General features: G+C 45.1%; 1 protein-coding gene across 1 annotated transcript; it reads right to left on the bottom strand.

Moving 5' to 3' along the window:
* Positions 1–29,765: 29,765 nt before the first annotated feature.
* On the bottom strand, positions 29,766–141,160 carry ATP10B (ATPase phospholipid transporting 10B (putative)). Its single transcript, XM_062189682.1, has 22 exons — positions 140,886–141,160; positions 139,446–139,640; positions 117,958–118,162; positions 97,530–97,615; positions 95,033–95,139; positions 91,647–91,778; positions 88,441–88,568; positions 85,489–85,741; positions 83,831–84,069; positions 72,184–72,375; positions 70,122–70,722; positions 66,993–67,102; positions 64,169–64,295; positions 61,271–61,455; positions 55,622–55,943; positions 52,536–52,612; positions 50,517–50,642; positions 45,598–45,798; positions 43,338–43,418; positions 42,089–42,193; positions 34,803–34,990; positions 29,766–30,216 (listed from the first exon to the last, which is right to left on the bottom strand). The coding sequence occupies exons 1-22, from the start codon at positions 141,158–141,160 to the stop codon at positions 29,766–29,768; spliced, it is 4,386 nt and encodes a 1,461-aa protein (XP_062045666.1).
* Between the last annotated feature and the right edge of the window lie 3,019 nt (positions 141,161–144,179).

Here is a 144,179-nt window from a genome sequence, read left to right as displayed (position 1 = left end):
AAGTTAAGACCACAATATGTGAGAAATACTTAGTTAAGATGGAAAAGACGCTGCATTTGTGGGTGGAAGACATGAATAGAAAACATTTTCTGAGCGATGAGAAGATGGGAATGCATTGCGTGCCAAAAAATGTTGAGCCCATATGAAGACTTTGGCAAAGACTTAACTAAAGTGAGTTAAGTCACTTATAAGTAAGGGATACTTGCACAGACTCGGCAATAGACTTGGAGTAAAACACATAAATTACTGAAGAGGCTTTGTCCACAGATGTGGAAGCTGCTACCACATTCCTGGCAACGTCAAAATTGATTAAGGAGAAAGGATTCTGTCCAGAGCACGTTGTCAATTTTTCAAGTAGTTTGTAACTACTGTTAATCTCTGTGCCTAACTTATGAATTAAACGTTTTCTTAGGCATGTGTATGTAGGAAAAATATAGCCTATGGAAGATGTGATACTACCCATAGTTTAATGCATCCACTAGGGTTCTTGGAAAATATCCCCCATAGATAAGAGGGGACTGCTCTAGTTTATCAGAGTTAAAAATAGTTCTAGCAGGACTGGAGAAATAGAAGGAAGGAGGGGAATGCTCAGGGTTTAAAGGAAGGGGGCTACTTGGATGAGGAAGCTTCTGGCCTTGGGCCCACACAGTCGGTACTGGGGCCTGGGAGATAGGCTGTGTTGCTACTGCTGGACCTTTGCTCATGCTGGAGTCGTGATGACTTCTCTTTCTGGCTGCCAGTGATTCACATTGGCTGAACCTAACCAAAATCCCTGGCGAGAGAATCTGAGAAATGTAGCAGGTGAGCATACAGGTCTGGCAGCATAGAGAACAGAAGTGGGAGAATGATTGTTACATCTCAATGGGATTGTTATCACAGTGAATGTTTGAGACCCATTTTTGTAATATGCTACACTTCTCAGGGAGTAGTGAAATAGACGCCCCATTCAAAGATGAGTACTGTCAATGTGGGATGGGGAATTCATAGCATTACCCTCGTTGGAGTTTGTGCCTTGGCTGGAAGTGGTGATGTGGAGTCCATAACTGATGTAAATGGGCAAGAAAATCAGGTTTTAATCTTATCCATCATTATGTCAAAGGAGATCATCTCTATGGAGGAATAACATAAAACCTTGGTGCGTGACCTCTGTTGTGGTGTTTGGCTGATGGTCTTAGCTGTTAGCATGGAGGGTATTTGCATGCAGGTGTGTGTGAATGGGATGGAGAGGGGCAGGAACTTGAAATGAAAATGTGCAAGGACATGAATCAAATGAAAACGATGAAGCCAAAGTCACTCTGTCAAAAATCTGTTCAAAGAAAATTACAACTCTCGATTCTTTAATGAGAAGACAGCATTTTCAGAAAATGTTCCAGAGTAGAAGAAATTTAGTGTTGCCAGTTAAAGTCAATTGCTAACTAACCCAGCTGTGTGGACACTCAAAAAGGGTGAATGCTGGCAAATTGTACACGGATGAAAAGTCCACCGAGGAATTGATCAAAATTCCACCCCAGACACCTCAGAAGGTCACTTAAGGATCCTGAAGATGTTTAGGCACACTGTAGAGCGATCGGACACACTAATGTGCTTTAAACATGCGTTACATCTCCACAAGAACTATCTCGCAGTGATTGCGTATATGAGGAGTTCATCAATTTCTGTTGGAAACTGACCAGCTAATGTGAAAAAACATAGCCACTTAATCTTGGCTGTTGAAGATGCTTTAGAAATCATCTCCTTTCCCCTTCATTGTGTATCTAATGAACTGGAAGTGGGGAGTCTGAAGTCACAACTGATTAAAGACAAAATCGAGACTAAACCTCAAGCCTTGTGATCTCTGGGCCAGCGGGTTTAGATCCTCTGCAACGTTCCCAAAACTCACAGCGTGGATTTTGACAGGGGATGGGCCTCTACCTAAGTGAAACTTAAAGGCAGTGTTTTCTAGAATTTTTAGAACCACTGTAGGAACTTTACCAAAACAGGTATGCCTGAGGCCTCGCTTAGAACTTTGGAGAAGGAACTTTGGGGTGAGGGAGCCAGAAACTTAGGAGTGCTTTTGGGAAAAAAAACCAGAACTTCATTGTGTGATTCTGATGTCCTGCCTGCCATTTCTTGGCCCAATCCTGGGCCAAGAGTATGGTTTTTCTCAGCACTCTGGCCTCAGAATCGGCCCTTAAGGCATTCTGAGCTCTTAAGGCTGAAGAGCCCATGAGAGTATTTTAGACATGGAAAGCCAAGACACTTCTTTTTTTTTTAAACACCTAAATGAAAGATCTCTGCGAGTGAGATCCCAGTGGAAAGAACAGGTCATCAAAGAAGGAGGTACCTTTCTCTGAATTGAAGAGAGAACTTCTACTTTGACTATGACCTTGTCTAAATAAGATCGAAGTTGGCAAACTCAAAAGGCTTCCATAGCCTTGGCAACTCATGACTAGAGCCTAGGGAGATTACTGACACCTTAAACAAGAGTGTCAAATTGTTAAGTCAACAACAGGAGTCACTGTGTACTTATTCTTCATGTAGGATCTCTGTCCTTAATGCGTTGTTCAGTGTGAATTAATGCTATAACTAGTACTCAAACAGTATTTTATACTTTATGTTCTGTGTGGGGGCAAACTGTTAATCTTTACTTTTTATATACAGAAGATCAATTTAGTATATATTGATAATTGAAAATGAATCTTGATGTGAATGGAATGGGAGAGGGAGCGGGAGAGGGGAGGGTTGCGGGTGGGAGGGAAGTTATGGGGGGGAAAAAGTCATTGTAATCCATAAACTGTACTTTGGAAATTTATATTTACTAAATAAAAGTTTAAAAAAAAGAGTATGGTTTTTCTTGCAGTTGATTGGCAGAAGAAGGTCTACACACTTCTGTTTAGACAAGGTTTGCCTGAAGCCCCCCGTGCATTCCTGGGAGGCTCACATGGTATGCATCATGCATCCCTATCACATGTTTCCATGGGCTCATCTCTACCGAGGGTAACAGCACTGAAGGCATGAAAAAGGCACTAGCTATCACCAAGTTGGCTCTTCCAGTTGGCCCAGGGAAGTGGGGCATGATGTCTAATTGAGGCCACCAGAAGTATTGCTCTAATTGAGGCCACTGAAAGCACTGCTCCTCAGCATGAGGCTGTTTGCATGTCACCCTGTGTTGAGTATAAGTTAAAGTCAGGGAAGAGAGCCAGTCTAGAGACCTTGTCTCTCTTGTCCAGAGTGATGCCTGTAGCTCCTGGACTGTAGTCCCTGGCATCTGTTAGATGTTCAATAATGTTTGTTAACGAATGAATGAAAAGCAGTCTGTTACGTTCAGTTCAGATGTTCTGCAGCTGACATCGTATCTGGAGTCACTACGTGTTCTTTCTAGAAGTGTGGTTGTATTCTGAGTGTAGTTGGGATTCATCCACTACAGCTCCGCAAGGCCTAACGTCTGATGAATCACAAGCCTCACAGGTGTTCAGTCAATTTCACACTTGATCTGTTATCATGAGCAGAAAGTGTGTGCAAGTTCCCTCACTGTGGTAATACATCAGCTCACAAAAATCAAAAATGCCTGAAGATCAGAAAAGGGAACACTGTCAGAGTCCATGGTGCTTAATCAGCCACCCAGACGTGGATGGATTTCAGGGGATTTTTACATTTAAATCATGGCATCTAGCATGTCTGAAGCAGAACCCATATTTTATGGGCAGCATGCAGGCATCTTAAATCATTTCTCATTATCTGTAGTCAGAAATGAAGTCTCTCTAGAAATATTTGTTCTCCAAGTAGAGAAAGAAGGAACAGCACTAGGGGTAAAGTACTATATGTAACAATGAAAGTACGGGGGCACCTAAGTCATTGCTGTGACAGTGGCAGACGTTAGTAACGGGTCAGTCTAATTTTCTGCCATCTATATGGTGCAGCATCACTGCTTTTCAAATAAAATTAGTTGAAATGGGAGGAGGGGGAAATGGGAGGAGGGGAAAGGCGGCGGGGGAGAGATTGAGATTGATCTCCCATCCACTAGTTCATTCCCCAAATGCCTCTAACAGTCAGGAGCCAGCATTCAATTCCAGTGTGCCATATGGGTGGCAAGGATCCAACTACGTGAACCATCACCTGCTGTCTTCCAGAGTGGACATCAACAGGAAGCTGGAAGCTGGAGAGGAGCTGCCTCTGGAACTTGCCACCCTGATGGGGGATGCAAGTGTTCGAAATCCTAACGTACCCTGTGGGATGGGTTTTTGAAAGTGTATTGTAACTTCAACCAGAGTTAACAGACTCCTAAAAACCAGATTGAAATAGGAGAAAAGCAACAACTCAGAGACCAGAGTGGTGGTTAGCAATGAATCACCTTGGAGATTTTAAACCTGCTTGAGCCAGGACTCAGTACAAGACAGAATTTGAAAGAGAAATTAGAGGTTAGGCCTGGGCCACTAGTCTTATGGGAGCTGTTAGCCTGTTCATCTCAAGGCATGGCTGACTTACGTGTCCTTCAAGCCTATTGGCATTACAACATTCTCTCAACATACTTCTTTATTTAAGTTACTCAGGGTCATATCTGTTGCCAGCAACCAGAAAATCCTGACATCTCATTACCAGGTCAACTCCAACAAGCCAGGAAACTGGATGATTCTTTCATCTTTCACTTCTGAATGACTAACACAGGTCTTTTTTTCTTTTTTAAAATAAAGATTTTGAGAGGCAGAGTTACAGAGAGGGAGGGACAGAGGTCTTCTGTCCTGTGGTTCACTCCCCAGATGGCTGCAATGGCTGGGTCTCCTAAGAGGGCGCAGGGGCCCAAGGACTTGGCCATCTTCCACTGCTTTCCCAGGCCATAAGCAGAGAGCTGGATCAGAAGAGGAGCAGTCGGCAGGTGAACCAGTGGCCATGTGGGATGCTGGTGCCATGGGCGGAGGCTCAGCCTTATGTGCCACAGCACCGGCCCTCAAGCTCAGCACTTGGCATCTAATAGAGATGAAAAATTTGTTTAAAGACTAAATTGAGAACTACCGAAGGGTTGATTCAGAGTGGAACAAATGAAGACTAGGTTTCTGCAAAACAAAGTGATAATGGGTATAAAGTTCTTGGCTTTTATATTTAGACAACCAGGAAATCGTGGTGAACCCTGTGGAGGTTCAAAGGTGAGTGAGACTTAAACGTGCTAACAGTAAATTAAAGTTCCATAGAGAAAGAAAAGATGAAAACAAGTTGATTGGAACAGAGACTTGCTCATTTATTGATTTTTTTCTATGACTGTTTTTGTTCAGTAACTGCAAAGTTAAGCAGGAGCATAATGATGGTATGGCCTGCCCAGCCTGGACAATGGACTACGTGTCCCTTAAGAGAAAATTTTGCTGACCTCTAGTGTAAGGGTGTAATTTGATTTTATGCATGCACATGTGCAGGATATCATCTCTCTGCCCATCCACGTCAACTACCACCACTTCCACCCTGCTCTGTACCCCGGGAGACTGACCTCTGCAGTGGGGCCAATGGCAGAGGCTCTGTGTGGGTTCCTGAGATTGATCTCACACCAGCATCACCTGGGATCACCTCCTGAACCCCACCCCAGACTGAATGAGAAGCTTGAGGGATGGGGCCTAGGAACTTGGGCTCATCTGTCAAAATTGTTAAAAACTTCTATTTGGGGGTCAGCATTGTGGTTCAGTAGATTAAACTTCTGCTCAGGATGTCAGCATCCCATGTGGGAGCTCTGATTCGAGTCCCAGATCCTCTGTTTTCAATCCAGCTTCCTTGCTAATGCACCTGAGGAGCTGGTAGATGAGGGCCCAAGTACTTGGGCTCCTGCCACCCCTGCAGGAGACTCACATGGAGTTCCTGGATCCTAGTTTTGGCCTGGCCCAAACCTGGCTGTTGTGGCCCTTTGGAGAGTTAACCAGCAGATGGAAGATCTCTCTCACTCTGCCTTTAAAATAAAAAAATTTTTAAACTACATTAATTGATGTTATTTACAATGTATAATAATATCATAATTTGATACATATGCACAATGTGTAATGATTGAATCAAAGTAACTACTGTTTCCATTTCAAGTAGTAGTATTTATATGTGTAGGGCAATTTCAGACTCTTAAGTTATTTTGCAATGTACTGCTCTTAACTGTAAAGCCACTATGGAAGACAGTTTGGAGATCTCTCAGAAACCTGAATATAGCCCTATCACAGGACTCAGCTATCCCACTCCTCGGAATTTACCCAAAGGAAATTAAATTGGCAAATAAAAGAGTTGTCTGCATCTCCTTGTATATTGCAGCTCAATTCACAATAGCTAAGACATGGAATCGACCTAAATGCCCATCAACAGAATACTGGATAAAGAAATTATGGACTATGTACTCTATAGAATACTATACAGCAGTAAAAAACAATGAAATCCGATCATTTGCAACAAAATGGAGGAATCTGAAAAACATCATGCTGATTGAAATAAGCCAGTCCAAAAGGGACAAATATCATATGTTCTCCCTGATCTGTGACAACTAATTGAGCACCTAAAAGGAAGCCTATAGAAATGAAACGACACTATGAGAAACAATGACTTGATCAGCTCTTGTCCTGTCAAGCAACAGCTTACTATTTCATTCTTTTTAGTATTTTCTTGTTCTACTTGATACCATTGGTTGAACTCTGTAATTAACACAATTATTCTTAGGTGTTAAATTTAAACTGAAAAGTGATCCCTGTTAAATATAAGAGTGGGAATAAGAGAGGGAGGAGATGTACAGTTAGGCACATGCTCACTCAGACTTATCCCTAAAGATGGAGCTAGAAACGTGCCATAGGATTCCAAAACACATCAAGGTGGCATGTACCAACAATCTTACTAGTTAAAATGATCAGTTTAAGTTCATAATTGATCATAAAGATAGGATTAAGTGAGAGAAAGGGGGAGAGAGATACCTTTCATTGACTGGTTCACTCCCCAGTGGCAACAATGGCCAAGGATGGGCTAGGCTGAAACCAGGAGCTAGGAGCTCCTTCCAGGTGTCTGGCTTGGTTTCTGCACCCAAGGATCTGCTTTCCCAACTGTGATAGCACGGAGCTAGATCAAAAGTAAAGCAGCCCACAGGGGATGCTGACACTACAGGCGACAGTTTTACCTGCTAGGCCATAGTGCCAGCTCCTGTTCATATTTTCATGGAAAGTTTGCTTCTGGGTTCATCAGGGATATTGTTTTGCAGTTTTCTTAATGTGGCTTTGTTAGCACAAATAATGTTGGCCTCATGGGGTGAGTCTGGCAGCATTGTACTTTTTGTGTTCCTATGGAATAGTTTAAGAAGAACTTATCAGTTCTTTAAATGTTTTTGAGTGTTTCAGCAGTAAAGTCATCAGGTCCTGGTTTTCATTGGGAGACTTTGATTACTGATTGAATCTCATAATTCATTACTGATCTTTCAGGTTGTCTTTGTATCATGGTTCAACTTGGTATATCATATATGTACAGAAATTTACCTGTTCTGAGTTTTTCAACTTGTTGACAAGTAGTTTTTTTATAACAGTGCTTAATAATTCCATGAATTCCTGTGATACCAGCTGTATTGTCTCCTTTTTAAAGTCCAAATTTATTTACTGAATCTTCTCTTGTTTTTTGGTTAGCTTAGCTAAAGACTCATTGATTTTGTTTATCTTTTCAAAAAACCCAACTCTTCATTGAGGTTTGCATTTTTATTAACTTTTTAAAAAGATATATTTTATTTATTTGAAAGTCAGTTAGGTAGAGACAGAGAGGTCTTCCATCCGCTAGTACACTCACCAGATGGCTGCAATGGCCAGAGCTGCACTGATCTCTGATCTGAAGCCAGGAGCCAGGAGCTGCTTCCAGGTCTCCCACATGGGTGCAGGGGCCCAAAAACTTGGGCCATCCTCTACTGCTTTCCCAGGCCATAGCAGAGAGCTGCATCAGAAGAGGAGCAGCCGGGACTAGAACTGGCATCCATATGGGATGCCAGGACTTCAGGCCAGGGCATTAACCTGCTGCATCACAGCGCTGGCCCCTATTTTTAAAAATTTTTTAAAAGCTTTTTTTATTTGAAAGTCTGAATTAAAGAGAGGAGGGAGAGACAGATCTATCCGTTGGCTTACTACCCAAATGACCGCTACTATCAGGGCTGAGCCAGGCTTAATCCAGGAGCTCCTTCCAGGTTGCAGGGGTCCAAACATATCAGTATATTCTGCTTTTCCCAGGCCATTAGCATGGAGCTGGATCAGAAGTGGAGCAGCTGGGACAAGACTGATGGCCATATGGGCTTTACCCGCCAGGCCGTAATTCTGGATCCTGGTGTTTGTATTTTTTTAGTTAATATTTTTATTTTATAATACTTAAAATTTTTTAGTTAATATCTTGTTTATGTTCTCAGCTTTGCAATTTCTTCTATCTGAATTTATTATCTATTTTCTAGTTCGCTGAGTTGCATAATGATGTTTATTTGAAACTTCTCTTTTTGTTGTAGGTACCTATTGCTATAACATTCTTTCCTAGCACTAGTTTTGCTGTATCCCATAGGATAGTGTGTTTCCATTTGTATTAGTTTGCAGAATTTTTTAAATAAACCATTTTAAAGGGCATTTTTTATTAAACTTTTATTTAATGAATATAAATTTCCAAAGTACAGCTTATGTGTTACAATGGCTTCCCCCCTCCCATAACTTCCCTCCCACCTGCAACCCTCCCCTTTCCCGCTCCCTCTCCCCTTCCATTCACATCATGGTTCATTTTCAATTCTCTTTATATACAGAAGATCAGTTTAGTATATATTAGGTAACGATTTCAACAGTTTGCCCCATATAGCAACACAAAGTGAAAAAACTACCGTTGGAGTACTAGTTATAGCATTAAATAACGGTGTACAGCACATTAAAGACAGATCCTACATAATATTTTTTTCAAAATTAATTAATTTACTATGCCATTTCCAATTTAACACCAGGTTTTTTTTCATTTCCAATTATCTTTATATACAGAAGATCAATTCAGTATATAATTAGTAAAGACCTCATCAGTTTGTACCCACACAGAAACACAAAGTATAAAAATACTGTTTCAGTACTAGTTATAGCATCACTTCACCTTAGACAACACATTAAGGACAGATCTCACATGGGGTGTAAGTACACAGTGACTCCTGTTGCTGACTTAACAATTTGACACTCCTGTTCATGGCGTCAGCAATCTCCCTAGGCTCTACTCATGAGTTGTCAGGGCTATGGAAGCCTTTAGAGTTCGCTGACTTTGATCTTATTCCTACAGGGTCATAGTCAAAGTGGAAGTTCTCTCCTCCCTTCAGAGAAAGGTACCTCCTTCTTTGATGGCCCCGTTCTTTCCACTGGGATCTTACTCACAGAGATCTTTCATTTAGGTCGTCTTTTTTTTTTTTTTTTCTTTTCCATGGTATCTTGGCTTTCCATGTAAAGGGCATTTTTAAAAGATTTATTTAGTTGAAAGAGTTATACAGGAAGAAGGAGCGGGAGAGGGAGGGAGGTCTTCCAACAGCTGGTTCACTCGTCAATTGGCCACAATGGTTGGAGCTGCGCCAATCTGAAGCCAGGAGCTTCTTCCAGATCTTCCACGCGGTTGCAGGGGCCCAAGTACTGGGGCCATCTTCCACTGCTTTCCTAGGCTGTAGCAGAGAGCTGGATAGAAAGTAGAGCAGCCAGGGCTTGAATTGACGCCCATATGAGATGCCAGCACTGCAGGTGGTGACTTTACCCGCTATGCCACAGAGTTGTCCTGTAAATATACCTTTTGATATCTTCATTGAACCATTGATAGGTTATGAACAGGTTTAGTCAATTTCTAAAGTTCTTGTTGATTTATAGTTTATTGTGGTCAGAGAATATACATGGTATTATTTATTTGAATTGTTGAGATTAGTTTTGTGGCCTAACATATGGTCTATCTTTTAGAATGTTCTGTTGATTGAGTGAAACAAAATATAAATTCTGTAGCTGTTGGAAGAAATGTTCTGTGAATATCTGTTAGTCCCATTTATTCTGTAGCATAGTTTAATTCTGACGTTTCTTTGGTCTTTTTTTTTCTTGATGCTCTGTCTACTGACTTGAGTGAGGTGTTACAGCCTTCTATTTTTGTATTGCAATCTTTCTCTTCCTTTGGATCTAATGTTTGCTTTATGTAATTGGGTATTCCAGTATTGTTAAATTGAACCCTTTATCAATAAATGATGTCCTTGTCTCTTATTATAGTTTTTGACTTGAAGTCTGCCTTTTATGAGGCCAGAATAGATTTCTTGCTCATTTCTATTTTCTATTTAGGTAGCCTTTGTTTTTCCAATCCTTTACTTTCAGTTTATGGATGTCTTCACTGGTGAAATGAGTTTCTTCTATGCTATATATAATTTGGTCTTTTTTTTTTTAAAGACTTATTTATTATTTCCAAGAGATATACACATACACACATACACACTCGGATCTTTCCTCCATTTGTTCATTCCCCAAATGCCTGCAACAGCCATGTCTGGGCCAAGCTGAAGCCAGGAGCCAGAAACTCCATCTGAGATCTCCCATATGAGTGGCAGGGGCCCAAATACTTGAGGCATTTTCTAGCTTTCCAGGTGCATTGGCAGGAAACTGGATTGGAAGCAGAGCAGCTGGGATTGGAACTGGTGCTTCGAAATGGCATGCCAGTGTTGGAGGCAGATTAACTCCCTGTGTCATAACAAGACCCCTAGTTGGGTCTTTAAAAAAAATCTATTCAGCCACTCTATATTTTTTGATTGGGGAATTTGGTAACATTCAAGATTATTACTGATAAGAATTTATGCCTAACATTTTATTAATTGTTTTGCTTATTCTTTGTTCCTTTATCTCTCTCTTATTGTTTATCTGTGTGGTTTGGTAGTTTCTAAGGTTTGTTACTTTCCTCTCTGATTTGTAGATCTGCTTTACAGTGAATTCTTTTTTTTTTTAAACAGGCAGAGTGGATAGTGAGAGAGAGACAGAGAAAGGTCTTCCTTTTTGCCGTTGGTTCATCCTCCAATGGCCGCTGCGGCTGGAGCATCGTGCTGATCCGAAGCCAGGAGCCAGGTGCTTTTCCTGGTCTCCCATGCGGGTGCAGGGCCCAAGGAGTTGGGCCATCCTCCACTGCCTTCCCGGGCCATAGCAGAGAGCTGGCCTGGAAGAAAGGGAACAACCAGGATAGAATCTGGCGCCCCAACCGGGACTAGAACCCGGTGTGCCAGCGCCGCAAGGTGGAGGATTAGCCTGTTAAGCCACGGCACTGGCCTACAGTGAATTCTTTACAGTGAATGTGTTTTGTGGTGGTGGTTATTATCTCTTCATTTCCAGACTCTTGTCAGCATTTCTTGCAGGATCATTTCAGTGGTGCTGAATGCTTGATTCCCTCAGTTATTTTTTGGGAAGTCTTTATGCTTTGTTTCTGAAGGATAGCTTTGCTGGGTATTTGTAGTATTTGCAGTTGGCAGGCTTGCTTTCTTTTTAAAGATTTATTTGAAGAGCAGAATTAGATCTCTCACTGATTCATTCCCCAGATGGGGACAATGGCTGGGGCAGTGCCAAGGCAGAATCTGTGAGCCAGGAACTCCATCTCAGTCTCACATGGGTGGCAGGGACAGACACAATTGAGCCATCTTCTGCTTTCCCAGGAAAATTAGCAGAGAACTGGATCAGAAGTGGGACAACTGGTATTTGAAACGGTGCTAATATGTAATGGTGGCATTGCAGGTGGTGGCCTAACCTGCTTTGCCACACCATAACACTGGCCCCCTTTTTATATATCAGAATTTTAAATATAGTATCCCATTCCATTGTAACCTGTAAGATTTATGCTGACAAGTTGGTTGTAGTGTTGGGGAATGTCTGGCCTGTAGGCCCTGTAAGGCCCATGAATTAATTTGGTCTGGCCCTGCCAAGGCGACCACAAGGGATGTGAAATGCAGTAAATCTATAGCAGGCTAACTTTTGAGTGAATAACTTTGTATGGCTTCAAATGATGTTACAACTATCCAAATGACCCCTGGCATATGAAAGAAGGTTCTCCATTCCCCGAGGGGTATTTCCTTAAATGTGACTTGGTGCTTTTCTATTGCTGCTTTTAGAATTGTTTTTGTCTTAGACCTTTGGCAGTTTGGCTATCATATGCCACAGAAAGGTCTTTTTCTGGTCAGGACTACTTGGTCTGATTTGGGTGCCCTAGACTGGAAGTTCATATCCTTTCCCAATCTGGGACTTCTTCAGCTATTACTTCATTGGATAGATTGTCTATGCTATCCCCATTTTTTGCCTTCTTGAACCCCCATAATTTGAAAACATATTTTTCTAGTGGTGTAAGTCTTAGAGCCTTTCTTCATCTTTTATTTGTTTTTCTGACTGGGTTATTACAAAAAAAAAATCTGTATTCAAGGTTGAAATTCTTTTGTTTGCTTAATATAGTGTGTTTCTGAGGCCAGAGTGCTATTTAGGACATCTGCCATTCCATGAGTCTGCTGTGTATCCCGCTTCCCATGATGGATCGTTCTCTCCCTTTTTGATTCTATCAGTTAGTATTAGCAGACACTAGTCTTGTTTGTGATCCCTTTGACTCTTAGACCTATCAGTGTGATCAATTGTGAACTGAAATTGATCACTTGGACTAGTGAGATGGCATTGGTACATGCCACCTTGATGGGATTGAATTGGAATCCCCTGGCATGTTTCTAACTCCATCGTTTGGGGCAAGTCTGATTGAGCATGTCCCAAATTGTACATCTCCTCCCTCTCTTATTCCCACTCTTATATTTAACAGGGATCATTTTTCAGTTAACACACAATTATTCTTAGGTGTTTAAATTTTCATTACAGAGTTCAACCAATAGTTCTAGAACAAAAATACTAAAATGGATAAAGTATTACATTGTACATCAACAGGACAAGAGCTGATCAAGTCACTGTTTCTCATAGTGTCCATTTCACTTCAACAGGTTTCCCCTTTGGTGCTCAGTTAGTTGTCACCAATCAGGGAGAACATATGAGAGCCCATGAGAGTATTTTAGACATGGAAAGCCAAGACACTCTGGGGGGTGGGGGGAGACCTAAATGAAAGATCTCTGCGAGTGAGATCCCAATGGAAAGAACTGGGCCATCAAAGAAGGAGGTACCTTTCTCTGAAGGGAGGAGAGAACTTCCACTTTGACTATGACCTTGTCGAAATAAGATCAAAGTCGGTGGACTCAAAAGGCTTCCATAGCCTTGGCAACTCATGACTAGAGCCTAGGGAGATTACTGACACCATAAACAAGAGTGTCAATTTGTTAAGTCAACAACAGGAGTCACTGTGTACTTACTTCTCATGTGGGATCTGTCCTTGATGTGTTGTCCAATGTGAATTAATGCTATAACTAGTACTGAAACAGTATTTTACACTTTGTGTTTCTGTGTGGGTGCAAACTGATGAAATCTTTACTTCATATATACTGAATTGATCTTCTCTATATAAAGATAATTGAAAATCTTGATATGAATGGAATGGGAGAGGGAGCGGGAGAGGGGAGGGGTGCGAGTGGGAGGGAAATTATTGGGGGGGGGAAGCCATTTTAATCCATAAACTATACTTTGGAAATTTATATTTACTAAATAAAAAAAAGAAATAGATATGGGAAAGAAAGTAAAAAAAATAGGCCGGCGCCGCGGCTCACTAGGCTAATCCTCCGCCTTGCGGCGCCGGCACACCGGGTTCTAGTCCCGGTTGGGGCACCGATCCTGTCCCGGTTGCCCCTCTTCCAGGCCAGCTCTCTGCTGTGGCCAGGGAGTGCAGTGGAGGATGGCCCAAGTGCTTGGGCCCTGCACCCCATTGGAGACCAGGAGAAGCACCTGGCTCCTGCTATCAGATCAGCACGGTGCGCCGGACGCAGCACGCTACCGCGGCGGCCATTGGAGGGTGAACCAACGGCAAAAAGGAAGACCTTTCTCTCTCTCTCTGTCTCTCTCACTATCCACTCTGCCTGTCAAAAATTAAAAAAAAAAAAGTAAAAAAAATACATAGTATGTTGAACCTCTCAAGTTCCTTTATTTGAGAAACTGAATTTTTCAGTCTGAGAATTCTTTCTTTAAAGATTGATTTGAAAAATCAGTTAGGAGGGAAGGAGGTGGGGGAGAGGGGAAGAGAGAGAGGTTGATCGATCTACCTGCTGGCTCACTCGCCAAATGGCCTCTATGGCCAGATCTGAGCCAGACTGAAGCCAGTAGCTCTGAGCTTCTTCTGGGTCTCCCATAGGAGTGCAGGGGCTCAAGTACTTGGGCTTTGTCTGTGCCATGTATTTGAATTGATGTCTGTATATGTGGTGTAATAGTCATCTCTTCTACTTTTACATTGTAGCTTTTGCAGGAAATATTTTATCCTGTGGGTGAGTTGTAGGGTATCAGTTGGGTAGGGTCTTTTGTTTTGCTTCTGAGTGAGCAGGAAAGTGAATTCTAGAGCTGGTGCTTTGGTGCAGCAGGTTAAACTGCAGCTTGTAGTGCTAGCATCCTGTATGGGAGCCGGTTCGAGTCCTGGCTACTCCACTTCTGATTCAGCTCTTTGTTAATGTGCCTGGGAAAGCAGCGGAAGATGGTCCAAGTCCTTGGGCCCTGCACCATGTGGGAGACCTGAGAGAAGCTCCTGGCTTTGGCCTGGCAAAGTCCTGGTTGTTGTAGCCATTTAGGGAGTGAGCCAGTGGATAGAAGATCTCTTTCTCCTTCTCTCCATCTCTTTCCTCTCTCTGTAACTCTGCCTTTCAAACAAACAAATCTTTAAATGAAGTGAATTCTTCAGCTGTAACACACACCAGCAGTGTCTGCACGTCAGTGTTTTGAGTGTGGGTATATGTGGAGGTTGTAGTACAGCAATGAGTGTGATCTCAAGGTGTGTAGGGGGATGGCGAGAGTCAATCACCTATTGCAGCTGGGCCTCTGGTAGCAGCCGTGGCAGTGCTGGGGGTGGGGGCATGGACCCTAGGGCAGGCAAGGAGAAGTACTGCTGGAAGCAGGAAGTGCCAGCAATGGTAAAGGTGGTGCTGGGAGTGTGGAGTGTGGTGGACACATTCTCAGGCCCTGTTGGGGCAGCCTCTGGGAGGTGGGTGCTTCTGGCAAGGACAACAGTGGCATCAGATCCCTGGGTCTTACAGGCAAGCACTAATATTGGCTAGGGCCCTGGCTGCAGCAGTGGCAGCACGGCCGGCGTGGAGTGTGTGTCTTCAGCTCCATTAGGGTTGAGCACAGGTGTGGGGATACATCCCTAGGACACATAGGGGCAAGCACCATAGGCGGTGGGTCTTCCAGCAAGGGCAGGGGTTGTTCTGGGACTGTGCCTTCAGTCCCCACTTGAGTGAGTGCAGCTGTCTTTGGAGGCTGTAGGGAAAGTAGTGGGGCATGGGCCATGGAGGGTGCATCTTCAGACCCTCCTGGGTTACTGCTGGTCTTGGGAGCCAGGCATGTGGTGTGTCCTGAAGCCCCACAGTGGTGTTTGCTGATGGTGATGGTGGCGGCAGCACTGGAGATGCAGACCATGGGAGGTGCACGCTCAGACTCCACGGTGGCGAGTACCAGTGGCAGCAGTGGGTAGCAGGAGGCCAGCCCTGGGCCCAGGCAGCAAGCATCTAGGTTCTCCAGGTTTTAGTGATGGCATCGCCTGCTGTGATGGACACTGTTTTCCTATAGTGCAGGGCACAGTATGAGCTTGGGAGTTAGGGTTACAGTGCACAGATATATTGGGTTTTTGAGAATACAGCCTTCTGTGGGAATGTGGTGGGATGTCTGGGGGTGGGACAGAAATGGGGATATGCAGAGGACCTGTCCCCTAGGGAAGGATGGTTCCTGACAGTGGCTCTGTTCTCAAGATGGTGCTGTGTTGTAGCAGCCTGGATTCTGGGAGTAGACAGGGCGACAGTGTGCATTCCATCTCTGAAGCAAAGCTACCATGTGGACTGTAGGTAGATCCTCTCTCTGGGCCCAAGCTTAAGATGACACAGAGCTTCCTGTGTGTAGAATGGCTGGAGTCTATGGCGGTGAGATGACACAGAGCTTCCTGTGTGTAGAATGGCTGGAGTCTATGGTGATGAGATCCACTGGGGCTGCAATGGGGAGTCCCCTTGTTCAGGGCCCAGGGGTCATAATTCTCTGTTTTGGTTCTCTTGCCATGCTTCCTCTCTGGTCTGTGTCTTTTTTTTTTTTTTTTAAATAGGCAGAGTGGACAGTGAGAGAGACGAGACAGGGAGAAAGGTCTTCCTTTTTTCCATTGGTTCACCCCGCAATGGCCGCTGTGGCCGGCGCTGCAGCCAGCGTACTGTGCTGATCCAAAGCCAGGAGCCAGGTGCTTCTCCTGGTCTCCCATGTGGGTGCAGGGCCCAAGCACTTGGGCCATCCTCCACTGCCTTCCTGGGCCACAGCAGAGAGCTGGCCTGGAAGAGGGGCAACTGGAACAGAATCCAGTGCCCCGACCGGGACTAGAACCCAATGTGCCGGTGCTGCAGGCGGAGGATTAGCCTATTGAGCCGCGGTGCTGGCCTGGTCTGTGTCTTAAAGGGTCTTGCCTCTTCCTTGCTGAATGCCAGTGCCTTCTCTCAGCCACTTAGCTCAAAAGCACCTCCGCTGTGCATTTGCTGTTATGCTGTTAGGGTCCTTCTTTGTGGATAAGACAAGCACTGCATACCTCTTTTCAGCCATCTTGGAATCAGACTCCAAAATTGCCTGAGTAGGGACAGCTCCAAGGAATATTCTTTTTTATTTTCTTAAACAGAGTTTAAGACAGAGTTACAGAGAGAGGTAGAGGCAGAGAGAGGTCTTCTATCCACTGGTTCACTCCCCAAATGGTCGCAGTGACCGCAGGTGCACCGATCCGAAGCCAGGAGCTGGGAGCTTCTTCCAGTCTCCCATGTGGGTGCAGGGCCCCAAGCACTTGGGCCATCCTCCGCTGCTTTGCCAGGTACATTAGGGAGCTGGATCAGAAGTGGAACAGCTGGGACTCTAACCAGCACCCACAGCACTGGCACCCAAGGAATAGTCTCACTCCTTGGTGGATTTGTATCTTTATACTCCCTTAGCACACATTTTTGGAGAACATACAGATACATGATATGTAAATCCGTAATGTTTGAAAGAAAAATGAACAGATGTGCTTGTTATGTTTCATAGGACAATTTTGGCAATTGGGTTTTTCTGGGCTTTTGATAACCAGAGTCCTTTGAGTTCATATTGGAAGCCCCAAGGAGATTGTAGGTTTCAGTCTGTCTTGAAGACTTTCACCAAAGGTGCGGATACCTTCCTTATTATCGAAGCTTCCAGTGGTGAGCAGCCCATCCCTTCTAAGAGAGAAGGGGCAGAAAGTCTTGTCAATCTGGACAAGTCAGTCTGGACTGGGGGACCTTCCTTTTGGCCTAGGAAATCTGCCTACAGTTCTCCGAAGCCATAGTTTTTGATCCCTTGTACGTTTGGTTTATGTATCCATGGTCACTCAGAAAATTGGAGTGTTTTTCTCTGGTTTACTGGGTTTCTATGTTAATCTTCTTGTTTGTTTTCCTCATGTTTCTCTTTGGCCACTCAAAACAGGATCATACAGCTGCTTTTGTACTTGTCTGGTGGATTTCTTGTATGGTTTCAGTTCTTACTACTTCATAGACTCTACAAGTGTGGAGGGTTTTAGAGGTCATTCAGCAGCTTCAGATTGTACCTTGGAGATTAAAACGGAGCATTTTTCTTGGTACAGATCTTAGAGGGAAAGCCTGGAGTGTTGGTCCCAAGGGAGGAAAGCTTTGGTAACACAGGGAAGGAATCTGACCATCTCCAGCGTGCTTGCTTCTCCCCAGGGGTTTTGAGGAGCAAAGTTGGAACACCGCTGAGAGTCACCGACCTTGCTGCACTCATTTTGAAGGTGAGCTGAGCTGGCAAGGAAAAGGAATTTGCTCAAGGGTCATACACTGGATTAGCCCAGGATTTGAATTGGCGACTTCTTAGACCTTATTACATCTCTTAAAAGATCCACAAATGAGAAGAGATGATGGGAGATAGAAAGTGAGTGATCAAGTACTGACTGCCTTCTATTAACAAGACTGCTTCTTTCTTTGAATGAAGCCTTAAAACCCTCCACTCCACCTATAGTCTTGTATGAAAAATCACAAATAGTGATTCTCTCTGAGCTGGTATCCTTCCTGCCCAGTATTTGTGTCCTGCTGGCTGGGTCATCTTAGTTTGGGAGTCAGAGACCGAGTGACAGTGCTGTCGTGCAAGGCTCCTTTGCTGTTCAATAAATGCTAATAAGCCATAATCTGCAATCCTAATAATCACGACCTGAACCCATACGCAAGGGCCAAGATTGCTTTGGTCTGAATTGAGTTTGAAAAGGCTGAAAGAACAGGCTTTGAATGCGCAGTAGAAATGCCAGTGGAATATTAATCACAGAAGCACTGCTGGCCTGCAGAAGCCAATGGTTCAGTAGTGAGAGCTGAAGAGGGACGATCAAATGCTGACAAGATGCTAGTGCATGTGGAATCTGAGAGCGAGGCTTCAAACAGAGTGCAGGGACCCTCAGGGTGGCTTTCTGTAGCTCTCCTGCTGTTCAGAGAGCTCTGTCTGGTCTTCTAATTTGCTTTTTTTATTTACTCTTCAGAATCACTGGAATGGCACAGCCAGGAGCCATCTTAGGGGGCAGGTTTTAATTCAGTGGCTTGGGGATTCAGAAAGCGGCAGGGAGGTAGATGCGGGTTCTAGAACCTCTTTGTCCCACTCATTATTCCCCACATTCCAGGACTGGCATGCTCATGTCTCCAGTGATCCGGAGATGTAATTACAATAAGTCTGCTTTGCACAGTAGTCATTTGCATGCAAACACAGGGAACATTATTAGTAGCATGGGGTTGGGGAGGGACAGCTTGGCTTATGGATATAGTAAGTCATACACAAGAGATGATTTCCATACTTCTCAACCCCTGGCAAACTTTTAAATTATGTATATTAAATAATTTCCTACAGATCTAACTGCCCAATAGATTGTATGACTAATTGTTTCTTTCCACGTAGAGTAGGAGCCTCCTGGTAGGCTGTATGTTTTGGTGCAATTATGTCAGCCCCAGGCCAAAGCTGGGCCATTTTAGCCACCTGATGAGCGTGCTAATTGTCTTGAAGTATTCTGCCTGGTGTGTGCGCCTCATTGTTGTAGTGATTTTAATGGAAACTTGTAATTAAAAACAAGAGAGTCGGGGCTGGGTGCCTTTCCCCCACTTCAGGGAGTTCAGGCAGGCCCCCTTTGAACACACCCATCAGAGGAGCCAGCTGGGACAGAAATTGCTGTGCCTCTCTGGGTTGCTTCATCTATTCGGCATGGCTCAGGCTGTTGGAGTGTCATTGGAGCTGAGCCAAATTCAACACGTCTTTCGGGGTGCCCGTCCGTCTCCCAGGCTCTGTGTCGCTATTTGGAGTGCTTGTACACAGAGGACCTGGGTGGAGGCAGGAGGCAGGAAAGCACCAGCAGGTGGAGATAACGATTTGAGACCCTGAGGGAGCCCATGAGGTGGTATTGTTCTGGAAGTTCAGGTCCATTCCGTATGTTTTCCCAAAGACCCAGCTGGCTTGCTTGGTACAGTGGACAGAGGTTTGGAATGCTGGTCCTGCTTCTGATGAATAGTGTATCCGTGGCTAAGCAGCTTAGCTTTTCTGAGCGTCAGTTTGCTTACCTGTAACATGGAGCTAAAATAGCAGCTAAAATGTTGACGGTGTTCAGGGGACATCGGATTCGGGAATTTCTGTGTTCCACCTGAACGGTCACAACCTCTTCTGAGCTCCCCTTAATAATCTTTATCCCCTGTCCCTCGACCAGCATATGGAACATTAGTAGAACAAACATAACTGAGCTCAGTGGCCCACAGAATGTAGAAAAGGGAGCAAAAGGGAGGTGAGCCTTTTCTGTTGGCTGAGTCTCAGCTGAGAAGGAGAGCCCCAAGGTCCTTTTAAGACAGAGGTATCCAGGGCCGGCGCTGTGGCTCACTTGATTTATCCTCCGCCTGCGGTGCCAGCATCCCACATGGGCACCGGGTTCTAGTCCCAGTTGCTTCTCTTCCAGTCCAGCTCTCTTCTGTGGCCTGGGAGGGCAGCGGAGGACCAGGAGGAAGCACCCAACTCCTGGCTTCGGAGGCCGTAGTGGTCATTTTGGGGATGAATCAATGGAAGGAAGACCTTTCTCTCTGTCTCTCTCTCACTGTCTATAACTCTACCTGTCAAGTAAATTAAAAAAAAAAAAAAAAAAAAAAAAAAACGGGTACCCAAGAACTACTGGTTTTCTTAAAACTTTGACCATTGAATCATTATCTGGCCTTCACCTATGGGGACAAGAGAAAGGGGAGAGTGAGAAGGAGCCTCTTGTATGGGGACAGAACTCTGCCTTCTGGAAGTCAGGACCAAGGAGAGAATATTCTTAGAAAACTAGTAAACCACTGTCATTGGCCAAGGTGTGGTGCTAGCTTTGCAAAGACATAAACTTGAATCATCTGTGGCCTGTGATTTTAGGCTCTGAAATTCTGGCAGGCAGGGGGAAACCAGACAGACTCAGATGTGAGTGATTAGAAGTGAGTCGGTATTGAATTGGGTGTTCAGTGATTAGAGATGGCTTTATGGAGAAAGTGGTCTTTGGTGATCTGATTTGAGATTCTGGGTAAAGGAAATGGCTTGAACAAAGGTGCAGAATTTGGGAATGAGAAAATGTTTTATACGGGTTTCTGCTAGGTTCACAGAATTGAAGGCTCTGTGCCTCGCTAGCAAGGTAAGTCAAGGTCAGGTCCCAGTGAGTACCTGGTTCAGGAGCTGGGGGATAAACAGGATGGAACTCTTGTTGATTCACTCTGGGGGTTTTCATTCTCTGTCAGTTATCTTAATATCCTTTCCTGCTATCTGCTTTCCCAGCCTGCTGCCCCAATCGAATGTTTGATTGGCCAGTCAGCAGGTTTACCATTGACTCACCAGGGGCCTTAATTATCCATTCCAAGAGCTTGATCTACTGAAAAAAATAATCTCCTATTGATAGCTTGAATGAAATCTTCGAGAGCATTTGGGAGTGAATTAAATATTATTATAGAGAAGAACCAGGAATTCGGGAAAACTTGGAGCTCTTAGAAGTCCTCCAGGTCAACATCTTCACTTTGTGGTGGATAAAGAAAAGGGAAAGAAAACCCTAACAATGAGAAGTTGGCAGGCTAGGGAGCCCAGATACTCTGACCCCAAATGTCCCTGGGGATCTCCTCCAGCACGCATTGCAAAGAGGGAAGTCTGGGAGTTGACACTTTGGACCCTGAAGTTAAGTGTTGAGTCTTGGCTCTTGTTCACATACTCATTTGTTGCCTTTAGGAAAGGGATCCAACCTCAGTGTACTCATCTCTAAAATGGGACACAGAAGACAAATGGAAAAACACACCAACATTTGCAGGGACCAATAAAAGGAGGAATATCCCTGTTTGTCCTGTTGCATCTTGAGCAGGTAGGCAGTCACTCCCAGAGGAGTCTTCTGGCCAAACGTAGCTGTCTTCCCATCCTGGACCACTACTCTGCCTTGCGAACTCCCAGGGCTGCTGATGCTTTTGGACAAAGCACCCTAGACTGCTGTAAAAATGAGTCAGGATCTCACATTTGGTCATGGTGTCCATGGAGACCACATTCTGAATGGTCCTCTGATTAGCTTGAGTCACTTGACAGATGCTGGGGCAAGGTGGGTGATACAAGATCCTACTTGGGAAGGCATCTGTGGGTCAAATTGGTAAAAGTACCCATTCAGCAGTTTGCCAGAGGCTCCGTGTGCAACATGGAGCAGGTCGAAGTCACTGTCTTACTGCCATCAGGGGCCGCCTCATGGTGGGGTAGCTCAGGGTGGCAGAGGTGACAGCCAACCTCTGGAAAGTTCACATTCACTCTCTGGGACTCTGTGCCTGGATTTTTTAAAGGGGGAAGCTTAGCTAGAAGCTAGCAAATGTTAAGTTACACGGTCCCTGGGTTCCTCTCCTGAGAGGGAGCCTCCTTGCCAAACACACTAGGCCGTTATAAATAGAGAAATAAAATTCATAAGTCTATTCACACATTCGTCTCTTATAACCAGGGAAAGGGGGACATATATACACATAAACCCACTGTACATATGTATATATATGTGTGTATATATGTAATCTGTAGTTTTTTTTTCTGGGGGGAAAATGTGGATTAATTTAAATGCAGGATTGGGGCAAAGCAGCAATTGATGAGATTTCAAACATAAGCATTTAAAATTTTTCCACACCCACACCCACATATGCAGCTCCCATTTGCTGGTTCACTCCCCAAATGCCCACTAGGGCTGGGCCAGGCTGAATCCAGGCATCCAGAATTCAAGCTAGGTCTCAACTACTTGCGCCATCACTGCTGCCTCTTAGGGTGTACACAGGCAGGACTTGAACCCAAGACTCTGATATAGGATGTGGGTATCTCAAGCAGCGTCCTAACCATTAGGCTCAGTTCCTGTACCATGGATGGGACTGCAGATTCGATTCCTGTCTCTACAAGTGGGAGAGGAGAGCTTCAAGAGGTGCTTTCCAGGGGCATCCTCCACCCTGCACCCCTCTGCCCTCTGGCAAGCAGGGAGCCAGGAGGCATTCTGGAAAGATCCACAGGCAGACAGATGGACCCTGACTCATGTGGCCTGAGATATTATCATGCTACCTTTTTTGGTTAATCTTCTTATTTTAAAATGGCCAGACAGCTGTGGAAAGGATTGCTGGTTAATCTCTGGCTGATGAGGTGGCTGCAGAGCCCCTGTTGAGGGTTATTGATTCTGATCCCAGCTTTGCCTCCAAATAGCTGACTGGCCCTGGGCCCATCCACTTAACTCTCATCTGAGTTTGATCATCTGCGTGAAATGGTGACATTTTACACGCAGGAATATCTTCCATTGATCTTGAGGGGACACAGGTTAACAGGGGTGGGACGTTGCCTGCCGCTGCAGAAAACCATTTTCTTCAGTGCAGAGTCAGTGGTGTGGTCAGCTCATCTGCCTTGCTCTCCTGGGGTCTGTGGACAGCTCTGGGGATGCTGCCGTCTTCCTGGAGGTCGTGTTCTGTGAGGTGCTGGGCTTTGCTTTCCTCAGTCCTCACTGTCGAGGGGCTGTTCTCTCTTGAAGACAATCTCGGGAGGGGCCTGGGGGTAGTGATACACTGGGAAGGGGGTTCTCTGGACTTGGTGCCTTTATTTGCAAGGTAAGCAGGAGGTTCATTGAGGGCTGGGTGGGAGGAGGTGTTCCTGGAGACCACAGGAGCTCAAAGTCCTCTCTCCCGTTTCTGAGTGCACCTTAGGAAAGAGGTGTCTTAGCTGGCTTCCATTCTGCCAACTGGAACTGGTAACGGCCCGACTCCTTAGGCGTTTGCAGTTCCTTAATAGCTATTGATCTGCAAGAGGCAGCAGATGGCCTCAAAAAGGCTGAAGTAGTCCATTGTCTTCCCGAATACGACTGCTGCTCTCCCCCCTCCTGAGCATTGCCTTTTAGATTAGCTTCCATCTACGATTTTCTTCAGCAGCAAGAGTCACAATATTGTCAAGTGTTGTCGTGTGCTAGGAACTCCCCATGACTTCCTCTTGAGATTACTCTGTGTGTGTGTGTGTGTGTATGAGAGAGAGAGAGAGAGAATGAATGAAAGAGAATATGACTGAATGGCATTTGGTATAGTGGTTAGGGTTAGGGTTTACACCCCAGCTCCACTACCTATTCCAGCTTCCTGCTAGTGGGTACCCTGGGAGGCAGCAGGTGATGTTTCAGAGTTGGGCCCCTAACACCCATGTGGAAGATGCAAATGGAGTTCCTGGTTCCTGGCTTTGCCCTGACCCAGCTCAGGCTGTTGCAGGCATTTGGAGAATAAACTATCAATTGAGACATATCTCTTCTGTTTGTCCCACTCCCCCATCTCTTTGCCTTTCAAATAGACATTAAAAAGGAAGGAATAGTAAATCACAAAGCCTCCAGGACACTGAAGGTCATTGCTACAATGTAAGCAGCCCCCTCCAATAGCTTCTAGAATCAAAGCATGTTAGAAGTCCAATTCTCATCTTGAGGTTTGGGGAAACAGATGAATTTCAGTTTGAGGTTGGAACCTGGAGAGAGGGATTTGTTCAGAGTTGGCATGGAAACACCCCGAGGACATGGACTTGAAACCTGGCCTCTGCCCCCTGGCTGCTCTGTCTTGTCTTCCCTGCTTGTCTGCAGGAAGAACCCTCAGGTTTCGCATCTCCTTTACTGATGCTAGGTGGCACAAGAACGCCTTTGAACAGAAGGCTTCCAGGCTCGGCTCCTGTATGAAAATGCCAAACCCTGAATTTGGGGCTGGTAGTACTCCTCGGATGGTGCTCTCAAAAGGCCTGCCATCTTGGGGTGTTGCCCCAGCTCCTTTATCAGTGGACTCTTACCCGCACCCCAGGTGTCCAGGGAGTGGGGGGGGGGGTATTTTGTTTGGTCACCTGGGAGGATTTCCTCTGTGCAGTCAATTGCTCCTGGGGGCTCTGTGCACATTGGAAGGTCTGGCTGGGTGACCAGATAGAGGAGAGATTTTAAGGTAGTGCCGAACCATAGTTCTGGTTCTCTTTTGGTGATAGTATGCTCCTTACTTAGTGAAGCTTTTGCCTGGGAAACAACCTGGCCAGACATGGTGTGGTGTGACCTCTGGCCAGGTCATATTGCCAGATTGTGCAGTATTGGGATGAAACGCAGAATCCTTGATCACGGTACCACTCTGCCTGTCAAGAGAATGTCGGGAAGGTGAGACCCTCTCGTCTGGTGCCTGTGAGTCCTGCAGTCTCAGCTTGCAGTGTGTTGCTCTGTGGCTAAGGGCACAGAATCTGGCTTGAGGCTCTGGGATTCAACAGACTCCTTGACACTTCTTGACTGTGGGACTGTGCTGTGTTTAACTTATTTTTTTTGCTTCTTTTGGAAATGGGAATGAGGTAGGTTGCCAATGGCCTCAAATTTTTTCATAGCTCCTCCTGTTTAAAAGGTGGAGTCGGGAGGTAGATGTTTAGCTTAATGGTTAGGATGCTTCTTGGGGGACCCTGACGCTGTGGTATAGTGGTGAAGGCCCGCAGTGCTGGCGTGCTATCTGGGCGTTGGTTGGAGTCCCTGCTGTTTCACTTCTGATCCAGATTCCTGATAATGTGCCTGGAAAAGCAGTGCAGGATGGTCCAAGTCCTTGGGCGCTTGCACCCAATTGGGAGACCTGGAAGAAGCTTCTATCTCCTGGCTTCGATCTGGCGTAGCCCCAGCCATTATGGCCATTTAAGAGAGTAAATCTGTGGATGGATGGCCTCTCTTCGCTGTCTTTACCTCTCTCTCTGTAACTCTTTCAGAATAAATCTTTTATAAAAAAATGCTGCTTGAGATGCCCAAATCCCATATGGCAGTGCCTGGGTTTGAGTTTGCTTCTGATTCCAGCTTCTTGCTAACACACACCCTGTGTGAGACATCAGGTGATAGTTCAGTGGTGGGAGCCCTGCCATCCATGTGGGGGACTCAGATGGAGCTCCTGGCTTTGGCATGGCCAAATGCCAGCTTTTACATTTGGATAGTGAATTAGCAGGTAGAAGATTTCACTCTTTCTTTTTATTTTACTGGGTTTTAAAGATTTATTTGAAAGTCAGAGCTAGAGAGAGAAAGATCTCCCATCGGCTTGTTCACTCTCCAGATAGCTGCAATGACCAGGATTGGGCCAGGCCAATCCCGGAGCAGGAACTTTTTCCAGGTCTTCCACATGAGTGGGTGGGGCCCAAGCACTTAGGATATCTTCTGGTGATTTTTCCAGGCTGTTAATAGGGAGTTGGATTGGAAATAGAGCATCTAGGGCTTGAACCAGTGCCCATACGGGATACTGGTATCGTGGGCAGTGGCTTTACTCACTATACCACAATGCTGGCCTTGTCTCTCTGCCTTTTAAAGAATTAAAAATTAAAAATTTATCCTTGGAATGGGGGAGGGCATTTAACTTAGCAGTTGATACTAGCTGACACACCCCCTCCCACATCAGATTGCCTGGGTACAATTCCCAGTTCTGGTTCCCGATACTACATTGCCAGTGCACAGCCTAGGAGGCAGCAGTGAGGGCCCAGGTAATTGGGTTCCTACCCCCTCTTTCAGAGACCTGGGTTGGGTTTTCCAGCTTTGGTGCTGGCATGGTCCTGGCTATTGTGGGCATTTGGGGAGTGACTCAGCAGATGGGAACTATTTCTGCCTCTCAAATAAATCTGAAAAAAGAAAGAAGAGGGGGAAGTATATTTTCTATACCCTTGACGTTGAACTGGCCTGTGACTTGCTTCTATTGCATGTGGTGGGTAATGATGATGTGTGAGTTCCGAGCTTAATGTTTTGCGGCTTCTGTTCAGTCTGCAAATGTTGCTGCCCTGTGACATGGTTGGGCTGGCTTCCTTGAGGAGGGGAGGCCGTGTGGAAGGAGTCTCCAGTGATGCACAGCCAAGGCCCCAGACAGAAGCAAATTCATTGCACAGCAGTGGAGCAGTGGTGACGTGTGCTGGTGGAGCCCAGATGTATCACTCACAGCATCCTGAGCACAGAAATGATGGCTGTGTTAACCTAAGGTTTGGGGTGGTTTGTGATGCAGCAGAAGCTAACAGAAATAGGGGAGCATCATAGCCGTACCTGGTGGGGTTACTGTGAGGCGTGCGTGATGTACGCGTAGGTCAGTAACTTGTCAGGGCTAACATCATCTCGTTTTGTTTGCTGGGTTCTAGCCATACAGAGCGCCTTTCTTAGCATCAAACATACCAATTCATGTTCCCTTTTCAGGGGTTTTGTACTTAACTCCCCAGGAGGGTTACCGTGTCTGCTGAAATGTCTCCTTGGAGAGGCCTTCTCTGACCATGCTGAGCTCCGCCCTCCTGCCTTCCTTTCTATTCTTCTTCCTATTACTGTGCAGAAAAGCACATTCCTTGGTTTCCTTGACTATCACCTGTTTCTCCTTATAAATCATCAGTCCCTTGAGGGCAGGAGCGGGTCCTATTTTTGTTCCTTAGTTACATCTTGCTGTGTACCACTGTTGTGAACAGCAGGCACTCCACTGATAATTTTTGCAGAGAGCACCTAAAGCAATCTTCGTTTGGAGTTTGGTATCCGTCTCCAGGAAGAGTAGCCACGTTAGATTTGCAGATGGTGTGTGCAACCTCTAATTCTTTAGCCTTTTTATTGTAGCACACTCTTATCCTTGGCTGAATACCAGAGGACTTAAAGTTAATGGGAAACAGTAAGAAATTTAGTTGCAAAAGTTTTTAAAATCGAAGGATAGTGTTTTAATAACATGCGCTTTAATGAACACCTTCAAGACCCCTGCTTGTTCTGGATGCCGTGTGCTTGGGGAGGTGTCCGACAAAGCTCGGAGCTCTAAGACAGGGATTGATTTCCTCTCTACCCCTATCACATCTCCAGGCATCAAGTAGGGTCTTAACAGAATCTTACTGGACAGATAAATTGACATGTAAATGAATGCACAGGAAAATGGAGGAATGTACGAAAAAATACTCAGAACCAGTGATAATGACTTCAAGAGAGAATAATAACTTCAAATGGGCAGGCAGCTATGGAAAACCATGTTTATTTTTTTTTTCTCCTTAAAAACAATAAGATCACAAAAGTATAAAAACGTACTGAGCATAATCACGAGCATGGTTACAGGGAAATTGTTTTAATTTTTCCCTGAGTAAGATGGTACTTAGGATGGTCATAGTTGATTTGGTTTACAAAAATGGGCAAGCGTAGCTGACCAGTTGTACCACTTTCCCAGGATACAGGATTTATAAAAACGAACAAGTCCCAGTCCTAGGACTGTATGCAAAAAGCAGCATTGGAATATTAGATATAGTTGAGCACTTAGGCCCAGACATCAGGCATTCTTTTACTTTTCCGAGAAGTTCTTTTCTTCTTAGCTCTCAGGTGAAAGTGTATAGTGTTATTACTGAAGGTTTTACAGCTTTCGAAGGATTTTCACCATTGGATTTTATGTAATTTTGACTTGATCCTATGTCAAGCCTGGGAGGTAGGGCAGTTCTAAGCTAATTTGCAGGTGTGATGTTCTACTTCAGTGCTCCTGGATCCTAAGAGAGAGCATGGGGGCAGAGCAAAGACTCACACTTAAATCTCTTGAGTCCATCCTCTGTCCTAAAACATCCCATTTGTACAGGAAAAAGTCGAAGGAGGGCTCTGAGCTCCAACTTTTGCCTGAATCCCCTTACTTGGAAACATTCACATCGTAGCTGCTTTGCCAGGTGTACTTAGCTGCCCCTCCTTCAGCAATTCTCATGAAGGCTTCCCCTGACAGGTGCCAGCATGACTATGTGGCACAGTGGTCAGAGAGCTAGTTTATTGACTTTGGGATGATAATCCCAACGACCTCTGCCTTCCAGGTTTTCTAGGAGGATGGTCAAAGGGCCAGTTCAATCTGCCAGTGGCTGCCTTGGTTGTTGAGCATCTAGGGCTCAACTTGGCTGAGGAAGTACTCGAGTGATAGGCCAACTCACAGCTGGTGGCAATGATTCTTGGGCTTCAAGCCTTGTCACTCCTGTAGCATGAGTCCCTATGCTTCTTGCCTAATGTACAGGCATTCGCTTAAGATAGGAGGGCTCAGGAAACTGTTTCTGACTTCCCTTAAAGAAGCCTAGGGCTAGGCTGCTTGGTCAAACTCTGTTTCTTTTGATAGCATATAGAATTATTCATTTGCTTATTTATACAATGTTGGAATTCTTTTACACAGTTTGCATTTATGACTTCTATGGATGAGATGAGATGTCTCTGATCCTCCTTTTCCCTGTGAACTGAGACTTCCTCTGACTCAATTTAATTTAAGCATGTACCAGTGGCTTCCACGTGGTAGTATTCTGGGGTAACTTGAATGAATGAGGTTTAATGCTTTAAGGTGTCTTTTTTTTGGGGGGGGGACTTAGAGTTACTATATCATACAGTCCTATTCTGGGTGCAGATGCGCTAAGATCTCCTGGCCGTAGAGCTTTCTTAGGAGTGGAAGATGGCAATCTTAATTAAAAATAAATAAAATAAAATAGCTTTCAACAAGAATGCTGCCTGTGTCCTCTTGGCAGATTCTTCAGATTGTGGGACATATGGTCCACTAGGTCAAACAGGACTGTTTGGTGTACCCATTCCCTGTACTATACTTGCTGTTGCTGCCTCTTAGACCAGCTGTGATGCTCCCACTCTGACATGTCAGAGTTCATACCTAACTTTCCTCTTTAGATGTAGTTTTTCTTTGCCCAGAGACAAACAGCAGACCCAACTTGACCACGACTGCAAGGAGGCCCTGTGAGCACAGGTGGCTCAGAAACTTGAATTCTTGGCACTGAGGGGGTGAGGTGATGGGTTGACAAGCCTGGAAACTTCTGTACCCTGAGATGTTGACTAGGTTGATAGACTTCATGCAAACATGTGGTCTGGTTGCGTTGAGTTACAGGCTGTATGGTAGAAACTGTCAGAAACATGGATTTTGTATCAAAAATGTGAGAACTCAATGCCACAGAAACAGAGCCTCCTTATTAAAAACTCTGTGCTTTGCAAGATGTGCTGCTGCCTGGCAGCTGGAGAAAACTAGAGGCCCTTGAGTTTTCCCATTCTACTTTGTCAAAACGCCTTGCGGCAAGGGCTTCCTAGAAGGAAGTCCAGCCCAGTGGGAAGAAACCAGACTAGCATGTTCTCTCCTCTGTGAAGAGGAGGGGTCATGAGTTACCCAGAGCAGTGATTGGGTGGCCTCTTTTGAACTTGTCAAGTTGTCTTCATTCCCCTCATATGGTCAGGGAACTCTGGGATCGGCGATGGCTGCTCCTGCTGGAGTGCCGGGACCTACCAGTCTGTCCGGCCAAGTAGGCTCCGGGAAGCACTGTCCTGTTAGGCCCCAGCAGGTGCTCCCCAGAGGAGGGTTTGGCTGAGGAGTCCCCCGAGCATGGGTCATCTGTCGTGTGTGCCGTGCTGCCTCTCTGTCCGTGGAACACCCAGTCCTCGATGTGCTTCTGCTTGGGAGGGCTCTTTGGAGTGCTGGTTCGGAAGCTCTGTTCTGGGACAGGGGGCACTGGATGCTGGGTGGGCCGAGCCACTTTAGGGATAGTGACAGGTCTCTGTTTGCTTCTCCAACTCTGAATTTCTAGGTTTCTTTTGTCGGTGGGCAGTTTGTCAATTTTCTGAGCTTTTGTGATCGGAGACTTCCCATAGGTTCCTTGTAGAGACAGGAAAAAGTACCTGAGAGAAAATAGAAAAATAAAAATATGAGCTGGTTTTTGGAATGTTCGCATTGAAAGGGGCCTGAGAATCCAAGTCTCCACCTCTAAGCCAAGTTCTTTATCCTTGTACTCATGATGCTTATCAAAGGTATGCTTGGGTACCTCTGATGTTGGGGTGCTGAACAACAACAAAATGACCTAGCTAACATTATGTATGAGGGTTATTCTGAGTGCTTTGTGTATGAACTCACTTCATTCTCCCAGTAACCCTATGCGATTGGTATAACCATGTGCTGCATAATTGCACAATGATGGATCATGGCCCCAAAAGATGATAGGCTTTGTGATGCTGCATCCTCATAGTTTAAGAATACTCTATGATGTTGGTGCAATGACAGATTGCCTAACAATACAGTTCTCACTATGTATCTCCCTTGTTAGGCCGCATGTGACCGTACTTAGGTTTCCCTTCTCTGTGCAGATGCGGAGAGATGGAGTGGTCAACCTGTGGTCAGAACTTGGACTCCAGATCCCGGGCCTTGTTTCTTATCTGTGATGCACAGGGCAGTCCTTGCTGTTTCAGTGCTACTCTAATTTAGACAGACAACTCGCTGGAGCTTCACTGTATAGTAGTTATTAAATCTGTATTCCCTTGGATCCGTGTGCCATGCTGAGTTGACAGTGTCACTGTTTTATTACTACTTGCCGGAGTGATGAGGTGATATTCCCGTGGTCTCATAAGAAGAGATCTCCCTGTTGACCAACCCAGGGTTCTTTGTGCTGAGCTGCAGGTAGCCTGTGATAGACTCTGGATTCGGGAGTTTCTATCTGTGCTGGAATCCCCTTGCTGCTTGCAGTTGAGGCAGAGGAAGGGGTGAGAAGGTACATACAGCTATGTGGAGAAGGCATGGGACACTGGACAACTGCCACCCCATCTCTGGGTTTTAGTTTCCTCAAGATCTAAGGTCTCTTTGAAGGATCATCTTTTTTAGATTTTTAGAAATAGAGAGGCCCTCATTCTTCCATTGTATGTAATGGATCTCTGAGGGCTATAGGAGATCTCTTGGAATCTTTCCAATTTTTTCCTCAACTCACCCAATGGGGTAGAAAGTTTTGGACAGACTGGACTTCTGCCTGGAAACTGGAATCTTACTTGAAATCTCTTCTCCCTGCTACCAACAAATACTACCCAAGTGTCCCCGAGGGGCCAGTACCTAAGGGAGTAAGCTGTGAACAAGACAGACACTGCTAGTTATAAATGGGTGGGGCAAAAGAGATTTTTGAACACCTACTCTTATCTGGAATGTCTTCCTTGAGAAAGATATACTTAAGCTGAGGACTGAGGTTGATGGAGGTCGGTAGGCAAAGTGGGTGAGAACCCAAACTCGGCTGCAATGGGTAAAACGTAGAGTAGGGAAATTAGGACCCAGAGGGTGTGGGTGGAACAGAGACGTTAGGACAGTGGGCCACAGTTCTGTTTTTATGATTTCCTGTATAGGTATTGGAAAGCCCTCAGATAGTGATAAATAGGCAAGATGAGCACATCTTTATAGTGGACAACGATAAATGACCAAGTAGTAGACAACTGTAGTAATTTAGGGTGAAAGGGTTATAGCCTGTTTGTGGTGACAGCTGTAGAAGTGGAGATAGAAGACGGGTTTCAGAAATCCGTAGTAGGTGGAAGTGCCGGAACTTGGTGATAGGCAAGATGTGGCCCGGGAAGGCAGTGGAGGATGGCCCAGGTGTTTGGGCCCCTGCACCCACGTGGGAGACCAGGAAAAACACCTGGCTCCTGGCTTTGGATCGGCGCAGTGCCAGCCATGGCGGCCATTTGGGGGGTGAACCAACGGAAGGAAGACCCTTCTCTCAGTTTCTGCCTGTTTAAAAAAAAAAAAGTAAAAGATACAGGTAATATGAAGAGTGGCTCCCATAGGTCTCCGTTGGTCCTGGGGTGGAAGCTGAAAGGAGCAGGTTTCTGAGAAGGTGGGTGGTGACGCAGGATGGAATCATGAAGTAAGTTAGAGACGTCTCATTTTCCGCATCCTTAATCTTCCCGGTGCAGATAACGAATACGTCATTAGAAAGATGTGCCTGGATGTCAGAAAAGGGGATTGGCTTGGGAATTTAGAGTGAAGATTGATTGGCTAAAAATGATTTCTAAATCCACAATAGTGATGGCCATTGTTATGGCGGAAACCTAAAATTAGATCAGTAAACCTAGGACCAAGGTTGAACATGCACCACGTCAAGCGAAGGACAGAAAGGAGGAAATGTAGGGAAAAAAACCAAAACACAGGACTGTGCTTGGCACCCTTCTCTTGGCTTCGGCGGCCTTTCCAGAGACTGTTATACTACATTGCAGCTAGTCAAGAGGCTGTGCTTTATCATCAGTGTGTTGGGTACTTTTGTCTCAGCTAAGATAATTTACAAATACCGCTGTTTCTAGTTTAAGAGTTTTGTGCTGTCCTTTTATATTGATTGCATTAATTAGACCAAGCTTAACTGAGGTCATGGTTAGTGGGCTAATTATCATAAGCTTGATGAGCAACATCGATCTCTATTACAATAAATGCAGCTTATAGCTTTAAGTGTACACACACAGTTTTCTACAGCAAACACCATATCTTGTAGATTTCTATATACCAACAGCAATTGCTCATGGTTACAGTCAATAATCTGTAGAAGTATTAATCATTTTACTAACAGAGAAAATCACTTTTCTATTCAATTCTGTTCACTGAGAAAGGCAATATAACTTTATTTTACTATAGAATAAGCAAAGATTTAACTTATATGTTACAGCAACTATCACATAACTGCTAATTTTTCCCAATATCCCCACATCTGTTCCACAGCTGGAATGGGGCATGCCTAGCTTTTCAAACCATGTACCCACAGTCTTGCCTGCTTCTCCAAGATCCCCATCAAATGGCTGCCTCAGCCTCACTGACCTTTGCTCCAAGGACGTTACTTTAAGCAGAGATAAAGGATATGACTCCTTCCGTACCCCAAATAAGATGAAGAACAGAGGAGTGTAGTGCTGGGCCAGTGGTGATTGCAACATGCTTCACTTCCCAAGTGGGGACAGAAATAACCCACACCTTAGATGGCCCTTTGCATTGTCAGCATGATTTGCATGGCCCCTGCCAGGGCCCTCCTTCCTAGGGGTAGAGTTGGAGAAGGTAAAGATGGGGTGGAGAGGGACATATGCACCCTGAGGCTTGAGTTTTAAGACTTACTTCATTTGAAAGGTAGAATGAAAGGGAGGGAGAGCTAGAGAGAGAACTTCTATCCTCTGTTTCACTCCCCAGATGTCTATAGCCACTTCAACTGGCTGCCAGGCTGAAGGGTGGAACACTAGCCAGATCTCCAATGGGGGTGGCAGGAGCCTAAGTACATGGGCCATCTTCCACTGCTTTGCTAGGTGCATTAGCAGGGAGCCACATCAGAAAAACAGCTGGGACTCGAATGGGCATTGTGATGTCGAGGGTGAGTATCACAGGTGGTGGCTTAACATGCTGTGCCACAATGCTGCCCCTTGTGTTTGTAACTGCTTTGCACTCTCAATTCTTCAGGGCAATGCTATCTCCCAGCTTGGTATTTTCATCCTTGGACTCTGCAGCAGACGTCAGTGTTGAGAGGAGGCTCAGGAGAAGGAAACAGATGCCAGAATTGACTGACTAGCACCAAGCTTACTCAAGGACCCAGGGTCGCTGTAGGTGCTCTCTGCCTAATCCTGGGACACCCAGAGTTCTGTGCCATGTGGAAGTGTTGATCACAGCTTATTATGATAAAGTGGCCAGATTTCAGTGTCCAAAGTGACGAGACTAGAGAAGGGAGGGCAGTGAAATCTCGCGTGTGGGCACATCGTCATCAGATTCACCAACTGCTTAGACTGGAGAGCCTAAGCTGGACAGCAGGATGCTGGCCCCGGCACGGGGAGCATCTCACTCTTCCGACTGTGGTGAACTTGTGGGCACGTTCTGGTGCCTCTTGAGACTTTTTCCCCATGCACAAGTGGGACTAGAAACACACCTGTGCTTAATTTGGAGCTGACAGGAGAGGTAAAGTGAAAGGCCAGAGGGCAGAGCGTGTACCAGAGCAAGTTCCATGGAAGGCAAGGCTCGGTTGGTGCAAAGGCTGTTATCTGGAAAAGGTGAAAAGAGTTGAGGTTGAAGGTGGCAGAGACATCGCACGAACATGGAGGAGTTACTTGGCTAACACGGGTTTCGTATATTAAGTGTGTGTGTTTTAAACAGATTAAACTGACTAGTAGACTATGCAGGCAAAATTGAAATTTCTGGGATATGGTAAAGCTCCATAATGCTTCAACCTTTCCCGTGGCAATGATAGGGGGGAGGTTAGGAATTTTTACTCCGATTTCACAGAGGTCACCGCTGAAGCTATCCCAGGTTTGGAGACTCGGGTGCCCTGTGACTGAGCTGAGACCAGTGTCCATAGGCTCTGTCCCTGGGTTCATGGGTCTTTCTCCCCTGTCTTGGGAACAGTAGCCTCAAGGACTCCATCGGGAGTAAACAACTGGGGGATGAAAACAGCTCATTAACAGGAGACTGGAAATTCTAGAAATAGCCATAGCGCTCAAACCTTGGGAGAAGAGCCGCGGCAGGTGTGAGGAAGCAGACGAGGTAGAACGTAGGGTTTGCCAGCTGCCTTTCCATCACCCAGTATGGATTGGTGGGGCTGTTGCAGGTGACACAGACGGCATTGTACAGCAGGGACACCACGAAGTACATGAGGAAGCTGCCTAGCAGGACGAGGCCATGGATGACGGTCTGTGGAGAAAGGAGGAGGAAGGGTTGTGGAAAGTGCAGATAACTCAGGAGGTGGCATTCACACTACCAGGCTCCCTTGAAATATTACTATGTTTTTAAACCCAACATGCGGAGAAGCATTGTAAAAAGGGCAGTTTAAAGAATAGCCAAGTGGCTGCCTCCCCCCCCCCACACACAACTTCTGTCTCACCTGTGACATGGGGAGTGATGTCCATGCTGTTCTTTGCAGTTTTTCCACTAATCTAAACTTCCTATATAGCTTATTTCTAAAGGTTAGAGAAAAAGGACACTTTGTGTGGCTTTTCTCTATCCCCCTCGGTGTGATACGTGTGGTGAGCCTATTTTTCCCTGATGGGGCAAGGGCTTATTTTCAAAGCAGCGTAGTGTTCATTTCTCTGGTCCGTCTTTGGCTGTTTTGTGCTTCTCTTTCTCCGCTCTTGTCTTTGACACTGTTGACTGTCTTGCATAACTTGATTTTCTCTCTCTACATTGGGGAGTTAGACATCCGTCTCTGTTCTTTGGGAGTTGACTCAGTATTGTGTCAAGTTTGTGAGGATCATTCCCTCTTTTTGAAATGCCCAAGACCTTTATCCTATTTTAACTGTTCATCCCATTTTTCACAAACTTTGTCAAGAGGGAGATAAAGAGTATGAATTTATTTATTTTGGCACAAAAGAAGTTTTGACATCCCAGCACTGCTCTTTCATCATACACCTTTCCTGTTGATCATGAAAGATTGGTGCCAGAAACAATGTGCTGCAAAAAAAGTAAACTCCTAATTTTAATTCCATTGTCCAAGAAAGGTCATTTGAAACCTTAAAAATTAATAAACCTTTCCTTAAAAAATTTAAATTATTGTTGGGTGGGGGAAGCCCGACGGGCCGTGCTGAGAGTGGAGGACATGTGTGCAGGGAGCAGATCCCATCATACCTCTGCAGGGGCAGAGGAATAAGAGCAGCAAATCCTGTTAGGGTGGAGGTGGAGCGGACACCTGCGACTGGGCCATCTGGTCACCTGGCTTATGGCAATGGCTTCATTTAAAATTTTTGATAACATGAAAATTTATTTGGTATCATGGGATGTGTACATTACCCAATCAAGGTAAACACATCTATTTCCTTAGTCACTTAATGTTTCTTTAGGGTGAACATGCTCCAAATACTTGCTTATTTCCTTCAAAACAAACAAACAAAAAAAGGACAGTAGACAGTATGTGTCTACCTATAGCACAATAGGAATGTTTACTCCTGCTTGCATTCCCCTGCCCAACTTCTGGCACCCACCATGACACTCAACCTCAGTGAGATCAGCTTCTTGAGATTGTACGTAGGAGCAAACCTCATCTTTCTGTGCTTGGCTTATTCCACTTCAGGTAATGACCTTCAGCTTCATCCATGGTGTCAGAAATGACAAGATTCTTTTTTTATGGCTGAGTAGTATTTGATCATGTACATACACCACATTTTCTTTATCCATTTACTAATGGATAAAGACAGGTTGTTTGCATTTCTGGGCTATTGTGAGTTGTGCTACCGTAAAGTTGCATGTGGTGATGTTTCTGGGACAGAGAAGTTTCGTTTCCTTTTGACAGACATCCACTAGTGGGATCCCTGCATCATAGGGTGGTTTCATTTTTAGTTTTGTCAGGAACCTCCCTATTGGTTTTCACAGTGGCTACATTAATTTACATTCTCACTAGCTGTGTGAAACTGTTCCCTTTTCTCCATGTCCTGTCCAGCAATTGTCTGGATAACATACCAGTGTACATAGTCTACATTATCTTTATTTACCCATTGATAGATATTATGGTTGAGCTAATATGCTGGCCACGGTGAATAGTGGTGCAATGCACACAGGAATGCAGGTAGCTATTTGCTCCATGCTTTGATATATCTGCAGTAGTGAGATAGCTGGATTATATGATAGCTTTAGTTTTGTTTGCTTTTCTGAGAAACGTCTATACCCTTTGCCCTAATGGTGGTACTAATTTACATTCACATCCCCTTTCTCTGTTCTTGACAACATTTGTTATTTATTTTTTTTTGACAAAACCATTCTAACTGGGTATGATGATGTCTCACTGTACTTTACTTTGCAGTTTCCTGATGACTAGGGGTGTTGATTTTTTTATACATACTGTAGATCATTTGTGTGTATTCCCCTCATTTGGCTATTTTTAAATCAGATTTTTTTCATTGCATATTTTTAGCTGCTTACACTGATACTGTAATTCTATCATCTTTGAAAATCACTTAAGTAAGTCATTGTTACTGTTTAACATGGCCAATATTCATGAAGATGTTTTAGCTGTTTAGGATTTTTCATGCCTTCATTCCTCGTTGCACTATGGCCCTTCCATCTGACATCTTTATTTGTGCTTCAAGTACATCCTTTAGAAATTTGCTTTTGTGGTGACATATTCTCGAACAATGTTTCAATGGATATGAAATCCTCATTTGGGTTGTTTTCTTGGAGCCTATCTGAGATACATTGCACTGTCTTCCGGCTTCCATTATTGCTATTGAGAAGTTAAGCAATCTCTTTGTGTGTTACTCCTTAGAAGAAAATCTTTTTTTTTTTTTTTTGACAGGCAGAGTGGACAGTGAGAGAGAGACAGAGAGGAAGGTCTTCCTTTTGCCGTTGGTTCCCCCTCCAATGGCCACTGTGGTAGCGCGCTGCGGCCGGCGCACCGCGCTGTTCCGATGGCAGGAGCCAGGTGCTTCTCCTGGTCTCCCATGGGGTGCAGGGCCCAAGCACTTGGGCCATCCTCCACTGCACTCCCTGGCCACAGCAGAGAGCTGGCCTGGAAGAGGGGCAACCGGGACTAGAACCCGGTGTGCCGGCGCCGCAAGGCGGAGGATTAGCCTGTTGAGCCACAGCGCCCGCCAGAAGAAAATCTTTACCTGCTGTGCCACATACCTGCCCCAGATGCTGTTAGTGATAAAGTCATCACCTGCAATGCCTGCATACCATATAATGCCTGGATCAAGTTTCAGCTACCCTGCTTCTGATCCAGCTTCCTGGAAATTAAGGTGATAGCTCAAGTAGTTGGGTCCCTGCCACTCATCTGGGAGACCTGTACTGAGTTCCAGGTTCTGGGTTGTTGCAGGTGTTGGTGGAGTGAACTAGTGCATGGACCGTCTCTGGCTCGCTGCCTTTCATAATTTAAAAAATGCCTGCTTTTGTGACTTAAATCCTTTTTGTTTGCTAATAATAGAATAATGTGGATTTATCCTTTTATGATCTTGAATCTGTATATTGATAACTTTCATCCTGTCAGATATTGCTTGTTTCATTTCCTTAGTGCTATTTGAGATTCTAATCAAATGCACATTAGGTCTTTCCAGCTGTCATTCTTCTATGTCTTCTATATTTCTTTGTACATCTTTTATTTTCATTATTTCCCCTGTTTTAGACTCTGGTTCACTTCTGTTCACTAATGTTTCCAATTTCCTATCAAGCCAACCATTGAAACTTATAGTACATGTTTCTTAATGTTCTATTTGGTATCTTTTCAAATAAAATAAGGCTTATTTGTATAGCTTACCAATTTTTCAAGCTATCTTACAACTTTTTCTCGATTTCTTTACATAGCTTTTCTGTAGTATATATCTGATAATTCTCATGATGCAATGTTTTTTTGATCCTCCTTGTTCATGAGTTATTTTTTTGTAAGCTCCATTTTTGAGTATGTGATGCTTATTGTCCTCAAGAAATTAGGCAGAATGTGAGACTTAGGATAAAGGTTTCTTGATCCAGGAAGGATTTATTTATGTACTCTACTGGAAAAAAAAACTTGGGCTATTTCCTTTTCTCATACGTAGACGCAAAATGGAATGCCATAATACCTTTCTTTGAGCATCAATGGCTGTCTCTCTGATTTCGTTATCCAAGTATTCTAGCTGTCATAACATGTTCCGTAATTCCAGTTAGACTGAGTAAGCCAAGAGTATTATCAATCTTGGACTCAGAAATCTCCAAGAGTGTTGGGTTTTATTGGCTACCATTTTACTGCTTGTTTCTAATTTAAATGCCTTGTTATCAGAGAACGTGGTCTGCAAAACTCTTTTTCAAATTCCTTTGTGATTGTGACTTTGATCTTGCTGTTTGGTAAATGATAGGCTTAATTTTTTTTTTTTTTAATTGCAAGAGAGTTCTCTGGTCTGCTGATTCACTCCTCAAATGTCTGGGACTGGGCTGGGAAGAAACCAGGAGCCAGGAACTCTGTAGGTCTAACATACAAGTGGCAGGGACGAACAACGTTGGCCATCTCTGGGTGCCTCCTGTGGTACATATTAGCCAGAAGACTGTAATTTTGAGTGGAGCCAGGACTTAAAAGCAGACACTTGGATCAGAGACTTCACGGCTAGGCCCAGCATCCACGCTGAGCAGCGTTTTATATATTAGATCAAATGTTACCATTTAATCAATTTTGCCCTGTCCACTAAAATTAATTTCATCTATGAGTATATCAGGTTTTCATAGAGGTCTGTATTCCCTAGATGAAAAAAAATTCAGTATGATAATTTGCTTTAGATTTTGTTGTTAAAAGCGAAATTGATTCTATTTAAAAATACTGATGTTTGAATTATTTTGAATATATTATTTTGAATATATTATTTTGCATTTTTCCTTTCATTTTCTTTGCTTTTATCTTTTTTGATCTTCCCTGTAGCCTGCAGAGTTTCCAACATCTCTGTTTTCCTCACTCCTTTAGTGATAAACCTTAAGCTTGTTTTCTTTAAATTTAGAGAGAATGGGAGAGAGACAGAGCAATCTTCTACCCGTGGTTAACTCCCCAGATGGCCACAATGGCCAGGTTGAAGCCAGGAGCTTCTTCAGGGTCTCCTGTATAGGTGACAGGGTCACAAACACTGGGGCCATCCTTTGCTACTTTTCCCAGGTGCATTACTATGGAGCTGGATTGGAAGCGGAGCAGCTAGGCTCAAACAAGTGCCCATATGGGATGCTGGCATTGCAGGTGGCAGCTTTACACACTATGCTACAACAGCAGCTCCAGACCTTAAGTTTTTAAGGCACTAAATAAATGAATTCTCATATGGAAACATGTAGGTAAAGTTATATTTCCATTCTATCTATGATCAAGGATTTAACAAAATATCAGTTGCATACCAGCATGTTTCTTAGATTTCTTTGCTTTTCTTTGCTGAAGTAATTGATTCTGTTAGTGAGGATCTGCAAGGTCTTTGAAGATAATTACTCCATTGTCTTTTTAAAATGTCTTTCAATTTGATATTTTCTGAGATAACACACTTTTAATTTACATTATAGTCAATGGTTTAATGGCCTCTTTTAATTGTCAAGGTAACTTGTTCATAGCCTCTGCGAGCCTTGAAGATCATCCTTGTGTCTTTTTACTTAGTGCCATTTCAGTATGAAACACCCAGGCCATAGAGCCGAATTTATTTTGAATAATTTTTATGCTCAATGATTCTGTCTTCAGAAATTGCTTCACTACCATTACTTTTCTTCTCCTGTGATCTGTGCAGGCTGGGGTTATTTATTCTATCCACCCATCCTTTTAATTTTTCATATTTGTGTGGCATTCTGGAAGAGTTCCCAATTTGACAGTTTTCTTTTATGCTGTCTGATCTAAAATGGATCTCAAAAATGGCATATGTAATGTCAATGATGATCTTTCATTTCTTAAGAGCTCGAAATGTTGCCTTCGCTTGGCTCAGATCCTAGTATACATCTTTAACTTCGTGCTTCCCTTGCTTCTAGCTTCGGATAAACTCCAAGCTTTTGTTGTCATGTTTTTCTTGAGCTCACTCTCGTAAGTGGAGTAATTTGAATGCAGTAGTAAATGGGTCCCAAGTCTGCCCATGGCACTGATAGGCATCCTTTTCTTTCTCAGCCTGCCTAGTGGTACACTCGCACCTGATTTGATCCCCTTGCGCTGCAGCCTCGTCTGGTGTCAGAGGTCCATGAAGTTTATCCTGTACTTAAACTTGGCTGTGCCTTTCTTGGTTTTATCACTTGGTTCCATCTGCTCTGTCACTGGCATTTGTTGGAGCAGAAGGGGTTTTCAAAATGGGAACTCAATGACCCAGAATGTCCCATGGGTCTTCTTACAAGCACTGCCCAGCTGGTCACAGCTTGGTTTAGCTTATGATGGTCACGGTGGGAGGTGGGAGCAGAAGTTTCACTGCAGAATGTACGAACATGTTGGGCTGACTTGGGGCACTTCTCCAAATTTTTAATACATAGGCTTCCAAAAAGAGTCATCGCAGTTGGGCTAAAGGATCAATCTTTCTGGAATATGGTCTCCTTATCTTTTCACACTATTAGATTGGCAGGGTTCCAAACTTGATTTTATCTTGAACTACTGGGGAAAGTTTCTCACCTTTATTTTATCGATCTCTAAATAGGTATAATGGAAATAAGATGGAGCAATAAATTTTAGTGATCTCTTATACTGTGTGGATGCCAGAGTTCATAATGATATATACTTCAAAATGATGAAAATAAATTTTTAATGTTCCCATCACAAAAAATGAGGTGATGGATAGGTTATTTGAATCTTTCTGTTATATATTTTGATCTACATATAACATTTTGTCTCAAACTTAATATCTATTATTTGTCTAACACAAAAAGCTCTTAGAGGCTAAAGGAGATCATATGTGTAAATCATGCAAACAGGTGCCCAGGATATAATGTTAAGCTCTTTGCTTTAGAAGAATTCAATAAATATGCCAGCAGTGCCTTTTTAGGAATCAAAATGTGATATTTGGATATGTTTGGGTTGTAGTGACCTGGAGGCAGTAATCTATTATTTCACTTCCAAATTAAATGGGGAGCATTCCTGCCTAACGCAGCCGCTAGTATGGTCTGCCCAATGTTTTCTTTAGCAACATCATTCATTTTGCAACTAATTTGGGATGCTAGTTTGATCATCCTGATTAGATGCTAAGCAAATTGAGGTGAAGAATTCTACCAACTTTACCTCTTGGCTCCCTATACAAGTGGGACACCCAATGGATCTATAGAATGGAGCGAGACAACACAGATAACTAAATGTAGTCAATGGATAGGAATGCAATTTTTAAGCCAAAGGGGCTCTGGGACCCTTACCCAGGTCTTCATTTCCATTGCCTGGTGCAGGAGGATTGTGGTGAGGGAGACAGTGTTGATCGGGGTCCCAAAGGTAAAGACATCAATATCGGAGCCCTGGTAGGTCTGCAGAGGAAGAGGTGGGAATTGTGAGATGTGCTCATGGGAGCAATGAATATAAAGTATCAGGGAGAGAAGAGGAATCCCACTGCCATCTATGTGAAACTGACCCAAGGAACTAACTAAAATGAATAGTTGACAGGACTATGATATTCAAAAAACATGTTTGCCTAAGGCGGCTAGGATGGGGGCTGAAAAACCAGTGTGGGATGGCTGAACACAGGATGGAGTGAGTGCTCTCTGGGTGCTGTGCCAATAGCTGAGGATACTTCTTTATGCTTGAGGAATTTGCCATCTATTTGGCAGGGGTCAATGCTATTGTGGAGGCCAGTAGCAGGCATCCTAGGAACACAGAATGGAGGATGTATCAGCTGCAGTTACGGTGAAAGGAGTTAATTACTTGAAAAGAGAAGGCAAATGCACTCAAGGCCAAGGTCTGAAAGTGTGACGAGGGTGGGTTTGCAGAGCTCCAGATAGTCCTCGGTAGGTCTGTTAGCACATGGAGGGCTGAAGAAAAAGACAGCATAGCCCTGGCTGGGCAGAGTACTGCAGAACAAAGCACAGGATGCCTACCCCTCCCCGCTGTGCCCCAGCACTGATTGGGCAACAATTGCACTGTATTTTGGTCCCTTGTTGAGGAGGGGTATGCCTGGCTTCTCACTATTGAAGCTGGCTACCCAGAGCGTGGACGGCAGCCTTTGCTCTTATGTAACTGCTGTATATCTAAGCTAGTAAGTCATTTCTGATGATCAGAACTTGCAGCCTAAATGCTTGCTGCTTTGAGCTTACAAGCACAAATCAATATAAATCAAAGGATCCAAGTTCAAACACCTTCAATGGTCAGGCAGAAAGTAGTACTTGGGAGGGGCTGGGCAAATTGGAGAACATGTGCTGGATCTTTGCCCTGAGGGAAAAGGGACCCAGTGTCAGGGTAGCTTTTTGTTTTTCAAAGGTCACCAGAAATGATAAATTCTTGGGGTAAAATGCTCTGACTTCGCAAAGACCTTGGGTTGGATGCAGGCTGCAGGCCAGTTCACGTGAGGCTTCACTACACAAGTATCCAGAAAGACATGACCAATGAGGGCTTTCCTATGAACAGGAGCAGCCCCGCATGCAATGTGCACAGTTACAATATGACTAAATGACTTACCAGGTAAGGAATGAAGAAACAGACCAGGCTTTGGTAGAAAGCGTCCACCATGGAGATCCAGAACGTCGACACAGTGTAGCACTGCGAGGAGAGAGCACAGCCACGCTTACCATCATCAAAGTGAGCCATCAAAGTGCTCCGCAGGCACCTTTGTGTGTGGCTATGGAACACAACGTGGCACTCACAGTGTCTCTTACTGCAGTTGCAACAGAACGGAGTGATGGAGAACACAGACTAGGCCCAAGTCCCAGCTCTGTCTCTCACTATGTCACCTTACGCACATGACTGAACCCCAGCGGGCGCTGTGGTACCAGGGGTGAAGCCACCACTTAGGACTTCTACATCCCATTCCTGTATCTCACATTGGAGTGCCGGGTTTGAGTTCTAGCTGTTCTGTTTCCAACCCACCTAACATGTTGAGAGAAATCAGTGGAAGATGGCCCAAAATACTTCTGTGTCTGCCACCTATGTGGGTGGGAGATCCAGATGGAGTTGTGGGCTTAGGGCTTCAGCTGGGCTCAGTCCTTGCTGTTATAGGCGTTTGCAGAGTCAACCAGTACATGGAAGATTTATCTGCCTTTCATATAAATACATAAAGTTAAAAAAGAAAATTACTGAACTCTAAATACTGGTTTTCTCTTCCATAATATTGGGGTAAAATCAAAGCCACCTATATTCTTGGGGTGCAAGAGGACTAAATGTAATTGTGTTTTAGTACCATAGTAATTATTATTATGCTTTACATCTATTGCTACTACAAACTTGGCAGGTGTAGAGATACTAAGGTTTCTAATTGACTCTGCAAGGGAGATCCCAAGCACAGCCAGGATGATGAGCTTCCGACAAGGAGCTGAGTGGCTTCAGAGACAAACCTTATCTTGTGGTTCACTCCGTTTGCCTTCCCAGGGAAAAGGGAAACATTTTGTGTTTTGTTTTCCACAAATTTTATTATATGTTTTGTTAGCCAGAGATTAAGAATTCCGACCACAGATTCAGTGCGGCAGGGACTGGGAACTCAGTGCAGGCCTCCCATGGAGGTGGCTGGAACCTCGCCAGCAGTGGTCATGGCTGCCTCCCAGGGTCTGCATTACAGCAGGAAGATGAGGGCAGGAGCCAGGGCTGGGTTTTGAGCCCGCCTACACCCATATGGGATGCTCAGTGACTGTTTTGCCACATTGACTTTTGTTAATGGTAGATGTTCCAGCAACAGGCTATATAGCAGGAGTGCCTACTGGAAGGGTAAAATGAGAAGAAGCCAACATCCACATAGGGCACCAGCATGTCTCTTTGTCGCACTGCTGCCTTCCTGACCTCTTCAGCTTTGGATTGGGACTGGGCTTGGGTCTCTGTTGCCTGTCCACAGTCACGAGCTCTCAAACACCACACTTGCTTTGTCCTCCTTTCCCAGATGCAAAGATAATCCTGGGCTTTGTAAGTCCCTTTTCACAGAGCTCCCTTTCAAGGTGCTCAGCATCCCTTTTTTCTTTTTAAAGATTTATTTATTTATTTGAAAGGTAGAGAGAGTTCTGCTGGTTCACTTCCCAAATGGCCAAAATGGCTGGAGCTGTGCCCCTCTGAAGCCAGGAGCTCCTTCCCTATCTCCCACATGCATGCAGGGGCCATCCTCTACTGCTTTCCCAGGCCATAGCACTTTCCCATTTGGGAAGTGAACCAGTGGATAGAAGACTTCTTTCATGCCTCTCCATCATTCTGTCTGTAAATCTGCCTCTCAAATAAATAAATCTTTAAAAAAAATCACATGGGGCTGTGGTGTGGCCTCTCTGGGCCTTCTTGCAAGTTGCTTGATGACTTGTGAGGCATTCTTAAAAGTTCATTAGATTCAAATCAGTTGGAGCCCCCACATAATCTTGAGTTCCAGGTTTTACCTTTCCTGATATGCAGTAGAAACCAGTACATAGTGGCTGACCCCTGATGAGCATGCTGGTGGTTACTACCAGGGCCTTCTCACCCTGGGCCTGGGCTCTCTGTCAATGCACCTCAAGACTGGGGCCTGCGGAGGGGGATGGGATCTTACATATACCCTTGTCCCCTTCCGCCAGCGCAGTGGTGTATTAACATAGGATCTAACGAACAAATGATTAAAAATACTCATGGGTCTGCTTCAACACCCTCAGCAACAAATGGGCCAGGAAACTAGAGAAGGATTAGTCAAGAACCTCGGGGGTGAGGGGTGGGGGGTGGGGAAGGGGGGCCCGGGAGGAGCCGTGGCCACCGCTCCGCGCCTGCGCAAGCCTCTTACCTCGGAGTTCTGGCCGCTCTTGTAGAGCTCGGGCAGCGCCAGCAGCGTCTCTGCAGAGACGTCTTTATCGAGGATTCCGAAGATGAGGGGCGGCAGGGAGGTAAAGAAGAGGTTGAAGAAGATCAGCTGCCAGTAGTCGATCATGGTGGAGCCAGAGAACCCACAGAAGAACTGGTACCAGAAGAGCAGCGTGACGTAGCACTGTGGACAGAGCAGACGCCCGCTGAGCGCTCCCGCAGGTCCCCTCCACCCTGGGGACTGGGTTTTCCTCCGTTCTCACAGGCAGGTCTTGGAAGGACCAAGAGGACTCTGATCCCTAGAGCAGTGGCTGGCTGCTGTTAGGATGTCAACTATTAGTCATGTTCTTCCATAGCTGAAGGGGGCGATTAAATGAGCAGACAAGGGGCCACTGGGCAGACAGAGTTCCCACTTCTGTCCTGTACTAGCTCTGTGACGTTGGGCAAACAGCTTAACTTCTCTGAACTTCATTTTGTCAGCACTCAGAGGGGGGATAACAGTGCTTGGAGCGTGGCTGGGGACACATGAAAGCAACAGAAAGGGCTGGCATAGAGGAGAGGCTGGGAGAGAAACTGAGCCACGAGGGGGGACCTGGTGGGAAGATGACCTCGTTAGAAGGCTTGCCTGACAGTACTTGGTGCCGATGTAATATTCTGTCATTTTTTTTTTTATTTGAAACTGAGACAACACAGATGTTCCATCTGCTGTTTTACTCTACAGATGCCCACAGCAGCCAGGATCTTGGAACCGGATCTGAATCTCCTGGATGGACAGCGGAGACCCAAGTATTTGAAGCATCAATTCTGCTGGCCAGGGTGCATGTTAGCAGGAAGCAGAGGCGCTGGAACTGATATCAGTCTCTTCAGCGTGGGATGTAGGCAGCCCCAGCACGTAGCTTTTTTTTTTCTTTAATTATTGGAAAGGCAGAGTATGAGAGCGCAAGGCAGATACACACACAAACTCCCACACACACGTCTTCATCTGCTGGTTCACTCTGCAAATCATTGAAACACCCAGGGCTGGGAGGGCCTAAGCCAAGAGCCCAGAACTCTATCTGGGTCTCCCACATGGGTGGCAAAGGATCCAAGCACTGAGGTCTCTTCGACTGATTTGCCCGTTGCATTAGCAGGAAATTGGATCAGAAGCAGAGCCGCCAGGACATGAACCAGCACTCTGGTATGGGATACCAGTGTCGCAAGTGGCAGCTGAACACTGCCCCTCTCCACCAAGGTTAACCACTATGGCGACTGCCTGTCACAGGATACTTTGCAAATGGCTGTCTAACTCAGAAGGGTAAGTAAGTAGATCTTTTGCCTAAATACTACTTCAGTTTTCCTAAAGCTCTTTGCTACTTCACATCTCCCCACCTGCAGGTGGGCTGGGTCACTGTTACCATTGGCCATGTTGTGATGTGGTTTGTTGATGTGGCACAGATTATGAAAGCACGTGGTCCTGGTGTCAGGACTAGGGAGGCAATGCACAGAGACCTGAGAGGTCTTGAAGAAATAATTCAGTAGATTTGACTTCACATCATTTCCTAACTGCTGGGTGGGTGTTATTGTGAAGGGTTTATTTTTTTTAGTACTATTGATAATACTAACATGAATAGTAAGATACATTACCATTATTTGAGCTTCTACGTGTATAGGCATGTGATACATGTTATAGTTTATCAGTGCATAATGCATTATTTGTGCAGTGTGCTCTATAACTTGTCCAAATAAGCTTGTGAGATTATATTTATTACGTTAATACAGGTTGAGCATTCCTAAACCAGAAATCTTATTTGTTCTAAAATCCAAAGGTTTTTGAGCATCAATCAGTAGAGTCTGCAGATATTCCCAAATCCACAAATACATCAAATCTCAAATGCTTCTGGTCCCAAGAATTTCACATAAGGGGTATTCACGAGCATTTTGGACAAGGGTAATGAACCCATGCAGTGTACTACATATTGGAGCTCCACTCTACAGCTGAGATACTTAGGTTCAGAGCTAGAAAGTGGTCCAAGCAACATCTTATTTTTCTAAGTGCTTTCTCTTTAACCTCCTGCCTTCCTCTATCCCATCTTTACACAGTGAACCTCTATTATCTAGCCATTTGCAGAAAACACTTGCTGAGCCCTCAGTGGACTGTCAGCCTCAGGAGGACAGCGACCATGACTGGTTCCATTCCTGCTCTATACTCATACACAGCACTGTTCCTGCCACACAGCCTTCATTATTGCTTCAGTAAATGAAGTCTTGCTCTGGAGTTTGCTATCACAGAGTGCTTCCTTCCTCCTGAGGTCCTGCTAGGACCTTGGCATCTTGAAGGGAATGCACTGAACCCTGGAACAGCATCTCTGAGGTTGGATGCCTACCTCCTCCCAAGAAGTTCCAGCGCAGTAACTAATTCATTGTTGAGATTTCAGAGCAGGCAGTGTTTTAATCCTCTCGGAAATTGGATGCGGATGTAGAAGTCATAGTTCTCTACCCTCTAATTGCAAGGAGCAGATAATGCAGCTTGAGTATCGCAACTGCGAGCACGCCATTGGGTGAGAAAGATCGTTAAAGCAAGGCTAGCTGGAAACGTTTCCTTTTCTATTTCACAAATTTAATGCTGAGAAGAGGCTGTGTTCATTCAAAAAATGACTCCTTTAGATGCAAAAACAAACAAACCAGGGGCTTTTTGTATTCTAAGTAAACAGTCTTTGATGCTTAGAGTGAGTTTCAAGTCAAATGGAGTGACTTGTTTGCATAGACTTGCTGAGATAATCTTACCATCCAGTTGAAGGAATTTACACTGTTGTTTGTCATACTGTTTACTTACATAGACATTGAATTTTTTGTGCAAGGGTGACTCTCAGATTGAACAGATAACTGGGAGAATGGAGCGAGAGACCAAAATAAGTCAATAAATAAACAAAACTCGATGCAATTTTGTAGGAATGCCTTGACTAATGTGTTTCTCTTCCGCTTTATGCTAAGAGGAGTAAGATTCTAGTTGGAGACTCCTGAACGTTATTCCGAGGTCCTTGAACTAGGTAGTGAAAAGCTTGGCCCTTCATTCCCTCCCACAGGGCAGCAATGCTGTGACTTCTTAGACCAGCTGTTAAGCAAGGGATTCTCAAACAAGGGCCTCTGACAGTTTGAAGACCTCACTTGGCACAAGCTTCCCTTCAGCCCTTATCAAGAAGACAGAAGCCAACCTGTTCCTTAGACACAACATTATCCTTATACCACCGTTTGAGTAGTGCTGTGTGCTTTCTGGATCTTGGACACTTTTACTATTTCTAGAGGCAGGGAGGATGCTGTCTCACTGCTGTTACTGATGAGCAAAATGAGGCTCAGAGAAAGGTCACACGGAAGAGTCGGGCACGATGACAACCTTGAGGATCTCCTCACCCAAGCATTGTTGCCAACAGCTTTGATAATGTGGTGCCCCCAGGAACTTTGGATAAGGAAAGCTGGTGGTGCTGCAGTGCCGTGCAGGGCTTGGGGTGAAGCCCTGTGTTCTGGGAGGCACCTTCACCTCCACTCGTCCAAGGCACGGGCTACAATGCTTGGGTGGGAGTGGCTGTCTGGGGAGGAACTTAAGACACTAAATACTCAAATCTTCTTCCTTGGAAAATGACGCTGCTGATACTAACCTCTAAGGGAAATAGCAACAAGACTAACAATAATGGCCGAGTGCGTGTTTAGTGTAGTGGTTAGATTCCCTTTAAGAAGCCCCCTTCCACTCTGGAATGCCTAGTTCGATGCCTACCTCCAGTACCTGACTAGCTGCTTGCTGATCTAGAACCTGGGAGGCATCCATGATGGCTCCAGTAACTGGGTTCCTGCCACTCAAATGGGATACTTGGATTAAGCTCATGGCTTCAGCCCCCAGCTTCTTGACCATTGTGGGCATCTGGGGATTGAACCAGCAGATGGGAGCTCTTTCTTTAATAAACAAAAATTTGAAGAAAGGTTCACTTTATAGAGGGATTATTATAACACAGTCTCTTTCTCTACAAGCTTTCAATCAATCCTCAAAGCAAATATTAAACTTCAGTTTGGAAAAATGGAATTTTCTTTTGATTAATTTTTTTAAAATTTATTTATTTATTTTTATTTTTTGACAGGCAGAGTGGATAGTGAGAGAGAGAGAAAGGTCTTCCTTTTGCTGTTGGTTCACCCTCCAATGGCCGCCGCGGCTGGCGCTGCGACCTGTGCATCGCGCTGATCCAATGGCAGGAGCCAGGTGCTTCTCCTGGTCTCCCATGGAGTGCAGGGCCCAAGCACTTGGGCCATCCTCCACTGCACTCCCTGGCCACAGCAGAGAGCTGGCCTGGAAGAGGGGCAACCGGGACAGGATCGGTGCCCCGACCGGGACTAGAACCCGGTGTGCCGGCGCCGCAAGGCGGAGGATTAGCCTATTGAGCCGCGGCGCCGGCCTGATGAAAATATTTTTGATGACTATGTTTTTCCCCAAAATTTGCAGTTTGGCCAACTTTTTGAAGATGCTTTATATGTGAAAATGGTACCATTACTACTTTCATTTCACAGATGGTGAAATGGAGGTTTAGGGACATCTCTGGATATGGCAGCCTTAGATTTCAACCAATGTATCTGACTCCGGTGTTCATGCTCTTAGCCACTCATGTTGCTGGCTATGTGCGAGGGGCTTTTCATACAATATTACCCCTTATTTGAACAATTTGACAAAAATACAAAGTATTACCCCCGTGTGATGAAAGAAGAAACTGAAGCCCCCGAGAAGTAGTTTTTCCCAAGGTCACAGAAGGAGCAAAGGATAACTTCAGAATCCTAAAACCCAGGTCGGCCTGACTGCTTCCTTATGCTGAGGTGCTCTGTTCACCTGTGCAGAGAGGCCTGGCTCTGAGTCGGGGACTCCCATGGCCCTGCAGGGCTACTCACCACGTTCTTATAGAAGTAGTACACCACCATTCTAGCCAGGCGGGAATAGCACCAGTGGCCGTGCACAAGCAGCAGCTTCTTGAGGTACCTGAAGCGGGAGATGGCGAAGTCGCTGGACATGACGGCCTGGGAGGGGGAGGAGAGATGGCAGCTTCTGTTCACAGGCGCCCGTGACCCAGAGTGCCCTGGAGTGGGATTCTTAGGCCAGGTGCACGGCTGGCAGCATCTATAAGACCCATTGTTGTTACCTGGTCGTTCTTGGGTGATGCTTTGGATTCTGACACCCTAACCTAGTTGCCCAGAAATGCAAACCTCACTAGAATTCAAATCGGGCAGATGAGAAGGGAGCAGAGGTCCAGTCTGGCTCTTTATCTCCATCCACTTTTACCCAATAAATGCTTACGGTGGCTTGGTAGATATCAAGCTCTGTGCTAGGAATGGGATAGTTCACCACATAGAAGGGGGCTTCCATTAGGTATTTCTCAGTCCTCCCTATACCCTTCACTGCCTCTTGGGGCAGGTTATTTGTTGGTTCTCTTCACAGATGGACCTGATGGTTGGGTAGCTCTTAGACCTGCAGCTGAAATATGGCTTCTGTCCTTATACTCCGAACAAGACACAGTTATAGTGCTCTTTTTAAGAGTAGAGGTTTATGAACAGGAGTGTCAAATTGTTAAGTCAGCAACAGGAGTCACTGTGTACTTACATCCCATGTGCAATCTGTGCTTAATGTGTTGTCCAATGTGAAGTGATGCTATAACTAGTACTGAAACAGTATTTTTACACTTTGTGTTTCTGCATGGGTACAAACTGTTGAGGTCTTTACTAATTATATACTGAATCGATCTTCTGTATATAAAGATAATTGGAAATAAAAAAAAAACCTGGTGTTAATTGGAAATGGCATAGAAAATTAATTTTCAAAAAAATATTATGTAGGATCTCTGTCTTTAATGTGCTGTACACTCTTATTTAATGCTATAACTAGTACTCCAACAGTATTTTTTTTCACTTTGTGTTGCTATATGGGGGCAAACTGTTGAAATCGTTACCTAATATATACTAAACTGATCTTCTGTATATAAAGAGAATTGAAAATGAATCATGATGTGATTGGAAGGGGAGAGGGAGCGGGAAAGGGGAGGATTGTGGGTGGGAAGTTTTGGGAGGGGGAAGCCATTGTAACCCATGAGCTGTACTTTGGAAATTTATATTCATTAAATAAAAGTTTAATAAAAAAAAAGAGTAGAGGTTAAGAATCACAGGGTATTTCAACTCCCTGAACCTCAGTTTTCCTATCAGAAAACTATCAAGTAATAATCCCGTCAACATTAAATGGTGAAATGCCCAACACAATGCTGGTATGGGATAGATACTCAAAGGGTAACACAGAATTCTGTTTTCGGCTTCATGGGCAATGCTGTTCTATTCACATCAACACATTTAGACATTGCCAAGTGTCTATGCAGGTGCTGGGAATGCAACTGTTAGTAAATCAAAAACTACAAAATGAGGTTTGTTTTAATGGGAAAATTGAACAGATCAAGTTAGCTGCTTCTTCCAAGCTGAATCTTTACTAAATTGTGTGTATCATGAATGTATGCCAAGCAATTTGTGAGTCAATCTAGTCATTACAACTGAAAGGGCTGTTGAAAAATATTTTCAAATGTCCTTATTTCTGTCACTGCTCACCGAGAGCATTGCACCTTGGGGTGTGGGTGGGGGTCATAGGGAGGAAGCACGGACTCCCAGGAAGCCTTGTACCTTCCTGAATGGTTGGGTACTATCTGACTTGAGAATATAGTTATTTCTGGCTTCCATAAAGAAGTGAGGCATCCTGTGATCTCCTTTGATCTTCAAAGCATGGGGCAATAGGGAGCTCACATACTGCATTTCCAGAGACAATTCTGTGAAGTTCTCAGGGAAAAGTTCTTCCAACTCTGTGGAGAATTTCTTAAATCTCCACTAAGGATTAAAGCAGAGTGAAGAACAAACAAGAACAGTGCAAAGCAATGATACCTGCATGCCTTCCTGCCCAGATATTCCAATTCCAACGTCAGCAGCTTGAATCATGCTTACATCATTTGCTCCATCACCTGAAAGAAGAGAGGTCATGGGATGTTTCTATTCCTGGTCCAGCTACTCAGTGACAATGAAATGGCACTCAAGTATTCCCATTTGCACACCATTGAATCCTTTTAACAAATCACGAATAACTTTGGGAATCATTGTTACTTGGTGTGAGAGAGATCTTTTCCCAAGGCACACATAGCCCTACTTTTTAAAAATCACATACCCAATATTTATTATTTGGGTATAATGCTCGGCGTTTGGGATACAATGGTGAACAAGAGACACTTGGGCAGTGCTTACAGCTTAAAAAAAGTCCTTTGCAAATGTTACAGTGGAGTTGCTAATGACCAAGTGGATAATTTGAGCAATTCAGGGATTTTTCAAGGATAATCCAGCTTGTGAAGAGATGTGGGAGAGTTGGAACTCAGATCTTTCCAATTCTAAGCCAATATGCTTCCCTAACTCAGTCTGGCTTGCCATACTGAGCATGTCATGACACCTAGAATATTGTGATAGCCAAATCGGTGTCAGTGGTGTCCAAGGACAGGTACGATGTTCCATTTTGTTTCTGATTATAGGAAAATGAGACCCCCCACCCCCACCACCAACTGAGTACATTTAGTCACACTGAGTTCCCATTCAATTGAACTGAGTTGTTTCAGGAAACCAGAGGTAAGGCCATGGAATTTTATACTCACAGATACAGCTTTCCTCCATGTCAAGACCATTTTTCGGTCTTGATGGAACTGTTTTGTATCTATACTGTCTAATACAGAAACCAGCAGCCAATTGTGGCTATTGAAATGTGGCTGGTGCAGTTCCATTTAGTTTTGACTATGTCGAAGTAGCAATTTACAGCTCTGAACGTCACTGTGGACAGTGAGGCCTTCTTTAGGAGCCTCAGTCTCCCCAGAGCTTATCTTTGAAACTAGAATTCAGCAAACTGAACTCTGTAAATGGTCAGCCCTTGTGAGTCAAGAAGCAAAATCAAAAACTCTTCTTGCTGATAGGCTGGGGTGGTTTATAAAATTTATTTATAAAAACAGAGACCATTCTTGCATCTGCACATAAAGAAGCAGTGGGCTGAATTCAGCCTGTGGGTCTTGCTTTGCAACCCCTGTCACAGACCACATTGCTTTCATCGTCCTCCTGGCTCTAGAAGCTTCTCAGAATAAGCTGCATTACATTTATGTTATTCATATAAGAGAATATGAAATTAGAGGGGTGAGAGTAATTCTTCTCCCATTATTTGGCAACACATGCATTGCTCTTTAAAATCTTGCCATTATAACTAGATTTTATTATGCTATTTTTTTCCTTGATGGTATAGCAGTGCTTATTTTCATCTTGCCCTTCACATAACAAATCCAACCTTTAACCTCTTCTTTTAGTAAACCAAGAGAAGTAGAGGTGTGGAACCATGCTATTTCTCGCCCTGCTGGTTTTGTTTCAGTTGCCATGGGAGTCGAGCCAATCTTTGACCTCAGGGAATCAGTACTGGGCTACTGCTTCATGTGTGTCTAAATTTCTGAAGAGGATGGCTCCGGGTGTACAAGTGAGATGCACTTGCTGAAGATCTGCTCCCAGCATTCTTTATCTCCCCCCCTTTCCCTATTGTTCTGCACTGCTTTTACCTGAAAGTCAGGAAGTCTCCCACAATATCTAGTGGATCTTATTTTAAATGCCCAAAGAGATCATCTCCTTCCATGCCCATGAGGGAGGAAAAGAGACTGGCACCCTCTGTAGGAGTGCCTGTAAGTCAATGTGATAAAACAACCTCTCCTTGACTCACTGGGTTATGTTACAAGACTCCCAATGAATGCTTGAAACTACAAATAAAACTGACCCCTATACATGCTATTCTTTTCTACATATACATACCTATAAGAAAGCCACAGTAAGAGATTAACAATACTAATAAAATAGAGCAATTATGGCAATATATTGTAACAAGGTTACCTAAAACTTATGAATTGTTCATTTCTAGAATTTTCCATTCAGTATCTTCAGACCTTGATTCACCAGCGGTAACTTGAAACCACAGACAGCGGCAAGGAAGGGACTGCTAATAGACTATGTGCTTCATAAGGGATCAAATGGTGAACAAGAATGACACTGTCTATTCTAATGAATAGGCCATCATAAAAGTATGACAGACAAGTACCTATAACTTAGGTACCAGGTGCTGTGAAAGCCTCCAGAAGAAAGCATAGGGAGGAGGGATTGGAAGGAGTGTTTTATAAGGGAAATAAGTTATGAAAAGGCTTGGAAATGGCAGGGGACTAGGTTCGTGGAGAATGCTAAGCAGTTTAATTGGGGTGGAATATGGAGAGCCACTTACAGTGCAGAGAAAAGTAGCCAGGAGTGGAGATGTGGCTGGAGGAGTGACAGAGAACCACCATGAAGATTCTTTTAAATCAGTTCTGGGAAGGTGTTATATGAGTACAGTTCTTAATTCTCTGTCTCAACATGATTACGGTTTATTTCTCTCTGAGGAATTCTATATCAATTAACTAGGCAGAATTTATTGAGGATATGCTCTGTGCTGGCCTTGTATTTGGGAAAGACCATACACAATTAAATATGAGACATTCCCAGTTTGTAAAGTCTCCCTAGTAGCCATCAAACTCAGAAGAACATGAAATCCAGAAACATGAAGTTGTGTACACAAGGACAGAACTGAAGATGAAATGTACTCACAATGGAGATGGTCTGAGTGTGCACTATTGGTGGTAGCATTTCCCAAGTTACCTGGATGTTCTAAACTCAATTCCCCTGTTGGATTTGACCTCCACTCAAGTTTTGATTTTGCAATAGCAATCTCACCAGGCCCAACATCTTTGATCTACTCTGACAGTAGTTAGTGTCTGTTCACCTCTGAGTTGCCACCCCATTTGAATTTTCTGAAACAGTGACCCTCAGCCTAAACAACTTGACTCTGGTACTTGACCTCCCAACTCCCACCTCCAGGCCAGGCCCCTTGTCAAATCAGCCCTGCCACGCTGCCAACCACTGCCCAGCATGGTGAGTACCTATGGAGAGGGTCATGACGCTCAACTTGTCTCGCACCAGCTTGACTATCATACTCTTCTGGAGAGGGGTGGAGCGGCAGCACAGGACAGACCGGCAGTACTGGGTCAACTCCAGAAACTTCTTCTCCAGCTTGCCCTGGAAAATGGCATTCAGTGTCTTTCCATCAATGACCAATCCCACTTCTGGAACTGCAGCTCCCGGAATGACTGATGGTATCTTGGAAGGTAGGAGGAATCCAAAGAACTTGCGGCGTGGCTTCTGTGGTTCATGAAATTGCTTCACCTCTTCCAATGCACAATTGAGGACGGATTCACAGGTTTCCTGGAAAGAATCAGAATATGGAATGGGTAAGCAAACTGGTAAATACATTACAGTTTTCACTTTATCATGTAGTGGGATAGTTATAAAACTACCATTCTAGATTGCTTAGGGATATTTCTCTGCAGCATTTGAAACAGCGTCAAGGGCATATTAATTTGGAACTAAATTAATGGCCAAAATAGGTCAGCAAGATGGGAGCTGGTCCAAGGATGGTGTAATAAATAATACTAAGATGATGACAAATGACATATCATGTTGGTGTAGTGATTTCTATTTCTCATAGGTTACTTTGATTCTCTTCTCTCAGAAGGTTTGTGGGTGGTAGGTAGGGTGTGTATTAATGATCTGAGAGATGAGGAAACAATAAGATCCTCAGTAATTCACCCAGGTCATCCAAGCTTAAATTAAAAATAAACTTTGACCATGTTTTTTTTCCATTGGGCCATTCATGGAAGACACTTAGAACCACAGTTTTAATTACTATCTTGGTTCAAATTTATCCTGGATGTGACAATTTTTCAATCAAGAAGAGACTATCACAGTAGGGACGTTATTTCCTCTTATCAATTCTCTTTCATTATTTTGGACTATATCAAAGGCAAAGTCAGGTTTTTCATTCTAGTTATATTCTTACTACCCTTTTAACCATTGTGAACCTCATTTTAAAATACAGAGAAAACTCTGGTGGACAACCCTGTTTGCCCATTTCAACAGCATTGTTTTATTCAGATGATCTTCATTTCACAGTGTTCTTTTATCCATCACAAGGATGTTGATTTCTCATTCATTAAAATGCAGAAAATTTCTTCTAAACCTAAGTAACAATCAAAGTGAGTAAATTTAAATGAACTCATTAAGTCAAAGACAGTGCAGGTTATATGCAAATCTTGGCAAGGTTTGAAGTGACAGGTTTGGGGAGCATTTATCTAGATATTTCTGTTTGGGAATGTCTGAAATTCTCCTGGAATGACTTAAGCCACAGTTTATCATTTCTGAGTTTTCCTTTAGGGGCTGCTAAATGGAATGTTGGAAGTCTAATAGTCCAAAGGTGCTCCAGGAAGTGGTTCCAGGAGTGAGAGGTAATACCAGAGGCATTTAACTGGGAAGGAGTTCAAGGTGGTGCTTGCTGGAAGGTGAAGTTGGCACCAATTATAGCCATTCCTTGAACACATGATTGCAACACGTCAATGGAAATGCAAGCTTTAAAAATAATCTGAATTCTCTTCTTTCCAACTGCTAGGGGTAATGATCACAATAGTTACCACTAAGGAAATATTTTATATACATCAGCTCCAGTAGTGAGCGGCCTCCAAGATGGTACATAGCGCTTTCTGCCTCCTGGTATTCATGCCCTTCTGTAATTTCTTTCCATGGAGTGTGGGCTAGACCAAGGGACTTTGTTCCAGTCAAGAGAATTCCACAAAAGGGATGGGATGGCACTTCCCACACTAGGTTATAACAAGACCATGGCTTCCGATCTGCTTCTCTTTCTATCTCTTGACAGCTCACCCTGGGGGAACCCAGCTGTCATGCTGTGTAGCTGCCATGGAGAGAGGCCCACAGTGTGAGGAACAGAGGTTTGCCAACAATCGTGTGGGTGGACTTGGAAGCCGGACTCCTTCCCACTCCCAAAGCATCTACACGATGGAGCTTTCAGATGAGGCCAGGGCTCTGATCGCTTGACTGCTGCTTCAAGAGAGACTTTGGGCCGGTGCCATTGCTCAACAGGCTAATCCTCTGCCTTCCGGTGCTGGCACACCAGGTTCTAGTCCTGGTCGGGGTGCCGGATTCTGTCCCGGTTGCCCCTCTTCCAGGCCAGCTCTCTGCTGTGGCCCGGGAGTGCAGTGGAGGTTGGCCCCTTCTACCCCATGGGAGACCAGGAGAAGCACCTGGCTCTTGCCTTCGGATCAGCGCGGTGCGCTGGCCGCAGTGGCCATTGGAGGGTGAACCAACGGCAAAGGAAGACCTTTCTCTCTGTCTCTCTCTCACTATCCACTCTGCCTGTCAAAAAAAAAAAAAAAAAAAAAAAGAGACTTTGAACTAGAGGCACCCAGCTCAGATGCCCTTGGACCCCAATCTTCCAAAACATGGCACAACAAACATATGTTTCAGCCGCTGAGCTTTGAAGTAATCTGTTATGCAGCAATAAATAATACAGGTGCTGTGCCGAATAACTAGGTGTCTTCGATGATATTGCTTAACCCTCCCAGGGCTTGTGAAGTAAATATTTTTAATCCCTATTTTACAAATGAGGAACATGAAGTTCAAACAGAGTGGCATTTGGACTGTGTTAAGCTTTTGATATATTGTTGTTAATTATGACAATAACAACAGTAGCTGTTCTCAGTTCCTATCTAATATGTGAGTCCCTTTTAAACTTCCTTCTCAGATCAACACTTCAGTGCTGGGTTAGCTCTTAGGGATGAAAATGTCAGGCTAGGTCCCATAAGCTGACTATTGCTGTAAGATACACCACAAAGAAACAATAGCCTGAAATCAATTCATAATGAATTGGGAAAATCAAAACCCCAGGAGGAAATACACCTTGAGTATGGCATTATTAAACTGGGTTTAAATAAATCTAAGGTTTATAATGTATATCCTGCATTTATGAATTTATCACCTATTTCCAGACAAGGAGACAAAGCCTCATCCATGGGTTTAGTAGGGCTAGGAGTGTAGACAGGGATGACGGTTCAGGCCTCATCTTGGAGGAACTGAAAAGCACTGGCAGTGATTGCATTAAGGACAGACTGTGGCCAACGGTTCCTTAGAAACTTTGGCTAGGTAATCGGCAAGCATCTTCAGCTTCCCACCAGAATGCATTGCATGTAAGAGACCCTCTGGAAGCCTGCGCCATCCCACCCCCGCCAGGCTGGCTGCCTCACAGGCGTGCACATGTCTGGCGTCCAGAACTACCTGCAGGGAAAGGATCACTGCAAACTACATTTCCACGGGAAGCAGGATAGGCAGGCACCATCACGAATAGGAACCTCGAGATTCATGCAAGCTACAAATTACTGTCTTTCTTAAGCATACTATTAAACCCCAATCTTTCCTTTAGATTATTTCCATCTTGAAAATTCATTGGTGGTTAATGTAATTATAGCATCACCTGTGCACCTGACAGGAAAGTAAATGCGTTTTTCAATTTCTCTAAAGGGCCTCAGGCATTTCTCATAGTTAATATTACATTTTCTTTTTGAATATTTGTATATGGTTGCTCCATAGAATGAAACCCAAGTATAACTCTCCGCAGACTTTCATTCTGGGGTCTTGAGCAGCCTCAGGCCAACTGGAAGAGCAAAGTGAGGTCCTAATGTCCTCTCCTGCCTCTTTCAAGTTCCCTGTCTTCCTCCCTCTTCTCCAGGGGATTCCTTGGCTCTGAAGTTCCTGCCGCTCGTCTCCTTGCCATCCAGTGCTTTCCTTACTAATGTCCCCCATTGAATCTAATCTTTGCTCTCTTTTGATCGTAGTGTACATCTCCAAGCCCACCTGCCACGTTCATCAGCTAAGATGATGGTAGAACTTTACCTTCGTTTTAACAAATAGTTAGAAAAGGCAAGAGAGAAAGAAAATCTGACTCAACCTCTGATTCATTTATTCAGTTCCCCACATGCCTACAGCAGCTGGGACTGGGGCAGGACGAAGCCATGAGTCTGAAACTCAACCGGATCTCTTATTTGGGTGGCAGGGACCCAACTACTAAGCCATCACCTGCTGTCTCCCAGGGTGTGTGCTGGTGGGCAGCTGGGACTCAAACTCAGGCGTCGCACTTACAGTCTTGCCTGCAATGCTAAACACTTGGCCCTGGACCTTTACTTTCTGAAATTTGCCTTGTGAAAGCAGATTTTTTTTCCCCTGCTAAATACAAAACTGTATGATAGCTTTGAACATACTGCTTCTGACTCACACAGCCCTTTCTGCAAACCTCGCTCCATGCCACCCACAACCTACACTGGTTGAAAACTGCAGCTTTTGGACTGGTGCCATGGCTCACTTGGTTAATCCTCTACATGCGGCACTGGCATCCCATGTGGGCACCGGTTCTAGTCCTGGTTGCTCCTCTTCCAGTCCAGCTCTCTGCTGCGGCCCGGGAAGGCAGTGGAGGTTGGCCCAAGTGCTCAGGCCTCTGCACCTACATGGGAGACCAGGAGGAAGCACCTGGCTCCTGGCTCCTGGCCGGCACAGTGTGCCGGCCTTGGCGGCCAAACCAACGGAAGGAAGACCTTCCTCTCTGTCTCTCTCACTGTCTATAAGTCTATCAAATAAATAAAAACAAACAAACAAACTGCAGCTTTAGGAGTGGACTACCTTCTCCCATTCCATAAAAACCTACTGCCTCCATGGAACATTCCCTTCAAGTCTCTGCTCTGCGGGAGAACAATTTAACAGATATATTGGCACTGAAATTTTAAACTCAATTTAATCAGGACCTTTTCAAATGAAAAAAATATGAAATCAGAAGAAACTGAAAAATGGGGCTCTGTGAGATAGTGTAGTTGGATGTAAATACTCAGAATACCTCAAAATGCATGAGGAAAAATGGAATTAGAATGTAAGTTTATTGTGGTACAAAGCATCTTCCAAATCCATGCATAACTTTTTGAAGATGCACAGAATTCAAATTTTTTTTGTACCAAATACACTTGATTCCATCATCCATGACCTTTTTGAAATCCCCTTGTAGTGCTAGCCTGGTGGGAAAACAGGGTTTCTAAACTTAGTTTTATCAGAACCTAGACATGTAATTGAGTACCTGTGGTCCTCAGTTTCCACATCTGTAAAATGGGAAGTTTGGGCCAAGGGAGAGGTAAAACTTTTTAATGAGAAGAGAGAGACTTGGGCCCATGCTGTAGCCTAGTAGGTTAAGCCTCTGCCTGCTGCACCACCATCTCACATGGATGCCAGTTCGAGTCCCAGCTGCTCCACTTCCAATCCAGCTTCCTACTGATGGCCTGGGAAAGCAGTAGAAGATGGCCTAAGTGCTTGGGCCCTTGTACATGCATAGGAGGGCCAGAAAAAGCTCCTGGCATCAGACTGGCCCAGCTCCAGCTGTTGCAGCCCTTTGGGGAATGAACCACAGAATGGAAGACATCTCTGTTTCCCTGTAACTCTGCCTCTCAAATAAATCTGAATAAAAATAACAAAACAGACTGTTCTACCATGAGTAGGGACAAGGTGGAGAAGACTCCCGGGGTCCTCCAGTGATACTGGGGAGGGGGATGGCAGGGGTGTTTCTCTTCTGTACCAAATCCTAGTCATCTGCCTGTCTCCTGGGGGCCAAGAGGCTGCTCTGCCCCTGATGTCTGGTGCGCAGGCCTTACCTGATTCTCTGTGTGAATGGAGTACACAGTGTCGGTCTGATCCAGCAGCCTGCAGGCGTAGGCGATGTTGACTGCCGTCTCCTGCTTATCGCCCGTCAAGACCCAGAGCTGGATCCCAGCCTCCCGCAGAGCAGCGATGGTATCTGGGACGCCTTCCTGCAGCCGGTCTTCAATTCCAGTGGCTCCTGGAGTGATCAAAACCAGCAGAGTCAACACTGCAATAAGAGACTAGCAGCTTCATTTCCTCAGAGACCAAGGAAGCCAGGCAGGGCTGCTTAACTATCTCCCCCATGCTAGGCTACGCTGGTCACCCCAGATACCACTGGTCTCCACCCACTCAGAGCCCAGAGGTCTTAGGTTAGGCTTTCTAAGTGAGGTACATGACGAGAGGTGTGAGGGGGTCACGTCACTATAACGCAAAGACCAAACTTTGCCCTGAAAGAGCAGGGAAGGCCTCATCGAGGAGCCTATTAAGCACAGATCAAGAAGATCAAGTCAGAAAGTGAGAGAGGAGGAGAACCCCAGGTAGAAGGATCAAGACGTGTGGATGCCGGAAGCCAACTCAGAAAGGGCAGCAGCAGGTGGAGCCTTCTCAGGGCCTCAAGGGGGTGCAGTTCCTTTAGGAGCAAAGAAAGCTATTAAAGGGAACATTGCAGCATGTCAGGATTAGTTTTGGGTCCTAAGACCATTCTGGAGAACAGACTGGGGGCAGCAGGATGAGGTTCAGGGCTGAGAGCTATGTTGGCGGCAGAGCAAGGGTGCAGAGGAGAGCTGGAGGTGGCCAGGGCCCGCCCAGCAGCAACAGCAGTGGCTAAGTGGACAGACTGAAATCTCTGCTCCACCAGGGATTCCAGCAGAACTAACAGAGACTCACGTCTTGGGATAATATTCTTGGAATGGAGCATGCAGGTTTATAATTTTAAAATGATCTACAGCTTTGCATCAACCCGGAAGAATATATACTCAGATACTGAGTAGTTGCAAAGTGATTAAGCAAAATAAATCTGCATTTAAATTAGGATTCATCTCAGACCACAGACAGACTAATGGTTCTCCATCTCACTCTGGGCAGGAGTGAGCCATTCTGTTTCTTTTAATAATCCAGAGTGATAATAGGTTGGCACAGCAGTTACATTGACTGCATATTGAAGAGATCATTTCATATTTTGAGATTTAGCATGAAGGCAATGCAGTTTTTTAGTGGCATGATGAAATATCTTCCCAGACCTCTCCTGTCCTTGCCCAGCCACCTTGAGGGGAGAGAAAAAGAGCCCCTCTCTTCCCAAATGTGCCTGTTTTCCATTTCAGTTCCAAAGATGCTGGTAAACAACCGCATAGAAAGTGATCGCTCGAGCCTCACTCTTCCAGGGTGAGCGTGGCAGCTGAGATCCTGAAGCTGATTTATATGACAGTGAGACAAGGGAGAGAGAGAGGAGGAAAACACATTTATTTGTGTGAATAAAGAGAAAATGAAACAGGAAGGTTGTGAATGCCTGTCCCAGCCACAGGAAGCCGACTGGTTCTGACAAGTGTTCTCTTGTAGCCATACAGCTGATGAACACTTTCTCACCTGTGGGGGGTGGGGGACCAGGCACACTAAGGGGATGACTGCTAGTGGCCTTATGCGTGTTGTATAGGATAGCTAAACTGATTTAGTAGGTCCAGCTTTAAGCGGATCTTGTGAGGCACCAAGCAAAGACCTCTATAGCCAAGGCACAGGGAGCAAAGGCTGAAGGAGGTAGGAACAAAGTCGCTTTCCCCCGATGCCAGCCATCCTGGCAAATCCCATTGCTACCTTGTTCGTGGAAAGGCATTGCCCTGACAACAGCCTGGCTGGGTGGCTTAAGGGGTTTGATGCATGTCAGGGATGGATGCAAGCTCCTGACAGGGCTGGAACTTGGCTTCATCCCCAGGTTAGTATTACCTCCCCCAGATGAAGGTGGGGTTTATGCCACATGGCCAGTCTATGCTGTTGGGGCAATGCCTCACCTAGATCTGTCTCCCAAAATGTGAGCAGTATTACCTCTGATAAATTTCCCTCCTACTAGCCCTCAGCAATGCTTTTTTTCCTGCAATAGAAATACACCCTGCCCCTTGCCAAGTCTTTCTGCCTCTTATCTTCCACCCAACCCACCTGTCTACCTTCTCTCCAGCAGCAGCCAGATTCACGTTTGAAAAGTGGAAATTGGTCTCTGCCTCTACCCTCTTCCCTCCAAGTCTAGCTTGTGATTGACATGACCCTTCACAATCTGGTTCCTTCTGATCTTTGTCATCTTCCATCATGTTTCCCCACACTCTGATCCAGCCACAGCAGAACTCTGTGACTGCAGCCAGTCCAAATTCTGGGCTCTGGGACCTTCCCTTGGCCTGGAATACCCTGCCCCATGGTAGGACTGGCTCCTCCTGTCTTTTCATTACCAGACTCTAGGCCCTCCTGTCTCCAGGGATAGATGGGTACTGCCTTTGCTCTTCCATCCCACTGGGCACAGCTTCCAGCCCAGCCTTCATCACACTCTGTTGAAAATACTTGCTTAATCCTCCACATCCTCACAAGAATTGGAGTTGTAGGAAAGCAGAGTTCGTGGCCCTTGTTCCTAGCATGCTACTTGGCACAGAGTAGGTGCTCCACAAACATTTGGATGACCAGAGAAGTGTGCTATTGGAGAAGGAGCCAAATTCACAGGCTTCTTCGAGCAAGGAGTACAGGAATGCTCTTGGGGCATCCTTAGGAAGCTCAGGTTGGGTATAGGCACAGCCATTTCTGCCAAGTACCTGGAAGGACACCCAGCAAAGGCTGCTAATTGAGACATATTTGTTAGCACTGTCAGAATCAGGGCCAAGGATTCCCTTGCAACTTGCAGCACTGCCTCTTTTGGTGGAATGTCTTATTTTTAGTACCGAGTAAGGTGAGTTGATTCTCCAGATGCTGTGCTGTCTCCATCAGAAGCTCCTCTCGGTTGTCAAGGGATGCCTCAGCCTCATGCCGGAAACTGGCCCATCTCTGGAAGTCCTCTTCGCTTATGACCTACAGGGCAGGAAGAGGCTCGTTAATAACCTGGGATGGAGCAGAAGGTAGAAACGCTCCTCTTCCTTCATCTGCAAGTGTTTGAACTTCACTACATCATTGGATGGGGCTTTCTCATTTTTTTTTTTGACAGGCAGAGTGGACAGTGAGAGAGAGAGACAGAGAGAAAGGTCTTCCTTTTCCGTTGGTTCACCCCACAATGGCCGCTGTGGCCGGTGCACAGCGCTGATCCGAAGGCAGGAGCCAGGTGCTTCTCCTGTTCTCCCATGGGGTGCAGGGCCCAAGCACTTGGGCCATCCTCCACTGCACTCCCTGGCCACAGCAGAGAGCTGGCCTGGAAGAGGGGCAACCGGGACAGGATCGGTGCCCCGACCAGGACTAGACCCCGGGGTGCCGGCACCACAGGTGGAGGATTAACCTAGTGAGCCGCGGCACCAGCCACTCATTTATTTTTAAAAAATAGATTTTTATTTATGAGAGAGAGAGAGAGAGAGAGAGAGAGAGATCTTCTATCCATTAGTTTTCTCCCTACATTGCTGTAACGTCTGGGGCTGGATCAAGACTAGCACCAGGCCAGGAGCCTCAGCTGGGTATCATACAGGGGTGGCAGGGGACCACTTCTTTCTGAGGAACATAGCAGAGAGCTCGATCAGAAGAGGAGCAGCCTGGAGTTGAACCAGCACTCATATAGCATGCTGGTATCACAGGTGGTGGCTTAACCCACTGCACTGCAACGCTCAGCTGTTTTTTTAATGCATGAATCAATGAAGGATTTATCTTTATGTTTCAAAATCATCCAATGTCTGTTGAGTCACCACTCGACTCAGGTTACTGGAGATGGTAAGATAGACAACGTTCCTGGATGCTTGGAATGTAAAAATGATTCAAGTAAATAATTTCTAGGAGTGCTTCGAGCACAATGAAAAGGTGATGTCATGGAGTGTCACAGAGCAGTATAAGGTAACAGGGGAGAGGGCTGCTGGTTTTGATGTGCAAGTCAGTGAGAGGATGACATGCAAGCTAAGCTCTGCAGATGAGCAAGGGGCAGGCACGGGGAAGAGCAAGTGCAGAGTCTGTGCCACAGCAATGCAGCTGGTCTTCGTGGATACATCACTTGGTAGAAGGATGGCAAGGGTTGGAAATGAGGCCAGCAAAGAAGGCAGCAGCCAGATCTTGTGTTGTCTGTAGAATACTCCCCCAGGCCGGTTGTCAGAAATGTGGAGGTGCCCACTGAGCCAGCAGAAACCAACGAAGGCCATCTCGTCTTCCCTGGGCTCTCCTAGCACTTTCAGGTCCTTCTGTTGAACAACTCTTTTGTCCAAGCATCACCTAGTTCTAGAGTCTATCTGGGTAGCCCTGTAGGGAATCCAGGAGGGGACACAGAGAGGCCTTTTGCCTCTGAGAAGTGCCTAGGCCATTAGGGGAGGCCAGATATCCACAAGTAACTCCAATGGAAAATCGAAGGTGGTGAGGGTGTAATTGCTGGGCACAGTAAGCACTTAACATTGGCCCAAGCACTTTGTATGGTTATCTCAGTTAATTTCCATGACAACTGTGTGAAGTATGGAGCATTATCACCTTTTTGGGGGTGGGGGAGAGGAAAGAAGTCAACATTATTTTTAATTGAGAGGCAGAGATGGGGCTTGCTCCTATCCTCTGATTCACTCCTCAAAACCCTCCAATAGCCAGGAGTAGGCTGAAGCTGGGGGCCAGGAATTCAGTGCAGGTCCCCTCTGTTGCTAGAGCCATCACCTCCCGTGGGTAGGAAGCTAGAATTGAGCATAGAGCTGGGACTCAAACCCGGGCGTTGTGATATGGGATGCGAGCATCACCACTAGCACCTTAACTTCTAGGCCCACGTCTGCCTCACTTTCGTGCCACCTCACAAATAACACCGAGAAAGAAGAAACTTGCTCAAGGTTAGTGGTGAGACGGGGACTGTACCGAGGTGGGTCTGGCTTTAGAGTGGTTGTTACGGATCTGGAAACGTCACTGAGCACCATGAAAGAGATCAAGAGCCCTGGGCACTGATGGTAGTGAAGCCACTTCTAGTCATCTAGAAATACATGTCTACCATAGCACCTCTCTGGGGCTTCAGGTGCCTCAATAGATGCCCGTCTTGCTAGCCTCTCCCATGCAGGCTGCAGGGGCAAAGGTAATCTACGTGGCTACAGAGGCGCCAGGGGTCATGGAACGAGGTGGGAGGGACAGTGGACCACTGCAGAGCACAGCTGAGTGTATCCCTCTTCCAGGGAGTCAGCTGACCTATGACTGTAGCTGATGCCAGGCTCAGTTCCTCCAGGTTTTCATGAGAAACCACGAATCTAAGTTTCATATAAATACACAGGAGCCCCCTCCCCCAATTCCCAAATTGAAGTCTGAGCAAATAACATGAAATTTAAAAGGCTAGGTTGAAGGCAAACATAGAGACCATTACTTTATGAGTTCCAGCTTACCTATTACATGCACAATGAAAAGCAGGAAATGACAAAGCCACACCGATAGGGGACCTTGCTGTTCAGATTTCTACTCCAGCAAAACTGTCAAAGGCATGGGTTTCTGTAGTCAGTCACCATAGCTGATCTCGAAAATATTCAAACAACCAGCACTCAAGGACTCAGAAAACCCGGACGCAGGGCTAAGGCTACTGAGCTACTTCACAGTGCCCTGAGCGCTCCTGGAGGCACGCGTCCTTACCTTTTTGGCGATGCACAGCGTGCGGAGGCCGTCTCTCGCATACATGTCCAGGTGCCTTTGGGTCCGCGCTCGGATTTTCTTCAGCTTCTTCTCCACCTCAGTGTCAGTCACTGCCAAACAGTCATTGTCCCCCATGAGGCCATGTATGGACGCTTAGGGGTCCCCATCCCCCGCTGACTCCATGTGCTTCACACTAGGGCTCCCTTTCTAGCTTTCCTGGCTGGCAGGCTGGCAGGGAAGGTGAGGACTCCAGGAGCTTTAAAATCTGCCCTCGACATCTTCTCAGAATCCTAGCTGGAGAAAAACACTATGGAAGGAACAGAGGTGGTCTCCGGTATCTCCCGGACACCCTCTTGCATGAGAATCACGTGGGAACTTAGAGAAGTTCTGGTCCAGTTGGAGCCTGCTTGAATCAGGAGCTCCTTGCTGTTTCCTAAGGTGTTTTCTACGAAGTGAGCTCAGCCCAACTTTGAAAACTGCTCTCTAGGTTGCAGCCTCTCCATCATCCTCTCTGTCAACTTGTATCAAGTTAAGCCCCAAGACAGCTACAAAGCTTGATCTCATTAGCCAAGTTCTTCACGGTATTGTTTGCTGAGTTAGGCTTACTTTCCATACGAGAGATGGTCTCAGAAAAAAATGTTTGCATTTTCTATAAATCTAGTGTGAAAGGTATTTCTATGTACTTTTCTTATAATCCCCTTTGTGGATCTCTCCATAATAAATTTCTCCCAGAAGTAATTTGTCATCTTCTCTTGAAATTTTAGTACTTTTATCTACCAGATAATAAGAATTTTTCAGTCTGGGTTGGCTGGTGTGGGGCAGGATTGATGCCATCAGTACTTCCTTTATCTAAGCTGTCAGACACCACTTATCAATGGCGGCATCTTAAACAAGGGCACTTCAAAGAGTGCATGGAAAAAGCAAAGAGAAATTCATCGTGGTGCAGTGTTTACTAAATCCATGTGAGGTTTTCTGAGGCATGGTCCATGAGATTGCTCAGAAAGCTGAACTTGAGCCAGGCTCCAGAATCCTCCTTTCCCAGGGTTAGATTAAGATTTTTTGAGGGTGGGCATTTGGCATGGTGACTAAGACACCCCTTGATATCTGCCTCGGTTCAATTCCTAGCTCCCACTCCTGATCACAGTTTCCTACTAGTGCACACCCTAGGTGACAGCAGGGGATGGCTCAGGTAATTGGGTCCCTGATACACACATGGGAGATGAGGACTGAGTTTATGGCTCCTGGCTTTGGCTTGGTGCAGGTCTCGCTATTGCAGGTATTTGGGGAGTGAATCAGCAGCACGTGGGAGATATCCATCTCTGTCTTAGGTTCACATTCACAAACAAAAGATTTTTAGAGATCCTAAGTACTGCAAAGAATTGTGCCTCTCCCCTATCCCTGCATGTAATGCAGAATTTATATTATGTACACTTAAGATCTATTTATTTGAAAGGCAAGGTTACAGAGAGAGACAGAGATGCCTCCCATCTGCTGGTTCACTTCTGAATTGGCCACAACAGTTAAGGCTGGGCCACAAAAGCCAAGAGACTGGAGCTCCATCCAAGTCTCCCATGTGAGTAGAAGAGGCCCAAGTACTGGCCATCTTCTGCTGCTTTCCCAGGCTCCTTTGCAGGGAGCTGGATCAAAAGTAGAGCAGCTAGGGTTTGAACCGGCAGAGCTCCTGTGGGATGCTGGCATCACATGTGGCAACTTAACCCACTGCAGCACAAAGCCAGCCCCCAGAGCATAATTCTTAGCAGTAGGATGAGTATAAGCAGTTCTAGCCAGAGCTCTGATTTTATCCATGATACTACTTTAAGGTTGCTTTTATATAAAAATCCTTTCCAAGGTTATTTTCTCTTTGTTTGGTTACTTTGAATTTCCTGGTGCCTCAGGCACTGTCTTTGTGCACTGCCTTCTTGGGCACTATTTATTTACAACATTTTATTTTCAGACACCAGCTTCTAAGATTCAATCCTTTTGTCTTCCACTTGTAAGCCTTTGGGTTTATATTTTTGCTTGGGCTGCCAGGAACCCCAGAATCAAATTCAATGTTTCAACCCCATAAATGTACTAAACATGAAGTTATTTTTTCTTTCCCTTTCAAAGTTGTGCTCCTCAAGTTTTACATGTACATCGTACAGGCATATGTGCCTTTTATTGGAAGCATCTCTGCTGCAGTTTGCAATCAGGTAGGGAACAAATAATGAAACGTCTCCAGGGTAGCTTGGTTGGCTGCTTCCTGGGGATACAGTGCCATGGCTCCCTACACTCAGAGGCATGAAGCCACTAGTCTGCCAGAGTCTGGGGACGAAGAGAACTAATTAACTCCCTTCCCATTCTAAACACTCATCAGTCCCCATGAACCTCTTGGCCCTGATCCACAGCTGATAATGCACGAGGCACAGGGCTGCCTGGGCAATTCAAAAGCTTGGCTAGAATCTACTATCCTGGGAGAATCATAGTCCCATAACTGTCTTCTCCTTGTTAGCAGTCAGGAAGCGTCTGCACACTAATTCATGCTGCTCCAAAATTGGACAGTGATATGTAGGGACTTGGGGACATTTTTCTGGCTCATTGCAAGTTTATGAAAATCCATCTGGGGGAGGCTTTGGGAAAGGATGATGAAGAGGGACACCTGAGGCTTCCCAGAGTGCACTGAGCCCAGGGCAGAATTCTGGCAGCAGGAAAGACCTGTGAGCTGGGATTTAGGGTACCTGGGTCAGGGAACTGACAATGGATTGCCGCCTCCCCTCTCCTAAATCGCTTCTCTTGCTAGCGTGAGTTGGCTTCTCTCCAATCTGAGGAGTTAGGACCACAATGTGTTCCAAGGGATATTAATGGATGTTCTGATACAAAAAAATTGCTTGTGGATATTCAATTTTAAAATGAGTTTTGCAAACTAGGGTCAAGAAAGTTCAAGAGGTTTCTCTACTCCAAGACTGTTCACCATCTGAAATATGTTGATGGGCACTGCGATTCTCCAGGTCAAGCAGGTCTACGATGCAGCCCAGTTTGAGGAGAGCATCTGGGGGGCCTCTGCTTCAGGTGGGGACTGCTGGATGAGAGCTCCTCCCTGCCACCTCCCTCCCCCCCCAACTCCTGGAGCCCCGGTGTGACAGGACTCACCACAGGCTGGGTCTTCCAGCAGGTCCATGATGACCGAGTCGGCGCCCTTGGTGTAGATGACGATCTCACCAGTCAATGGGTGTCTCACGACCACGGACATTCTCTTCCTGACAGAGTCGAAGCCCAGGGTGCAGAGGAGGTCAAAAGTGAGACAGGTGCCCTGGGGCAGGCGCACGGTCACCTGCTCAGGTGTCCGAGACACCAGTGTGAAGCTGTAGGCATGGGCAGCGTGCACCAGGGCTGCCTCATCAGGGCTCTCGGCCTCGTAACAAAGCTCAGGCTGGGCCAGGCCTCTGGCTGGAGCCTCTGGCACCTCCTCCATTGAGGCGCCTGACCCAGACCCCAGGATGTCACCCTGGTCCCATGCACTGCTCCTGTAGCCACCATCGGTAGAGTAGCCTCCACTGCACACAGATGCATCATCTCTCTCATCTGAGTCTGTGGTGGGCGCGGTGGCCCCCAAACTCTCACCCAGGTCTGTGTCGGAGGGTGCGGTAGAGGAGAATGACTGGCTGAGGCTTAATAGCTTCAGTCTCTGGAACAGCTGCTGAATCTTCTCCAAGGACATGCCCAGAGCCTTGGATGAGGGTGCCATGGTGACCTAGTGATCAAAGGAACAAACTAGAATGTGACTGTCAGTGTTGGATGTAATGTCAAACTGTCTAAGGCAGAATATGAAGGTAACTTTGCAGTAAGCACAGTATTTGGGTCTTCTGTGATCATGGACAAGGTCTCTCCTCCACAGACCTCAGTGTATCCACTCATAAAATGAGGGAGTAAGGTCAGAGTCCAGTTTTCTTCTGGCTCTGACACTCTGTGTTCTTTATCCTCTATCTTTTGCTTATCCCTCTCTGACCATGGCTAAAGGAAAAAACAAAATCAAAGACCCCACAGTAAGAGTCCACAATCCCCAAACCCTACCACAGCTTTCTCTGCTTTAGCTTTGCATGCACTATGTCATTTCATTCTCCCAACAAGCTTATGGGATGCTATCACTATTCTGACTTCTGAGTGAGGAAGCTGAGGCCCCACGGTTATGTGAATGAGCTGTGTGGGCTCAGTGTGCAGGCAGGAGAACTGGGACTCAGATCTGGCTCTGCCTGATGCTAGGAATCGGGCTCATCATCTATTTACTGGCTACAGCACCCTCACGTGCTTGAGAATCCTGAGTTCAATGCTGGCCTTCTCCCCTATGCCCAGGTAATTCTTCAGATAATGCTTCCTGCCTCTATCTTCTCCCTGAAGCCTTCTGATGACCTGGTGACTTCTCAGTGGCTGAAGTGACTTTCCAGGGTGGTTTGGATATGGGCACAGTAAGGGGAGGTTCTCCTTGAGTACCTGGTGAATTCTTTTTCCTTGGTTTTGTAGCTACAAGTTGTACTACCTAATTATTCTCATCGATGACTCACAAGGGAACTTGGCTCAGCGTCTGGATAATTGAAGATAAATCTCCCTTGAGTAGATTTCAGAGTTTAACTTCACATAATGACCATCCAGCTGCATTGCTTTCATGGGGAGAACATCATACACTGTGTTAATTATTTTTTAACCCTTACAGAAAAGAACCAATCTGTATGGCATTGCTTGGAGGCAGTATGGAGTCACACAGATGGTTCTGTTGTGTATGAACCATATTCCCTTTGCTAAATAATCAAGCTTTTTGAGCCACCATTTCTTCCCTTACTGAATCCAAAGACATTGCCCCTAGGGCTGCTGGGTTGTAAGGATAAACGATAACGCAGGTCAAGTGTTGGGTATGGTGCCTAGCACATAGCCAAGTACTCAGTAAATATGGACTCTTATTAGGTCTTCTGGAGACACAGAGGCAAGGTTTGAGAGCTCCAGGGAGCTCAACTATAATTTTTCCCATTTTATTTCAAAATAGGAAGCAGATCTAGAAAGGACAGGACACCTACTCAGGGTCTCACAAGGATGAAATGGTATCACTGACTGGGACCTAAATGTCATCTCTCCCTGATCAAGGCTTTTCCCCTCATCCCTATGCTGCCTTCTTCTTTTCCTTTAACCTCACCCCCTGCCCTAAATCATCACGGGTCCTTACCCTCTGCCTGGGTTCTGTGGTTGTGGACACCATGACGGAGTTGCAGATAGTTAGGGCAAGGAAGAAGTCGGCTATGGAGGAAGCGGTAGAGATGGAAGGCTTGGCAGGTCTGGTGTTTGACAAGGTCTCCAGCCACAGGGCAGCATCTCGCACCTTGGTAAGTAAGTGTTTATCTGGGGTCACATCTTTTTCCTGGAAAATAAAGGCCTGAGTCAGAGTTTCTCCTGAAGGGATGGGGAAAGAAGGCCCTGCCAGCAGATTCTTCGCATGTCTGGCACAGGATGGCGCAGTCTTCCCTGAAGTCTTGCATGTTTCATTCTCTCACAGGCCTGTCCATTGTCGACTCTGATTTGATTACTTCCTGTTGCTGGAACCCATGTGTCTATAAGCTGCCAGGTTCTGGCAATTCTTCGCTTCCAGGGTCTTCCCCTCATCTCCACACTGCTCACCCACCTGCCTGCCCATTTCTGCTGTTGTCAGCCATACTTAGACACTCCAGCTTGCATCTTGGAGTTCTGTGCAAGGCTCTAAGCAGGGATGAGAGGCTTTCTTTGGCCAAGGGCTATTTGGATATTTTTGACGTGATTTGTGGGCCCTATATCATCATCAAATTAAAAACTGGCCTGCTGTAGATGTACTGAATTTTAAGATCTGTTTACAGTTGCAATAGAAGGGCCAGACCAAATGATTTCGTGAGCCTTATATGGCTTGTGGGCCAGATGTTCTGTACCCCTGCTGCAAACCAACATTGCTGCCTCTGGTCTCCTTTCCTTCTACCCTATCATGTGTATTACCTGTACAGTCTTCCTAAAATTATTTTCCTCATGGTGCTCTTGACCTCAAAAGGCCTTTGGCACGTCTCTGTTGTCATCACATTAAATTCACCTGGCATCTAGAATCTTCCACGGTATGCATTTGTGTTCTTGATGTCTATCACTTCTCAACCTGTACCCTAAGCTAAGGTTGGAGGTCTCTTTACTGCCTCATGGGTGTATGCTGTCTCCAACTTTTATTAAAAATCTTCTCCTGCCTACCAAGCTCTGGTCTAGACCTCAGTAACAACAGTAAATCCTACCTGTCCATAGATCTTATCCAGCTCACTGTTAATTCTGTCTTCTGAGCCACAAGAGCAGATTCTGGAGCTCAGAATGTCCACAGGCATCAGACGTGTAAGGTGAATGAGGAAAAGTGAATTAAAGCACAGGTGAGGACATTATGAGGTAGTGCAAACTGTGAGATCTGCAAAGTCCTCTGCTTTCTAGAGGGTGGTGACTGCTCTGCCTCATGAAGTGCCCCAATGCTGGTCCAGATTGCCAAACCTCCTGATGCCTCAAGGTACATTAGAGATAACGAGTGACCTGCTTCTAGTTTCTCTCACTGTCTGGGCTGGATCTGACACAGGACTTTCTAGAAGTTGCAGCTTGAACCATCCCTTTGGAACTTACTACATATAGGCCTACAAGGAACTATGTATTTCCTCTTGTCCTGGCTCCATCATCTTTATCCTGGGAACTCAGAGTTTGAAGAACAAGAGACAAATAGAATGGAAATGGTGGTGGCAACTGTATGGTGATCAACTTTGCTTACCACCCTGCTGCCGTAATGCTGTGATCTATATTTTCAATTAGCTTTTCTTATGCCCATGCTTAATCTCTATAGCACTAAAGCTATAGCCTCTGAGATCAAGCTTGAGTTTCTCCTGCATTTCCATTTTTTAGAGCTCTAATTTCAACATGGTCTGAAGAGGAAGCTCAGTACCAGCTCTCAACAATTAGGTACGGCAAAAGACCACCTGCAAAGCAGCTTCCATGCAATTCCTTTTCTCTAATGTTCGAGTTCACAGTTAAGTTAAAATTTAGCACAGAGTCTTTGTTGTAAAAGACAAACTGAAGGCATTTTGATTGATTTGTGCAGGATGAAGACTGAGTACCAAATGATTTTTACAAATCAGAGTCCAAGTTGAAATGAAAAAGAAAAAGTGTTGGATGGGCATTTGAGCAGTTCAGAAGCTTCTGGGGATGTATTGCCTATGGGAGTGCCTGCGTTCAAGTCCAGTGCTGCTTCCTGCTAATGTGAACCCTGGGAGGCAGCCAATGATGACTCAAGTACTTGGGTCCCTACCACCCCTGAGAGACCTGGATTGAGCTTCTGGCTTCTGGCTTCACCTAATCCAGCCCAACACTGGCTGTTGTGGGTATTTGAGTGAGAGAACCAGGGAACAGAAGATCTGTCTTTCTGTCTCTCTGCCTTTCAAATAAAATAAAAGGAAAATGGCATGGGCAAAGGTCCTCAGACTCTATCTTCTCTGACTACCAAATACAGTGATCCTAGAAGTCTGATTCTGTCCTCCCTGGGGCTGCTGGTGCAGGCAAGGGAGATGGGAGGAAACCCAGACAAATTTTGAAATCCATGCACTTTTTCATCATCATTTTTCCATGAACATTTTGAAGACTGTGCATATGCATGAATTTCAAATTTCTATTTTCCCATGAACTCGTACTTTCCAAAAAGAAGAAGAATACTGGTAAAACTGCATCAAATCTGCATTTCCTTCTTTTGCCTTGTAAGCGATGGTTAACCATCCACACCATGTGGTGTCATTATTGTCAGCAAGTTGAGGCAGGTGGGGTGCTTAGATTATCCATCCTCTCTGCCATTGCAAACTTCACAACAGGAGTGCCATGTGTGAACCCATGTGTGAATCTTGTCCTACCTTCCCAAGTAATGACATTTATACGACCTCACCAGATTCTCACAGTGCCACGTTGAGATGAAACATCCTAACTTAATTGAACCCAGAGAGCTGGATCGATTTGGCCGAGAGCACCAGTGATTTGGCATAAAGCCAGAATTAGAGATGAGTCTCCTGGGCTCTTAGTTCAGGGTTTCTCCTTTCCATGGTCATGGTAAAGCACTGTATTAATGCTCTCCTGCAAACTCCTTTAACCAAGTCTCAGGGCCCCTGTGGTGCCTGCCATCAGTTTACCATTTTTGCTCAAGGAGCCTTGAACTCCTCTTCACATAGTATTTCTTATGTTCTGAGCGTATCCACTAACTCACTGCCTTCCTCTAGCAACATTATCCTCTCCATGCTCTCTGTATTTCAGATGAGAAAACTGATGTCCAGAAAAGTTAAACAGCTTGCTCAAGCTTACACAGTGAGAAGGAGAAGGACTCCTTCAGCTTATCACAGGGAGTCCGACTCCGAAATCCCTGCTCTTAACCACGCTCTTAACCACGCATCATCAGACAACATCCTCCATGAAAAGGAAGTGGCTTTTGAGACTTGCTGACAGCCAGCATCTTTAGTGCCTGGCATCCCAACACAACAGATGGACTTGTATATGAAATCCTTGAGACTCCAAAGACAGTCCATGAGATTATAAAACAGATATTTGGAGACTCTTTCAGAATACAGATTTCCTTGTTTCTTTGGGATGTGTGGAGGGGAGGTGGCAAGTTCATGAATGGGTTGCAACTGACCCTTATCACAGATATCCAGAGTGAGGGAACAAACTTGGAGGCCATCAAAGCCCAATCCCCCATTTTCCTGATGGTGAAACCCAGTGCCAGAGAACAGGGAAGAGAACTGCGTGGTTTGGCACATGGACTTGGGTCACCTGGGGCACTTCTGTACCATCGGATTCCCAGCCTCTAAGCACATAATGCTTTGCTCCAAGCTATCATCGCATATTTGCAAATGGTGATACAGTTAAGATGACTTAATGGTTATGTGTCCTGTGTCCACTTCTCCTAAAGCCTCTCAAAGCCATGAAGGCACAGACTGTCTCTGATGTGTCCCTGGTGCCTGGCATATTTCAGGCATTCAATAATCTTGTTGACACTGTTTGCCAGGATACTACCCCACATTACTACTGATTAACTTTGGCATTTCTTAGTGAAACTATCCATTAGTATATTCCACACAATCATTCAGCAAGAGCACGAAAAACCAGTCTCCTTTGCAAAGGGCCTGGTTCTCTAAAGCACTGGCAGAGGGCCCATCTTGCAAGTGCCAGGAGCAGATGTCAGTTTCTACAGTAACCTCCTACCCCCCACCCCCACTGCCTGCCTCCACAGGGCAAAGTTCTTCACGGTTCCTGGTTCCTTTTGATCCAGCCCACTGTGTGGCCCATTAACATTTACGACCTTGGAACCTAGAGTACCTAAAAAGGAAGCGGGGCCTTCCCCCACTGCCAGCCCTCCAGTCACAGTATTTCTCTGAAGGAAAAGAAACAAATTCATGGGGCCACCAGTTTCTCCCAATTAGAGCTTTGTGGTAGGCACTCAGCTGGTTGGATTTCTATCAACTATAGCCTGTACACAACTCACACAACCCTGCTGTGACAAAGGCGGGCTCTGAGCTCACACTATTCCCCTCAAGGGTCCTGTTATTCCTGTTGCACTGCACTTACTGAGATCTCTGCTAAGTGCTTTCCTGTACCTCATCTAATCTGAACGGCATTGACGGAGTCATTGCCCTCCTTCCTTTTTCATTATGAGGCAAATGAAGCTCAGTGAAGTTCATAACTTATCCAAGGTCACAGTCACAAGTGATGTGCTGGGCCTCAAACCCAATTCTGCCTCAATTCTTTTTTTTTTTTTTTCAAGTTCTTTTTTTTTTTTTTTTCACAGATAGAGTTAGAAAGTAAGAGAGAGACAGAGAAAAAGGTCTTCCTTCCGTTGGTTCACCCCCAAGTGGCCGCTACAGCCGGAGCTATGCCGATCCGAAGCCAGGAGCCAGGTGCCTCCTCCCAGTCTCCCATGCAGGTGCAGGTGCCTTGGGCTATCCTCCACTGCCCTCCTGAACCACAGCAGAGAGCTGCACTGGAAGAGGAGCAACCGGGACTAGAACCCAGCGCCCATATGGGATGCCGGCACTGCACACGCAGGATCAACCAAGTGAGCCGTGGTGCTGGTCCTTCTGCCTCAACTCTTAAATACTATGCCAGAAATTCTCATTCTTTGATGTGCACTCCAATCAATGGGTGATTTATGAAGATGCAGCCCGTCTGGGGAGGGGGCCTGGAATCTGCCTTTTAGCCAAGCTCACAAACCATGCTTGTACTGTTGGCTTGTACAGTTGTAGAAGCAAATGTCTGTGCTACTGAGCTTGCCCTATTTTGTTTCGGGCTCTTTCTGACTGGGAAAAGCAGGCTAGGTTTAGCTTTCTCCTCTCAGTTTTGATGATTCCCCCAAGTTCACATTGGTGAACATCAGTGATTGGGTGCAGGCAATGGTTTGTCACCATGGGAATCCACAGAGTCAATGGTAGAAACGGACAGAAACTGCGTGCCTGGACCAGGAAGAAAACCTTTTGTGACGTGGATCCTCCTCTGACTCCATCTCCTTCACCTCTTCCTGACTCGTACGTTTCATCCCAGCTACTCTCAAGAATACGTAGTCTGTTCTGCTTGCACCAAATGTTTCCTCCTGCAACAAGCGATGTTTGCCCACAGGGTGGTCCTCTCATGCCCCTGGCTAACCTTAAATAGTGCGGAAAGTTTGATTTAGACACTGACCCTGCAGATCTTTCAGGCTCTTACTGGACATCGGTACCCACTGTCCTAGCACAGAGCACTGTCTTACAGTCACTGGTATTCTTGTTCTTTCATTGGGCCATAAGCTCCTAAAATGCAATCCCTGTTAGACTTTACATTCCCAGAGTCTAACAGTATATGCAGTAGAATTGATGCTTGTAAAATGTTTGTTGACTGAATAAATGAAAAGTTATTCTAAAGAAACAGACACTGAGCATGCACAGAAATGGCAAAGGTGCGAGGAAGCAGATCCTTCTATTTGCTGTTGGTGACCATCTCAACCAGACCATCTCTTGGGAAGAACCAATCCAAAGTAAAAATGCACGTACTGTCCTCAGCCATTTACTAACCATGTCTCAGACCTGAAACAGTAGGAAAAGTAACACTCCTATTCACAGATGATGATCCCACACATTCTATTAGCCATCTAAAAGGACAAGGAGCTGCTGACTATCTATCCATCTATCTACTGACAGCAAACATTCTTGTTAGGTTACAAAGAAGAAAAAAAGCAAAGTCCGAAACAGCGTGTAGGTAAGCTTCCATCTGGGTACAGGGTGTGTTTGTGGGTATAGCGTACTTGATGCTAACGTGTGGGTGAGACACTTCTGGGAAGGATACACCTTAAACTGCTGTCACGGCCAGCGCTGAGTGATGAGGGATGAGGAGGGACACTGACTTGCCATCATTTTCTCTTTGGTTCCTATCGATGGCTTAACATTGTGGTTGTACTGATATCATGGAAACGGACGTTCCTGGTTGCTGGGGGAGATGGAGGCTGCAGGTTGTTTTTTTACCCAGGGCAGGGATGCTTTGGCCCTAGCTGAGGTTGTGGATTTGATAACATTTGGTTTGGATGAAGACCCGGGAAAACTCGGTGCTTGCAAATGTTCACACGAACAGAAGCACCTAGATCATTAGGATCCAAATTTTCCTACATGGGACATCAGCCCAAGGGAAAACACTCAGTGGCCAAGCAAGAAGGGTGTCTTCCAGATGTTGCCACCCCTTGAAAACAGTGTCACTGTATCTGTGTGTTCCCACCTTTGGGAGCCTGGGGACCAAGGGAAGCACAGCCAAGACAGGGTTCCTCTGTCGCTGGCCTGTGAGGTCCTGTCATTTGCAGGCAGATTCTGTGTGCTTGGCTGCTTCCATCAGGACACTTATCTACCCTTCCAGTGGGAGTGTGTGTATGTGGGCCACCTGACCAATCTGGAGTGACTGCGAGTGCTGCATAAATCCCTTCCAAACAAAGAAAGGCAGGCCAAGGTGAAGGAAGGGAGGCAGAGGGCCAGCGCCACCTCCTTCCCTCCTCTCTAACGCAGTCTCTCTGGGGGAGTGAGGGGCACGCCTACAGAAGGCAGTGGTGGTCAAGTTTGGAGAGGTGCAGCTGGCCCCAGTGCAAACTTTACAATTAGGAACATAGTCTTTGGTCTGATGGTTCTAGAAAATATTTTGCAAGTGCTGCCTCTAAACAAACACCTCTGAAGTCTTGGCTGCTTACATCTATAATAGTCCATCTGCCAGGACTATTATACTTTGGCTCAGCACCCACAATTTTCAGAAGTATATTATCTGCACCTTAAAGGCACCGAGTTTATAACAGGCAATTAGGTGATAAGGACTGATGCTTCCTTGTTTTTGTAGTCAAAGAAGAAAACCCAGCTTTGGTGGTTGCTGCTACTGTGATTCTTGTTTTACATTTCACTTGAAGTGCCAAAGAAACCAACAACTGGATTCTTTGAACTGTGGTGGAACATTCTGCCTCCACCTGGCAGGATGAGGGGTTCAGGCTCTGACAGAGTTCACAGGGAGAATGTAGTGAACAGGTGGATGCAATAGACCAGCAGACCAGTCCAGGTGCCAAGTGGGCAGGTGGAGGGAGGCACCATAGGCAGGTGGAAGAGGGGCAAGCTTAGAGGGCCTGCCAGGCATGAGTGGGCCTGAGAAATCTACTTGGATCTAACTCCAGCCAGAGTTACTTTATGAGTTGAGTAAGAATCTTTTAAAGGAGCACAAATCATCCCCCCTATGCCAACCCCTTCCCTGCTAAAGAAGGTGACTATTTAATGGGCCAAATGCAGACAGTTCCCTGGTGGCCTGATGGCTTCCAAGAAGAGGGCCTCAATCTTGGCCACTCACTCAAATCATCAGCAATAAAAATAGAATGCTCACGACCCTTCTCTACCCTGACCAATTACAGCAGAATCTCAGGAAAGAGTTCAACCACTGCATTTTATGAAAACTCCCTGCTTCTCAATGCCATTGGAAATGTGAACATCTGTCCAAGGAGGACAGCTTCCCTACAGAAAGATCATTTAAAATCTCTGCTAGTTATCTGTGTCTAAAACACAGGGTTTTGGGGCTGGTGCTGTGGCATAGTAGGCTAAGCCTCCACCTGTGGCACCAGCACCCAATATGGGCGCTGATTCAAGTCCCTGCTGCTCCCCTTCCCTTCCAGGTCTCTGCTTATGACCTGGGAGAGCAGCAGAAGATGGCCCAAGTGCTTGGGCTCCTGCACCCGCGTGGAAGACCCTGAAGAAGCTCCTGGTTTCCTATTGGCCCTGCTCCAGCTGTCGCGACCATTTGAGAAGCAAACCAGTGGATGGTGGACGGAGGACCTCTCTTTCTCTTTCCCTCCCCCTCTAACTCTGCCTCTCAAATAAATAGGTAAAATCTTAAAAACAAAACAAAACAAAACAAGGCTTTAAGAATGAAATCCTCCAAATAAAGCCCAAGCAGAACAGTCATCATCTTGATGATGGGGAGCTGAGACTCCCAGTTCAGGAAGCTGACCACAGTCACAGAGCCGATTCACAGCAGCGCCGAGACCCCACATGTGCCTAATATGTAGCTGGAAGGAATCTTGCCGTTCATCACAACCTTGTAGTTTGACTCATAGGACAGCCTGGGGAGAATTGTGGGGGATAAAAAGAGGCTTAATGTGTTCTTTAAGGTTTCTCAGCAAATGAGTAGCAGAGCTGAAACCAGAACCAGCATTTCCTGACTCTCGGTACAATGTCCTCCCAGACGACTCTCCAAGGATACTTTTGTCTCATTAACCCCACACTTTTAAGTGACCTGATTATACAGAAGTACACGGCTCATAAAGAGAACACGTCATCATCCCCACCTGCCAGGCAGCAAGAATTGCATCTTATTCTACGTGTCAATTTCCTTATTGCTCCAGAGTGAACATAGTAAAAGCTTGCCTTTGCACCTGGCAGCCTGGGCACAACAATGAGTCCAGGATCTGGAGACAGCCTGGGGTGTGTGTGTCTCCCAGTGACCATCAGCTACAGGCCCTGCAGCAAAGTTCCATTGCCTGGCTCGGGGCTGCAGTTTTTCTGGGCTACTCAGATTTGTCAGGCTGAGCAAGGGGCAGTTTTGGGTACCCAGCTGAGATCCACACAGGAAAGCTTCCTTTTTTCTCTCCCTTGTGTGGTGGGGAAGAAATTCTCAGGCATGTGGGATGCTCATAATATTTGGAATTGGAAGATTCCAAGAGACACATAGAATCTAATGCCTAAAAATAATTAATTTTAATTATTTAAGTACAGAGATAGGAAAGAAGCCTTACATTAAGAAGGGGCAGGATTAAATTAGAGAAAGAGTTGACAAATGTGTGTGTCCTGTTGTTATATCACTTGGGAAAATCCAACAGGAAAAAAAAAATCTACAAAAATTCTTCCCAAAGGCATCTATGGATGGTTTCTCTTCCATGTTTATGAGGATTCTGCATCTTTACACCTTGTTCTAGTTTTATCTTTGCTGATGTTGTACTTCTGTGTGGGACAATAACTTGACAGAGTTAACTTTGTGCTCACCCAAAGTTAAATGAGTAACAACCCAGAATCGACTTGTGGTCAGAAAACACCGTCCTGAATCTGAATACCAGATAGCAAATGAAAATGCTTTTGATACCAGGTTAAAAAAGCGTAGAATCTACAATTGGTATGTACTATGATTACAAAAAACACTTGAATATACATAGCTATGTGTGTTTATTTGGATGGGGGTTATGAAAGACTGAAAGGAAACTGATCCAAAGGATCAGTTTAAAAAAAACAAAAAACAAAAACCTTTTTTTCATTTATGCATTTGAAAGGAAGAGCAACAGAGAAAGAGGGAAAGACACAGAGATCTTCCAAGTGTTGGATCAGTCCTTAAATATTTGCAACAGCCTGGTCTTGGCCAGGTAGAAGCCAGGAGCCAGGGATTCCATCCTGGTCTCCCACATAGGTAGCAATGGCCAGAGTACTTGGGTCATCTTTTTGCTGCTTTCCCAGGTGCATAACCAGGATGCTGGATCAGAAGGGGAGCAGCCAGGACTTGAACTGGCACTCCAATATGGGATGCTGGCACTGCGAGCAGTGGCTTACCCTTCTATGCTGTAACACCCAGGCCCTCCCTCTCCCCCCATAAAATCCCTACTTTCCTATCAATGGGATAAGAGTACTTTCGGGACCATCTGTTTGTGTCCCTTTTTCAAGATGGAGAAGGAAGGCAGTGGGGCATGAGTGTTTGGAACAGCAGTTAAGTGGTTAAGACTCTACTTGGAAAGTCTGCATCCCGTTTTGGAGCGCCTCAGTTCCTAGCTCCACTTCCAATGCTAGCTTCCCTAATGTTATGCACCTTGGTAGATAGCAAGTGGTGGCTTCAATATTTGGGTCCCTGCCACCTACCTGGGAGATAGGATTGAGTTCTCAGCTCCTGGCTTGGGCAGTTCTCAGCCCTGACTATTGTGGACATTTGGGGAGTCAACCAGCGGATAAAAGATCTGTCTGTCTCTGTCTCTCAGCCTTAAGAAAAGAGAGAGAGAGAGAGAGCGAGCGAGCGAGTGCGAGAGCGCTGAGCCCCTTTGTCCTTTTCTGGAAGTGTGCAAGATTCTGGAAGTTTCTAGGAGCTGGCACTGTGGCGCAATATGTTAATCCTCTGCCTACGATGCTGGCATCCCATATGGGTGCTGGTTCTAGTCCCGGCTGCTCCTCTTCCAATGCAGCCCTCTGCTGTGGCCTGGGAAAGCAGTAAAAGGTGGCCCGAGTGCTTGGGCCCCTGCACCTGTATTGGAGACTAGAAGAAGCTCCTGGCTCCTGGCTCAGGATCAGCACAGCTCTGGCTGTTGTGGCCATTTGGGGAGTGAACCATTGGATGGAAGGCCTTTCTTTCTGTCTCTCCCTCTCACTGTCTGTAACTCTCTCTCAAATAAATAAATAGAATTTTTTTTTTTTAAAGATTCTAGAAGTTCCTAGATGACATCTTTTCAAGTTCCCTGGAGAAAGAGCACATGTCGAGAAAAGAATGGGACAGCAATCAGAAGGCTCAGTTCATGCCTTTACTCTGGGAAAGACCATGTAATCTTGGGAAAGGAGCCCAGTGTCTTCACTGGGTGCTTACTGATGGCTGCCTTAATGGAAGCATGAAGGGACTGGAATGCAGAAGCCCCAAATCAAAGTCGCCAACTCACGTGCCCACAGGGACAGGGAGTTAACCTAAAGGAATTAAGTGGGCTGGGTCATTCTGATAGTTTTTGCTTCCTAACCATTTAAGACTTATTTCTGATTACCTCCAAAAAATATACTCTCTCATTTTTCTTTAAACTCATAAGCCTTGCAGCCTTATCTTTTGTCTATTCAATTTAGAAAAACATGGGCATAACAAATATTTGTCTCTCTGGGCTCTCTAACTGGACAAACATGCACAATGAGCAGGCTGCTGGCTCTCAACTCGTGGTAGGGATCTGCAGAAAAGGCGGGGGCTCTGATGGAACGGAGCCTGCATGCCCAGTGTTGGGAGCATTGCCTCTGACTAAAGCCCATTACTGCTATAAGGAAATGCCAGTGGAGTGCAGACAATTTTAAAAGAGAAGCCAGAAATTCTATATTTAAGTAAAATCTCCTGATTTCTAAACACCGACCATGTCAAAACGACAAGAATTGTGTATGTTAACCAAGCACCCTTGGACACTCCACGTAAGGCCAAGGACTGCCGCTTGGAGAGCTCTCCAGGGTGTATCAGTGTTTTCTGTTTCACATCCCAGCGCTCTCTGCCCTTGTTTCCCCACCTCGAGACACTTAAAATTCAGAGAGGAAAAGGCAGGGACTTACTATGGAGCTGCTGAAGGCCACAGGAGGCTGTGAGCTTTCACGGCGTCCCACAGACTTCTGTCGGGAATGGCCCTGGATGGGCACCCGGGCACTCTGGCTCCTCCTTAGAGGCTGGGCACCTCCTTGGCTTCTCATTGTTGCTGGACCCTGGGCCCATCTGGCTGGGAAAGACAGGCACTGGTACTGGGTCCATTCTTCACTGTCTGAGTCCAGCTCCTTTGGAGTCTCCAGTCGCTTGGCTGCAAGAAAGGAGTATTGTTATTGCACCAGCCATAACTGGGTTGGGTCATAGCTGTAGAGAATTTAGGGATGGGAGTGAGAACATGGAAAAGCCCATGGTGCTCTGAAAAATGGGCCTCTGGGCTACCAATACTGGAGAAAGAGGGGTACAACTGGATCTCACATGTTCAAATACTGGCTCTGCTGTTTACTGGTTGTATGACTTTGTGTTTGACTTAACTTGTACCTCTAATTTCCTCAGCTCAAGGTTTTCAAAAAGTACCTAACTTGAAAGGTTGTTTTTGAAGATTTAATGATGTGTGGTGTTAAAATGCTTAGCTTACCCTAGGTAATGGAAGCTGTTATTATTATTAAAAAGAGATCAGAAGCTTCCATGCAAATGGTGATCTCTATGGCAAAGGGGATAGGGCTGCTTATAATAGTTCTTGCTTTTCTTTCTTCATTCCTCCCACCTCAAAGAATGAATGCTATTGTCTTTAGAATTTCTTTTTGTATTTACAAAGTGTGTGTATGGGGGTGGGGTGCAGTGGCTGAGGGAATCAGGTTAGTTTTATAGGCCACATTCAATCCCTAACTGTCCAGGCAGCTTGCAGTTCTATCTTGTAAATCAAAACTTTGCATTAGGGAAAATGCAAGAGATTAATTAGCATGGAAGACATTTTCTGGATGTGTCAATTCTGGCCATGTGCCCAGTCCTAGATCTTCCTTGACATGTCAGGGAAAGTGACCTAAGAAACTCATCCTTGACTGTGTAACTGGCATACAATGGAACTCCATCCTGTCCATTCCTGACATTAAAGATCCTGTATCGTAAATGGTACCAGGCAAAGATCAACTGGAGGGCTACTAAATTGAAGTTCCGGGGTAAGAAGAATAGCACCAATTTGCCAAAACAAAACAAAACTAAAACAAACAAAAAAACACACAGAATACTGGAAGCAAGTTGCCAAAATGTCCCACACCCTCTAAGGGAGCCAGGATAATGTCTTTTCTTTCCTCTCTCTCAGGAGAGGACATTTGCTTTTTTTTTTTTTTTTTTTTTTTGCTTTTTTGACAGGCAGAGTGGATAGTGAGAGAGAGAGACAGAGAGAAAGGTCTTCCTTTTGCCGTTGGTTCACCCTCCAATGGCCGCTGCAGCCGGCGCATCGTGCTGATCCGAAGCCAGGAGCCAGATGCTTCTCCTGGTCTCCCACACGGGTGCAGGGCCCAGGGACTTGGGCCATCCTCCACTGCCTTCCCGGGCCATAGCAGAGAGCTGGCCTGGAAGAGGGGCTACCGGGATAGAATCCGGCACCCCAACCGGGACTAGAACCCGGTGTGCCGGCGCCGCAAGGCGGAGGATTAGCCTGTTAAGCCACGGCGCCGGCCTGACATTTGCTTTTAGAAAGAGGGGTAAAGGCCCTTGGGAATACTTATACCGTTTTCTTGGTGACAGTACTCGCTGCCCATGATGGTGCAACGCCGGAACACCATCTTGTTCTCCGTTAGGGTCCCTGTCTTGTCAGAGAAGATGTACTGGATCTGGCCCAGGTCCTCAGTGATGTTGAGGGCTCGACACTGAATGGACATATCTGCCTCTTCATCGTACAGGTCAAGGTCATTGTGTAGAAAGAACACTTGCCCAATCTTCACCAGCTCAATGGATACGTATAAAGAGATCGGGATCAGCACCTGCGGGGAGATGAGTTCAGAAACAGGTGGATACCCCACCTTAGGATCCTCACTAGTGGAGAGCAAATGTATTTAATGCAGAGCAGAGGTCAGTTCACAGGAAGGACTGTTTCTGGGAAAATAAAGATCAACGACTTCATGGCTCCCTTGGAATTCTTGGGGAGATCTGGAAAGGAGATATGACTTCTTTAACCATACTTAGTACTCACTACTGGTTATTTAATGAGTGAGCTGGAAGCAAGGGAGGGTGGTTTAGCATCTCTGGCCAGAGTCCACTAAACCCCCTCAGATCTCTGTTGCTCCCAAGGACCACCACTCACTTTTCCCCTTGGACCCACTGCTGATTATTTTTCACTCAATGCTTAGTGTGAAGGGCATTTTAACAGGTTATTATTCACATTATCTTTTTTTTTAAAGGCTTTAAAAAGTTTTTAATAGTTTTGGGGTAATCTGTGCAAGTAGAATACAACTCAGAAAGGTGGTGGTGGGGGAGGCACATATAGTGAAATGTCAGTTTCTCTCTTTTTTCTTGTTCTAAGCCACTGTTTACCCTCGTAGAGAAAACCACTATTAATAATATTCTGTGTATTCTTCAAGAGATAAACTATTCTTTTTTCTTTTTAGTTAAAACAGTAGCTTACTGTTATACATTTTGTTTTCCTAACATTTTATATTGGAGGTTGTTTGATATTTATATGTAGAAAGCCACTTCATTCTTTATTTATTTATTTTTTGTGAGTCTCATGCTCTAACTTAAGGATGTACCATGATTTATTTAATCAGTCTATTATCCATAGACATTTCGGCTTTTCCAAAATTTTGCTGTTACAAACAATATAACAATGAAATCCTTGTACATAGATAATTTTGTGTGAATATATTTGTGAGGTAATTTCTAGAAGAAAATTAAAAAAAAAAATACCGGCAGGGCCAGCACTGTGGTATAGTGAGTAAAGCCGCCGCCTGAAGTACCAGCATCCCATATGGGTGCCGATTCGAGTCCTGGCTGCTCCACCTCCAATCTAGCTCTCTGCTATTTTTTTTTTTTTTACTTTCTTATTTATTTATGTATTTATTTATTTTTTATTTCATAAATGTGAATTTACAAAGTGCAACTTTTGTATTGTTGTGGCTCCCCCCCCCCCAACACATTATCTTTTATTTCCACATTCACATCAACTTTTTGAAGCTCCCTCATATTTCTCAAGTACTTGCTGTATGTCAGACACTGTTCTCAGTCCTGGAAATGCAAATGAGCAAAGTGAAATCCCTGATCTTGAAGAACTCACATTCCAGCAAAAGTCAACAACAAACAAGTATATATTGAAGGGTGTTAAGTCTCATGACCAAGTAAGAAAGTAAAAAAGGTGGAGAGAGATGGCTGGAAGGAACTCATATAAACCGCAACCTTTGAGCGAGACATGAAGACGTGAGGGTGGGAGTGGCGAGGTTATCATGGGAGGAGCCTTCTTGGCAGAGGGAAAGGCCAGGAAAAGGTGGGGCAGGGGGCCAGACTGGGCGTTAGAGTCAGGGCGCAGGCCTTTCACGTGAGTGAAGATGGGGAAGAGAGGTAACAGCACACTCAGGGACAAAGTCAAGGTCTAGGTCACTTCCAGCCTCATCAGCCTGGATAAGGACTTTGATTTCACTTTGTGTTCTGTGTGGAAGAAGGCTAGGTTCTGATTCACATTTTGAAAGGATTATTCTTGGCCAGCGCCACAGCTCGATAGGCTAATCCTCTGCCTGTGGCGCCGGCGCCCCAGGTTCTAGTCCTGGTTGGGGTGCTGGATTCTGTCCCGGTTGCTCCTCTTCCAGGCCAGCTCTCTGCTGTGGCCCAGAAGTGCAGTGGAGGATGGCCCAAGTGCTTGGGCCCTGCACCCGCATGGGAAACCTGGAGGAAGCACCTGGCTCCTGGCTTCGCATGGGTGTAATGTGCTGGCCGTAGTGGCCATTTGGGGGGTGAACCAATGGAAAAAGGAGGACCTTTCTCTCTAACTCTGCCTGTAAAAAAATAAAAATAAAAAAAGGATTATTCTGTTTGATGAATGAACAAATGAATGAATTAAAATGGTTCACCCATCAGAGGGCAATGAAATAGCCTCAAATACAACAAAAATCTAATGCAAATGGAGTTTCATCAAGACAAGATGATGACTTCTCTCATCCTTCCACTGACTGTATTTTCCTATACAGCATGAAGATGTTCGTCATCATCTTGTTATCCATTACTGCCTCACATTTGGTAGGGGTTCTCCATTTGCTTTTTCTCCTATATATAGCCAATTTTGTTCTTTTCCATCTCTATCAAATGCAAAAGCACTGTCCTGTGTTTTCTGTTTCTCACTGCCTGGGGCTTGAGAGTTCTCTGCAGCTCTGTGCTATTTTATCTTTTGCTCCTAAGTCATTAATGCTTTACCTGTTCTCTACCGGCAAAGGGGCAGACATACCTGGGTTACTGCTGTAATCTTACTCTCACGTGGAAAATTGGTAAATGTTTTCCACTTATTATCTGAAAGGCAAAGTCGCCTGCACAAGACAAGGCTGGTCCTGACATCATCTGCCATACAGATCCTTTCAAAGGCCCAGAAGAACGCCATGACTGGCTCCTCCTCGCAGTCTGGGGAGTTCTTCACTGGAATCAGCACTGGCTTTTCTCTGTTTTGCTCAATTGTAGTGGTATTGGCTACAGGTCTTCCTACCTGGAGCAGGATGATCATGGTGAGGAACATGTAGACGCCTCCCACAGCAGGGGAGAGGAAGCTGCCATCGGCATCTGGCACATCGAAAGGAGGGTGCTCTTCAAAGGTCCCGTTCCAGAGGCTGTAGCCTAAGGGGAGACAAAGCCAGGCATTAGGCAGGATCTCCACTCAGTCCTCCAGCTGGTCCGTGAAACCACCCGGACCCATTGCTGGAAACGGTATGCTTTGGAGGGGCCTGTTCTTACTCCATGTGACGTGGCTGTATGTGGGCGTGCTCACTTCTCTCCACGGTGGTCCTTCACATGCCCTTCACTTGCATCCAGCCTGCCATACCTCCGAAGACTACCAAGAGCATTACTTACGCTGTGATGCAGGGTTTGAAAAGAGAGAAAGGGACATGCGTCCTTCTCAGTTGTGTGGCGCAAAGTGCGTGGCTGGGGAGTCTCGAAAGACTCTGTCCCATGATCGCCATTCTCTTTCCTCTGTAGCTGCCTCTCTCTGTGTTTACCCATTCACTCCTCCCTTTATGAACACTTGTTCATTCTACGTGGAGTCTAGATTCTTGTCTCCATTCCTTACCAAATCATGGAGCTGCACACACAAGGACGAATCACACAGTACATGAGCAGTGCTAGGCCAGAGCCTGCATTGCCATGAGGGCCCAAGGCAGCGGCACGGGATGCAGGCTCAACCCTCATTCCTCATGTGCAAAGGGGATAACGACACCACTGACTGAAGGTAATGCACAATGAAGTGCATCCAGTACCTGCTCCAGAGCGCTGGAGCCCAGCCTCCCCGTCCATTAGTTAGACATGGTATCTTCCCGAAGGGATTATTGTGAGAATAGAACAACCAGATGCATAGCACGCTGTCAGCTGCAGGGCAGGAACTAGAGGGAATATGAGGCACAAGGAACACTTCCCTGCCCCATGACACTCTGCACCCAGGAGGTCAGGCCATATGTCACCATGTGTGTCAGGAAGAGAGAGACTTAAAGCCATGAGACTATTTGAAGGTGTTGTGATGGATCGAATGACTAAGGCCCAAACAGTGTCCCATAGTAGGAGCCCACTGGCCTTCTGAGAAGCAAGATGAGAGCACAAGAGAAGCCGAGAAGGCTGCGAGGAGGAGGAGGAGGACATCGTCATAGGAGTTCTGGAGCCCAGGCAGATACTGGGTGGTCAGGAAGGCCAGGAGAGCACAATCTGGACAAAGGAGAAACGTCACCTTCATGACATCACAGTAAAAATGTCTTCAAGAACTCAGCAAGACATTCCTTCCAGAACTGTCACCCCCTCCAGACCTGTGCTTTCATCAGGCACGGGCAGAGTCCTGTGGGGTGTATGGGGTGTTGTGCTCAGACACGATAGAATTCTTCCCCTTTCCATGAACTTTCTGAATTTATTTATTATTCCAGGGAATCTGCCAAGCTGTTTTGCCTGCACCTTATCTTGCTGTTACCTTGGAATCGTTAATTTTCTTTCTCTGAAGATGCAGTGTGAAGCTCTCAAAGAGCCTTTTTGCTCTGACATACCCCGAAACACCCATTCCAAAACCGAGACAAAGTTCCTGCAGCCTGTCTGAGGGCAGAGGTGGACCGTGGGTGGGCTGCTGGGGTGGGGGTGATTGTGTGCTTTGACTGCTTCCTTCTTTCCGCAGGAGTTCTCCTTTCAGCCATGAGCCCTCCGCACACCGAGTGCTACTGGACACGCCTGGGAAGCACAGTCATCGCAAGCTCCAGGCCCCCCGCAAGTGTGCATCTCCTCACCTGCAGCATCATGCCAAGAGTCTCCCTGAGCCCCGGGAAGGCCTTTGCCTTTCTGAAACCACCTTGTTCAAAACACCGGTGGTTATGCTTCCTGAAAGAGGCAAGTCGAGAGCAAACACTGTTGGTGCTTACTGGCTGGGAGTCAGCAGGGGCTTCCAGACACAGCACGAGCCCTTCTGCTTGCTTTTCGGTGTCTCTTTTAGCATCCTGAGAGCCATGCTCAGACTGCAGCCACAGCAAAGGAGCGTGGCTTAGAGTGTCAGAGAGGACACCTCGCTGCCTCCGCTCTGAGATCAACCTAAAGGGATCCAGATCCCTTCTGTCTCTGCCCCCTGCTGCTAGCCACACTCAGCTAGTGTAGACCTCGCCCTCAGCCCAGTTCCGGTTAGCTCTTCATTCTTGGCCTTGCTCTTGTGCACTCCACAGCCAGTTGCCCCTCTGTAAGAATGATTCTCATTCCTACCTTGGTGGTTTACTTGGGCTGTCCATGGGGATAACTGTGCCTTCGCCTCCTGCCCCTACCCTTGTCTCTGCCACCCACCTCCTATGGAACATGCATACTCCAGATGGGAGTCGGCTCCAGCAGCTGTTTCTTCAAGACTTCTCTGGTGCTCCTGTGATAGCTCCTGTGATGGGCTGAATAGCCCAGCCCCAAACTGAGATCCACCCTAACCCCTGGACCCTGTTAATAGGCATCTCATATGGAAAAGATGTGATTATGCCATGGAAGCTGAGATAGGGACAGTGTTCTGATCTCCCCGGTAGACCCAATGACGGAATCACCAGTTTCTTTACCAAACAAAGGCAGAGGAAGAGATAGCTACAGAGAAAGAGAAGGAAACACGAGCAGAGATTGGAGTGGGACGGTTTAAGGACAGAGGAAGGTGCCACAAACCAAGGAATGTAGGCCCCCACTAGGAGCTGAAGAGACAAGGACTAGTTTCTCTCCTTAGAGTCCCCAGGGGGAGCCAGACCTGCCCATACCTTGACTCTAACCCCAGTGAAACTGACTTTGGACTTTGAACCTGCAAGGCTGTCACAGAATAAATCAATGTTGTTTTGAACCTGAAGTGTGAGTTTTTAGACAGCAGCAGCGGGAAGCTAACAAAGCATGTGTGGCTGCCTCCCTCAGCATGGCCGACTGCATTACTGGTTTTGTTTACAGGTTGCTAGTCCCGGAGGAGCGGTCCTGGAACCGATTCATGCTGCGGTCCTCTGGGCTTCCGGGAGTATTTCTTGAGCACACACAGTGTGGGTGATATCCGTGCTATTTAAAGACTTCATTTGTATTTTCATTTCATTGGCATCTTCTTAAGTAGGCAGGATAGCCCCAGTTTGTAGATGAGCAAAGTGAAGCTCAGGGAATGAACGCAATTTAGCTCCTCCCCCACCCCCCCATACAAGATGGCTCTGTTGTTCTTTCCAGAATATTCCATACCTACAGCTCCAACAAGGCACATGAGGATGAGAAAGCCGATGCAGAAGAAGATGTCTGTGTTGATGCGTCGCTCAACCTTGCTTCGTTTGTACCGTGGGCCGCTGTTGTTGAGCAGGGCTTTTGTCTCATGGCCTTTGAGAGAAAATGAAGACATGAGTCCCTTGGCCCCAGACCGTACCCTTGGCTCTTCTTACGGGAGCTTATGATAGAAATGAGGCTTCCTTCTCTGCACCTGCCTTGGAGAGGCTGCGGGAACAGCTTGGGGGGCGGGGCTGGCCTGCATCAGCACACATCTACCAGGCATCCTGGCCCTGGCCATGCCAGCACGCAGAGGGAACCCCTCATTATGGGTGGCCACAGGCCTGTAAGTGTATGAGGACACATTTCTGGCTAAGGAGAGCATGTGGTCTTGAGGAAGAACCACCCTTCTGTTTTGCACAGAGGCGTTGTTCTGTCTGGTGGTAGATACACCGGGAAGACAGAGGATTTGCACAAGCAAACAGGTATAGTTATTAGTAAGTGCCATAAAATAAATAATAAGCAAATACATGGGATAAGGTAGATGAGAGGTAGAGTTAGAACGCATAGCCAGGGAAAGCTGCTTAGTGGAGGTAACATTTAAAAGAGGTCTGAAGGGAGAAAGGAGAGAGATTTAGGTAGGGGGAACTGTATGTGCAAAAGTCCTGTGGTAGGGTAGTGCTTGGTGCCTATCATTTCCATCCTTGTGTCATTGGTTGTGCTTAAGGCACTGGTGTTGCCTGTGCAAGTGTAGCAGAGACCAAAGTTTCCTACCCAGCACTAACCCTGGGAAGCTCTACTCCTATGCTGGCATTCTGCGTAAAATTTTGTTCCAAGAAAGGATTGCAGAGATCGAAAACTACAAATCTCTTCTCGTCAGCAACTTTATCCATCAGGGAAACTGAGGACCAGTGATTGGAAGGGACCTACCTAACCACAAAGAATAAATTAACATCAGAGCTACAGGGGGAAGCCAAGGCCACAGGGCTAAGAACTAAGAGTCAAGCAGAGACATTTTCTGAAGACACAGTCTCTCCCTTGGGGCTGCTATATTTTAATTATCATGCTGTACAGCCAAATTAAAAAATGCCAGCTACATATTTTCCCTACAAAAATAAAGAAAAGCAATACATCAGCTCCAGAAGCAAAGGGCTTTAATGCTGATTAGCTGGTTGCCTTGTGGATTTAAAGTAGCAACAAAACAGTGGGAGTGAACAAACTCTAGGCTTATTAAATTAGACTCAAGTCAGTACAGTTGATAGGGGCTCCTGCAGCCTGACAAGTGTGTGCCAGCTATGCTGATGGAATAGCAGGCTTCCTGCCTGCCTCGAGCTCACCCCATACAGGGCCCATCCTGGGCCCATCCCCTCTACCCACCTGCCCTCTGCCTTCTGGGATTCCTCTGCTCTCTGGCAACAGTTGAGTTCAACAGGAAGCAGTATGATTCTACATGGGCTGTAGAACCAGACAGAGCTCACCTCTGCAGATACTTGACCTTGGGTCACATAGAGTTCATCTCAGGAAAAATACAACCTTGGATGAATGAATCCAGCCTCCTTGGTAAAATGGGAGCTAATGGTTGTGTGTACGTTTGGGTGTGGGGGAGTGGGTCGATACACACCAAGTACCTAAGTTCTTCCCTGGTACACAATAGGGACTCAGAAGTGTTTGAAGTGGGGAGCCCAGAGCTGCACACTGCATTTCTTCCTTCTGGAAAGCTCCTTGGGGGCTTTTTGGGCCTTTGACGCTGTGTCCTCCTTTATGGCCATGGATAATATCAACAGAGAGAAGCTAACTAACTCTGGACCGACTATTCTCAAGCAGGGGTGATTGCTACTTTTCTGGGGACACCTGGCAGTGTTGTGAGAATTTTTTGGCTTTGTCAGCCTGGAGGTGGGGCAGATGCATCTGGTGGTTCGAGGCCTGGGATGCTGCCAAGCATCCTGCAGGATTGCCCCTGCCACAAGAAAACCCTCTGCCTCAGGGCTGAGCAGTCCTGCTCCAGCTTATACCCCTTCAACACTCAGGGTCATTTTGTCCTTTTTCTTATTCTTCGGGAAAGTTAATTCATTTCAAGTTCTTTTCACGGATGCTCTCAGCAGGACAGTATCACCCCATAATGTGGGGACTATTTGGGCCTTTGGCATTAAATGTTTAACCAGCTTGCTCAGGGACACACAGAACAGGAGTGCAGTTCACCTCCAGGCAGCTGGTCTACCCAGAGCCACCGTTTGCATTAGCATGCTCTCTAAATTTGTCCCCTCTTGAAGTGCTCCCGTAACTTAGGGCTTTTGTTATCTACTCAGAGAAGCCAAACTCTAAATACATGTGGGTTATTATTTTCCTTTGGGGGACAGACTGCTGGAAATTCCATGTGTAGGATGTCGGCTAGGCAGCACTGGGTTCCATTGCTAAAGACCTGGGAAAGAAGTTACCTGAACTGATAAACACAACCCCCTTTCCCAAATTAGGGAAAGCTGGCTAGATTGTGGAGTATTTTTAACAAGTCTTGCTTGTCTCTGATAATCCTAAAATGTGAATTAGGGTAGCCAGATATTTAAGTGCTTCTGTTACATTCACCAAAAATAGAGTTCTATTTAGACCAGAACCAACTAAACCAAACCAAAAAATATCCTCAAGTGTGGCAGTGAATAGCAGATAAGAAAGAGCCTCTTCTGGAGTCTTCCAGTGAGGTAGATGCTCCAGGGAGACCACGGAAGGTGTCTGGAGTGACTCAGGGAACAACCAGTGTTACTGAGCACCCGAGCCAATGGCAGCCACGCAGGGCCCTGCGACATTTTAGATTTGTTATGATAAAGCTGCTGTCCCCTTTTTTACATTGTGGGGCAGAATCAAAGTAGAAAGGGGACATAGACCCTTATATCTGGACGTAGAAATTGAATAAATAACAAAACCAGCAGCTAAAACCCATTGAGCCCTCACTTTCCTGGAGACCCTGCTGGGTGCCTTTCATACGTTAACAATATTTGATCCTCAAAAATGCTCCATGAGACACTTACAGATATTCTTCCCATTGTACTGGTGAGGAAATGAAGGCACACAAGGTCAAGTTGCTTGGTAAGGCTAATCCAGAGGTTCAACGGGAAACTCCTCAGCCTGCCTTTTGTCAGGGTCTCCAACCTCCTGGGTGGATGCATGCGAATCCCTCTCCTGTCTGGTTCAGAGGCGTGAGCTACACGTGGACACTCGAGCTGCTATGATCGCAGCCTCCTCTGCCTAGATGACGTGTGGGAAGCCACAGGGCTCCAGCCCTTTGCTCTGAGTCCTGAAGGGAGGTTCTGAGGAGGGCATGGAGGAGGAAGGAAGAAGGGCAGTTGGGACGGAAGACACCGCTAAGGGACAATGACCTGCATAGATGACGATGCCAACAGCCACCTCGGTGTTTCTGATGGTGCAGCCTCGAAGCAGAAGACTCTCACTGCCAACGCCAGTCCTGGTTTGGTCGGGGTGCTCCCTGGGGAGGATGAAGGAAAGACAGGGGCTGGTTGGTGGTGCTGGTTGCTGTCACAGAAGCAGAAGTGGTGAACAGACTATCTTTTTCATAAGAGCAAGAGTAACTGGGAATCAAATCTCCTTCATGTTCAAGTGTATCTTTTTATTGGCTGGTTCATTAGAAGGCAACTGTCCACCCTGAGGAAATCATCATCTACCCCCACAAAAGACAAAACTCTGCCCCCAAACCCACACTCCAGTTGGTTTTAGGGGAAGTGTAGGGGAACTGGCGTCTACTAGGAACTTAGCTTTGTAGTGCTGGTCCCTAGCAGCTGGGTGAGAATGGGCACTCAAATGCTGCCTACAGGGACCCCCATCCTTGCAAGGAAAGAAGCCAGTTCCCCTACACTTCCCCTAAAACCAACTGGAGTGTGGGTTTGGGGGCAGAGTTCTGCCTTTTGTTGGGGTAGATGATGGAGGCTTCTACTTCTCCTAGTTTCCATGGGAGATGGGAGAGAAGGATGAGCTCTTAGCTCCTATCCCATTCAGTACTCTTGTTTGCAAGGATGCTCTGACCCTAATCTTGGCACTAGTGACATTTGGGGTGGCTAAGACTCTGTTGTGGGGATTGTTTTGTCTGTTGGAGGATGCTGAGTGCTCAGTAGCATCCCTGCCCTCCATTAGGAGATGTTGGCAGCATTCCTCTCCTGTTGGGACACTGCCAAATGTCCCCTGTTCAGGAAGTCTGGGATTGTCCCTGGTTCAGAGAACCACTGCTCTCTAAAGACCCTCCGGTGCATTTATAGGGTGGACGTTTAGCATGGCGGTTATGACGCCAGCATCCTGTATCAAAGGACCCAGGTGTGGTCCCTGGCTCCAGTTCCTGTCTCCAGTTTCCTGCCGATGCGGACCCTGGAACGCAGCAGTGATGGCTCAAGTTGCTGTGCACTGGAGCGGGTGACATCCAGATGCCTGCCTCGGAAGTCCTCTTCTCTCATGCTCTTTTTTAGTTGTTTCCAGTTGCTTTTCCTCTGCATTTTAGAAGTAATTTGCTTTTAAAAGCTGTTGTCTCTCCTATATTGTTCTTATTCTTTCCTCTCTTGAATTCTTCCTCAGGACACCCTAAATGGCCCTAGCAAAGTCTTTGTTAGCCTCAATCCTGAATCGGTTGGGAGAGTGGTTGGCACAGCATGGCTCAGCTCTGCCTTGCACAGCACTGGAACACATACTGCAGTTGGAGTCAGAAGACCCCCGTTTAAACATCCTGGCTTCATCTTGTCCCTGCTGTCTGACTTCGGGTGACTCCTGTTTGCAGGATGGAAGGCCCATTCCCTATCTGAGCAACAGGGATCATGACAGCTGCTCCCCTGGGTGGCTGTGAAGACTACAGGAGAGGGTGTTCTGGGAAGGTACTCTAAAACACGGGGCAAGGGCACTGCTGTGCATCCATTACCATTGCTTTTACTTTGCAGAAACATCAGCAGTCCAATATGGGATCAGAATTACACTACCATCTTTAGGGCGAACCAAAATTGGGCAGTAAGAATCACAGTAACTGGGGGCAGGTGTTGTGGTATAGTAGGGCTAGGCCGCCGCCTGCAGTGTTGGCATCCCATATGGGCGCCGGTTCCAGTCCCAGCTGCTCTTCTTCCAATCCAGCTCTACGCTATGGCCTGGGAAAGCAATGGAAGATGAAGTACTTGGACCTCTGCACCCATGTGGGAGACCCAGAAGAAGCTCCTGTCCTGGCTTCAGATTGGTTCAGCTCTGGTGTTTGTGGCCATTTGGGGAATTCCAGTGAATGGAAGACCTTTCTCTTGTCCCTCCCTCCCTGTCTGTAACTCTACCTCTCAAATAAATAATTTTTTTTTTAAAGAATCACAATAATTACAGCAGCAGCAGCAGCAGCCACTATACACTGGGAACTTACATGTTGCTGTGGCAAGAGGTTTGTTTATGAAAAACAACTTAATTTTTAGAAAAAAAAATTCCTATGATACAGAGCATAGAATTTGTATTTCACAGATGTACAAAACAAGGGCCAGAGAAGTTCATGAATTTACCCAAGCTCACACAGCTGATGACTGGGAGAACTCCAATTCAAATCCGGGTCCAACTGCAAAGTGCTGCTGCTCTGTTCTTACCAACAGTGCAATACACATACTTTTAGAAAATCCCATCTTCACCAAACCAGATTTGCTCCCTTGACTCAGGGCATAATCTCAATCTAGAAAAGTCATTAGCACATTTAACCATGGCAGACGATTCATTCTTTGTGTCCAACTTAGCTGTCCTGAGCCGGTCTTTGTGATAGAAAGAACCAATCCCCCAGGATCCAGTTGCTTGTCTGTTTGCATATTTTCAGGCTGCAGAAGAGGTGTTCTCCAGCGGCACAGGCCACTGCATACTTACATGTAGCCCTTGAACTTGTTGAGGTGGTTGTTGGGTTTCTCACACACGATGGTGCTGTGGAAATGCTCCGGCTGGAAGTGCACCTCCTATGGGAGACAGAGGACTCCGTGAAGTTATTAAGTCCAAGGGATCTGCTCGTAATAGGATCAAGAGGGAGCTAATCACTACTAGAACCATTGAAATAAGGTAATCCTGCTTCATCACCCGGTGGTAGCTGTATCGTGTCAGAACCAGAGTTAAATCCTCATCGAAGAGGAGAAAGTGGATGCAAATGGCAAGCTGGCTACAGGGAATGGGCAGGTGTGGCTCTGCCCACCCTTCTCTGGCAGGGTGGGGTTTGAGCCCCCAGTGCTGTGCAGAACTGACTGCAGTCGGAGGCCTGTCCTGAGTCTGTGTTGTCCAGTCTGCAAGCCACTAAGGACTTGTGGCTGTGGAGCATTTGAAATGTGGTAGTTTGATTGAGGGAATTTCTTCCCTCTTTTAGTCTCTTCATAATTTTATATATTTTTGATAGTTAACACATGATTTGATAGATAACCCATGAATGGGATACAGTTTGATGTATGTATGTATGCAATGTGTGCTGATCAAAACAGGTTGATTAGCATTTCCATCTCCTTGTCATTTATGTTCAGTGCTTTGGAGTTCTTCTCTTCTGGTTCTTCATCACATACATAATGGGTGATTGTACACTGTATCACCCCGAGGTGCTGTAGAACATGAGAACGTACTGTTCCTGATTGTGTTTGGTGCCCATTTCAACCTCCCTCCATCCCCTACTCTTCCTAGCCTTTAGTCATTACTATAAGAGTTGGCTTTTAAACGTAATTTAATTTTAATTTAAAGTGAAGTAGCTCCTTATGGTTAGTGGTTACCACAGTAGGTAGAACAGGATTATATGTTACTGCCACATATAGATATAGATAGCCACAGCTCATATGCTTATATATATATTTCTAATGTTTAAAAAATATATCCACACATATATTTATATAAGCATGCACATACACATTTACAGTTTACAAAAATGAGATTGTGTGACCCATATATCTTGAACTTTTATTTTGAAAGATCCACTTGAAAGGCAGAGAGATAGGAAACAGATAAAAAGAGAGGGAGAGGCTTTCCATCTGAAGATTCACTCCCTAGATAACCACAACCGCCAGACTGAGTCAGGTGGAAGCCAGAAGTCCAGAACTCTATCTGAGTCTCCCCATGGATAGAAATGGCTCATGTACTTGGGCCACCATACTTTGTCTTCCTGGGCACACTAGCAAGAAGCTGAATCAGAGGTGGAGCAAAGAGGCCCTCGAATTGGCATTCTGGTACAGATGGGGTTGTGTCCCAAGCAGTGCTTTAACCCATTGTGCTACAATGCCCACTCCTATCTTTGACATTTTTACATGCTATTAAATTTTTCTACTTTTTTTTTTTTTTGACAGGCAGAGTGGATAGTGAGAGAGAGAGAGAGACAGAGAGAAAGGTCTTCCTTTTGCCGTTGGTTCACCCTCCAATGGCCGCTGTGGCCGGCGCATCTCGCTGATCCGAAGCCAGGAGCCAGGTGCTTCTCCTGGTCTCCCATGCGGGTGCAGGGCCCAAGCACTTGGGCCATCCTCTACTGCACTCCCAGGCCATAGCAGAGAGCTGGCCTGGAAGAGGGGAAGCCGGGACAGACTCCGGCGCCCCAACAGGGACTAGAACCTGGTGTGCCAGCGCCGCAAGGCGGAGGATTAGCCTGTTAAGCCACAGCGCCGGCCAAATTTTTCTACTTCTTTAACACCAGTTGCGTGAATGTACCACAGGTCTATTAACCATTTCACTAGTGAATATTCATTCTCACTGTGTGAATTTGTTTTCCTGTTGTAAAAATGTTGTAAAAACCAGTACCTAATAAAACAAACTGAATAGCATTCATTGGACTCTCATTTCTGTCCGACACTGTGATAGCTTCATGCACGCTAATTTCTGTAAGCAGTTATTCACTGAAGCAGGTGCTTCACATATCCTCTGTCTGAAGAGGGGAAAGCTGTGATTCAGAGGGTAGGCTGGGCTGGGATTGGAATCCAAGTCTACCTGCAGACCCTCTGTTCCTCACCTGCGTAGCGCCCTGCCTCCTGGGAAACAATCTGGTATCTACTCGAGGGAACTTGAAAAAGTTCATAGAAAATGTTGATTACGAAAAAGCTACGTATGAATTTCAAAACTTTTTTGCACCCAAATAAACTTAGCTTTCAATTTCAGTTTTCATGTAAGCACCTTCATATTTTAAACACAAGCTTGGCTCTTTTTTTTCCCCAGGTTTTTCAGTTGCATAAGTTCTTACAGTGAATCAGGAGTGAAATGCAGCTACGGGGACAGAGGACTTCCTCTCTAGCTTGATTCCTCCTTGACTAGCACTATGCTCAACTCTGGAGCCCCCGTCTCTTCGCTTGTGGAATGAGGCTAACTCCACCTGCCCTGCCCATCTCAGCTGTGCATCAGAACACAGAGTCCAAGTGGGGACGTTTTGAGATGTGTGACCAGCTATGCACATAGAGGGTAGCAGAGCTAAAGGTGGGCTGGAAATGGTTTCCTGGGCAGAGCTTTTAGCACTGGAGTGAACTCATCACTGAAAGCTGTAAGGTAGAGCTGTTCAAAGGGGTAAATTGATTTGAAGAAATGATAGCATTTTCTGGCTCCGTGTAAATACATTGTCCATCGCATCTGTGGGGGTGCCAACATAAATAAACCCTCGACTCACTTGAAATAAATTACCCATCCAGGAGTTTCTAAAAATACGGCCCTTTTCCCTCCAGGTATCGATTCTTTCAGGGACAAACACTTGCCGAGTTCTGAAACGATGACAAATCATGCTGTAATTTGTCAGCTGCTCTCAGGCCCCTGATGAAGCCGTGTGCTTCACTCCTGAGCCTTAACTCAGCTCAGGGCTGGGTTTCTAAATCCAAAGTCACTCCAGATATGAGTGGCAGAGGGGCCTGAGATCATCAACTGAGCTAATGATCCTACCGTAGTGACTCCTGAGTCCCTGTTGTCTGGTGGATAGCCACGGCATGGATGGTCGCCATGGTGACGTCTGCCTCTCGTCAGCAACCTTCCTCCTGCAATGCCCATTCCCAGGTTCCATGTTCTTCTTTCCTTCTGGGCACTGGCTGCATGTCCTTTGTCTGTCTGACATTTTTCTTGCAGGGGTGATCTTGCTCTTTCCAGCTAACTCCCATGGGCTCCTCTCCAACCCTCCACCCAAAGGGGCTGTGGAGAGGGGGGCCACATGGGTCCTGTTGTCTCCACAGATGACTACTTGGGCTGGCTTGCTGTCACTCAGGGGAAGCTGCTGGGATATCCCAAGGTCAAGGGAATTTCCCAGTCTTACTAATCTGCCGGGGTCCTTATTTTAACCTCACTCAGAGGTTTCTGATTCCCTTCAGAGACAGGTTAAGACTCCCTCACCATCCGACAGTTGTCTTAGCTTATGGATGAAGCTCACCTAGCTGACTTTTTCTTTTTGATCCAAACTTTCATGTAAGGCACTGCTCTGTGATCAAAGTCCTATTTATTGGACAAATGCCTGGGGAGCACTCAAGAGACAGGAAGAGGTGAGCTCTTGCCAGAGAAGAGTGTGTGTGTCTCTTCAGCCAGATCTGCCTATCTGGAGCACTTTGTATGTGCCAGGCATGTGTCATTAAGGTCTTCTGGAGAATGCAGTATAGCAAGTGTCTCACTGCTGGCAAGTAACAGAGCCAGGATTGCAACTCACATCACTGGAATCTGATCATCGTGGTCATCATCAGCACTCATCACCTTTATTCCTCCTCCTCCTGTCATCAATGTCAGTGCTGCAGCATTCACTGGGTGCTGATTAGGTACCAAGCACCAACTATTTTATTAATGTCATCTCCTTTAATTCTCACAATAGCTCCATCAGGTAGGCGCCATTATTATCTCTATTGTTCGATGGAAGAAGGAAGGCTTCGAGAGAATCATGATTTCCCAAGTGCCATACAGCAGACAGCCTTTCACTGCAGGCTCGCTCACTCTGGAGCAGGCAGCTCGAGGCAGCTCTCAGAAGCACAGAGCTGTTTGGTTGCCCAGGCAGAAGGCCAGCATGTCTCCCCGTGGTCCTGTTTCCCTTTCTTTGTTCAATTTCTACTTCCTGTGAATCAAGGAACTGAGATGATAAATGAATTTGTTCCCTAATATGAAGCAGAAAATATATAAACATGCTACAGCTGATGAGCAATGTCGGATTACTTCTTCCAAATATGTTTTCATTTTAAAGTAGGGTCCCTACAAAGGGTAAAGGTTTTTAATTGCCTGGACTACATTCTTTTGAGGATCTTATATTTAATTTTTTTAACATATAAAAGGTTTTTTGTTTTGTTTTGTTTTACCACCTCCTCTATGCAGCCCACTCCAACCAATCCCATAGACCTTTATATCAATCAGAATGCACTACTCTTTTTTTATGTGTTTCTGCTCAACACTGCTTGTTCCTCCATTTAACACTTCTGTGTCCGGATCTATTCACCCTCCGGTAAACTGTCAGCTTCCTAAGTTCCTGTAACACCTGTTTTAATGGGCATACCATAAAGAGTCGTTGAGGTCAAGTTAATACTGGATATGGTTACATTAGGAATGTAGGTACTGAATGGAGAGACAGGAAGCTGTGTGGACTGCTACACAAAGCTGTAAAAGACTGAGTCATACAATTAGAGAAGGCGTCAGGTACATTCTTAACTTTGTTTGGTGGAAATAAGTCATTGATTGCATGAGAATTCTTGGGTGCACCTTGTAAGACTGCAGTCAAAGCCCTAGATGCCAGCCCAGGCCAGCCTAGTCTTCCATTCACTCATGCTTGCATACACTTATTCATTTCTGAGTACCTGTGATATATGAACCATAGGGGAAAGTGAGAGAGAGAGGGAAGAAGGGGAATATTGACACAAATCAGTTATGGCAGCCATAAAACGAGTTCCCAGTTTAGTTCAGGTGTGTGCATGGCGGTTATCTTTGAAAGCAAAAGAAAAGTGGGCCAAAGGCCAGTGGGTAATAACTCCCTGGGGCTGAGGTACTCCTTACTGACCTATGTCTCTGATACAGCCAGCCTGCCACTTCCCAGGGAGACAGGGGAGGCCAAGATGGAGTAATCACCTTAAAATACATTCCAGTAGCTAGAAAAGGCCACTTTCCTTGCAGTTGTCTCAAGTTTTACTTTTCTAAGCTTCAAAACTGTGATATCAAAGGGATCCATCAATGTGGTTGAGTCAACATCGGAGTGATCTTCTGTAATGGTTTGCCATGGATCCCAGTGTCCTGGCTGCCCACCTGCCACTCCCCACTTCATGCACAACTCTCTGATTTCCTTTTCAGAAATTATCTTTCCTTACTGGTTCAGAATCTTGACTGGCATGCAAGGCAAGACACCCTGCCTAGTGGATTCTCCCACTGTGGGGCTTTGACTTGAATGGAATGACCCAAGGCAGGGAGAGAAAAACAATACCATCAAGTAACTACTTCTCCCACCCCTGTCCAACCTGCTGCAGTTTCCAGGATCTTGTCTCTGTGCCTGCCTCTTCAGATTTCATTTGGTTTTGAGTGATGCTGTGTGCTCCTCTCCCTCTCTTCTCTACCTGCTCTAGTAATATTTGCATTTTAGTAAGGTCGAATCACTTTGTTATTTGTGAAGAACCCTAATTAAATTTGGCCTACTTGGGTGGGAGGATGATTTCACATCCCATATTGGAGTGCCTGAGTTCAAGTCCCAGTTCTGCTGCCAATTCCAGTGTCCTGCTAATGGACATCTTGGGAGGAAGCAGGTAATGGCTCAGTATTTGTGTCCCTGCCACCCACCTGGGGACTGGAATGGAGTTCCAGCCTCCTGGCTTTGGCCTGGCCCAGCCCCAGGGCTGTTGTGGGCCTCTAGGGGTTAAACCAGCCTGTATCTCTGTCTCTTTCAAATAAACAGACAATATTTTAAAAACTGGATTACTCCCTCTTATATAGAATACTTCCTTCTGGGATTTTAAAAAATAATGATGTTTGTTTATTTGATAAGGTGAGAGTTTACAAATGCTGCCCCTTATTTACTTCATCTTACTCAATCTTTCCAACTCTGGCATGAAGTGTTTGGGACAGGTTAGCTCTATTTTATTGGAGAGAAAACTGACTACTGATTATACTATGTAACTTGTCTAAGGTCTCAGATCTTATTGGAACTTAGGTTTGTATGATGGTAAGCTTGTACTTTTTCTTTGTTTAATGCCAGCATTTAATGCTGTCTGCCCATTGAGCAGACCTCAGGGCCATTTTAATACTGTGTTCCCAATATTTCTATATTGACAATCTTTAAACCTGTTTGCTCACTCAAGGGTTCTATCTCTTAAAACCCCATCTCTGTCTACCACATGGCAGCCTGTTCTTTCTTTTTTTTTTTTTTATTATTTTTTGACAGGCAGGCTGGACAGTGAGAGACAGACAGAGAGAAAGGTCTTCCTTTTGCCGTTGGTTCACCCTCCAATGGCTGCCGCGGTAGGTGTGCTGCAGCCAGCGCACCGCGCCGATCCGGTGGCAGGAGCCAGGTGCTTCTCCTGGTCTCCCATGGGGTGCAGGGCCCAAGGACCTGGGCCATCCTCCACTGCACTCCCGGGCCACAGCAGAGAGCTGGCCTGGAAGAGGGGCAACCAGGACAGGATCGGTGCCCCGACCGGGACTAGAACCTGGTGTGCCAGCGCCGCAAGGCGAAGGATTAGCCTAGTGAGCCGCGGCGCCGGCCGCCTGTTCTTTCTTGAACTCAGACTTTTTTTGTTTGTTTGTATTGGTTGTTTCTAGGTATGGGGAATTCTGAATTTTCTACTTTGATTATATTCTTCTACTTTTAAAAAGTATTTATTTACTTAATTGAAATGCAGAGCAATAGAGAGATAGAGAGAGGGAGACAAGTGGGGATCAGAGAAAAAGGTACTTTCCATTTACGTGTTCATCTCCCTGCCCCAAATGTCTGTAACAGTCAAGTATGGGCCAGGCCAGCCCCAAACCAGGAGCTAGGAACTCCATCCAGGTTTCCCACATGGATACAGGAGCCCAAGTTCTTGAACCATCTTCCTGTGCATTCCAGGAAAGCTGGAAGGAAGCTGGATCAGAAGCAAAGCAGCCAGCTCTCTGATATGGGATGCAGGCTCTGTAAGTAGCAGCTTAACCCCCTGTACCACAATGCTGACCCCCTCACACAATTATTAATTGCCATACCATGCGCGTGTAACTTGTTATGTCTTATTTTTTTTTTTAATTGTCAAATACCAAGCTGGCTTTATAAGCCAGTGGTTCCTAATTGTTAGATTAAGCTACTGCAACTTGTCTATAACTCTATATGCAACAAATTACTATCTATAGGCAGAGTAAGAATAAGTCACACATATGTACCACTATTTTTCAAATTTCTATAGGTATTCCTGAGATTAATAATTTAAAAAGTCACTAAGTTCATAGTAGCTTTTTGTTTTCATGTTTTAAGTAACAACCAATTTGTTAAAAAAAAAAAAGATGGGACTCCTAGATGAGAGTTTTTAGAGGACAGGAAGCATGTCTGAGATCACTTTAATGTCCTTCTGTATCTACCAGGAAAAATCATTCAAGAAATATCTTGTTGACTGAAGAAAGAGAAGCCAGTCACACTCTCCTCTCCAATGCAGAATGCATTTTTTATTGTTTCTACTATGAGCCAAGAATGCGATAAGGACGAGTTGGACCAGTGATTGCCAAGCTGCTATGTATCTCTGGGAGCCCATTTCTCTGGGATCCTCAGGCTACAGGACTGTCAAGAAGAGCCCCCTCTTTTCTCCTACTCCCCAGCTGGGGGAGGGGACAAGGTTGACAATACAGCTACAGTAACCCTCACTGTGGACTGCTCACCTGGACTGCGAGAAGCAGTAGAGGGTACTGTGTAGAACAAGCATGCCAATGAAGGCAGATCTGTGGGAGGTCTGTGTCAACTTTGGAAGATTTCTATTTAGAGTTGCTGCTGTAGTTTACTAGTCTGTCAAGATGGTGAAAGCAAATGTTCTTCACACCCCAGCTGCTGAGCTAGGTGACTGAGGTTGCTTCCTGGTATAGAAAAGAAACAGCACCCTGATTTCTGAGAAGCCTATCTGAAACCTAATGAGTTACCAACATTTGATAAACCTTTCACTTCCTGATAGACAAAAGTTCTTTCCAAGATAACCCACAGCAGAGTGACTGGCAGTTACTCTCCTTCGGCTCTGGATGAGGAAATAGTGTGCACGTTCACACCCTGAAGGTCCCTGCCCGCCCTAGCTCTTGGGCAGACAAACAGGGATTGGGGGTTTGTGCTTGGCACAGTGCCTTTTTTAAAAATTTTATTTATTTATTTTTTTTGACAGGCAGAGTGGACAGTGAGAGAGAGAGAGAGAGAGAGAAAGGTTTTCCTTTGCCGTTGGTTCACCCTCCAATGGCCTCCGCGGCCGCTATACTGCGGCCGACGCACTGCGCTGATCCAAAGGCAGGAGCCAGGTGCTTATCCTGGTCTCCCATGGGGTGCAGGGCCCAAGCACTTGGGCCATCCTCCACTGTACTCCCTGGCCATAGCAGAGAGCTGGCCTGGAAGAGGGGCAACCGGGACAGAATCCGGCACCCCAACTGGGGCTAGAACCTGGTGTGCCGGCGCCGCTAGGTGGAGGATTAGCCTGTTGAGCCACGGCGCTGGCGGCACAGTGCTTAAGACACTGCTTGGGGCTTCCATATGCCAGATTAGAGTGTCTGGGTTTGAGTTCTGGCTCTGCTTCCAACTCCTGCTTGCTGCTAATATGCACCCTGGAAGATAGCAGGTGATGATGGCTCCAGCTCTTGGGTTCCTGCCACCCACGTGGGATTCTCAGGTTGCGTTCTGGGGCTCCTGGAGTCAACCTGGCTTAGTCTTGGCTGTTTCAGGCTCTTGGGGAATGAAGCAGAGAATAGAAAATATCTTTCTCTCTCGGCATTTCCAAAAACCAAGACCACCATGAACTGGGCTGTGTGAGGGAGGCTCTGTGTCATAACTGTCTGAGTTCTCCAGTGCCGAATATTCTTTTCCCTATTCAGGGCTAACTAAATGCAATTTTGAGATCTTGCTGTGGCACTTCCCCAACCTATGAGGCATGCCAAGCAAATACTCAGAAAAGGAGGGTTTCGAAAAATGTCATTTCCAAAAGGGATTCATTATTGGTGAGGTTGTTCATTAACAACGGTTTGTTGGAGCACATAGTCACAGTTTGTACCTCCTGGAGTCCTGGAGTGTGCTACAGTATCTGGCACAAAGAAAGCCTCCAGTCAGTATCTGGTGAGTGCAGGAGTGAATGGCATGGTGCCTCAAGTATGAGCAGCTGGCACCAGTTTGGCAGTGGCACCTTAAGGGTGTAATGCACAGGCAAACCATTTTTTGTACAAATTTTTCTTGTTCTGGGTAACTGAGACATAAGGAAGTGATCTGTGATCCATTATCTTATACTTCATATTTTGGCCAAAGGGGCCACAAATAAGACAGTATGGATTTTAGTTAGGGTGGCATTTGGTCTAGTAGTTGGGATGGCACTGGAGTCATCTGTGTTCCATGTCAGTGTTCGTGAGCTCCAGTCCTGGTTCTGCTCTCAGTCTCAGCTTCCTGCTGGTATATGCCCTGGAGAACATGGGATGGCTTCAGTGACTGGAGACCCAGATTGGAGTCCTGTCTCCTGATTTAGCTATGGCTACAGTGTGCACTTGTGGAGTTAGCCAGAAGATGGCAGATCGCTGTCTGTCTCTCTTTCTCTCAGCAAAGAAAAAAAAAAAAAAAAAAAAACCTGCATTAAGTTGCTCACAGAAGACAGGATCATAATGTGTCACCCGTGCTGGTAAACAACCACAAAATTAACCACAAAATTCCTAGCATACGCTCTGGCAATAGGAGCACCTCCTCAGAGTGAACTTACTCAGTGAACTACACTGAGACTGGCAAGAACAAATTCTATGGGAGCACAGAGAACAGATTGACAGGGTTCACTGTACAGAATACTGCCTAGGCAGAGGGTATTTTGAAAGAGGAAATAGCAGCAGACATCATAGGAAAGAGAGACAAAGGATACTGGGACACTCTCATTAAGGATTGATGACCTTGGTTGTACATAAATTAGGCTGATATAGAGTACTTCCAAAAATTCATAGAAAATTGAATTAAAAGATAAATTCATTTTGGTGCAAAAATTTTGATATCCATGACAGTACTTTCATAATAGCTACTTTTCATGAGCTTTCTGAAAACTGTATAGCACTGAGGGTCTTAGATATAATAGGTGTCTACTGCTGTGCTGCCCAGAATGCTCCTTAGAGCAGTGTTGGCCGTCAAGTTCAAGTGAAGGATGCCACTGACAGCATCCTCCCTCTCTGACCAGGGTTAACTGGTCTAGGGTTGGGTTCATGAGACCATCCAGGCCAATTAGTCTCTTTAATAATAGAGATATCAGGGGAGGTTTCTAGTCCTTGGCTGGGAGGTGAAGCTAAAGCACTAGTACCACTGGTGCCATGTTTCCTTCTACATAATAGAATCTGATTTGAGGGGTCAAAGCCAAACATGGAGAGAAACAGAGACAAGACATGGATGTCACATGAGGTTACTTCAAAAAGTTTATTAACAACTGAATTTAAATTTATTTTGGTGCAAAAAATTTTAAAATACATAGTGTTTTCGTAATGTGTGTTTCTAATGAACTTTTTGAAGACCCTACATGTTGACAAATTCTCAGTTTCTGGTTCCACATGACCTTGTAAGTTACCCTTGTATTCTTCCACTAAATTACTTTCTCTAAGCTACAATGAATGAAAGTTCTGTTACATGCAACCAAGAGTCTTGATTAATCCATATATTAGATTAGTATGGTTCTCATTTCAGACATCAGCTATTTCTCACAATGATTTTAAATACAATAATCCTTAGTGGTTACAGCAGTGAGGGCCAAAATTGAAATGTAAATATGTTATCTTAGGATATGGAGGTAGTGGGAAGGAGAAAAATTTTAACACCTTAATGTGATTAAATCTTTCACATAGCCTAGCCACGCTTCCAGAGACTATCTGTCTGGGAGGGAGAGAGAGTATACAGAGAGAGAAAGGGAAGGAGAGCAGGAGAGAGAGACAGAGGGAGAGAAAAGGGGAGAGAAGGAAGGAGAAAGGGAGATAAAGATACAGAGAAAATGAGGGAGGGGGAGAAAGAGAGATAGAGAAAGAAATGAATTCCAGGACAAAGCCAGGAACCATGAACTCAATCCAGGTCTTGTACATGGGTGGCAGGGACCTAAGTACCTGGTCCATCACTACTTGCTAATTCCCAGAGTATGTAGTAACTGGAAGCTGGAGTTAGGAGCTGAAGCCAAATATCAAACCCAGGCACTCAAAACGGAATGAGGGCTTCTTAATCCATAGGCTAAAAGCCTACACCTCCCAAAGACTTTTTACCCAAAGTGTGCAAATAATGCTAAATACTGGGAAGAGGAGATCTCCCATGTCTCCATTGCATGTGTGTGCTTGCATCCAAACAGAAGACTGGAGGAGAAACTCATCAAAGAAGGCCAAATGTGTGCAGAAAATAAAAATGACCATTTTTCATAGGGTTGTACTCTCACTGTCAAGTTGTTTGCATAACTGTAGTATTTTCATATAAATAGAAGTTATATTCATTTTAAAAATAAAAACTGCATATAAAGGAATCTAAGAATTACTTTAACAATGGGAAAATATTTAGCTATATCAGAACTGAGTTCTAATTCTGGCTCAACGCTATTTTCTGAATTGTCTGACAGATTCAATCTCTCTGTATTTAAATTTCTACATCTCTAAGATGTTACTAATTCTTTTCTGCTTCAAAGGGCTATTGTAAGGGTCAAATATCAAAAGGTGATGGTGGTTAAGGACTTTGCCTGATGAGAGAAAAAGATTGACATATTCAATATTGATGAGGTGAAATAAAAACTTTAGTCCTTTATTTGAATTGAAATACCAGCATGAACATTTATGAATTTAGTATTTAAAAAAGCCTTAGTTCTGTCCATTTAAGTGGCTGAGAAACAATGATCAACCCTATAACAATTAGCACCTCTAGTATGCACTGTGTTTTCTAAATATCATTCCTACTCAAAGAACAAGATCTATCATACACTACTGATGTCATGTTAAAAGAACTCAGGTGGCATTTCTTTTTTAGAGCAGTCAGTAAGATAACAACTGCATTGACGTGACAGACAATATGTTTAGATCCCTTGGTTCTTATTGATCCTAAAAATGAAAAACTCATGGGACACCTTTGATGGATGCAAGCAAGCAACTCATTATTTTGAAAACTGGTAAATAAAATAAAGAATCAAACACATATCCTACATTTCCTATACAGAGGGTACCTCAGAGTAGCCAAGTATTCAACAATGGAAAATTTTTCTTTATGAATAGTGTATTACTATTTACAAATTCCATTGATTAATGAATCTAAACAACCAACACCAATGAGTATTAACCTTGAAAAAAGACATTCTGTGCTTAAAGGTGGACATGTTATATTTCCTATGATGCAACATTGACATACATATGCACAAAGATGAGATCTAACCCGATTTAGGCACTAGATCCACCAACCAACTCAGAGATTTGTAGTGTACAAGGAAACATTTTAGGTACCACTATAGTGAAACAAAAGCCAGACTATGGGCAGCTTCATAGTGCAAACAATGTGGATTATTAAGCAACAAAAATGAAATATGCAAGAAAAAAGAGAACTACGTGGAGGACAAATGGCATAAAGGAAGTTTAAGAGACTGCTCTCAATATCTGGATCCTGATTCAAAGAAACTGGAAAACACCAACCACTGATTCGAAGCTGATGCCAAGCACTGCTGCTAATATTTTGGTGTGATAATGATGTATTTTAAAAGCCTATCCTTTGAGCTACACTGTGAAATATTTATAATATGAAATGTTATAATGTTGATCTGCTTGGAAATATATGTAGACTTTAGAGGGTGGGGATACAGAAAAACAAAACTGGTTATCAATTATTTATGTTAGGTGATGATACATTAAATTTTATATTATTTTCTCTAGTTTTGTGTACATTTGAAAATTTCCATAATAAAAAGAAATTCTGCCAGAGTCTAAATCTGAGCTCAGTCAATTGTTAGTATGGTTACTTGATGCCTGATCTGTAAGATGTAGAAACTAGTGTCAAACCCACAGGATTTTTTTGAGGAGAGAAAGGTAATAGATATAAAACACTTAGAAGAATTGCATATGGTTCACAGTGTATGTTCAATCAGGTTTTCTTCTGATATTATTTCTTGTTATATATTATATAGATTTTATCTAATCCAATAAAATGTGATTTGTGTTTACCATGTTGGCAGTGATTAAACAGGTAACAATCACTAAAGATTATTCTTGAAGAAAATCTGCGATGACCTGTAAGGAACAGTTCTCCTTACACAATTCATTGGAAAACAGGCCTTTTCCTGGTTCCCAGGGCAGGCTGGATTGAAAGGCCTGGTAGCGCCCTTTTGCTTCATCCAAGGTTTTATCATCACTGACAGGGGGTGTTGACAAATTCATCCCTACTGAATCTCAATGTTTTAAAAATATTTCCCTGAGTATGATAAAATCAGTACACATTTTCAGTGCAGAGAATCCAATTAGCCATTACTCATTGAGCAAACGGCTTCAAACCACTATTGGCAGAAAGCAAGCTGGTTAAGACAGACACAATGGAGAATTTTTAGCTTGAGCAGCAGGCAAGCAACAAGCACAATTATTACATTCATCAGTAATGCCCTAGTCCAGTGCTTTGCAAACTTCAGCGTGCCCATGAATCACCTGGGGATCTTACCAGAATGCAGGTTCTGGTCATTCTGGGGTGGGGGCTGAGATTGTACATTTCTGACAAGCTCTTCAGTGATGTGAGAGCAGCTTGTCCATGGATCCTAACTGGCAAAGCTAGTCCCTAGCTGGCATCGGGAAGTGATCTGAAACACCTTTCAGTAGGGCTTTGGCATCAACAATTTGGAGATAACTAGAAACATGTTTGAGCTGAAGTTCTAACTGCAAGAATTCATTTCTGAGTCTTTGGCTTTGAAAACTATTCCAGTTACCAAAAAGAATGGCACAAACTCTTTTTCAAGTGTCAAATCATGCCTATGTTAAAATCCTTTTAGGGTGGGTATTGTGGTGCAGCGGGTTACGCTGCTGCTTGTGAAAAGGCTGGCATCCCAGGTATGCCGGAGTGCCAGGTCCCAGGTACTCTGCTTCCCATACATCTCCTTGATAATGTGCCTGGCAGCAGCAAATGATGGCCCCTGCAAGCCACGTGAAAAACCAGGTGGAGTTCCAGGCTCCTGGCTTCGACCGGCCTCTGCATTTGTGTCCACTTGGGGAGTGAATCAGCAGATGGAAGATCTCCCTCTCACCCACTCTGTCACTCTGCCTTTCAAATACATAATAAAACATTTTTAAAGAAAAAACCTTTTATAAGTTTCAGGTATCAGAATATTACCAAAGAGTAAATTGTACAATTTAATTGTTTGAAAATTTATTTTAAAGAGCTACGGGGGGGGGGGGGGAGGCAGAGAGAGAGAGAGACAGACAGACGGAAGGAGGGAGGGAGGGTGAGTCTTCCTTCTGCAGGCTTACTTCCCAGATGGCTGCATAGGCTAGGTAGAAACCAGGGGCCAGGAGCTCCTCCCAGGTTCCACACTTGGGTGGCAGGGGCCCAGGCACTTATGTCATTTTCTGCTGCTTTCCCAGGCTGAAGCTGGGAGCTGGATGAGAAGAATAGCTTGGGCATGAACTGGTGCCCATACATGAAGATGGCACTGCAGGTTGTGGCATCACTGGTTACACAACACCAGCCCCAACTTAATTCTCTCATCAGGTCCTCTTGCCCGTTGTGCAGGCCTTAGTATAATCCTAATTTTGGATTTCTTTCCCCTTCCCAGTCCTTTTCCCAACAACAAAATATGGAAGTAAATATTTCACAAAGACATCAATGATTTTGTTATTCAAAGATGACTCACTGGGGCTGGCACTGTGGCGCAGCAGGTAAAGCCGTCACCTGCATTGCCAACATCTCATATGGGTGGCAGTTTGAATCCTGGCTGCTCCACTTCCCACCCAGCATTCTGCTAGGGCCTGGGCAAGCAGTAGAAGATGGCCCAAGTCCTTTGGCCCCTGCACCCGCGTGGAAGACCTGGAAGAAGCTCCTGGCTTTGGATAGGTCCAGTTCCAGCCATTGTGGCCATTTGGGGAGTGAACCAGTGGATGAAAACCTGTCTGTCTGTTTGTCTATCTCTCCCTCTGCCTCTGTAACTCTGCCTTTAAAATAAATAAATAAATTTTAAAAGCAAAATAGATGACTCACTATAAAAGTCTCAAATGGAAAAAAAAATTGATTTGGACCAAATTGAATTCTGGATAGAGCATTTTGAAACCCACTCTTGGGCCATAGTGAGAATAGTCCAGAGTGTTCCAGAAGGAAGGCTACTTCTGGAAGCTCTTCCAGATTCACTGAAATCTGCACAGGAAAGGGAGGAATGAATGGCCCAGGCCTACAGGGTTGTCTGCTTCCCCATCACTCCCCACCTTCTCTGCAAACCTGACCAAAGGATTATGTCCCCAGAGTTCCAGAGGAACAATCAAAGTATTTGTGTCAAAAAGCAGTTCTGAGGTTTACTGAGTTTGGAGAGCTCAGAGTTAAAGGCAATTTAGCAGACTTGTTGAATTGGCCATAGACCATGATTTTTGAGAGCTGAGCTTCTTGGGAGAAGTGTTTGGTAGATGCTACCTTGAACAATACTGGCCCACAGGAGCTGAGAAGAAGTCTCACCAACTCTGATGTAAAGGAACATAGGAATCTTTCATCACCCATGGGACAGTACAAATGGGTGTCAGCGAATGCATATGGTGAGTACTTTCTAGAAACCTCTATGAACAGAAAACCCTTTGGCAAGGAAAAATTCTCATAATAGGGATTCAGAGGAAAAATTAATTGAAAAAAAAACCACTTATTATTTAAAAGTCACAAAATTCCAAACAAACCCTGTATGTATCTTTGAAACAATTGGTGAGAATTGCCTTTTCTGTGCCCCAGAGTTTTATCTGTAAAACGGGGACAGTAACGCCTACATCACAGGGTGGTTGTAAGGACAAAGGGGGACAGCACAAGCAGAGGCACTGGCACGCCGTGTGAAGCGCCCAGACACTGCTTTTCCCCTCATTGTTATACGTCTTTTCGGAAGTAATCAAAGTGGTGATTTCCTTTGTTGTACAGGTTTCTAAGAAGGTGGTGACAGGTCCATGTTAAGAGCATCTGGGGGAATATTTTCAAAACGTGTGGGCTCAGCTCCTACTCAGCTCTGGTGAGTCACAATTTAATGTGGTGACAGAGAAGGATGCACACATATTTTTAAGCTTCCCCTTCAGTGATTATGAATATACCCTAACACTGGTAATACATGTGTAGCGCAAATTGTTCAGTGCTGATCCCATCCCTCCTGTAGTAGTTCTGGGATATATTCCTTGTTTTTTTTTTTTTTTTTTTTTTTTTTTTAACTTATTTGACAGAAAGAGTTAGACTGTGAGAGAGACAGAAAGGTCTTCCTTCCCTTGGTTCACTCCCAAAATGGCCGCTATGGCCGGCATTGCGCCAATCCAAAGCCAGGAGCCAGGTGCTTCTCCTGGTCTTCCATGGGGTGCAAGGCCCAAGCACTTGGGCCATCCTCCACTGCACTCCCTGGCCACAGCAGAGAGCTGGACTGGAAGAGGAGCAACTGGGACTAGAACCCGGCGCCCATATGGGATGCTGGCGCTGCAGGTGGAGGATTAACCTAGTGTGCCATGGTGCCGGCTCCTGGGATATATTCCTTGTACTAAAATGTTTCTGTCGTTATGTGTTTGGAAATACAGCATACTATCACCTGCCCCTTCTCCTCCATGGAGCTTATTAAAACATCAGAGAAATTCTGGAGTACACAATAGTTGAAAACTTGTAACCTACAGTCTTCTGATCTTATTTGACCTTGTGACATTTATTTTTCTTGCAATTCTCATCAAATTCTTCATGCAACACACTGGGGAAATTCTGGCATAGAGTTAGCCAAAGTGAATACTATCCATATTAAATCTTTCTTTGTGCTAGATACAAAGGAGAGGCAAGGTAACAAAGAACAATTAAAGCTCCTCCTCCCCAGGGAGTTGGTTGAGCCTACATTTATTCTTCCTGCCACCTGCTACTTATGTACAGAAAGAATACTGCAAGTGATAAATGTGTGGTTGGAAGAAAGCATCTTTGGGTAAACTTGAGGTAACAGGGAAGAGTTAGGGACGTGAGTTGCTGTAGACTTGGAAAGCTTGGGCCTGGGATAAAACTGCCTTTTAATCCTGGGTCCAATGCATCCCAGCTCAGTGGCCTTGGGCAAATTGTGTGAACTCTCTGTGCTCCAGTTTCCTTTTGTGAAAATGGGACAATAATAATCTTGATCTCGTTAGATTGTTATGAGGATAAACAAAGCAATCATGCAGATCCCTCAGAATGGGCTCAATAAAAGTTAATTGTTGGGGTTGGGGTTGTGGCTCAGGGGGTTAAACTGGCACAAAGTTGGCACTGGTGAGTCCTGGTTGCTCCACTTCTGATCCAGCTCCCTGCTAATGTACCTGGGAAAGCAGCAGAGGACAGCCCAAATGCTTAGGTGCCTAACACTCACATGGGAGACCCTGAAAAATCTCCAGAATCCTGGCTTTGGCCTGGCCCAACGCTGGCTGTTATGGCCATTTGCCAGATGGATGATCTCTCTCTATCTCTCCTCTCTGTAACTCTGCCTTTCAAATAAATATTTATTTTAAACAAGTTAATTGTTACTATTGACAGGGAAAAATGCACTTGAGCAAAGGATAAGAGTCCAGAACTGAAACAGAATAGAGAATTCTGCAAACTTTCAGCTCAAACTTCCTTTGTTTCACCTATCTTTGTCTCTCGCTCTCTCCCTTCCACTCTTGCTCTCACTCCCTCTTGTTCTCTCTCCTTCCCTTCCTGCCTCTTTGCAAATGATCTTGCCAAGCATCCTTTGAGAATCCAGGGCTAGAGTTCAAGAGACTTATTAAATTGGCTGCTCTATAGCACTGGAGTGGGAATGACCCTTTCAACCTGCTCTTCATTCCAGCTAAATCCCAAACTATCTAATTAATATGCAAGAAACAGTTTGTGAAATGCTGCCAAAGATGTAAAGTAAAGCCACTGGATAAAATGCAACAGCACTAAAATAACTGCCTCAGAGAGTGAAACTGATTCAGGATTGGATGAGGAGGTTTGGATTGGAGAGCCAAAAGGGAGGTTTGTAAGCAGATACAAGTTTCACTGCTTCTCGAACTTAAAAGAGATGAAATAGAATGAACTAGAAAGTCTTTGAATTCCTTCATGTGGTTGGGCTAAGGTGTCAGTCTTATAGACTCACATGCATATTCACTTACATGTCAACGAGTAATTATATCTCTCTTTGTGAGTTATGGTTAAAAAGGTGTGACAGTGTCTGGTCAAGAAAGCAGGCTGTAGGGACTTGAGCCCAGAAACAGATAATGATTGCTTGTCTAGAATGACTTTGTGAACTTGGACCAGATCTTGCCCTGCCTTTTCATAAACATGGGGCGGATTCAGCCAACGTGGCACAGACAAGCAAAGGAGATAAAATTCAGAGACCAAACCCCAGTTCAGTGGTTGTATCAGAACCTGGAGAACGATGCACAGAAAAGCTGCTGTGACAACGGTAGCACCATGGTGGTCTGGTGGGGGTGGTGGCTTCAGCCCAGGAACAGCAATAGCTACTGCTTATTATTTATCTAGCAGGTACTGAGCACTGTACTTTGTTCTTTACTTATCTCATTTGGATCTCATAGAAAAACATCAAATAGCTATTATCATCCCCATTGTAAGGATATGAGATCAGACTGCTGGGGGCTGAATCGATCACACAATAAGGGTTTTATGAGAACAGTTCATCAGGTGCAGTGAGAGGTAAGGTGAGGTGTGATGAGTGTCACCTTTTCAGAAGTTTCAGTCTAGAAAAATGAACTCCTGCTCACAAGAATTTCAGAGGAAAGACACATTTGCCTATTTTCTCCTATATCTCCCAATCCATTCAATTTTTCCCCAGCCAGAACTGGCAGGCTGAAGCCAAGTGATACGAGTCTGTTCTTTCTCACAGTTAGAGAAAGATACCAGAGTAGAAATCAACCCCTGTAAGGAACATTTTAACTGGAAATTAAAATATCACACCCAGTTTCAATTGATCAACACATGTGCCTACAGAAGCCATTGGTGTTAATACCAACTATTTACTGGTCTCTTACCATGCACAGATTTATATGCTAACTAAATCATGTACACATCACTTACTTATCATGCACAAATCACATCACCATTTCCCTGTGCAAAAGGTACTGTATTTATACCCATTTTCCAGATGAAAACTAAGATGTGGGAGGGAAATAACTTGTCTGGAGTGAGTTATCTAGTAAGTTTAAGGGATTGGTCTTTGAACCCTTAGGATCCAAAGTTTGAGCCCCAGACCAGCAAACAATATTGATTTCTTGATAACGTCCAAGATATCATGTACATAAATGTAGAGATTAAACAAACATATCCATGATTGCTTCTTGTCCTTGGAGAGGTTTTAGTACTCTTGAGAGGGCAAGGAATGCACAAATGGGAAAACAGCTAATAACATAAGTTTATTTTTTTCAATCATGGGAAAATGGAATTAAAAGATGTTATTTTGGTGGCAAAATTTCTGAAATCCATGCATAGAAAGGTCTTCAAAAATTCATGAAAAATGCACATTATGAAAAACTATGCATGGGTTCCAAAATATTTTTGCATCAAAATACACCTGCCTTTTAATTCCATTTTCCATGAGCTTTCTCAAGTATCCACTTACCTCACTTACAGGTTGGGAGAGATCAAAAGACTCTTAGAGAATATTCAAGCGAGGAGAGATTGCTAGAGCTGAGCTGGACAGAATGAACAGGGATTGGATGGGCGCAGAAGGGTGGCTTGGTCCCAGGGAAATTGAACAGCTATGAAACTCCTCGATGTGGAGCAGAGAGCATAGTTTTTTCAATTGAACACATGGAGTTCTGGCTGAAGAACTCCGAGGTATTCAGTCCATTACCTAGTTCTAAGTGTCAGTTTCCTTATCTGTGATGTGAGGACAGCACTTTCTTCAGAGGCTACTTCTGAGAAGATTTACTGATTCTAAAACACCTAGGGGAAGGAGACATCTGCTTCTCTCCCTTCCGCCAAGCAGGTTAAGTTAAATTTCCCACTAGGCTTGGCTTGCTACTTCCCTTTGACCTTAACCTTTGAAGACCTCATAAAGAGCCCTACCTGCTGGGCGAAGCCTTTGACAACACGCCGCTGCTTGAGGTTTGTCTCTCCATCCAGGTTAGCGGTTTCCAGGTGGCAGATCCCACTGGGGTCCGAGGAGAAGAGGAGGAGTATGTCCGCTGGGATGACCTCATTGCACCGCATCTGGACAAAGTCTCCCACTCGCACATCCTTCCAGCACTTCTGCACGTACCTCTGCTCTTTCCTTTGGTGAGAGAAAGACGTGTGTCTGAGTCAGCTTTATTATTACTCAATTAACAGGAGACTAACGCAGGAAGGTCCCACTTATACCTAAGTATCTCCCAAGTGAGTTTATCCTAAGATTGCTCAGTATTTTCATTTGCTCCAAATGACCACTAACATGATCCTTCTAGACCAGCTAGGCAAGGTCTATAGAATCTCACTCATAAATGATTTATCTTCATGATTATTTAGAATCTTGGTTGACTGTTGCCCGTTGACCAGGTTTTGTGAGCAGCCCTTTGTTCCCAACAGGAGAAATATTTTAAAAGAGAAGGTAACTCTGTTATCATATTAACATGATACTCTTAATATATGTTATTTGGGAAAGATGTTTGGCTTAGTCAACAGTAAAGATATCAGTTAAGATAATAACCATCTTGAAACATTTGGGTTCAACTTCTAACATGGGCTCCTGACTCCAGATTCTAGTAAATGCAATCTCTTGGAGACAGTGGGGATGTCTCATTTGGACTGGGTTCCTGCTACCTACATATGAGTCCTAGATTAAGTTCCTGGCTCTCAGCTTCAGCTTCAGTACAGTCCTGAGTGGTTCACTTCCCCCATGCCAGCAACAAAGATAGGAGTGTTTTCTCTCTCCATCTTGCTGCCTCTCAGATAAAGTTCAAAAATTACTTCATCTACCAGAATAGCCATTAATCATTGGGGAAATCAAAGTTGCAAAGAACTGGGATATAGAAAAAATCGTCTCTGAGTACAGAAAGATCAGAGTAGGATAGGTGAGGATACTGGCCGTTGCCCTGGAAGATCTGGAGCAGTGCCTAAGGGAAGACTGGACAGTCTGAGAATTAGGAAGCAGACACCATGAACATTCATGAGCTGGGTCCTGCAGTAACCCTAGAATCAGGAGGCTGAGGAAATTATGCACTTTAACTTTCCATACAATTTATCAAGCTCAGATAAACAGTCCAGGAATAATTGCAAATTTAGCATTTCTAATGCATGCTGAGTATTAATATTTCATTTACTTGCAAAATAACCACTGCAGTAGATGTTATCATAACACTTCACAAATGAGGAAACATAAGGTAAAAAAAATTCTCAAAGTCTCACAAAAGCAGAGCTGGAACTTGAGCCCCGGCCCAGCTTGACATCAAAGCACCTAGATTTCACAGTTCAGGAAGGCGATACCTCTCAGGTGATACCAGTGCCTTAGCTTTTCCACATCCAGCAAAGGGATTCCTTGCTTCCCTAGGCAATACATTCCATTGTCAAGAGCCTCATTTCAGAAAGTCTTCCTTCTGCCCAGTCCAATATTTAATAGGTTCTGTTCTTGAAAGCAACATGGCTTATCCTATCTTCCACTATTCTTGAAATATTTTAAGACACTCATCAGTTTTCCTAGAAAGCCTGTGGACATGCAAGTCCTGCTTAACCTTCTGTGTACCCTCCAGTACTCCTGTGTAGTACAGTTCTAAGGTTTGACCTGGAGATGTGGGTTCTTCTCAAGTTGCATCTGTCACTCTTAAAATCTAGGATGTGGCATCAAGCCAATATTGCACATGTGGGTGTTTTCTTGAGAAGCAGAGAGAGAAGGAAGGAGGGAAGGAGGAAGTGGGGAGAGAGGACTTGAGTGAGCACGAGCTCCCATTTGCTGGGTCATTCTCCAAACAGCTGTAATGATCCTGGGCAGGGCCCAAACCAAACTCGGGAACCGGGAACTCAGTGTTGGTCTTCCATGTGAGTGGTAGGAAACCAAGTGAGCCGTCACCTCTCACGTTCTGTATTAGCTGCAGTCAGGATGCAGAATCAGAGTCAGAGCCAGGTATTGAATGTATTGAACCCAGAAACCTCAGTATTGCCTGTGGGCACCTTAACTGGCATCACAACCAAACGTCTACCTCACGTCTGGTCTTTTTAAACTGAGCCCAGCCGGTCTGATGCTGGGTGCACCTGAGCACTGTCAGGCCTCAAGAGGCAGGCCCTCTCCTGCTGTGTTTTTCCACTGATGCTGAGCCCCTCTGGGCACGTTGTTGTTTCTGCTGGATTCTGAGCTGCCTTAGGCATGACAAGTCTACTCTTCCACAGAGAAAGAGATATGACTGGAATTTCACTTTTCTCCTTTGCTTTCATCCAAGTCTTTGAGGAAGATGAAGGGTTTGGTGCTTTCTTGCCTTCCTTGGGAGGAGCCCTAGGTAAGACATACTTAGATTCCATCTTCTGGGTCATCAAGATCTTCCTGGAGGACCTTCCCAGGTCCCTGAAATGAAGGTGCTTGCATTTGGAAGATTTGATCAGGTTCCATAAAATTATCAGGAACATTAGAATTGGGGAGCAGTCTTATAGCTCGAAAGGACCCCAGAGTTCTGCAGAAGTGCCCATGGTTCTGGGGAGCTCAGTGCCACAGACATGGCTGAGTCAGTGCACTGGCACTATCATCCATGTGGTTCTTGAGACCACTTCCGGCTATTCTGGGAGCAAGGTGCCTGTAGTATTTTAGTACTAATTCTGCCTTACATGCAAAAGTATTAGCTTGCTAAGCACTTTTCAGTTGATAAGCTTTTTCTATGTTTCTGTTCACCCACATCACTTTTTCTGTCTATGAAGAACAGGGACAGCCACCCCAGGTGTTTCCCTGTGTCATTTTGGCAATTGTTTATTTGCTTAAAAACCTGTTTATATCCTCATGGTTGATGCTCTTCTACCAAGAGTGCCATTGTAACTGTTAAACATTTCATGGTCTCTCTGCTGATTCAAAGAATGATTCTATTTTTCCAAAGTGGCCCTGGGAATATCTTTGAAATGTCCAAGGATAAAGCTACAGTCACTGGAGCTCTTCATACTCTCAATGAGAAAAGAAATCACATGGTGTAAAGGAAGGACTGCATTTCCTGTTGCTATTTTTCTTTTTGAGAGGATGTATTGAAAAAGAAAAAAAGGTTTGTTCAACCCTGCAGCAAAATTGCTTCAAGAACGAGGGTTTATCACCCAGCTTGCCTGCATCTTCCCCTTCTTCCTCTCCTTTGGTCTCTGTGTCCTACTGGACAGTGCCTCTAGTGATGTGGGCAATTGTTACAATCTCAATGTCGCACCTTGCATTTGGGATGGACTTCAGGGACAACACCTTTGACTCTGAGAAATATCCCGATGGCCAACACTTCCAAAGCATACCAGTTCCCTGAGGTCTGGCAAATGCTGGTTAGAGTTGCACATAGAGGCACAGCAGAGTCAAGGTCAACACACCTCTACCTATGGACACCAAATTCTCATTTTCTTCTAATAAAGGACTCCACTGCTTTTTATGGGTTGTAGGTTATTCAAGTGATGGGATATGAAGTTAAATTCATGGTGTACAGGTGTCCGTGATCAGTCCCTTATGTGAGCTGGGCTGCAGTGTTGTCTGGGCAATTCCTGCCATGATGTAGACATCACATGGTCAGTGGAGCCACTCTCAAGCCAAGCCAGTCCGATCTCTCTACATTATTCCTTGAAACCCAAGCAACTCAGATATATCCTTGTAATAGTTTCTTCTGTCTTTGCTTTGGATGGGACCCTCTCTTCCTTAGGCTGACATGCACTAGTGGAGGGACATTCTCAGTCACTGTTGTGGGTTTGCCTTCCCCAAGATGGTGACTGCCCATCTCCACGACTGTGCACCTCACTCAGAGCCATACACACCCCAGCATCCCCACTGGGTGACGAGCAGTACTGAAGCTAGGGGATCAACATGACTTTGGGGTGTTTACCTTAAAGGAAGAGTTTTTGAGGGGAGGGGGACATATTTTATTAACTTAGCTGGTACATAATTTGAAGGATTACCCTTATAGGCAAACTGTAGGAATTCCAGAGATTTAAAAAAAAAAAATAGAGACCAGGGGCCTTTTTTTCTTGCACGTGGCCATTTTGCACATGCCACCCTATTCTCTGGGGCCTACTGTGTCTTCTCAAGTGTGAGGACAGTGTTTATAGAGAAGCCAGGGAGACACAGCCCCAGAGCATCCAGCCAGGGATAGTGATGAGTGGTCAAGTGCAGCGTGTTCCAGCAGAAACAGCATGCCCCAGCACAGAGTGACACCCAGACGTGACCAGCAGCTGGCTGCCGGCTGCCTGTGAATGTCATTCCCTAACTGATAGCCCATTTGGAACAGCTGTCCCAGGTGGGCTTGTCCACACACTCCTGATCACCCCTCTACTCAGTGAGTCCACACCTGGGAGCTGACTGCTATTTTAGCTTCATGCAATGTTCACTGCTGTTTAAAAATAAGACAAATCAACGTGGCTTGGGACAAAGACTCCATCTGGCAGATTCTGCCTCCAGGAGAAATTAAGCGGTGCAGTGCTAAATGGTTTTCAGAGACGAGATAGAGCTTATTAAGGAGTAAATAAACAGCAAGATAGGTTTGTAACCAACTGGATATCATGAAGCAGCAGGTGAAAGGATTAAAATGGAGGAGAAAATGCTTAAGGCTCCATTTCTCAAGTAACTGAGTTTCATGAAAAAAAGAGTTTCAGGCAAGTAAATTAGGGTGGATTTTTCACAAGGCCTAGGGTCTTGTGCAACTTCCTATTCACAATAGGTTGATGAGCTAGCCTGAGGCTGCTTCAGGAAGCTTGGACTGCAGGCCCAGGATGTTGCCTGGGAGGCTGCCCTGGGGGGATGGGCAGGTCAGAGAGAAACAGTGCAGGGTAAGGATTTAGCATGGGTTTGAATCTCAGCTTCATGGTTTATGACCTGTGTGACCTTAGGAAAGTTAGTTAACCTCTCAGAGCCTCTGTTTCTCCAACTGCCCAAGGAAGGCAACGTGTGTATTTGCTGCAGGGGGTTTTTCAAAGGACTGATGACAGGGCCCATGTTAAAGGCCCCGGGGCTTCCTCCTTAATGAGTACAAGCCCGTGTCCCATCTTTAATCTTCGGTGGCCTGAACGACAAGTCTATAGTCACAGACATGTTCTGTAGTAGTTTTTCTAAGGTAGACAATGCCCATGAGGAAAATTATATTCTCACTTTAAAACTTTCTTTCCCTTTGGTCTGAAAGGGAGGTTTTTTCTACTTACTGTATACTTTGCTGATGGTGAAGTGAATCTAGCTATGAGATTATTATTTAAGTTCTTATTTTGGCTATGCTATTACAGAAAAATGTTAGCCATCTATTTTATAAGGTCTAAAGATTATATTGTGCGTCCTACAGATTCGGCACTCCCTTGACTTGCATCCTCTGGTCTGCTTTAACACAAACCAGGAGGAAAAGAAAGCTTGGCATCAGAAGCAATGGGTGGCAGGCCTATTAATGGCTGATCTGTACAGGGATCTGCCCTCAAGGAGACCCAACAGGCCAGTCCACTGCAGTGGCTTTCAATGTGGTAAGCCTGGGCTTCAGCAGAGTCAGCTTGTGAAGAGCCCTGGCAGCTCTGCCAAGAGTTGGATCACTGGAAATGGACCTGCCCTGGAGTCGAAGGATGCCCAGGTCAGAGCCACAGATCTTATTGGCTCTAAGCTGAAAAGCCCTTCACTCAGCCCAACTTCCAAAGTGACCACTGCAGCTGAGGGGATGGCCAAGTAGGGTCAGCAACATTGCAGGCAGAACTGTACATTTCTTGTTAGAGATGCCCCCTGCCTTTACCTGGCCAGCTCTCCTCCCAGGCCAGCCAAGTAATGAAAGTCAACAGAGTGCCTTCCCCTAGGAGGTTCACACCTCCCTTAGGATATACCCCATGTGAAGAGATAGATAGGTCTGGGCCTCTTAACTCACAAGGCCTAAAGCCCACCAGATTATTATCAAGCCCCTTCTATCAGGTTCTATTTGCCTCTCAATCAGAAAACTTAATTGTAGCTTAGACAGCACCTTTCTTAGCTCCTCTAATAATGACTCTGTCCTTTGTTCTAGACCCTGTCTAGCACACTTGGGCCTCATTCCTTTGTAATCATAACCTCTACTCTACCACCAATGGCTCTACTCCCAACCTGTGTGTACTGATGGTCCTCTTCCCCACTTAATGCTGTATAATTGTTCAAACCTGGTAAATGCCACTCTTAGGATCATTGGTTACTATCCTCACCCTGTCTTTTATGACCTTGTCTAAATATGATCAGAGTCGGCGAACTTGGAAGGCTTCCATAGCCTTGGCAACTCATGACGACAGCCTAGGGTGGTTACTGGCACCATAAACTAGAGTGTCAATTTGTTGGGTCAACAACAGGAGCCACTGTGCACTTGCTCCTCATGTGGGATCTCTGTTCTTAATGTGCTGTACATTTTGATTTGATGCTATAACTAGTACTCAAACAGTATGTTTCACTTTGTGTGTCTATGTGGGTGCAAACTGTTGAAACCTTTATACTAAATTGATCTTCTGTATATAAAGAGAATTGAAAATGAATCTTGATGCAAATGGAAGGGGAGAGGGAGCGGGAGAGGGGAGGGTTGCGGGTGGGAGGGAAGTTATGGGAGGGGGAAGCCATTGTAATCCATAAGCTGTACTTTGGAAATTTATATTCATTAAATAAAAGTTTTTTTAAAAAAATGAGTACAAGCCGCCTTATGATGACCAAGACAATCACTGCTGCCCGTCACAGTAAGGCAGAACCACTATGGGTGCTGGTGTTTTCTTTTTCACACAATGCCCACCCCTGGTGTTATCCACTTTATACTATTTAGATGCCCACTTTATGTTCCTGGATAATTTCATGGCTTGGGCACATGTACACAAAACCTTGCAAACATAGGAAACTCTAAAAATGCAAACTTTTTCCTAAGCTCCCAGAGTAGAGAGATCCAACCTCAGCCCACAGCACACTGGGACAAATTTCCCAGAAATGTAAATTTTTAAAACCTGGGCTGCAAGGGATGTGGTAGGTCTCTAGTTCAGCCTCCCTCCCCCATTATTCATATAAGGAAGCTAAGGCTGGGAGAAAGGGAGCAACCTGGTCAAGGTTCACAGTGACAAAGCTCAAACTTGAACCTCTGCCCTTTCCATGGCTCTAAGGAGGAGCATCAAGAACCCTGTGGCTGATTACTGAACTCTTAGAAATTCTCTTGCTCAGTCATTAGTGTGTTGAGGTAGAGGCACACTGCAGAGTGTTTAAGAGCTTTGGAGCTGGCTGAATTTTGGATTTGAACCTGCATTGACCTTTTATGTGTGGTATTACCTTGAACCCATGACTTAACTTTCTGATTCTCAGTCTATTCATCTACCAGATGGGACAACCCTATTCTATAGGTTATACTGAAAATTACGACAGTATATACAAAGTGCACAGAATTTTACTTCACAACAAATTGCATGTATAGTTGCTCTTAATATCAATGTAGTTATTACAAGCTGGAGTACACAGGATCACTGCTAGTGGGCAGAGTAGTCTAGAGGTGACTTCAGTTTTCTGTTTTCACCAGTTGATACAGTTAAGGTGTGGGGCTTTTTGGCAGGAAGAGCAGCCTGGTAAGAGGAGGTAGGAACTAAAAAGGGAGAATCAGCAGTCAGGAGGCCTCAGCCCCTATCCTGGCCCTGGAAAATGGCACAAAAGCTGAAGAAGTGACATTAAGGACAGCCTGGGTCTAGGACAGCAGGTGGGGTGTGCCTTTGTGTTCTCTTCATCTTGCTATCCTCTGTTCCCTGCACCTGCCTCTGTATAGCATCCAGTGAAAAGAAAGCGTGAACTCACAGGACCCAGCAAACACCAGGGGAGCAGTAGGAGACCCGGATGCCAGGTATGGCTGGAATTCTGGAGGATGTGAGTGATATTCAGTGCAGCTGCAGATGCCTGGCTGTATCTGGGGGGCCTGAGGATGAGGGCGGGAGGAATGATGTCCTCACTCAGCACATCGGAGCCAGGCAGTAATGCCATCGGAGTGCACATAGTCATGTGACCTCGCTCTCATCCAGAGGCTGGGCAGGCCTGGCACATTGGGGTCCTGCCTGGCCAGCATGAGTGTACTTCAGGAAGTTTGTGGGAAAATGCCATTAAAAGATAAATTTATTTTTTTGCAAAGATTTAAAAAATCCATGCATCACTTTTTCAAAATATGCATGTCCCATGATTCGAAAAAGGTAAACCTGTGTAATGTTCTTTACATCAGGAGGACATCAAAGCCCCAGGCCTGAGGGTGGCCAACTCCTGACCTCTTTGACCAAGTGACCGCCACACTCAGAGAGCAGCACTGAGTACAGAGTGTGACCGTGGGCACAGCATGCTCCAGAGGACAGGGAAGTCACAGGTGCCGTCTGGTGGAGTCATGGCCACAGGTTATGGAGAAACAGCCCGGGGGCATTGCAATGCTTGAAATGCCACCCCAGACGCCCTTCTTCTACCCTCTTCAGACACCAATACTACCTTTCTCTTCTCACCTCTGGCCACTGGACATCAATGGCACATGGCTTTTTGCTGTGCTCCTGCACTGCAGCTCAGTTTGCAGTTGTTCCCTGCACTTGTGCTCTCAGCTAGTAATAAGCTTGTTGAGAGTTGGGGTGACTGTGGGTCTTACATTTCTGTGCCTACCGAGGGTTGGGTATGATGTCCAGCACCTGAGTAGAGTTCAGTGATTATCTATGGATTCCTTATAAATTTGTCTTGAACATGAGACAGTATCAGGGAAACTTTACCTATCTCATTTTTGTGATGTAGTCCCCATTGCAAATGTCTACTAATGATATAATATTATAATATTAGCTTGCACGTATTGGATACCTATAATGAACCTAGTCCTTACTCTGCATTGCCATTTAGCTGCCTAATAAAGAGATAACTTCTATTATCACTATTTTCTTTATGGGAGTACTTCAAAAAGTTTGTGGAAAATCACATTGAAAGGTAATTTTTGGTGCAAAAAGAATTCAAATCCATGTGTAGATTTTTCCTATGATACATTTTCCATGAGCTTTTCAAAGACTTTTTTCACAGATGTGGGAGCTGAGACCCAGAAAGGTGATCTAGCTTGCGTAAGGTCACACAGGTGCATTCACCGTGACACGTGACTGACAGCGAGCAAGGCTCGTGGCTCAGCGTGGCACCTGCTCAGGAACGAGCAGATGCAGCCTCGGAAGAAGGCGACATGGACCTACCTGAGGCTGAGTTGAGAACAGGGTCTCACCTTCCAGGATGCTGAGCTCCTTAATGCCAAAGCGGAGGCTATAAATCCTCCCCTGCTGCAGTACAAATCATGCCTGGTGACAAGAGTGCAGAGCTTCAGGGACACCTGAGTTCTTGTTTTATGACTCTGCTGCCCACTGGATATGGGGGAGGACCTAATGCATTCTCTCCCGAAATGACAAGCTGAATTGACCCAAGTGGTTTATGGCATTCTGTCAACACAGGGCAGGCCGACAGGAGTGACACAGGCACTTGTGAGATGGAAGCTTCAGAGAGAGGCCTGGCTAGCTGGTGGCAAATGCAGAACAAGACCCCGGGGTCTGGATGCCACGGTCTGCTGGTCTGTGAACTCCAGCCAGTGGCGCCTTTTACAGCCATGCTTCAAATGACACTGGATGCTTCTCCTTTCTCTGCGTTTTTCAGATTCTGCCCCAAGGCCCAATTTGCTAAGTTATAAGAGCTTGGAGTCCAGATCTACACTTAAAAGATTTTTGTCTTCTTTCATGCAGAACTCCAGCCAGGGGTCGGTCTTTCTTACTGCTCCTGGGTCAAGCTCCTGTTGCTTCTCGGCTATGTTTACACATGCTTCTGAGCAATATTTTACATAACGTTTTTCTTAGTATTATTGAATACCAGACCCTACGCTAAGCAGCATTTGAGCTGTGTTACTTCATTTAATACCCACAAAAACCCCAGGATGTGGTTTTAGCTGCAGGTGGGTTTATGACTGTATTTTGATGTTTGGATGGCCATGGCAAAACTTAATTTCTGTCCTGTCAATCACAGGGCAGATTTTGTGTTTTCCAGAAAGCTGTTTTTCACTGCAAATAATAATCGGGGGGGGGGGGGCAGCACTGTGGTGTAGTGGATAAAGCTGCTGCCTGCAGTGCTGGCAACACATATGGCTGCCGGTTCAAGTCCCGGCTTCTCCACTTTTGATCCAGCTCTCTGCTGTGGCCTGGGAAAGCAGTGGAAGATGGTCCAAGCCCTTGGGCTCCTGCATTTGCATGAGAGACTAGAGGAATCTCCTGGCTCCTGGCTTTGGATTGGCACAGCTCTGGCTATTGTGGCTATCTAGGGAGTGAACCAGCGGATTGAAAACCTCTCTCTCTCTGTGCCTCTCCTTCTCTAACTCTGCCTTTCAAATAAATAAATCTTAAAAAAAATCAAATGGGGACCAAATACCTGCCTTATTAACAGTTGCACAAATATGACACTGCATACACTCTGTTAGAAGTTGCTTTGGGGGGAACCTCGCTTCTTTGCCACTATCATTGCTGAGATAATAATAAAACCATTTCCTTTTCCCTAATTTCCTTTCTAGCATTTATGTGATATTTTGGCCATTAAAGATCTCACTCCATTTTTCCCATTCCTTTCCACTGTTATGCTATTTTTCATATAGTCAAAAAGAAATTCTGTTATTTATTGTACTTTAATATAATTTAATTAAATGGCATGGATTTATTTTTCTTACCTATTTGGATTAAGGCTTTGTGATTCACGCAAATAATATGCAGATGGTAGCACCTCGGAATTGCTAATAAAAATTTGATAACCGTTAAAAAAAAAAAAAAGTTGCTTTGGACCAAGAGGCTTAGGCTCTGGACTAGATGAGGCCACCTACAACCTTGCTTCAATGTACGTGTTGCCGTGGGTATGCTAACTGTGCTGCCGGTAGGGAAGTGTAAGAGGACAGGCCCCCAAGGACTTTCTGAACTTGGATTTTAGAATTCTGCCACACAGAAGAAACAGAGAGCAGGGCCTAAGTTTTTGCTTTTACAACATTTTAATGCTGCCCACTGGGCAATGTGGCTCAGTGAATATCCTTGCTTTTTTTTTCCCCAATAAAATTGGCAATTCTTCCCTTGTATGTGTGAAGAACACAGCAGGAAAGATGAAGCCCAAGGCTAGGACAGGCAATGAAAACATCAGAGTTAAGATGACTGGAAATTTTAAAAAAATCATCTATTGTTACTTAGAGTGCAAATACTGAGTTAACTGTGTACAAGGATTATCTCATTCAATCCAGATGGCTCTGGGAGATGGGTGCTAGAACTGTTCCCATTTTACAGATGCTGAAGTGGAGGCTCAACTGATCAACTACATTTGTTACACATTTTCTAAGGAACAAGTCCAAGTAGGATGCCAGAGCCCTCAGTGGAGGCATCCGGTGAGATGCTGCTTGAGACTGCTCCCTCACCTGCTGTGGCACCACATTCTTTAGGTTGCTTGTATAGTGACATTAATTTCAAGCCCTCTCACATGTCATCCGCACAAATCTGACTGTAGAGAGATTACGAGTGCTATTTAAAGATGAGAACAATGGGCCTTGACCGCTTAAGTGGCTTCACGTAGGCCATGTTGTTAATTACTGAGACAACCAGGGTGAGGACCTCTGGTTCTCTCATTCCCACATTCCCAGTGGGGACACAGGCATGAAAGTCAACCGATGGGCCAGTGCACACAGGCTGCAGCCCAGAGCAGGCCCCCAGGGCCAGGGTGTCAGAGCTCTGCCCTTCTCCTGTAGCACACATGTTTATGTTTCCTGTTACAGCAGCTGCCTGACTTACGGAACAAAGACTTTCTGTATCTTGGGACAAATCAGATTTAAAAACAAACAAACAAAAAACCTCACTTGTGTCATTCGTTCCCTAATTTCTTGGTCCTGGTTTCTGATACCAGCACAAGACAGACATACTGCTTTTAGGTGACACACAGGCTGTGGGCTGAAACACATTCCCTCTGCCTGTCCAGTGCTGCTCATCCTTCAGTGCTCTCCAAACATGCTTACGGCTTCAGGGAAGACATCCCTGAAGTCTGGCATCCTCTATGCTACTCTGTCCCTTGTGTGCCGGCTGCTAGCAAGTGTGTGCGACGTCACCAGTGTTAAGTTCATTGTAACCACTGGAGTGAGATCCCCTTGATAGCACACAAGGTCTCTCATGGCGGTACGCACCTACTAAGTCCTGCATTCTGTCTGCTGAACACACAAGTGAGTGAGTGACCAGGGGCGGACACCCAGAAAGGCTTTAGCTTCATTCTGGTACAGAGACAAAAGCACTCTGGGTTTCCTTGGTTCATGTTCCTCCCTCCATGCTGCATGTTTCTGAACACAAATAAACACTTATGAAGCTCAATGGAAAAATACAATTCTCTCGCTGGGTATGGTTTCGAGATTCATTAAACTGAGCCCTGGGAGAAACTAAGCTAATACGATTCTGAAGCTAATCTCTCCTCGAAGTCATTCCATAAATCTGATTAATGGGTCACGTTTAGACCACAAGCACAGTTGCTATATTAAAAGAAAAATGCTTTAACAGGATTGTAATTCTGTTAACAAGGCTTCTGCTGTTTCAAAAGAGACATTTTCTTCCAGTCTAAACAGGTCTGGGTGGGATGATGCATATGATTAGGAAGTGAGCAAAATTCTAAAGGCTTGAGTAGTCAATTGCCCAAAAATGAAAAGAAAAAAGACATCAGTTTCTCAAACAAGCAAATCTGAGAGGAAAAGAATAAAATGGACAGACCCAGGCTATGTGAGATACGATTTCATGTCGCTTTTCAGAACAAAAGAAATTAGGCTTCCAGATCTGCTGTTGTTTCCCGGGCATCCCATCATGCATCACTGATACCTGGCCCTGGGATATGCCCTTTAGAGCCCACCAGTTAAGACAGCAATGAATACTTGTCTAGCATTTCTTAATTTTTTGTTACAGGATCTTACACATAATTCATCACTTCAGCTTTAGAACTTCAGGGACACAAAGTACAGAGTGTCCCTAAGTGTGGAGGTTCCTATTCATACGTAGAAAGCAATTTATAAAGAGTCTACGCTCAAAAGTGTTTTAAAGTGATGGTGTTGAGGACACGGAGGTAGCCTTTCTAACATCTGTTCCCCTTCTCTTAGACAGTTTTCCATTTGGGTTTTACATCTCTGTAGAGCCCATATGTGCTGCTGGATGCTGACATCATGCGAGACTCTGAGTGGGAATTGTGGTTCAGATATAACTTCATGCCTAAAATCTCATCTCTTGTACTTGGGAACTTTGTCGGGGTAGACCCAGGACCTGCTGGGGACCACCACGATGTGAGGCGGCTTTAGGGAGAGAACTTCCTTTATCTCCCAAGAGAGCTACAAGAAATGTCTTTCTCCTTTTTTGGATTATCACACTTAGATATGAGGGCTGGAGCTGCTGTAGTTAATTTATTGCCAAGAGGGAAGTCTGCTGAAAGGTAAAGATGACACAGAGAGCCTGGATGACAAGGGCTGTCGATGCTGCACTGCGAATGCTGATCAAATTGTGCTGATTACCTGCTTACTGTAGGACTCTGTAGATACAGGAATGCACAAAGTGCTTTGGTTGCTGACATCTGTGCGAGTTGGGGTTTCTATACTTGCAGTGGAGAACACTGTCAAAGCTGACTTAAAATTGAATACCTGCTTAGGATGGTTCTCCCAGGATCTTTATTATTCCTAAACATATTGTTAGACTCAAAAGAAGCATCACATGTGTGCTATTTCCCACCTTTATTCAGCTGAGGGCTCTGCTCTTGAATAATGCAGCTGACAGGACACGATGCAGGTGCACTCCCAAGTTTCATAAAAGTGGAAACTGACACCAAGATTTAAGCAATTTTCCCAAGCTTTTCAGCCTCAATAGTAGATCTGGGTCTTGGGCATAGGCCCATGACTCCCAGGCCTGCATTCTCTCCAAAGATCAGGACCCATCTCCGTTCCCTAGGAGACTCCAGATTCCCAGGACATTATAAAGCAAAGGTTGCAAATGAGGGGACTCAGAGGCAAAATAGAACCTCGGGTCAAATAAAACTGGTCTGAAATGTTTAAATGAGTTATATCTTTTACCAACACTCAGAAATCATGTTCTTGGATCCAGTGTTGTGGTACACAGGGTTAAATAGCCACTGTGTCACCAACATCCCATATCAGAGCACTGCTTCGAGTCCCCCTGCTCCACTTTCAATCCAGTTTCCTGCTAATGTCCCTGGGAAGGCAGTAGATGATGGTCCAAGTACTTGGGCCCCTGCCACTAATGTGGGAGATCAGGAAGGAGTTCCTGCTCCTGGCTGTAGCCTGGCCCGGATCTCACTGTTGCAGCCATTTTGGAAGTAAACCAGAAGGTAGAAGATCGATCGATCTCTCTCTCGCTCGCTCTGTCTCCCCCTCTCTGTTGTTCTGCCTTTCAAATAAATAAATAAATATTTTAAGAAGTCATGTTATTTCAAATGAAAATGCTAACTTCTAGTTCTCTAATAACACTGAGGCAATCTGGCAATACAAGGGCTTAGGTTTTTACATGGTAATAGAAAGCAGGAAATGAGGGGCTGACATTGTAGTACAGCAGGTTAAGCCACCACTTGCAATGCCAGTATCAGAGGCTGGGTGGTGTCTCAGATGCTCCAATGCCAATCCAACTACCCACTAATGTTCCTGGGAAAGCGGCAGGTGATGATGTAAGTGCTTGAGTTCCTGCCATCTTATGGAGTTCCTAGCTCCTGGCTTCAGTCTGGCCCAACCCTGGCTATTGCTTCGATTAGGGGAAGAAACCAGCAGAATCAATCTCTCTCTCTCTCTCTCTTCTGTCTCTCTCTCTCCCTCCCTCTCCCTGTGTCAGTCCCCCAACTCCTCTTTCTTTCAAAGAAATAAATCTTTAAAAAACAAAAGAGCACAGCATGAGCTGGTGGTGAGTCTTGCCAGCTGGACGGATGCATAGCCTTCCGAGCTGGCCACAGGCCCCACGTCCTCTGCTCCATCACCAAGTGTCGGTTGCCATTTATCATTAATGGTGTAATATTGCTTTTCTTTTTATATCTACTCCATTTTAATTACCTGTCTAGTCCCTGCAGCTAATGATTCTGCTATCCTTGAAAATATGAAATTTCCCCAACTAAATCCCAGTAAGTTTAGAGGAAGCACCAAGTTAATCAAAGAGGAACAGGTTTCCAAACTGTGTATCTTAGTCCTTCCTGGGCCATAGTTCCAACGAGCCAGAATGTATTTTTGGGCTGTGATTGTCTTTTCAGAGCACATTTCTTCGTCACTGCCGTTTTACTGAACACCCTTTGGGAAATACTGCCATGAAAACCCTTCATGTCCTTGCCTGCCAGGGAACCGGTGGACTTATGTCTTTCTCTTCTAGATTGTTATCATCTACGTTTTCTTAAGTCCTTAGGAGGCTGTTTTGTAAACCTAGCCCAGGTCAGTTCAACTCCCGGCAGGGGTGAATCTGTGATCTGATCAACACTGACATTATCCCCAAGAATGGGCCCATTGTTCTGGAATGTTCTGGCAGAGTGGGGAGAACAGGACCAGGCTCATTGCAGCCCACACACATTCCTCCCTAAGGAACTGGATTCTTAGCTTCACTGTGCATCTTCTATGAAAAACAAAACAAAGGAGAGGTAGAAAGCAAAAAGGGACAGGTGGATTGGTGCTAGAAGAAAAACAACGCTTTCTTAAAAACTATCTCTTCAAAGAAAGGCACCACATGGGCAGTTCTTTCTGCATTTATAATTTCCTTACTCAAAGATAAGGGACAACTAACACTCTGATGTTGGAGTCCAGTGCTCCTAACACTCAAGACAATCGGATCTGGCTGAAACAAAAGCAGCAGAAACAAACCCTTCCAATGAACTTTTCCAGATGAGCAGAGGCCAGAAGCTCCTTTGCTACTGAAGGCTTGAAAGAGTTGAGGGATGTGAGGGACAAACACTGTCTTAAATAGTCTCCTCGGAGGCTTCTCCCAACTACAGCTTTCCAAGTGGAGTTTGGCTCCTACACCCTCTCCTCAGCCAGTTACAAGTCAGCCAGTCGTCATGGCCCCCAGGGAAGAGAAGCCCTTGCTAGATGTGAGCAGTTCCTAAACGGCGGCGCTCCACTCATTCCCACGGCCACCCCAGAACTTCCGCTGCACTAGGGCTGCCGGCAGTTGGAGGAGACAAGACAGGCCTATGGAGCGCCTTCACAGAGAGGCATGCTCTCTTTACTGCGCAAGAAGTCAAGCCCTCACCTGCTTGTGGTTCAGCCATCTCCTGTTGCTAACAGCTAGCTCAGAAAACATACTTGGTCACTGCAGTCTCTCAATAAGGCCTGAGCCCGCTCCCTTGATTCTTTGGGGGCTGTCATAGAGCGGAGACACTCCTGAACAGAAGACATAAGTCATAAGACATAAGTCTTCTTCCTAAACATGAGAGCATACTCTTTCCCTAATAGCCCAGCTTGGTCACCGATTCAAGAGAACCTTTGTAAAATAAGGGCATGCATGATATGACATTAGACAACGTGGCAACACAGGTGGTGTGTGGTCCTGGCTTTGGCTGAGACAACACCAGAGAGGCTGCTCTGGGATAGTCTTACTGATGGAGCTAGTTCAAGTGTTATGCTCTAAAAATAAAGAGCCATAACTTGCATTTATTGAGCAGTGGATCCATGTCAGGCATGAGGCTTAGCATTTTTGAAGGATCATCTCGCACAATTCCTACAGCCATTCTAAGAGTGGTTCCAGTCTTACTAATGATAAAGCAAGGTTCAGAGGGGCTATGCCGCTTGCTTAAGACCACACAGGTGCTAAGTACTGCAGACAGAGTTCCACGCAGGCAGTGGTCTCCTGTCTTGTGTCTTCTAACCCTTAGCTCCCCTGAAAAACACTGTAATCTCTTCCCTTCCAGGGTTCCCAAACATGCTCAAATGTGCCCACAGCCAAAACTGTACTAAGAATCACTGAGAATTCTTAAGGGTTAGATGTATTCGAAGAAGCAAAGAAAAACGCTATATAAGAAAAACTTCCTAGTTTGGAAAGACAAACAACTCTCCCCCCCCCCCCCGAGTTTTAGATTATAATTCCCAATCTAGGGAACCAGACAGCTTCACTCAGCCAAAAATAATGCCACCCCCCTGCTCCCTCCCTTCTAACAGCAGCAGCTGCAGCAGCGGCAGCAGCCACAGGAACAGCAGAGCTGGGTCCACAGGACTTCCCCGCAGTTGCTTTACCTGCTATAGATCAGACTCTCCTGGTTATTGACGACATTATCGGATTTGTACCTCCGGAGGTCTTCCCAGGCGTCCTTGACTGCAGTGACCGCCAGGATGACACAGATGGGGATCACGCTCACCTCAGGCTGGAAAGCATTGACCACGGGGATGAAATTCAGAATCGCAATGCCCACAAAGTAGAGATTGGCAAAGCGGTGGAGCTGCTCAAAGATGTTCTTGGGCACGAAGGACAGCACGGTGTACTTGCTGGTCTTGATTTCATTCCCACAGTAATGCCTGTTGGGGTTCTCTTTGTCCGCCCGCCCCTCAAAGGGCAGGTTGGAGACCACCACTCGCTTCTTGTCTTCCTTCCTTTTCCGCCTTTTCCTACCTTCTTTTCTCATCTCTGCAAACTCCTGTTTCTTTAATTCTCATAATTTATTTCTCATCTTTTACCTGTCTTCTCTGCTGAAAATTTCTCTCTCTTTTTTCCAAAGGAAAACTAAGAATAAAAATACAATTTACAAACACCAAGGGAGCGGTATGATAAGGCAGAGAACAGGTGTGTATTCTCCAAGTCACTTCCTTCTACTTGTTTCAGACTCCACCTGTTGGAATGCAGACGTCACTCACAGGTATCTTCCTTTTCCATCCCAGGCAGCCAAGAACATGTGTTCTAACTCTGGGTCCTAAAACCTACCTTGTTAAGTTCTGAAAGTTAGCTTCTTTCTTTTTAATTTTATGTACTTTTTTTTTGAGAGAGAGAAAGAAAGAGAGAAAGACATGTAGGATGGGGTTAGAGGTTACTCCCCAAATGTCTGCAAAAGTCCCACTTGGGCTGAAGTCCAGAGACAGGAATTCAACCCAGGTCTCCGAGGTGGACAGCAGGAATCCAATTACTTGAGCTATCACCAGTGCCTCCTAGTGTCTGTACTGGAATCAGGAGCAGCCAGATATGAAATGCAGGTACTCCTCTGTGGGAGCCAGTTGTCTTCAACAGTGCTTAGTTGCTGAATCAAATAGCAATCCCTTCAAGAATGGATTTTCAGAGTTCAACCAATAGTATTAAGTAGAAAAAAAATACTAAAAGGGATAAAGTATTAAGTTGTACATCAACAATCAGGACAAGGGCCGATCAAGTCACTCTTTCTCATAGTGTCCATTTCATTTCAACAGATTTCCTTTTTGGTGTTTGGTTAATTGTCACCGATCAAGGGAACATATGATATTTGTCTCTCTGGGACTGGCGTATTTCACTCTGTAATTAACACACAATTATTCTTAGGTGTTTAAATTTAACTGAAAAGTGATCTCTGTTAAATATAAGAGTGGGAATAAGGAGGGAGGAGATGTACAATTTGGGACATGCTCAATTGGACTTGCCCCAAACGGTAGAGTTAGAAATGTGTCAGGGGATTCTAATTTAATCCCATCAAGATGGCATGTACCAATGCCATCTCACTAGTCCATTTGATCAATTTCAGTTCACAATTGATCATACTGATAGGTCTAAGAGTCAAAGGGATCACACAAACAAGACTAGTGTCTGCTAATACTAACTGATAAAATCAAAAAGGGAGAGAATGATCCAACATGGGAAGTGGAATACACAGCAGACTCATAGAATGGCAGATGTCCTAAATAGCACTCTGGCCTCAGAATCAGCCCTTAAGGCATTCGGATCTGGCTGAAGAGCCCATGAGAGTATTTCAGGCATGGAAAGCCAAGACACTCTGGCAAAAACAAAAACAAAAAAATCCTAAATGAAAGATCTCTGCGAGTGAGATCCCAGTGGAAAGAATGGGCCTTCAAAGAAGGAGGTACCTTTCTCTGAAGGGAGGAGAGAACTTCCACTTTGACTATGACCTTGTCTAAATAAGATCGAAGTCGGTGAACTCTAAAGGCTTCCATAGTTTTGGTAACTCATGACAAGAGCCTAGGGAGATTACTGACGCCATAAACAAGAGTGTCAATTTTTTTTAAACTTTTATTTAATGCATATAAATTTCCAAAGTACAGCTTATGGATTACAATGGCTCCCCCCCCCCAATAACTTCCCTCCCACCTGCAACCCTCCCCTCTCCCGCTCCCTCTCCCCTTCCATTCACATCGAGATTCATTTTCAATTCTCTTTATATACAGAAGATCAGTTTAGTATATATTAAGCAAAGATTTCAACAGTTTGCACCCACACAGAAACACAAAGTGAAAAATACTGTTTGAGTACTAGTTATAGCATTAAATCACAATGTACAGCACATTAAGGAAAGAGATCCTACATGAGGAGTAAGTGCACAGTGACTCCTGTTGTTGACTTAACAAATTGAAGAGTGTCAATTTGTTAAGTATTGAAACAGTATTTTACACTTTATCTTTCTGTGTGGGTGCAAACTGTTGAAATCTTTACTTAATATATACTAAATTGATCTTCTGTATATAAAGAGAATTGAAAATGAATCTTGATGTGAATGGAATGGGAGAGGGAGTGGGAGTTGGGAGGGTTGTGGGTGGAAGGGAAGTTATGGGGCAGGGGAAGCCATTGTAATCCATAAGCGGTACTTTGGAAATTTATATTTGCTAAATAAAAGTTATAAAAAAAAAAGAATGTATTTTCAGCCAGAAAACTCTGAGGCTTTAAAAACAGCTTAAGTTTTCTCATTTTCCTGATACTATTCAAAGAATTCCTACTAAATTTAGTGTCCTGACATGACTCATCTTGGAGTTTATTTTTTGAGCTTCTTACCACCTTGTGATAATATAGTGTCCTGGGGCCGGTGCTGTGGCACAGTGGGTTAAGGCCCTGGCCTGAAGCATCGGCATCCCATATGGGCGCTGGTTCTAGTCCCGGCTGCTCCTCTTCCAGTCCAGCTCTCTGCTATGGCCTGGGATAGCAGTGGAAGATGGCCCAAGTCCTTGGGCCTCTGCACCCACATGGGAGAACCGGAAGAAGCTCCTGGCTCCCGGCTTCGGATTGGCGCAGCTCCGGCCGTTGTGGCCATGTGGAGGGTGAACCAGCAGATGGAAGCCCTCTCTCTCTCTGTCTCTATCTCTCTCTGTAACTCCATGTTACAAATAAATAAAATAAATATATATTTTTTTTTAAAAACAATGTCCTGTTCATAGTACAAAAGAACTTGAAAAAGTTCATGGAAAAGGAAAAAGATTTATTCATTTGGGGGAGAGAGACAGGAAGGGAGATGGAAAGGGAAAAAGAGAGGGAGAGCGAGAGAGGTATCTTTCATCTTCTGGTTTACTCCTCAAATGTCTCCAACAGGACTAGGAGCCTGGAATTCAATCCTGTTCTCCTATGTGGGCAACAGTTGCCCAAGTACTTAGGCTATCAGCTGCTGCCTGCCAGGATCATTAGCAGGAAACTGGATCAGAAATGGAGAACCCAGGACTGAAAATGGCACTTTGATATGGGATGTGAGCATCTAAGGTAGCAGCTTAACCCATTGTACCACAGTGCCTGCTCTCATGGAAAAGGACTTAAAATATGTTCATTTTGTGAAAAAATATTTTGAAATAAATTACTTCAAAAGGTTTAAGAAAAACGAATCTTATGAAAAAGCCACATGGATTTCAAAAATGTTTGCACCAAAATGAACTTATCTTTTAATTCCATTTTCCCACAGTTTTTGATGTACTTCAAAATCATTTATTTATTTATTTATTTATTTATTTGAAAGACAGAGAAAGAGAGACAGCACGTTAGCACATGACCTCTTCCACCTAAAAGTTCTCTTCCCTAATGACTGCAATAGCCAGGGCTGGGCCAGGCCTAAGCCAGGTGCCAGGAACTTAATCCGGGTCTCCCACAAGGGTGGCAGGGACTTGATGTACCCTTGTAACATGAATGTTTACCCAAGGTAAACCAATGTTTCTAAACCTTAGCATTATTGATGCTTTTTATGGGCTAATAACTCTCCATTGTGGGCTATTGTCCTGTGCATCATAGTGTATTTAGCAGCAACTGTGGCTTCTATCCACTAGATGCCAGTAGTACCCTCCCTCCTCCTGTGACCGTCAAAAATTATCTCCAGATACTACCAGATGCTCACTAGGGTTCAAAATTGCCCTTTTTTGGAGAATCACTGAATGGAGCAAAGTTAAGAAAACATGATGTATGAACAGATAAACATCCTTCAAACGAGCTAAGGAGTTTGCATGACCTACTCGCAAGAGAGAAAACAGGCAGATTTCCCCTACCTTTCATATATTCGGATGCTGGAAGTGTTTATCGCTCTGTCAAAGCGGTGTCTCCTGAAGTCCTCTATGCCGTCCTTGACCATGATTACAGACAGAACTATGGCCAACGGCAACATGGTGATTTCCTTGTGGAACACCTCCATGGAGGGCATCCAGTTCAGAACCACCAGGAACAGGAAATAGAGGTTGGCCCATCTGGAAAAGGCAAGTAAAGTTTGGGTGAAAAATCGTGTAGAAATGGCCCTTCCCAACTAAAGTAACATTCTCTTTCAGCGGCAACTCAAATGCTGTGTTTGCCAGTTGCGTTCCTCTCAGAGTCTACTTCCTCTTGTGTAAAACAAGGATGGTAATGCCTTCGTTAAAGGACTTTTCTAAACAAGACATGATCAAATAATTGTTTAATGTACAGGTGAGGGCTCTGGAACATAGCAGTTGCTCAATACATGGTAGTTAATCATGTTAAATTTGAAGTTTAGCCTAATATTTGAGTTTATATTTTGGTTTATAATTAAAAATGATTTCTCACGTTATTGCACCAGAATGGCCTACGGTTTAAAGCTTCAAAAGCGCATCTTGCAGCCGGCGCCACGGCTCACTAGGCTAATCCTCCACCTTGCGGTGCCGGCACACCGGGTTCTAGTCCGGGTCGGGGCGCCGGATTCTGTCCTGGTTGCCCCTCTTCCAGGCCAGCTCTCTGCTGTGGCCAGGGAGTGCAGTGGAGGATGGCCCAAGTGCTTGGGCCCTGCACCTGCATGGGAGACCAGGAGAAGCACCTGGCTCCTGCCATCGGATCAGCGCAGTGCGCCGGTCGCAGCGCGCCGGCCATTGGAGGGTGAACCAACGGCAAAAGGAAGACCTTTCTCTCTCTCTATTTCACTGTCCACTCTGCCTGTTAAAAAATAAAATAAAATAAAATAAAAGAAAGAAAAGGCGCATCTTGCTGTCTCTTGTCAGAACCCCAGTATCTTTGCACATGCAGGAACATTCTCTTGGCTCCCTTCTCAGACTTCTCTGTGCCCCTTTTACTCAGTTAATTCTTTCTCTTTTTTCTGGTTATTCTTCAAATGTTACATCAATTGCAGTAACATCCCTGACTTCCTTAACGAGGCCAGATTTCCCTATTTACTCTAATAGGACCAGATACCTGCCCTCAGAAGCATCTTCTAGTTATATTATCATATCAACTTAGAAGTTAAGCTCTCTTTTATGGCACAATACACTCAGTGAGAATAGTCCTTCATTTTTCCTCATGTATCTTTAGCATCCAACACATGGCACGAGATGGAGTAGAACTTTATAAATATTTATTGAATGACTGAAAGAATGAATGGCATGCATAGGTACTTGGATATTAACGGTGACCCAATGACAGTATCTCTGTGTGCATTTAAGTGGCAAATACTTGGTTCGATGTGTGTGTCTGGACAAGTGGACACATACCTATGAAACTGCTCAAAGAGATTCTGGGGCAGGAAGGTGAAGAGGGTGTATTTGGTGGTACAGATTCTGTTGCTGGAGTATCTCCTGGAGACCTTCTCCCAGTCTTGCTGGAATGTGTTGTTGTTGGGGAACACGACCCGCTGCTGTGTCCCACGGGAGCACTCCCTTCCCGTCTCCGGAGGGAGTAGTGGGGTGGTTTCTGATGGAGACTGCGGGAAGCCGTCATCCACTCTCCATTGCCACCGTGGCCAAGACGAGTCCACTGAGATGGCCATTTCCAGCAGCAGTAGCCTAGGGTCTGCAAGTAAGCACAAGGAGCTGTGATGGTCAGGAGAGAGTAGGACACATCCACTTTGTTCGCAAGGTAGACATTGGGATTCAGTGTGAGAAGCATAGGTTCAATGCTAGGATCCATTTATTCCAGAGTGAGAGACTTTAAACAGACAATTACATAAATACCATCCAGGTAATACTGCGATAGGGGCTGTGAAAGCAAGAGGTAGGGGTGGGGGGGTGTGCCAATGAGCTGGCATAACATCCAGGAGAAGCGCAGGTCTGCCTTGGTGGACCACGATCTCCTGGTCAGAATTCCAGCTTTGATTTCTTCCTAACACCAAACTGCCCTTTCACCTAGCTGGTTTTTCTTTGTCATTATAAAATGAGGAAAAAAACCTTATTCCTACAATTTTCTTCAAGTTTTTGGGATGAATAAATTAGACTATACATAAAAGTGTGTTAGCCACGTTTTAAAACAGAGGGCAAGGTATTCTTCTGGGCTTTCTTTGGTTCTAAAATTTTCAGAGACTGATGGCATTTTGCAGAAATGTGTGTTTTGTCAGAACTTCAAATGAGAAGGGTAAGTGGCAGAGAGGGGACGAGCTGCCTTCTAGGACAGTGGGGCCTGAAGTGACTGGGCTGTCCTGATAGCTGTCCCGTAACATGGCTGGCGTTTGCTGATCTGGTGGGCTGGGGTGCCGCGGGGTGGGGGAGTCCCTTCCTGCCTCCTCACTGCATCTGGTCATCTCTGAAACTGAGCAAGTGCGGTTAATCAGAGACTCTGTCTAGGGAGTGTCAGTGCTGCTTTACCTGGGATATCCCAGCTCTGAGCTCTTCTAATGGATTCTACACATGTACCCTCAAGGTTCCTTTGAGCTGAATCCTGCTTAATAACCCAGAAGGATATCATTGAAAGGCACATTTGGTAATGTCAAAGTTGTCTGTAATGGTCCTTCTCACTTAGGTTCATGGATAATTTTCTTGCGAGTAAGTTGATGAGTGAATATCAGGTATTATGAATCTTATAATGAAGAAACAGCCTGTCACAGATATGGAAACTTAGGTAAAAAGGGTCCATTTCTAGTTTAAATGGTAATATTTTATCTCCCTGATGCCTTTATGGTCTGACCCTCATCATAATTCTCCTCATAGCTTTAATCAATCCAAGTGATTTTCAATCCAAAGGCCCTAGGGCTGCAGGACACTCTGCAGACTACTTGTAGCAGGCAGGAGAAAATAAATGCAATTATGGGTGCCTATCATAATACAACCAAAAGCAACATTATGACATTTGGCAAGCCAGAAATAATACTTCTCATCTCCTTTCTCATTATAAAAAAATATACATCCTTCATGGATTCTTTTTTTTATTGCAAAGGAAAGAAGAAAATAATTCATGAATAGAGTTGCAAATGCAAAGCAGAAATCTCACTGTGGCTAACATCAGACATTGTAGACTGTTCTCACTTTCAGGTGGCAAAATATTCTTAAGTGAAGAGATTAGATTGGTGTAGGAGATGTAAGTATTTTAGGTGGGGTAGTTAACAAAGTCTATTTGTCATATTCACATGCTTTATTTTTCCTGATATGATATATGGAGAAAAAACATGACATCCATTTTGTGGTATAAACCTTAAAAAAAAACTCAGATTGGAGGCTATCCTACCAAACAGCTAGCCTATGGTTTTCAAATATAAAAGGTCAAAGAAATACAAGGAACTTTTTGTGATTAAAGGAAGTTAAACCATCTCGGCTGGTGCCGCGGCTCAATAGGCTAATGCTCTGCCTTGCGGCGCCGGCACACTGGGTTCTAGTCCTGGTCGGGGCACCAGATTCTGTCCCGGTTGCCCCTCTTCCAGGCCAGCTCTCTGCTGTGGAGGATGGCCCAAGTGCTTGGGCCCTGTACCCCATGGGAGACCAGGAGAAGCACCTGGCTCCTGACTTCAGACCAGTGCGGTGCGCTGGCCGCGGCGGCCATTGTGGGGTGAACCAATGGCAAAGGAAGACCTTTCTCTCTGTCTCTCTCTCACTGTCCACTCTGCCTGTAAAAAAAAAAAAAAAAAAAAGGAAGTTAAACCATCTCTATCTACCTATACCCATAGGTACACTGATATATAAATATAGGGGCAGGTGGTTCGGCTGGTGGCAAAGATGCCTGACAGGATGCCTGCATCCCCTATGGAGGGACTATTTTCAAGTCTTAACTCCAGTTCCTGATTCCAGCTTTCTGATAATAGAAGCAGCAGTAATGGCTCAACTGACTGGATCCTTGCCACCCATCTAGGAGACCTGGATTGAGTTCCTGGATTCCAGTTTAGGCCATGGTGGGCATTTGTGGAATGAACCAGCATATGGGTACTCTCTCTCTTCTTTATGTCTATCTCTCAAATAAATAAAAAACATATAACGCTAACTGTAATATCTGACTTTGTAATGGATCCTATACTAGAGAGAGACAAAATAGGTATGAAGAATATTTTTGGCCAGTGAGTGAAAAATTTGAACAGGAACTGTAGATTAGAGAATAGTATTTCAACAACATGAAGTTTTCCAATATTAAGATTTATATGGTGGTTATATAAATAATAAAACATTATTCTGATGAAATCTATCTTATTTAGGTACAAAGGCCAAGATGCCTTCACAGGTCAGGAAAAAATGTAAATGTTTGTGTACATGTACATGCAGGTACAGTCAGGACAGCTTCCTATAAAAAAGGGTGTACTTAAGCAGTTGGCTTCAGCAACAGATGGGTATTAGGTAGAGAAGCTGAGGAAGGTAGAGCAACTGGTTCCAGGAACAGAAGTTCACAGGGGGTATCCCAGAGAGTATGTGGGTCTGGGGAACACACATTGGCCCAAGTTGAGGCTGGCTAGAGACTGGGGTCAGACAGTCTGCTAAGAAGGATAGGCTAGAGGGACTAAGACTAGAAGCAGGAACAGAGCTCTTTAACCCACTGTTTTCTCTCCGACGAATGAAACACTTCTTCCCAACCGTGCAACAGGAAACACAGGGGGA

This window comes from Lepus europaeus, chromosome 4, assembly GCF_033115175.1.
Source record: "Lepus europaeus isolate LE1 chromosome 4, mLepTim1.pri, whole genome shotgun sequence".
Taxonomy (NCBI): domain Eukaryota; kingdom Metazoa; phylum Chordata; class Mammalia; order Lagomorpha; family Leporidae; genus Lepus; species Lepus europaeus.
Note: the sequence above shows the minus strand (reverse complement) of the source record. Positions and strands in the feature narration are given on the sequence as shown.

What these genes read in the sequence shown, in the direction of transcription:
- ATP10B (XM_062189682.1), bottom strand. Translation starts at nt 141,160, where the DNA reads ATGGCCATCTCAGTGGACTCGTCTTGGCCACGGTGGCAATGGAGAGTG. An exon ending in TCAAAGGCTTCGCCCAGCAG is followed by an intron (nt 97,616 to 117,957) that starts GTAGGGCTCTTT and finishes TGTCTCCCATAG; the next exon opens with GAGGTGCACTTCCAGCCGGA. An exon ending in CCATTCACACAGAGAATCAG is followed by an intron (nt 55,944 to 61,270) that starts GTAAGGCCTGCG and finishes GATTCTTTCCAG; the next exon opens with GAAACCTGTGAATCCGTCCT.